Raw genomic sequence first — 144,179 nt, 5'->3', positions numbered from 1 at the left:
TTCAAAAGAGTGAAAAATAGTAACTAGTTGCTATTGGTGGTTTTTCCCAAATTGGGTTTTCACGTTAAATCTTGGTGTCATATGTGTTCGTGTTATTTGTTTTCTATTTTCAAAACTAAGTTAATTGTGGTTAATCACATTATACATCTAAAGAAGTAATCTTTAAGTACTTACCAAGTTATAATAATTCTTAGTGTTTGCTAAGTGATTCAATGCTAACCAAGTTAAAACAATATTTTTAGTTTCAACAAAGTTTGGTTTTGATTTGTATTGACATCTAAGGGATCTAGGATTTATTTTTGTGGTAACTGATTCACCCCTCCCCTCTCAATTACTCCTCTTATATTTCCAACAATTGGTATCAGAGCTTTTGGTGCTTGCAGAAAAGGTTTCAAGGACCTAAGTTATAGATCAAGATGTCTTATAGAAGGGAGATCCCTAAGTTGAACAAAGATAACTTCACAGATGGAAGGAACTCATGAGATTGCATTTGGAAACCATTGGAGACTCAGGCCTAAAGTACCTAGATGCTAAGTATGTGGCACTTTCTGGAACTATGACTATTGAATAAATTACAGAAAAGAAGAATCATAACATTATGATGATTGATATTGCTTCAACTCTTAGCTATGCTAAATTTGATGAAGTCAAAGATTGTGATACTGCTCATGAGATGTGGATCAAGTTGATAGCCATCTATGGAGGAGATGATAATGTGAGGAGAGCCAAGGAAAAAAGTCTTAGAGGTAAATTTGATCAAATGAGGATGAGAGAAGATGAGAACATTAAAAAATATAGTGAAAGAATAAAAGCCAATGTATGTGCAATCAAAGCTTTAGGAGGAAAGATTGAAGATGAGATAGTGGTAAGCAAGGTTCTCAGAGCACTTTTTCCTATATATGCAATTAGAGTGTCAGCAATTCAAGAGATGAGATGCAATCCCAAGATTGATATAACATTGGATGCAATAGTGGGAAGGTTGATAGCATTTGAGTTAGATAACTATGACAATTATGTTCCTAACACCAACAACCTTGAGTCTGCATTTGAAGCCAATCTATCACTTAAGAAGAAAGCTACAAAATCTAAAAGGCAATCTGATAGTGAGGATGAAGATGGTTCTGGTGAAGATCTTGAAGTCATTGAAGCATTACTTACAATAAGATTTCCAAGGGCAAAGGGAAGTACAAAGGTAAAATTCCTTTGTTCTGCTTTTCTTGTGAAGAAGTTGGTCACATTACTACAAGGTGTCCAAACAAAGAAGGGAAAGAAGAAAAAAAGAATGAAAAGTACAATGGAAAGAAGGAATTCAAAAGCTACAAGGACTACAAAGGCAAAGGTAAGAAATCTTGTTGCATTGCTAAAGATTTTAAAAGTAGTGAGGAAGAAGATGAAATGGTCTACATTACTATTAAGGATGAATCAGATGATGCAAATGATAAAATGGTACTTATCTCACATATTATTAAGAATGACACATGGATTATTGATAGTGGTTGTTCTTACCAAATGACCGGTGGAAAATCTAAATTTGAGAACTTAGTATACCATGATGGTGGAAGTGTTAGATTTGGCAATGATGAACCATGTTATGTGAAAGGTAAAGGTTGTATTGCACTAACTAATGATCTCAAATGTGATAGTTCTTATTGGGTTGAAGGAATGAAGCATAATCTACTTAGTGTGGCTTAATTGAATAACATTGGATTCAAGGTAGAATTCATGAATGGAAAGGCCAATCTATTGGATGGAAAAGGAAATTTGGTAGGGACTGGCAAGAAAGAAAAAGGTAATATATTCTACCTAGATCTTAATGGAAGTTCATGTTTCATTGCTCAAGTAGAAGAAAGTTGGTTATGAAATAAGAGGTTATGTCATGTTAATTTTGATAACCTGATAAACATAAGAAAGAAAAAAAGTGTCAAATGCATTCCAAGCCTGAAGAAACCTGACATAGGCATGTGCAAGAATTATCAAAATGGTAAGATGGGTAGGACAAGTTTTAAAAGCAAAAACTATCATTTTGAAGAAGTGTTGGAGTTGGTCCATACAAACCTTTGTGGACCTATTGGCACATAAATCTACATAGGAGATAAGTACTTTATTTTATTTGTTGATGATTATTCTAGAATGATGACTGTTATGTATTTGAAGGATAAATCATAAGCTTTTCAAAACTTCAAATGGTATTTGGCTAGAGTGGAGAAAGAAACAGGAAAGAAATTGAAATGTTTGAGATCAGATAGAGGAGGAGAATTCATTTCTAATGAATTCAATGAATTCTACAATGAGGGAGGAATCAAAAGATAAGTGTTTGCACCTGACACACCTTAGCAAAATGGCATTGCTGAAAGAAGAAAAATATCAATCATGGATTGTGCAAGGATCCTTATGATCGAAAAGAATGTCGCTATCAAATATTGGAAGGAAGCAATAAACACTATAGTTATTGGATACAATTGTTAATTTTGTATTTTCTTTGATGTTACACAAATGTCATATCAGTCATTAGATAGAGTCTACTAAGCTCAGATGATCTGCAAAGCAATTTATAGTGTCTACCGAACATTCTTGAACATAACAAAGAAAAGCTAATGTTTACCGAGCTCACTCGATTATCAAAGGAAAAGTGGCAGAGAGTTAGCTTCTACCGAGCTCCCAAGGTTAACAAAGAAAAGCTAATGTTTACTGAGCTCACTCGGTTATCAAAGAAAAAGTGGCAGAGAGTTAGCTTCTACCGAGCTCCCAAGGTTAACAAAGAAAAGCTAATGTTTACCGAGCTCACTCGGTTATCAAAGGAAAAGTGGCAGAGAGTTAGCTTCTACGAAGCTCCCAAGGTTAACAAAGAAAAGCTAATGTTTGCCGAGCTCACTTGGTTATCAAAGGAAAAGTGGTAGAGAGTTAGCTTCTACCGAGCTCCCAAGGTTAACAAAGAAAAGCTAATGTTTACCGAGCTCACTCGGTTATCAAAGGAAAAGTGGCAGAGAGTTAACTTTTACCGGGCTCCAAAGGTCAGCAAAGGAAGATCATTGCTAACTGAGTTCACTCGATCTCTAGAGGAATTTTGTAGGGTTTGCAATGTTTACCAAGCTTCACTTGGTTAACACTAGAAAATCATGCTGGAGCAGTGGTTACTGAGCTGGGTCGGCCAGCGAAGGATTTTATTGTTTTAATATTTAGTTCAATTTTTCCATGCAGCTAAATGATGTAATGATTCTTTTAGTTGTTGTAACTTATATTTGAGCCAACTTGATAATCTAAAAGGTATATATTTAGATGTTCAAGTCGTGAATTAAAGTGTGAATATGAATGAATGGATAAGGATGGAATAAGAAAATTGAGCGAATTTTGATGAAGGATTAGATATCCTGGAGGAGATGCAAAGTTGTATTCGATCAGCTAAGATCTAGTAAAAGTAGAGCAGAGATCTGTAATCAGCAAAAGATAAGTTGCATATCATTCAGGTCATCTCATTGTTACTTTCTAATCATAGTAACAGTGAATCTAGAATCTCTTAACATAGTTGGTTTAACAACCATTTTGTAAATCCTCTAACAAGGTGGCAGTTCGGTTGAATTATTCTCAAGACCTCTAACCAGGCCACTCCTAACAGGGTGATTAAATCTTCTAACAAGGTCACACCTAATAGTGTGTTTTGTAACCTTTAATAGGGTTGGCTCCTAACAGGGCTCACTTCAGAAGAGTGAAAATTGGTGACTAGTTACCTGGTGGTTTTTTCCATATTGGGTTTCCACGTTAAATCTGGTGTCTCTTGTGTTCATTTATTTTAATCTTTGCAAGCATATTAATGACTATGAATGGTAGATAATCAGTAATTAATTAATCTACTGAGTTACAGTATTCCTGCATTGTTTACTCAGTATCAACAATATGTAAAGACATCTAAGGGATTTATTTTGGAATTGATTTTTGTGGTAACTGATTCACCCCTCCCCTCTCAGTTACTTCATCTATATTTTCAACAATTGGTATTAGAGCTTTTGGTGCTTGCAGGACAAGATTTCAAGGATCTAAGCCAAAGATTAGGATCTCTTATAAGAGGGAAATTCCAAGACTTAACAGGGACAACTTCTCAGCATGGCAAGGGTTGATGAGACTTCATCTAGCTTCTATTGGAGATACATGACTAAAATACCTTGATGAAAAATATGCAGAACCATCTGGTGCATTATCTATCAATGATATTGCTGAAAAGAAGACCCACAACATTATGATGATAGATATAGCATCTGCTCTGAGTTATGAAGAATTTGATGACATTAAGGGCTGCAAATCTGCCTTTGAAATGTGGGAAAAGATAAAAGAAATCTATGGAGGAGATGATAATGTAAGAAGAGCCAAAGCAGAAAGTTTGAGAGGACAATTTGATCAGATGAGGATGAGAGAGGATGAAAACATTGCAAAATATGTTGAAAGTGTCAAAGCATGTGTCAGTGCGATCAAAGCATTTGGAGGAGATATCAAGGAAGAGATAGTTATAAGTAAAGTTCTTAGAACTCTACTTCCCATCTATGCAATCAATTTTTTTGCAATTCAAGAAAGAAGATGTGAAGCAAATCATAAGATAAATCTAGAGGCCATAGTTGGAAGACTAACTGCATTTGAACTAGACAACTTTGACAACTATGTTCCAGCTTCCAAAAACATTGAGTCAACATTTGAAGCCAAGATTTCACTCAAGAAGAAAAGTAAAAAGAAAAAGGAATCTCAGTCAAGAAGTGAAGATGAATCAGACCAAAGTTCAGATAGTGATCTTGAAGTGATTGAAGCTCTACTAGCAAGGAAATATTCTAGAGGTAGAGGTAAATTTAAAGGTAAAGTTCCTCTAATATGCTTTTCATGTGAAGAAATTGGTCATATTGCTGCTAGGTGCCCAAACAAGCAGAACAAAGATGACAAGAAAAGTTACAAGTACAATGGCAAGATAGACTTCAAATCATTCAAAGATAAGAGTAAGACAACATGTTTTATAGCTAAAGATTCTAATGATTCTAATGATGAAGAAGAAGATGAAATTGTCTACATTGCTATGAAAGATGAATTTGATAATGATGAGGAAATGGCACTCATTTCTCATATGAGCAAAAATGATACATGGATCATAGATAGTGGTTGTTCTCATCACATGACTGGTGATAAAACTAAGTTTGAATACTTTGAAAACTATGATGGTTGCAGTGTAAGATTTGGTAACAATGAACCTTGTTGTATAAAAGGAAGAGGAAGAATCTCTCTAACCAAAGAACTTATACGTGATAATGCCTATTGGGTAGAAGGACTAAAGCATAATTTGTTGAGTGTGGCACAGCTACTCAATAATGGATTAAAAGTAGAATTCATGCATGGAAAAGCAAGACTGCTGGATGGCAAAAGAAAATTGATTGGATCAGGCACTCAAACAAAAGGTAACTTATTTTATCTTGAACTTGGTGAATGTTCATGTTTTATTGCTCAATTTGAAGAAAGTTGGTTATGGCATAAAAGGTTGTGTCATGTCAATTTTGATAACTTGGTAAAGATAAGCAAATTCAAGAAAGTAAGAGGCATTCCTAACATAAAGAAACCTGAGGTCGGTCAATGCAAGAATTGTCAGATTGGTAAAATGGGAAGGACTAGTTTCAAAAGTAAAAACTATCAGTCTAAAGATATATTAGAAATTGTGCATATTTATTTATGTGGACCCATTAGAATTGAAAGCTATACTGGAGAAAAGTTCTTCATTCTTTTTGTTGATGATTACTCAAGAATGATGATTGTCATGTATCTAAGGAACAAATCAAAAGCATTTGAGAAATTCAAATGGTATTTGGCCAGAGTGGAAAAGGAAATAGGAAAAAGATTGAACTGCTTGAGGTCAGACAGAGGAGGAGAATTCATTTCACATGAGTTCAATAAATTTTGCATTGAAAGAGGAATCAAAAGACAGGTATTAGCCCCTGGAACTCCTGAACAAAATAGAATAGTTGAAAGGAGGAACAGATCTATCATGGATTGTGCAAGAACCCTAATGATTGAAAAGAACATTGCTATCAAATACTGGAAGGAAGCTATTAGCACTACAGTTCATACCTTGAATCGGGTACAGCTTAAAAAGGACTCATTCAAAACTCCCTATGAGCTATGGTATGGCTAGAAACCTAATATAAGTTATCTAAAAGTACTTGGAAGTAAATGTTACATTTTGAAAGAATCTAGAAAAGGCAAATTTGATGTAAAAGGTGATGAAGGAATATTTTTGGGATACTCTTGCAAAAGTAAAGCATATAGATGTTTGAACCTATCTACTTACAAAGTCATAGAAAGTGCACATGTGAAAGTTGATGAGTTTGTAGAAAGGACTGAAGAAGAAAGCAAAAGGGAACTAGAAGATTATAGAAGGTTTGTTTTCACCGAACTTGATATAGTACCAGTCAATCATGAATCTTCTACTCTCGAGTCATTAGTAACTGAGTTACAGGAAGTTCAAACTGAGCTACAGCAACCCGAGTTACATTTAGATGCTATCGAGCAAGTATCTACCAAGTCTGAAGGACCCAAGCCAATATCTACCGAGCTAGAATAGCTAGAACCTGAAGTTGAAATGCAAGAAGATAACAATGAAATTCTTTCAAAAGGCAAGGAACCTATATTAGCAAAATATGTCAGGAGACATCATTCAACAGATCAGATCATTGGAGACAAATCTGAAGGAACCATGACAAGAAGTAAGTTGAAAGGTACTTATTTACTTGCTGATTTTGAACCTATAAATATCAATGATGCATTGGAAAATGATAGCTGGATTGAGGCTATGAATGAAGAAATAGAACAGATAGAGAAAAACAAGACATGGACTCTTGTACCTAGGCCTAAAGATAAAAATGTGATTGGAACCAAGTGGGTATTCAGAAACAAGTTGGATGAAGATGGTAAGGTATCAAGAAACAAAGCTAGACTAGTATGCAAAGGATATGCTCAAGAAGAAGGAATAGAATATGGAGAAACTTTTGCTCCTATTGCAAGATTGGAAGGAGTTAGAACCTTACTTGCATATGCTGCTCACAAAGGATTCAAAGTTTATCAAATGGATGTCAAGTCAGCATTCCTCAATAGCATACTAGATGAAGAGGTCTACATTGAACAACCTGAAAGTTTTGTTGATCCAGATAAAAGGAACATGGTTTGCAAATTACACAAGGCATTTTATGGTCTGAAAAAAGCCCCTAGAGCATGGTATGAAAGATTGCATAACTATTTTATTTAGATTGGTTTTCAAAGAACTAATGATAATAATAGTTTGTATATAAAGGAAAGACCAGATAATAAGATTGTTTTGGTAGAAATATTTGTAGATGATACTATTTTCACAGGGAATGATGATCTTTGCAAAGAATTTTTAGAGCAAATGAACAAGGAATTTGAAATGTCTATGTTTGGTGAAATCAAATTCTTTGTTGGTCTTCAAATTTAGCAGAATAAAAATGGTATCGACATCACTCAATCAAAATACATCAAGGAGATATTGAAAAAGTTTGGTATGGAAGATTGTAAACCAGTTGGGACTCCTATGTGTACTAGATTAAAACTTACCAAGGAAGATGAATCAAAAAAAGTAGATCAAACACTGTATAGATCTATGATTGGAAAGTTGTAGTATGTAGTTCATACTAGGCCAGATATTGCCCTTGCAGTTGGTATTGTAGCAAGATTTTCAGCAAAATTAAGAGAAAATCACATAATGGAAATCAAAAGAATAATGAGATACTTGAAAGGAACTGAAGATTATGGTTTATGGTACAAATTTGGAGGTAATCTGGATTTGAAAGTGTTTACTAATGCTGATTGGGTAGGAAACCTAGATGATAGAAAAAGTACAAGTGGAGGAGCATTCTTTCTTGAAAAAAGGTTGGTTTCTTGGAAAAGCAAAAAGTAGAATTGCACATCCCAATCTACAACAGAGGCAGAGTATGTTGCTGCTGTAGTAAACTATTCTAATATTGTTTGGTTTAAATAGTTGTTGGAAGGCATGAAGGTGGAAATCAAAGAACCATTTGTTATGTTCTATGATAATACAAGTGCAATAAACATATCTAAGAATCCAATGATGCATTCCAAAACCAAGCACATTGCAATAAAATATCATTTTGTCAGAGAATTGGTGCAAGATAAGGAGATCAGATTGGAATATGTCGATACAAAGGAACAAAATGCTGATATATTCACAAAGCCATATTCTAAAGATGCATTCTTGTATCTAAGAGGGAAGTTAGGGGTCACTCCCCTAATTGAAGTTCACTAAAATTAAGTTTTAGTGATGCATCAACGCATATCAAGTTGAAGATCTATCAGTTGATGCAACATAATTAGGTAATATTGCATATGAATCGGTACTAAAGGTACATTCAAATCCATTTGAGTTGTGTTGTCTTTGGCATGTGTTGTCAAAGAGGGAGAGTTTTACTGTCATATCTTTCTGAAATTTGTTTGAAAGGAAGAAGTTTTCTTTGAGAAGAATATGTTTTTCCTCACAAAAGAAGATTACTGAAAGATGGAGAGTTTTCTATCTAATAAAGAAAGTTGTTCTAACAGAAAAAGGCTTGTTAGACTTGTTTTCAATTTCATTCTGCTATGACATGTTGTGTTGCCATCAATGCCAAAGAGGGAGATTGTTGGATACAATTGTTAATTGTGTATTGTCTTTGATGTTACACAAATGTCATATTAGTCATTAGACAAAGTCTACCGAGCTCAGATGATCTACAAAGCAATTTACAGTGTCTATCAAATGTTCCTGAACATAACAAAGAAAAGCTAATGTTTACTAAGCTCACTCGGTTATCAAAGGAAAAGTGGCAGAGAGTTAGCTTCTACTGAGCTCCCAAGGTTAACAAAGAAAAGCTAATGTTTACCCAGCTCACTCAGTTATCAAAAGAAAAGTGGCAGAGAGTTAGCTTCTACCGAGCTCCCAAGGTTAACAAAGAAAAGCTAATGTTTACCGATCTCACTTGGTTATCAAAGGAAAAGTGGCAGAGAGTTAGCTTCTACTGAGCTCCCAAGGTTAACAAAGAAAAGCTAATTTTTACCGAGCTCACTCGATTATCAAAGGAAAAGTGGCAGAGAGTTAGCTTCTACCGAGCTCCCAAGGTTAACAAACAAAAGCTAATGTTTATCGAGCTCACTTGGTTATCAAAGGAAAAGTGGCAGAGAGTTAGCTTTTACCGGGCTCCAAAGGTCAGCAAAGGAAGATTAGTGCTAACTGAGTTCACTCGGTCTCCAGAGGATTTTTGCAGGGTTCGCAGTGTTTATCGAGCTTCACTTGGTTATGTTAGGAATAAGGTGTCTCAACCTTGTATAATTCCTATTCTTATGATTTATTTTGTAAAATGTATTTCTTGCAAATAATGTTGATGTGTCAACATCTTGAATGGTGTGTAAGGAGATCATGACTAAAATGGTTATGACGGATTCCTATGACACGTAAGAGCTATGTTAGGAAGATTCAATGACAGGTGAAGACATGTGGCAACTAAGATATTTGAGTACTGTACACTCTACCTTAATACGGTTTACCTTTTGGGAGTAGTCCTAAAGTGAAGCACATGTTATAAGCATTTTTAGGGTTGCGAAGAGATGGAAAAAAAAGGTGTATTGTTGGTACTGTGAGTAGCTACTGGAGTCTTCTGTTGTTGATGTTGAACTTGCATTGCAAGTGTATTGTAACCTCGTGTTGAAGATTATACATTGTGCAGGTTCTGAAGGGGTGGGGTTGTTTTACCGAAAGGTTTTTCCTCACCGACAAATCCTTGTGTTATGTGTTCCTTTCTTTGTCTATTTTTTGTATGCATGTTTGGCTGCAATATTGTTGTTTACATGATATTGAATCTGTAAGTGTAGAAGATTTTAATAGGATTTGCATCATACTTTCCTTATGAGATTAGTGTAGGAAGCTGTTTCCACACTTGAGTTTCCTTACAAGTGGTATCAGAGCTTGATCAACTTTTAATCCTAGTTGTTAGGTAGGGTTTTTTGAGCTAATCTCAAGTTGAGTGGGAGTCTTGTGCAGAGCATCTTGAATCTTATTTGCAGATTGAGATGGCGAGTTCATCATATGGAAGAATGGAGGTGGAGAAATTTAATGGCACTAATTTCGAGTTGTGGAAACTCAAGATGGAAGACATGTTGGAAGATTGTGACCTATGGGAAGTGACTACAAGCGCTACAAGACCAGCAACTATAGCTCAAGCAGATTGGGATATCAAAAACTGTAAAGCTAAGGGTCTCATAAGACTCTGTTTAACCGATGCAGTCCTTCTGAATGTTCTAGATGAGAAAACCGCATATAGTTTGTGGGAGAGACTTGGGGTCGTGTATCAGGCCAAATCTTTGGTGAACAAGTTGTTCCTAAGGAAGAAGTTGTATTCTCTGCGAATGGAGGAAGGTGGATCCTTAACGGATCATTTAAATGCATTTAATTTGCTGGTTGCACAGTTGACATCAGCTGGTGTCAAGTTAGAGGAGGAGGATCGTTGCTACACATTTTTGTGTTCTTTACCGGATTCATGGGACCATCTTGTGATGGCTCTCGGAAGCACATTAATCACCTTCAAAATGGATGATGTGGTGTCTTCACTGCTATCAGAGGAGATGTGAAGAAAGGCTTCCGTTTCGGAAAAAGAAGCCCTTGCTGTTCGTGGGAGATCCACAGAAAGAGGAAAGAAAAATGACAATAAGTCTGACAATAAGGGTAGATCAAAATCCCATGGGAAGTCAAAGACTTCCAATAAGTCCAAGGAAAAATGTTGGAACTGTGATAAGACTGGGCACTTTCGTAAAGATTGTAAAGAGCCTAAGAAGAAGAAGAAAGCCTTAGATTCTGGTTCTGAAAAATCTCAAGAAGATGGCGATGCATTCATCGTAGCTTTGGAAGCCCATGCATCTGATGATGTGTGGTTGGTTGACTTGGGTGCATCTTTTCACATGACCTCTCATCAAAATTGGTTCTCAAGATATGAAGAGTTCGATGGTGGAAAGGTGTACTTGGGTGATGATTCTCACCTAAAGATAGTTGGACGCGGAAGGGTCACTATCAAATTTCCTGATGGACGAGTAAAGGGAATCAATGGAGTTATGCACATTCTAGGTTTGGCATGAAACCTATTATCTGTAAGTATGCTGAATGATGTAGGTGTGCAAGTTGTTTTTTCTAAAGATGGATGTAAGATGATGAGAGGAGCTATGGTGCTTGCTAAGGGTACTAGGAGAGGTACTTTGTTTCAGCTTGATGCGCACATTTCTCAGTGTAATAGTTCTTCTGTTTCAAAGAAGAGAGTAGCTATCACTTCATTCCCACCATCTGAACGAGTAGTAAAGAAGATTATGGTTAGTGGTTCTAATGGTAGTGCAACAAGTGTACCTAAGGGTGCAAACACTTTGGAAGGAAAGCTTCCTGCAGAAAAGACAATGTTGTGGCATTTGAGATTTGGTCACATTGGTGAGAAGGGACTCAGAACCCTGAAAAATAAAAATCTTGTTGAGGGGTTAAATGATTGCAATCTCAATTTTGACTTCTATGAACACTATGTATATGGTAAACAAAATTGTGTTCAGTTTTACTCTAGTTCTCACAAATCTTCTGATGTTTTGGATCTTATTCATTCTAATGTATTTGGTCCTGTAAAAGTTCCTTCAATCTCCAAGTCTGTATTTTTTGTATCTTTCATAGATGATTACAGTAGAAGGACATGGATTTATTTCCTTAAAAGTAAGACACAAGTCTTTAGTCAATTCAAGGAATTTAAAGCCCTTGTTGAGAATCAAACTAGTAAGAAGATTAAGTGTGTGAGAACTGACAATGGTGGTGAGTTTTGCTCAGTAGAGTTTGAACAGTCCTATAAAGAACAAGGTATCAAGAGGCATAAGACAACTCCGTATACCCCACAAAAAAATGGAGTTGCAGAGAGAATAAACAAGACACTGATGGAGAAGGCTAGGAGTATGCTTAGTGGAGTTGGTTTAGAACAAAGGTTTTGGGTCGAAGCTGTGGCCACTACTTGCTATTTGGTTAACAGATCTCCTACATCAGCCCTTGTTGGTAAGACACCCATGGAGGTGTGGTCTGGTAAGAAGCCTTCAATTAGACATCTTCATGTTTTTGGTTGTGAAGCTTATGCACATGTTCCAATGGAGAAAAGATCTAAGTTGGAAAACAAAGCTGTTAAATGTATTTTCATCGGGTACAATGCTGGTGTGAAAGGATACAAGCTTTGGGATCCTGTGACTAGTAAGGTGTTGTATAGTAGAAATGTTATTTTTAGAGAGCTAACATCTTCTCCTATTGTGCTACAACCAGATGAAAAAGAAAAGGAAAAAGATGTTGTTCAGTTGCCTCCTACCCCTGAGAAGACTGAACAGAGAGACCATGTTGGGTCTAATGATGAGGAGAGCTCTTGCAGCTCTGATAGTTCAGAAGAAGAGGAAGAAGAACCTCAACCTTAGCCCTTGAGGAGATCCATGAGAGAAAGAAAGCAACCAAAAAGGTTTGGTTATTCTATGTTAGATTCCAGTTGTGCTTTTTCTTTGATTACTAACACTAATGAGCCTAGATCTATGAAAGAGGCTTTGGGCATGGAAGATGCAGGTTCCTGGATTGAGGCTATGGATGATGAGATGGCTTCATTAGAGAAAAAAAAAACATGGGACCTTGTACCTTTGCCCAAAGGGAGAAAATCTGTTGGCTGTAAATGGGTGTTCAAGAAGAAATTCTGTGCAGATGGCAGTGTTGAAAGGTACAAAGCTAGATTGGTTGCAAAGGGGTATTCATAGGTAGAGGGAATAGATTATGGTGAAATATTCTCTCCTGTTGCAAAGTTGACATCCATTAGATTTCTGTTATCTCTTGCTACATCATATGATTTAGAGATAGAATAGATGGATGTGAAGACAACTTTCCTTCATGGTGATTTGGAGGAAGAGATTTATATGTCATAGCCTGAGCACTACATTGTTAAAGGTAAAGAATCCTTAGTTTGCAGATTAAAGAAATCTCTATATGGTTTGAAGCAATCTCCTAGGATGTGGTACCTTAAGTTTGATGCCTTTGTGTTGTCAATTGGATTTGTAAGATCGAAATCAGATCATTGTGTTTATTTCAAAATTGAAAATGATCGCCTTCTTATTGTTGCATTATATGTTGATGATATGTTGCTATTTGGGAAGGGTAAGGGTATGATTTCTGATTTTAAATCTCAGTCGTCAGCACAATTTGAGATGAAAGATCTTGGGGCAGCTAGGTACATCTTGGGAATGGAAATTAGTAGAGACAGGTCTAACAAAAAACTTTGGTTGAGTCAGAGTAAGTATGTGAAGTCTATGTTGGACAGGTTTAGCATGGCAGATTGTAGACAACTATGTGTTCCTATTCCTGTGGGAACAAAGTTATTTGTAGATGATTGTCCAAAATATCATAGTGAGGTGGAGGACATGAGTAGAGTACCTTATACTAGTGTAGTTGGCAGTCTTATGTATGCTATGGTCTGTACTAGACCAGACATTGCCCAAGCAGTGGGAGTCCTGAGTCGATTTATGGCTAATCCTGGACAGATACATTGGGATGCAGTTAAGCGAGTATTCAAATATTTGAGGGGTACATCAGATTACTCCATATGTTATCATGGTAACTCTTCTGGATCTCCACATTCATTTTGTATTCATGGGTTTGTGGATTCAGATTGGGCAGGTGATATTGACCGCAGGAGATCCACCAGTGCTTGTGTTCACTATGTTTGGTGGTGCCATCAGTTGGATGAGCAAGCGACAACCTGTGTTTGCTTTGTCCACTATAGAAGCTGAGTACATGGCTGCTACTCATGCTTGTAAGGAAGCCATTTGGCTTAAGAGATTGTGTTCTAATGTTGGTGTTGATGCGGAATAGATTACTATTTGGTGTGATAGTCAGAGTGCTATTTTCCTTGCAAAGAATCCAACTTTCCATGCTAGAATGAAGCACATTGATGTGCAGTATCACTTTTTGAGAGATATGGTGGAAGATGGAAAGGTAAATTTGGAAAAGGTAGATACTGTGAAGAATGTTGCAGATGCATTAACAAAACTAGTGAGCATTGAGAAGTTCAGATGGTGTTCGGAGTCTATGGGCCTTTCGGCCGATAGCGGTTAGTTCTTGTTATGTTCCTGTTGCTCTTACAAGGTGTTCAACAAGTGGGAGAATGCTAGGAATAATGTGTCTCAACCTTGTATAATTCCTATTCTTATTATTTGTTTTGTAAAATGTATTTCTTGCAAATAATGTTGATGTGTCGACATCTTGAATGGTGTGTAAGGAGATCATGACTAAAACAATTGTGATGGATTCCTATGACACGTAAGAGCTATGTTAGGAAGATTCAATGACTGGTGAAGACATGTGGCAACTAAGATATTTGAGTACTATACACTCTACCCTAATACGGTTTACCTTTTGGGAGTAGCCCTAAAGTGAAGCGCATGTTATAAGCATTTTTAGGGTTGCAAAGAGATGGAAAAAAAGGTGTATTGTTGGTACTGCGAGTAGCTACTAGAGTCTTCTGTTGTTGATGTTGAACTTGCATTGCAAGTGTATTGTAACCTCATGTTGAAGATAATACATTGTGCAGGTTCTGAAGGGGTGGGGTTGTTTTACCGAAAGGTTTTTCCCCACCGAAAAATCCTTGTATTATGTGTTCCTTTCTCTGTCTATTTTCTGTATGCATGTTTGGCTACAATATTGTTGTTTACATGATATTGAATCTGTAAGTGTAGAAGATTTTAATAGGATTTTCATCATACTTTCCTTATGAGATTAGTGTAGGAAGCTATTTCCGCACCTGAGTTTCCTTACAGGTTAACACTAAAAAACCATGCTGGAGCAGTGGTTACCGAGCTGGGTCGGCCAGTGAAGGATTTTATTATTTTAATATTAAGTTCAATTGTTCCATGCAGTCGACTGATGTAATGATTCTTTTAGTTGTTGTAACTTATATTTGAGCCGACTTAATAATCTGAAAGGTATATATTTAGATGTTCAAGTCGTGAATTAAAGTGTAAATATGAATGAATGGATAAGGATGGAATAAGCGAATTGAGTGAATTCTGATGAAGGATTAGATATCCTGGAGGAGATACAAAGTTGTATTCAATCATCTAGGATCTAGTAAAAGCAGAACAAAGATCTGTAATTAGCAAAAGATAAGTTGCATATCATTCAGGTCATCTCATTGTTGCTTTCTAATCATAGTAATAGTGAATCTAGAATCTCTTAATAGAGTTGGTTTAATAGCCATTTTGTAAATCCTCTAACAAGGTGGTAGTTTAGTTGAATTGTTCTCAAGACCTCTAACTAGGCCACTCCTAATAGGGTGATTAAATTCTCTAACAAGGTCACACCTAACAGTGTGTTTTGTAACCTTTAACAGGGTTGGCTCCTAACAGGGCTCACTTCAGAAGAGTGAAAATTGGTGACTAGTTACTTGGTGGTTTTTCTCATATTGGGTTTCCACGTTAAATCTGGTGTCTCTTGTGTTCATTTATTTTAATCTTTGCAAGCATATTAATGACTATGAATGCTAGATAATCAGTAATTAATTAATCTACCAAGTTACAGTATTCCTGCACTGTTTACTGAGTATCAATAGTATGCAAAGACATCTAAGGGATTTATTTTGGAATTGATTTTTGTGGTAACTGATTCACCCCTCCCCTCTCAGTTACTTCATCCATATTTCCAACAATAGTTCATACCTTGAACTAGGTACAATTGATGAAGGATTCAAATCAAACACCTTTTGAGTTATGGTATTGCTATAAACCTAATGTGTGTTACTTTAAAATATTTGGTAGTAAATGTTATATTCTAAAGGAACCTAGAAAAGGAAAATTTGATGTCAAAAGTGATGAAGGTATATTTCTAGGATATTCCAATGAGAGCAAAGCATATAAATGTTTGAATCTATCTACTCATAAAGTTATAGAAAGTGCACATGTGAAGATTGATGAGTTTGCATAAAAGAGAGAAGAACAAAGCAATACAAAACTTGAAGACTACAAAAAAATTGTTTACTATGAGCTTGATACTATTCCTAATATTCAAGCAAGTGGAAATCAACAACTTTCACCACCTGAGTTCCCAAAATCCCTAGTTCAACCTGAGTTGCAACAAGTGCAACCCGAGTCATCGGAAGGACCTGAGTTTCAATAAGAGGAAATTGAGTAACAGTCTGATGGACCTAAGCCATAGACAATAGGACATAGGTATGAAACAAAAGATCATGGTGAACCTAGTGGTTTTAGAAAGGAGTCCATACTTGCTGGATATGTCAGAAGGCATCATGCACTCGAGAAAATCATTAGAGATCAGATAGTTGGTACAATGACAAGGAACAAACTGAAAGCTACATGTTTTCTTACTGAATTTGAACCTAGATCTATAGAAGATGCATTAGAGAATGAAAGTTGGATTGAAGCTACGAATGAAGAAATATATCAAATTGAAAGGAATAAGACTTGGACTCTTGTTCGTAGAACTAAGGATAAGAATGTAATTGGCACAAAATGGGTATTCAGAAATAAATTGAATGAGAATGGAGAAGTTTTAAGAAATAAGGCAAGGATAGTTTTCAAGGGTTATGTTCGAGAGGAACATATTGACTATGGAGAAACTTTTTCTCCTGATGCTAGACTTGAAGGTGTTAGAACACTCCTTGCATATGCAATCGACAAAGGATTAAAAGTGTATCAGATGGATGTGAAATCAATATTCCTAAATGTAATCTTAGAAGAGGAAGTCTACATTGAGAAACCTAAAGGTTTTGTTTATCCTAGAAAAATGGATGTGATTTGTAGACTACACAAAGCTTTGTATGGTCTCAAACAAGCCCCTAGAGCATGGTATGAGAGGTTGCATAAGTATCTCATAAAGATTGGTTTTCAAAGAATTAATGATAAAAATAGCCTATACATCAAAGAAGGACGAGATAAGAAGATTGTGTTGGCATAAATCTTTGTGGATGATGCATTGTTTACTAGAAATGATGATTTGTGTAAATCTTTTTTTGTGGAAATGAGTAAGGAATTTGAGATGTCAATGTTTGGAGAAATAAAATTCTCTGTTGGCTTGTAGATTCAATATAAGAAGGATGGTATCTATATTACTAAATCAAAATACATCAAGGAGATATTGAAGAAGTTTGGAATGGAGGATTCTAGTCTAGTTGGAACACCTCTATCTACTCGATATAAGCTTTCCAAAGATGATGATTCAAAAGAAGTAGATTAGACTACATACAAATCAATAATTGGAAAACTTTAGTATGTTGTGCATACAAGACCCGATATAGCATTAGTAGTTGGAATGGTGACAAGATTCTCTGCTAATTCAAAAGAAAATCATATGATGGCAATCAAAAGAATCATGAGGTATCTAAAGGGTACTGAAGATATTGTTTGTGGTATAAGAAAGGAGACAACTTTGAATTGAAAGCATTCACTGATGCTGATTGGGTAGGAAGCATTGATGATAGGAAGAGCACTAGTGGTGGAGTATTCTTTCTTGGAAACAAGCTAGTATCTTGGACAAGAAAGAAGCAAAACTATATCTCTCAGTCAACAATAGAAGTAGAATATGTTGCTACAATAGTCAATTGTTCAAATATTGTTTGGTTCAAACAACTATTGGCAGGTGTGAAGGAAGAGATCAAGAATCTAGTTGTTTTTTATGTGATAACACTAGTGTAATTAACATTTCCAAGAATCCTATGATGCATACCAAAACCAAGCACATTGCAATTAAGAATCATTTCTTGAGAGAATTGGTGCAAGATTAGAATATGTGAATACAAAAGAACATATTACAAACATATTCACCAAGCCATTACCTAAGGATGCATTTTTGTATCTAAGAGGTAAGCTAGGGGTCATTCCCCTATCTAAAGCTCACTAATCAAATTTTAGTGTTGTATCAACCAAGCATGTTGAGGATTAGTCAAGTTGATACAGTATTGTAAAGGGTACATTGCATATGAATCAGTACATTAGGTACATGGAAGTTCACTGAATGCTATCATTAGCATTAGATATCAAAGAGGGAGAATTTTGTCGTACATTAGAGAAATTTTATGTCTGATAGAGAGAGTTTTCTGTCATATATCAGAGATATTATTTTATATATAAGAGATGTCAAAGAGGGTGAATGAACTTGAAATGATATCAAAGAGGGAGAGTTTGATATTGCAGTCATAAAAATTAGCGATTGATGTCAGAGGGAGTTCACATTGATAGAGGGATTTCTCATGGATGAGAATCAGAATGAAACTAAGGATATTATCCTTTTATTTTTCTCTAAAATTTCATTATATTATGACATGTTGTGTTGCCATCAATGCCAAAGAGGAGATTTTTGAAAAAAATTGTTCAATTGTATATTGTCTTTGATGTTACAAAAAATGTCAAGTCTTTACTAGTTAGTATTTGGCGAGCTCACTTGGGCACCAAAGAAAGTTTGTAGGAAGATAATGTCTACTAAGTTCATTCGGGAACCAAAGAGAAGTTGGCAACCAATGTTAACTAAGATTATTCAGTTACCAAAGGAATTCAGTTTAGGATGCAATGTTGATCGAGTTCACACAGTTAACAAAGGAAGTCTGAAGAAAGTCTTTTCTAAGTTAGTGTTGACTGAGCTGGGTCGACTAACGAAGGATTTTCTTGAATCCGCATGTTTAGTTTGATGAATTTATTTGTTAAGTCTAGCTGACTTAAGGGATGATTATTGAATATTTGTAAGTGTATTCAAGCTGACTTGATGAGGCAAAATATATAAGCATAAGGTCAAGTTGTGGGATTTAAAATGAGAAGCATGGGATTGAAAATATAAACCAAGGAAGTGAATTAGAAGGATAGAAGAGTATCCTGAGTTGATCGAGCTGCAAAGTTTTATTTGATCAAGGAGGATCAAGTATTCAAGCTAGAACATAGATCTAAAATCGGCAATATAGTTGCATTAGAAATTAGGTCATATCATTGTTACTCTCTAATAATTGTAGCAGTGTATCAAATCTCTTAATAGAGTTATCTTAACAACTATTTGCCAAATCCTCTAACAAGGTGGTATTTCTAGATTGAAGTGTCTAAAGACCTCTAAAAAGGCCACTACTAATAGGGTGATTAAATCTTTTAACAGGGTCACACCTAATAGTGTGTTTTTTAACCTTTAACAAGGTTGGATACTAATAGAGCTCACATTAGAAGAGTGAAAAATAGTAACTAGTTGCAATGGTGGTTTTTCCCAAATTGGGTTTCTATGTTAAATCCTAGTGTCATATGTGTTCATGTTATTTGCTTTCTATTTCCACAACTAAGTTAATTGTGGTAATCACATTAAACATCTAAAGAATTAATCTTTCAGTGCTTACTGAGTTACAATAATTCTTAGTGTTTGCCGAGTGATTTAGTGCTAATCAAGTTACAATAGTTTTTTCAGTTTCATCAAAGTTTGGTTTTGATTTGTATTGACATCTAAAGGATTTGAGATTTATTTTTGTGGTAATTAATTCACCCCTCTCATCTCAGTTACTCCTCTTATATTTCCAACAAGTCTAACATCTTATTCCGAGCTATTAAAATTGATGATTCAAAATTATTAAGGTTATCTATTTAATAATTCACAAAGGTTTCCACTATCTCATTTGAATTTTCAGTAACCCTTCCTAAATTATCCTTGATTTTTATTATTCTATTAATATTTCTCCTATTAATAACACTATTATGAAAAAAATTGTATTTCTATCACCTTCTAACAACCATGTTTCTCTTGCTTTTTATTTCTATAATATATCTTCTTTTGCTAGTATATTTTATTGTTTAGCAACAAGTTCTTTTTCTTAGGTATATTTTTCATTACCCATTCCTACCCTAATGATTTCTCATTTAAGTTTTAAAATTCTTCTTCATTCTATATTTTTTCACTAAATATGTTATTAAAATAATATTTATTCCATTTATTTATTATTTATTTTTAATTATTTCAATTTGGCTATCAAACAAAACATCCTCGATCCTTAAATTTTTTCTTCATGTCACCATTGATATATTTTATTAAGAAATTATTTATCTAAAAACTACATTTCTTGATGTAGTGCAAGACATGAGAATCCCTAAGGGAGATGTTCGAGCCCCCAAAAAAGAACCACATAGTAGAATATAAACCATAACATAGAGATTTAGATCCAAAACAACACCAATTCTTATAATATAATCTTAAGATTTACATTCAACATGCCCAACTGTAAGGTCTTCTAGGTTAGGCCATATACAAAAGCAATTGCAATAGAAATTTTTTCAAGACCTTGCAAGATCCAATCACTAGCTATCCTAGACCCACAATCTCATAGAAAACCCCAAGAAGAATCTGAACTAATGCTTGCAAGCCACCAAGCAACCTTCTTATTTTCCAAGCCCATACTTAGCTACTAACTTGGCTACTTCACTATTCTTAGCTAATCCATGTTGAGCTCGTGATCCACTGATGTCTCAAGACAAGATAAGACCCCCTTACTTATACTAAAAAAAGCCACAAGTTGACCTAGAAACCCTTACATTAAATAAACATTCACATTAAATACACTCTCAAGCCACAAGTTGGCTTGGAAACACACATTAAATACATGAAATAACTAAATACTTATGATAAGCCCTAAGTTTTTACAAAGCATAACTAACTCAAATGACCACATAAGGGTACATACACTTGGATGTAGGTTTATGTGCTATCCAATGATCCAAGTCCAAGATTGCACACGCCAACTCTCTCGGATTGAAGCTTGCAATACATTCTCCAAAGTTTGCCAGTAAATAAGGAAAACACTACCAACAACCACCAAAATGAATCTAACTCCAAGATGATAAATCTAAACATCACGCTCACTTAGGACAAGGTTCCCTAACATGCCTCAAACACATTCCCAGTCGTGCAAACCATAGGTCCACAAAATTTGAGCTTGATGCTCCTACATCATTTTTTCACACTTAAATGGATTTCTTGATGGTTTTTGTGATTCACCTATTTCTAGTCTTACTCGATAGTGATAAGATCCTCCATTAGGTAGAATGATTGTATTGAAAGGATGATTAAAATATATTAAATTTCCTTTAAAAATAAATTTGTCTAATCTTTTTTTCTATATTAGAAAAACCATCTCATTTATTATTTCATGTGAAGACCTTGTTAGATGTTGGAATATCAAAAAGGTTATATGTTATGAACCATGTTTTGAAATATAACATAACCTGGTTAATGGTCATGGGTCCACCTACTTTTTCTCCTGAATCTAGAATTACATTAAAATATCCTCGAATGAAAATAATTTCTTTTGGATTTAACTCTAAATAATTGCTAATCTCATTCCAAATTTATTTCTTATTCATTGTTGGTGTTGGCCCGTACAAATTAATAAGTAGGAATTGAATTTTGTTTCTAAACTTTTTTACTCTCCCCCCAATCCAATTGTTATTGGATATAAGTTGACTGAAATCTTCCCTCCTTGGGTCCCATATAATACCAATCCGACCTGAGGCCCCTACTGAATCAACTAGTTCCATTTTCCAAGAACCCAATTTTCTTCTAGATTTTTCTCCTTCTTCTTTGTTAAGTTTCAATTCTTGTATTAGTACTATATCTGATTCAAATAATGTTAAATTGCACTTGAGTAAGAGCTTTTTGTTAGGAGCATTTAGGCCTCTATTATTCGATGTTATTATCTTCATGGCTCTATGAGAAGGAACTTCCCCTTCCCTACCTTCATAAGAACATTAATCTTTGTCTGGTTGCTAGCCAATCCTGTAGCTAATCTAAGTTCACCTAAAGATTTCCTCTCTCTTTTTCTACTTTATTTTCCACATATTAGATGTTCTACACCTTGTAATTTTTCCAAGTAACTAAGATTATCTAGATTCTTACTAGTGTTCTACACACTTGCAACAATAGATTCCTCTTTTGTTTTATTAGAATGTTCTTTTTCTACTTCTTTTATAATTTTGTTACTAAATCCTTTATCATCATCGTTGATTTATGTGCCTATTGTTTTCTTAATTTGGTGATTTTCTCCATTACTTTTATCTATATCTTGCTAAAAATTCTTCTAATTCCTGGATCTCGAACTCCTCCCAATTTTGGATTTTTCCTACTTTGTTGCTATCTAGATTATCCAAGCCCCATTTATCTAGCACATCTTCTTGATTTATCAATTCACATTCCCTTAAAAATGTTTTCACCTCAAGAGGAATATATCTACAATCACCTTCACTTTTCTCTACTTCTTCTTGGGAGAGTGAATTAGATTTCATTTCCTTTTTGTTTTACAATATTATATTTTTTATTGCTATTACATGGAATTGATTATCTTCCCCTAATCCTATTGAAGTGCCTAAGACAATATTTTTTCTTGATATTGATTCACTATTTCCCTTGGTATCTATTAAATTATGTTTTTCTATATTATCCTCTAAATCCTCTTCTTCTAATTCTTCCTTATTCATTTCCATGATTTGTTCGATTAACCATCTTTTTGCCTTCATCATTTCTTCACTTTCTTCATCTACTTCTTCATCGTTGAGATCCTCAGTGAAGTCTTCTTCATCTAAGTCAACTACGTCCAAAGGAATGGGAGATTCAAGTTGATCCTCTATATTTACTTTGCTCAATGCTGTTTCCTCAATTTCTATTAATTGATTCTAAAAATCTTTTGTTCTAATTTCACTCTTTTCAAGATTAGAAGTGAAATTTTCCTTCTTTTTCTTTTCTTTTCTATATTGGTTACCAATCATATTTTCTTTTTCAAGGAAATCTCTTCCTGCTATTGGGCTCTTCCAAAACTTATATAAATTTCTAGATTAGTAGCCTCATTATCTTGTTGTCTTTCTATTTCCTGAATGTCCTTTCTTGCATTCTCTACTTCTAGATTTTTTAATAATGGATTGATATATTCTATATTGATCTCCTATTCTAACACCCTAGGCTATTTTCTCTTATTTGGCCTTTTGTGTATTATTCTTCTCCTCTTACCTGTTGGTCTCATAATGGTTTTGACAATTGAGTGTTAGTACACTTAACCAGTTCTCAAGATGATGCAGAGTATAATACATATGCTGAGCTATAGTATGTGCCAAGCAAGAGATTCAATAGGTGCCGAGTGAACTTCAGGTGCTGAGCAAGTATCAAGTGCTGAGTGATAGTGATGTTGAGTCACTGTAGGTGCCCAACAAAGTATAGATGCCGAGCTAAATATAATTACTATAGGAGCCAAGTGAGACATAATTCCTATATGTGTCGAGCATCAATAATTAGTAAGTGTCAAGTAATATAGAATCAACATATGAGTTTGTGCCTTCACAAACTTAGATGTAAACCATTTTTGAGTTGACTCAAGATGAATCTAGAAGGATCTTGAAGATAAGATCAAATATTTTGCATTCCCTATGTAATCAACATGAAACCAATAAGAAAAATGGAGAAAGCATGCAACCAATAGGAAAAGTGAAAGAATTGAGTGGGAAAGAAGAATGAATACTGATCGTAGATTCACACCTTACCCTAAGTCTTTGAAACCTTTAAAAGGAGGATAAAACCCCATTATTCATGTATGAATGTGAGAGTTTATTAGAGAATGTAAGCAAAGTGTAGAGGGGTGTAAAGACTTAGAAAAGGAAGAACAACATTGCAGAATTTTGTTGATTAGAATAGAGTATCAGAACTTTGAGGAGAGACATATCAAATCAAGGAAGGATCGAGACAGGCATAACAGAACAAGGCTATGGAATCACCAATTGAAGATTGCAAGTCAGCAGGTCAAGACTTTCTAATACTCTCTAGCCATTGTATTCAGAATGAAAATCCTATGATGATAGGTTGGTTTAATAGCCATGATGTAAGCCTTTTAGCAAGGTGCTAAATCCTTTAATAGGGTAACATTCCAAGTGAGTATTTGTAAATCCTCTAACCAGGTCACTTTTAACAGAGTGTAAAGTCTTTAATAGGACAGGCCTTTACAGGGCAGACCATTGGAAGTGGTCAAACTTTGTACCTTAAATAGTTACATATTGCTATAGTGATACTTTGTGGATGTCATCCCCACCCTAGTTTTACCTTCTCATTTTGGAAGGTTTCTGGGTTACCAAAACCTTGTGTTATCTATTTTCATGTATGTCTCTATTTTTCATGTTAAGTAGATATGTTAGATACATGTGAATGATCTCAACTAAAACTTTTAAAAATGTTAAAGTTAGTTACTACTGATTCACCCCCCCCTCAGAAGTAAACCTTCCCAATTGTAAATTCCAACAATTGGTATCAAATCCAAGTTCTCACAAGGAGGAGCCTTAAGTCTTGGAGAAAAGATCTAAAAATGGAAGTCTAAAAACTTGGGAATATCATAGAGAATCAGGTGATTGATGTACAACTTTCTCTACACACTTTGGAAGAAGCCAGAGAAGAACTGAGAAAATCTTTAAAGAGAAGAAGAGAGATTGCAATAGCTAAGAATGATACATAATACAAGGAGATTGACACCTCAAAATTGTTTGCAAATGGAGATTCCAAAGATTTTGATGCAACAATAGCAGACCTAATGGAGAAAAATAGGGCTCAAGCAGAAGAGATCAAAACTCTCAAGCTTGAACAAGAATCACAAGCCATGATGCTTTGTGAAGTGGCTGAACAAAAGAAAAGAGAAATTGAAGATAAGGTTATGATAGAAGAAGACAAGAGAAATCTTGCTAATAGACATGAAAAAAAGTGAATTGAGCTTACAAGAATTTCAAACATGCAACTAGACACCCTAAGTTAGATGATGAATGCACATCATGAACTAAATGTCAAAGATATTGAGATCTCTACACTGAAGATGCAAAATGAAAAACTAAAAAATGACTTGAAAAGAGAGAAGGAGATTGCAGAGAGCTTCAACAAGGCCATCAAGTACTTTGAATAGCTTCTGAAATCACCAAGAGCCAACAATGATACTTCATGACTAGGATACACTGGCACTGAACAAGGAGAGTCATCCAAGACTACATAAGAAAGAAGTAACAAAGGTAAGAACACTAAACCTACTTGTCATTTGTGTGGTAAAAAAGGACATACCTCTAATGTGTGTAGGAGCAAGAACACCCATCAGCATGAAAAATCTAAGAATATGGGTCACTGTCATAAGTGCAACAAGTAAGGACATCAAGCACATGACTGCAGGACTAGGACTATCAGAACACCAAGATTTGAAGGTCACTGCTACAACTTCAAGAAGTATGGACATAGAGCTTTTGAGTGCAGATCAAAGCCTATGTGGACACCTAATCAACCAGCAAAGGGAAACAATCATGGACATCACTACAATTGGGACTACAACACTAGATATAGCTATCATTACTATCAGGAATATGGACACATCCTTAAAAATTGAATAAGAACACATTTTAGTGGAAACTATAGTAGATGGCTTAGCCAAACTAAATGCTTCAGTGGTTTAAAGACTAGTCACATCAACAAGAATTGTCCAACAAAGTTAAAGGCACCCAACTTAGAGATCAAAAAAGGAAAAGAGAAGGTGGATGTTGAATACATCAGAGGAGAAATGAATAAGACATGGAAGAAGAAAGATGGGAGCAACATATCAAATGAAGGGATCACTTGACCTAAAAGGTGAAGTGGTCACATGTCATCCAACTAAGCAAAAAAAGACATGTGGAACTGATATACAAAGCTTTATCATACATCAGTTCCAAAACAAGCAAGTACTAAAAAGGAAAGGTTAGCATGAATGGAGATACAAAGCTAAAACTTCAAAATTTCACTAGTGTTGTTGAGTTAGAAAAATTTTCCCTCAGATGCCGAGTAAAATTCCAGTACAAGCCAAGTTGATTGCCAAAATTAGTAGAAGTTGAATGATTAGTTGTAGCCAAGTTGATAGTGGAAGTTGAGTGAAAGGAAATTTTAGTTGAAGCTAAGTGAAGGCTATTTTAGTGGATGCTAAGTGGTGGAAAGACAATGGAAAATGAGTAATGCAGAAATGCTTAAGAAGCTAAGTGGATAGCTGTAAACACACTAAGCATTGAATGCTATTAAAATAGAGTATATTATCACATTTTGAATCCTTTTTCTTCATCACGAATGAAGAGCAAAGATTAAGAAGAGTGTCAAATGACTTCAAAGAAGAGAATCTAACATTTGAGCCGATTTCAATAGTGATTTAGCACAATTTCATCAATTCAAGGTATTTACACTAGTGTCGAGCTACGTAGTTTCACATTTTCTTCGTGCTTAAACCTTAGATCACACAAATGGCCTCAAATTCTAGGAAACCATGGGAGAAAGAGCTGTTTGAGGTCCAACTAATGTCAAATGAAGTTAAAAAACTAGATTTTTGGCCAATCCATGAAGTGGCATACAAAAATGACCCAGTTGGAGCCCTATCTGTTATACCTCCTAAAATAGTTATGGTCAAAGATATTAGGAGATGTTAAAACTACAAAATTAGAGCCATAGGAGATATGGAGATGAGGGAAGCCTATGAAAAGTTGTTTGAGAATGGAGTTTTGAAAGAAGAGTACCAAATTGTTGAGAAGAAGGGTTTGACTCATGCCCTAGAATTCCCCATTGTTTTCAAAATAGAATGGATTAAAATTGTACTTAGAAAAATTCATGATGGAAGTTTGTGGTTGGAAAATAGTCTAGTAAAAATAACAAAAAAGATTGTACACAGAGTAATAGGGTATCCAACCCTAGATCGGCCAAAGACCCTTAGAAGTGACTCAAAGGAAGCAATTGAGAAGAACACAGGTGCCAAATTAAACAATAGAGGAATGACAGTAGACACTATCCAAGACCCTCTTGTTGAATTTTTTGTTAGATTCATTTCACATAAGTTTTATCAATCTAGTAGTCTTAACACGGTACCTTGCATTGCAATGGATGTTGGTTACAAACTAGTGAAAAAGGACCATACTTATGATCTTGCAGAATTGCAATTGCAACAAATCAATGAAAACCTAGGAGCAATAAGGAGAACCAAGGGAGACCAATGCAAATTTGGAGCAATTTTGATTTGCATATTTTTCTATGTATAGGATGAATTTCCATCTTTTGCAAAAGTTGTCTACAAAGAAAATAGGTCTATAGAAGTTCAAGTAAATGAATATATAGAACAAATGGGAGCTAATTTTGAAACTTTTATGACAAGTTATTTTGAAGATTTTAAGAAGTCCATGAAGCAGAGGCTAAGGATACCAGTTTCATTAGTAGAAAAATATGTAAGTGATGTATGCTTTCTTGTAGATATTGATAATACTTAAATACAAGCAACTACACCAAGAGTTAGATGGCTAAGACCTCTTGGCTATGAGATAAATATAGATGAGGCATCTGCAACTATAAGTGCACTATTAGCAAAGGAAGTGGACAAGAGTGCACCACACTTTGGGACATTTGATGTGGTAAGATCAAAGGTGGACATGGAGTTGAAAACTGCCTCCATAGTAAAGAAAGAGGACAAACTTGTAAAGAAGCTAAAGGATAAATTTGGTGAGGGGATTGTTGAAGAAGAAGAAGGTGAAGAAGCAGAAGATGATGAAGATGAACAAGGACAAGGGCCACCTAAATTAACCCAAGGTATGGGTTAGGATGCAGAATAAGAGGAAGGTGCTGAGTAGGAAGCACCAAAGCTAGAACCTAAGAAGAGAAAGGCATAGAAACAACTTATTGCACATCCTAAAGGGAAGAAGAAATCAGCTAAGCCGAGCCCAACCAAGCCTACCACAAGGGCAGACACAAGGGCTACAAATAAGGTGGCAAAGGAATAGGAAAAGTAGAAAGCCACAAAGCAAGGAGGGCTATAAGAAAAGAAAAGAAGAAAGTATGTTGCACCCCTAGAGTCAGATGAAGAAATGACAAAATCTAACAATGAGCAATTCATAGTGGTAAGTCACACTACCAAATCTGATCTTGAAAATGTTTGTGACAACATTAGGGACAATGCAGATTTGATTGGACTAAAAGGCATTGATTTTAATAAGCTAAGTAGAGAAGAGAAAAACATAGTGGAAGAATCCATCTATAGTATGATGGCCAAGTTCAAGACTACTCCACTTGAACTGGATAATTCTATACCTAAGGAGCTAACCTGAGTAGTTGAAAATAAATGGCATTATTGCCTAAAAATGGAGAAGGAAATAAGGGAGTCAACATTGGCTCATGTAATTCTAGACCTTATAAAAGGTCAAATAAGCAAGGCTAACAAGAAAAATGGGGACAAATTTACACCCAAATATAGAGCCTTCAACATTCTACAAAATCAGATTGAGGATGTTGTGAAGAAATCCACTCTTATGTGGAAAGTTATATATGGATTCCAAATAGTCAAAGAAGGACAAGAAGATCCCTTTGAGGGAAGAAATGATGAAGAAGAAGAGGAGAAAAGGATGAAGAAGGAGAGAAAGAGTAGGAAGAGGTAACTATGGAGGAGAAGACACATAAAGGTGATGAGGCAATAGCTAAGGAGTAGCAGCAAGAATAGAGTGTCCAAGACACCCAATTGCCACCACCTAGTCCTCCACATGCACCACCTACATCTGTAGAAACTATAACTATAAAGGATGTTCTTGACACCTCAGGTTAGAACACCAATCCATTAACTATAGAGGATCTCAAAAAGATCCTTGACCAAAAAATATTGCAATCACAATTGTGCACAAATCCTGTTTTGGTGAGTGTAGAGGAATTGCAAAAAGTTGTAGCTGAAATTACAAAGGAGAAGGTGAACACAAAAGAACCACCTTCAAAAACTCCTAAAGCTATAGATGATCAACCAAAATAGAAAGCAACACAAGACACAACTACTAAGGTTTATGCCATAGTGATAGTAACAACAATTACCGATGAGTCAACAAAGGAGCAGACAGGACAAAAGGTTCCTACAACACAAAGCCAAGGTGCACCTCCTCAAATCATTGTAATTAATCAAGGTAGAAGAGAAGAAGATAAGGAAGAGGAGAAAACCCCCAAAGAAAGAGAGCAAGAGGTAATACAAACTCTAGTAAATTTTCCTACCTCAGGGACTCCTGCTAAGCAGCCAAGCACTGATGCAATACCACTGCAAATTTCAGCACCAGGCTCAAGCTCCACCAAGGTAGCAAGGGTAATTTATTATGGAGACCCTACACTTGATGAAGAAATAGTCATACCAAGTTATGACTATAAGACAATGAACCTAGCATAGACAAATGAAGTGCAAGAGGCACTGGAGAGAAAGAAGAAGCAGGAGATACTCATAAATGAGTATAGACAAAAGCAAGAATTACTATGAAACAGAGCCCAGCATAGAGCAATTGTCCAACATAGTGGACTAGGTACAAAACGAAGACCTTGATACTAATGTTAAATTATTAGAATGGTCTAAAAAGAAATTTCAAATGAAGGTTAATGAGAAGATATCTAGTGAGATAGCACTATTACAGGTGGAACTGGCTAAGAAGATAGGAAAAAGTTAAGACAATACTTAAGAATATATTCTCATTGTACTCCAAACTATGCGACTCTTCATATTTCACACAAGAGACTAGCTAGAGAAAACTGAGCTTGGAGAGGAACCTTAAGATATCTAGCACACAACTACCTAAGGATCTAGCTCATAGTGAGAAGCATTTTACCACAATGCTTTACACTCAAAAGGAGTTAGCTATATTAATAGTAGAAGAGGCTAATGTCAAGGCCAAACTAATACAAATTTAGTCTACTATCACCCCACATCTAGAAGTACTACATAAAGAAGTGGGCTATGCAGAAAATGTTTTGAAGAAAGATCCAAATCTTTCTACATTAGAAGGCCTTGTACAGCTTGTAGCAGAGACAACCATCCAACTCAAAGCACTAGAAATTGCCTTAGATAATTGGGATGCTTCTCTAAATTTGATAATGGAGGTAAATAAAGTTGATATTATAGGTGGAACTGGATAAGAAGATAGAAAAAGTTAAGACAATACTTGAGAATATATTCTCATTGTACTCCAAACTATGTGACTCTTCATATTTCACACAAGAGACTAGCTAGAGAATACTGAGCTTGGAGAGGAACCTTAAGATATCTAGCACACAACTACCTAAGGATCTAGCTCACAATGAGAAGCATTTTTCCACAATGCTTCACACTCAAAAGGAGTTAGTTGTATTAATAGTAGAAGAGGCTAATGTCAAGGCCAAACTAATACAAATTTAGTCTACTATCACCCCACATCTAGAAGTACTACATAAAGAAGTGGGCTATGTAGAAAATGTTTTGAAGAAAGATCCAAATCTTTCTACATTAGAAGGCCTTGTACATCTTGTAGCAGAGACAACCATCCAACTCAAAGCACTAGAAATTGCCTTAGATAATTGGGATGCTTCTCTAAAGTTGATAATGGAGGTAAATAAAACATTTTTGGCTATATATTCTGTTCATTCTTAGGACCCTTTGACATAAGGGTCAAAAAGGGGGAGATATAATAAAGAAGGAAATAATAAGAATGGGGGAGATATACCCAAAGGGGGAGATAATAAAATTTTGAGTTTTGAGGAGAGATAAGGAGATACAACCAAATGGATAAGAAAAACTACAAGGAGATGTGTAAAAGGGGGAGCTAAAACAAAGGGGGAGTACAAACAGAGCAGATATAGACTAGACACATAGAAAACAAGGCAAAGAGTATCAAACATATCAGCATGAGACAAATTTAGCTTAAGGGAATTTTAGTTACAGAAATGGGACATTAGCTCAAGGGGAGTTACAAGTTTTTGAGGTATATAATCATCTACAAAATTTTGAACAAGTTTTTTGAAATTTTTGTACATATACCAAACATGATACATCTCATACTCATAGAGACCAGATTCATAATGCTTAGTTAAGTGTTTTTGCCACTCATGTCAAAGGGGGAGATTGTAGGTCTCGGAAAGGTTTTGACAATTGAGTGTTAGCACACTTAACCAATTCTCAAGATGATGCTGAGTATAATATAGATGCCAAGCTATAGCATGTGTCGAGCTAGAGATTCAATAGGTACCGAGTGAACTTCAGGTGCCAAACAAGTATCAAGTGTCGAGTGATAAGTGATGGCAAGTCACTATAGGTGTTGAGAAAAGTATAGATGCCAAGCTAAACACAATTACTATAGGAGCCAAGTGAGACAAAATTCTTATATATTCCAAGCATCATAAATTATTAAGTGTCAAAGAACACAGAATCAACACATGAGTTTGTGCCTTCACAAACTTAGATGTAAGCCATTTTTGAGCCCACTCAGGATGAATCTCGAAGGATCTTGAAGATAAGATCAAATCTTTTGAATTCCCTATGTAATCAACATGCAACCAATAAGAAAAATGGAGAAAGCATGCAACCAATAGGAAAAGTGAAAGAATTGAGTGGGAAAAGAAGAATGAATACTGATCATAGATTCATACCTTACCCTAAGTCTTTGAAACCTTTAAAAGGAGGATGAAACCCCATTATTCATGTATGCATGTGAGAGTTTATTGGAGAGTGCTAGCAAAGTGCAGAGGGGTGTAAAGACTTAGAAAATGAAGAACAACACTGCAAAATTCTGTTGATCAGAATAGAGTATCAGAACTTTGAGGAGAGACATATCAGATCAAGGAAGGATCAGAATAGGCAGAGCAGAACAAGGAATTGGAATCAACAATTGAAGATTGCAAGTCATCAAGTCAAGACTTTCTAATACTATCTAGCCACTGTATTAGGAATGAAAATCCTATGATGATAGGTTGGTTTAATAGCCATGTTGGAAGCCTTTTAGCAAGGTGCTAAATCCTTTAATAAGGTAATGTTCCAAGTGAGTGTTTGTAAATCCTCTAAATAGATCGCTTTTAACAAAGTTTAAAGTCTTTAATAGGATAGGCCTTTCACAGGGTAGACCATTGGAAGTGGTCAAACTTTGTAACCTTAAATAGTTACATATTGCTATAGTGATACTTTGTGGATGTCATCCCCACCCCAGTTTTACCTTCTTATTTTGGAGGGTTTCTGGGTTACCAAAACCTTGTGTTATCTATTTTCATGCATGTATTTATTTTTCATGTAAGTAGATATGTTAGATGCATGTGAATGATCTTAGCTAAAAGTTTTAAAAATGCTAAAGTTAGTTACTTCTGGTTCACCCCCCTCTCAGAAGTAAACCTTCCCAATTGTAAATTTCAACACTTACCATCTCTATTTTGATGAGTTTTTGATTTTATCCCCATTTAAATAATTTTATTTTGTGCCATCTTGGGCTACTAGATGCTTGGTTTTTTTGATATCTTTATTACCACCTTCCTCTTATACTGGTGAATTTAAAGGAAGATCCTTGTCCAGTCTTGGCTCAAAATTAGTTTCAACATTGTTATACAATGTTTGTTTTAGAGGCTCTATTAGACTCTAATTATACATCTGGTTGTTAGAAAGTAGAAATTGATTATGTTTCCTTGCTATTAGATTTATATCTAATTGATCATCAGCTATTTTTTGACTTTCACATATTGTAACCCCCAATGGTGATGCTTATAGATTTAACCTCATATCATTTTCCAAAAGTTGATCCTTTAAGTTTATGTGGAGGTTATTTGCATTTTCCCATAGAATAAGTTGATCACAAATGTCATTATGTGTCAACATTATCTCCTTCTTCAACTTGTTATGTAATATGATGTTTTCTCTTATTTCTTCAATAAATAGATTTTTTTTAATACATATTTCACATTATTCCAGCATCGTAATCTTATTGACTATGGTTGATTTATTTGGGTAACATCTTTCATTCTCCATTGTATCCTTCCCCTTCTCTATTAAGCCATATATTTTATTATCTTGATAGTTTCCTTTTCCTCTTCTCTCTTGTGAGTAATCCTTTTCTTGTTTGCTTGTGCCTAAATAATATTGATCTAGATTAATTTTAGGGCTTAGGGTTGCATCTTCCTCCACTATCTCTCCTTCTTTAATATTTGGTTATGGAGATCAGTGTTGGAAACTTACAATTGGAACAATTATTGTTTTGTCATTGATGTCAAATCTATTGATGAGACATATTGCTACCTAATCTAAATGTCATATCTATTTGGTTGATGAAGAGGATTTGATTCTTATAACAATAGTACCTAGAGAAAAGGTTGAGTTATGAAAAGAAAGCTACAATAGACATTTGATTAGATAGACTTTTATAAAGCAAAGTGATTGTTTATGTCAAGAAAGTTAACTCAAGCCGAGAAACAGAGTAAAAGGAAAAGGAACGCCGAGTGATGCTAGTGTCAACCGAGCCATAGTTAGTGCCAAGAAAATCTAGTGTTGACCAAGCACCAGTATCAACTGAGTAAGTTAGTCAATGCCGAGCCAAGAAGTTTTATAGTGCCTGAGTATTAAGTGATGACCAAGTGTTAGAACTTAGTGATTGTTGAGTAATACTATTGAAGATGAATTCAAGGAAATTTTGATTTCCAATCGACTCAATTGATTTCTTGGGAGATGTAAATTGTGTTGCAGATAAGATTGATGAGTTGGATCATTAAATTCAAGGCAAGGATTAGGTAAAGACCTAACAGATGGATTCTAGAGAAGTTTCTAGAAGAAAATCAAGAAGATGGATAGATACAGTAAATTGTATTGGATCTAATTGTAAAACCTAGGATATATGGTGATTGTAGAAAATAGTAAAGCAAGAATTGCCTATTTAAAGAGGTAAATAGCTAAAAAAATAATCAAGGAGTGCAAGTATATGTGAGAGGCACATACAGATAGATGCAAACTAGAAATGCACAAGTGTGAGAGTGAATGCAAAGATAAAGGAGAAATATTTTAGAGATGTTGTTGATAGTGATAAGCAAAATCAGAGCAAGAAGGCTTATGTGTTTTTGAAGGGGGAAGATTGATTTCTTGAAGGGTTGTTGAGCAAATCAAGAATAGAGAGATAGTGGAGAGCTTATCAGTGAATCAACACTTGAACCAAGCAAAGATTCGAACTTGCAAAGTGATTTGTAATCACATAGATCAAAACCCTACTATTTTCTTTCTAATTATTATAAACAATTTGTATTGAAATCCTTTTAACAGAGGTTGACCTAACAGTCATTTTAAGACTTAACAATCTCTGTAAATCCTTTCACAAGGTGACATTCTAAATATAATCATCAAAGTCCTCTGACAAGGCCACTCCTAACATGGTGATTACATCCTCTAATTAGGTCACATTTAACAGTGTGTATTGTAACCTTTAGCAGGGTTGGTTCCTAGCAGAGCTCACTTCAAAAGAGTGAAAATTGGTGACATGTTGCTAGTGGTTTTTCCCAAATTGGGTTTCCATGTAAAAATCCTAGTGTCAAAACTATGTTGAATGATTTTTATGTTTTATATTTTATATTTGGAAAGGCATGTTATATTTGGAATAGTAAATTTTTTTTTATAGTAGAGACTGAGCAACATCAGGATAAGAAGAACAATAAGAGTTTTATTGTTTAATTGTTCAAATGGTACTTAAAGACCTTGAGTAACCAATTTACCTCTCTCTTTGTTATTCTAAACATTTCTAATAGATTGAATCATGCTTTCTAGGTGTTTACCTATTCTATCTAGATCTCCTAGAATTTGATATCCATCTTCCCTTGAATTTTTACAAATAACCCCTAGTTCTTTTTGCTTTCTATCATTAAGACATTGTTTCCTTAATTTTGATGTTGGTTGCACAATTGAGTAAAAATTGTAATCATCATATCTAGATTCTAGATCAAACAACATTATTTCTTGATTTTTTTTGTTGATCTCTTTAGTTTTGTTGTCTATTAGTGTCAAACACTTAGTCATTTAGAAGGTAGAGTTGGCTGGTCATCACTGTGACTGAGTCACTCTGTATAGGTTGAGTTATGTATTTGTTAGACTTGTACATAATCATCTATATGTTAAGATCTATGGGAGCCGAGAAAGTCTATGGTTGTTGAGTATCCCTATGCAAGTTGAGTTATCCAGTGTACTATGAATGTTGAATAAAGAAAAGTTAGTATGTTTTGAGTCATAGAGAATAATTCAAGCTAGTAGAGGTTGAGCAGTACTAGGCAAAATAGTTATGAGTAAGCATCAAGAACCATATGTGTCCAGTAACATTGTTTGAACAAAGAATATTTGGAATGGGAAAAAATATGAGGTAAACTATTTTAGCTCAAATGAAGATGACATTTAATGATCGTAGAATTTTTTTACAGAGGTGATTACACATTTTGGCATGGATCACTAATCCCTATGAGGGAAAATTAGCCAATTAGATTAAGAGGCAAAAAGAGAAGCATCTAGATCATTGATTATGTTCTAAAAACTCTACAAATAGCTGTTTAAGGGAAGATCCAAACCTTATTTCATGTGATGCGATGTACTGTCAAAGTGTATGTGAAGGGATTGTGTTTTGGATGCTGCAAGCAAAGTTTTGAACAAACATAGTGTAGTGACTAACAGGAGCAATGAAGAGTAGATAAGAGATATATTAGATAGGAGATCAAATCAAATTTTAGAAAGATAAGATACGTAATCAACATTGTAAGAGAAAACCAAAGGATCATGTACTAATACATTCTAGCAAGTGTATCAGGGCAAATCTCATAACAAAATGGTCCTAACAAGCCTAGGTAAATCTCCTACCAAAGTGCTTACATCGTTGTAAGTTATAAATAATTTAATCAAAGTAGAACTAATAGTCTTGTAAGCTCCTAATAGAGTAGACCCCTCACAAGGTAGATCATCATAAGTGATCAAAATTGTTGCCCTAACAAGAAAACTTTGTTAATATAGCTATGAAGATTTGTGGGTGTCATCCCCACCCCAATTTTACCTTCACCTTGGAGGGTTTCTGGGTAACCCAATCTTTTGTGTTATGTGTTTACACTTATGCTTATGAATGTGATGCATAGTTAGATCTATTTCAATATTTCAAGTTTAAGGTTATATTATTCATGATCTAGATATGAGATGGATTAGTGGTGAATGTAGTTAATTTGTTATTTTCTTTAAAGGATAAAAGTTTTAGTGATCTTGATTCACCCACCCCACCCCCCTCCCTCCCTTAGTATCTCACTTTCCCAATAAACTTCCAAAATTTGGTATTAGAGATTTGTTCTCTTAGAAGAAGTCTAGTAGCTTGAGAGTTAAGATCTTGGTGATGGAGGCTTACAAATTGGGGAAGATCATTGAATATTAGATGCTTGACATCCAAATCATACTACAACAACTTGAAGCAACAAGAGAGGAGTTGAAGAAATACTTAAATAAAATGAAAGAGATGGCTATTCAGAAAAATGATACACTCTATCAATAAGTGGACACTAAAGGATTGTTTGAAAATGACAACACCAATGAAAGTGATGTAGCTATAGAAGACCTATTAGAGAACAACAACATTATGAATGAAGAAGTTAGAGGATTGAAGAGAAAACATGAAATCCAATCAGTAAGGCTATGTGAAGTGACTAAATAGAAAAAGAAAGATGAATAAGAAAAATTCATGATAGAAGAATATAGGAGAAAAATGGCTACTAGACTTGATGAAAAAATACTTGATATGTAGAAGCTTACAAACAATCAGCTGGACATCATGAATCAATTGCAAATTACAAATCAAGAACCGAACATGAAGGACATAAAGATTAAAAATTTGAGGTCACAAAATGATCAAATGAGAAATGAGAAGGAAATAATGGAGAGGATGAAAAAGCCTAGTGAGTCTATAAGGTACTTTAAAGAATTGATTAGATCACCAAGGTCATCTAGTGACACCTTTGAATTATGACATATCAAACACTCTTCATCCACTGAAGAAGGAGAATCATCCAAGAGTGGAGAGAAAAGAAATGCAAAGCCAAGGAACCAACCTACATGCTATCATTGTGGAAAACCTGGACACGCAAAAAACATCTACATGAGAAATATTTATAAGCAAAATTCTAAACCAAAATTCAATGGACATTGTTTTAATTGCAAGAAAAAAGGTCATCAAACACATGAGTGTAGATCAAAGGCTAGTATTACACCAATTACACCTAGACTTGAAGGATATTGCTACAATTGTTAGAAGTATGGACATAGAGAACAAGAATTTAGATCAAAGGAAAAATCTAACTAGACACCCAAAAGGAAAGAAAATGCACCAAAGAAAGGTAACTTTTACAATTGCGATTACAACACATGGTATAGTTATCATTGTTGATCTCAGATTAGTTTTGACAAATGAGTGTGTGCACACATAAGTCATTTACTTAGTTCATGTTGAACAAGTAGTACATAGCAGCAATTTCTGGAAGAGATTGTGTTAGAGTTTTTGTGTGAACATTTTGAATCACACTCTGTTATCCATCATTAGGAAAAAAGAGAGTTGAAGGATGAGTAGGAATAGATTGTAGACCATGGTGGGGGTAATGGGGGTTAAAAAGAAGGGAAGGACCAAGGGCTCAAGGATCAAGGTCAAGGAGGGAGGAGAGGTCAAAAAGGATAAAGAAAAAGAACTAAAGGACAACTCAAAATTAATAACTACAGAGCTAATTAAATAAAAGAGGAGGAACACCAATATATATATATATAACAAGAAGAAGAAATAAAGTTAAGAAATAGGTAAGAGAAAAAAATAAAAAAATACCACACGTCAAACAACTACCAAAGCTCTAAAAATATAGAAACACCCACCTAAATAAAAAAGAAATAAAAGGAGAACAATTACTGAAATTAGATCAAAAGTCCTTTCAGATAATAGTAATAATATGCTATATGTATATAACCATAACCCTAATATATAACCGCATAAATTATCAACCAATGAAATATCTATTTACTTATATATATTTATATATTAGTGCATCTATATGTATATATATGCCTATAGATACAAACACACAATTGAGTAAATATAAACTTGCCTAAATATATGTGTATATATATATATAAATAAATAAATATAATCATAAAGTAAGGTCAGTGAAGTATATAATAGAGCATGCCGAGTCCATAGTGAGTGTCGTGCCACTCATGTGCTGAGTCACTCAAGTGCTGAGAAGACAATGTATGTCGAGTGACATAGGAGCCGAGTAAGCAGTGCATGTTGAATAATACAAATTTTGAGACACAACATAGAAGTCAGTATATGCCGAGCATCGGAGACTTCAGATGCTGAGTAAGACAGTTTTGTCATAGTTGTTTGTAATGACATAAACAACAATGTAAACCATTTTTGAGTCGACTTGAAGATTGAATTATGATATTTTGGAGATAAAGAAAAATCTTTAGTTGGATTCTCAATGCATTACATGCAACCAACTAGAAAAAGGGAAGGATTAAGCGCAAAATGGATGAATCAAAACCGTTGATTCATACCTAACCCTAAGCCACCCATGTCTTCTTAAGGAGGACAAACCCTAAACTATCTAAGGAATATGGAAGGAGTGAAGAGAGAAGTTTTCATGCACAAACAAAGCATTCATGGTGGCTAAGGAGTTATGATCTAAGATTGCATTGTAGAATCAGTTAGAGTAGAATAGAGGAAAGAAGATAGCATACAAAAAAGAGACATATGATCAAGAAGGATCGAGAATACATCAGTTTAGAGGTGATCTATCATCAAGCAACCAAGTGCTAACCATAGGATCATTGCTGAGTCATTCTAGCAGGTGAATGAGTTAAATCTCTTAACAGAGTAGTCCTAAAAGGTTGTATTGAAATCCTCTAACAAGGTGCTTACTTAAATGTGAGTTGAAGTCCTTTAACAAGGACACTTTGAAAAGGGTGTTGAAATCCTTTAACAGGGTGAGACCTAATAGTCTTTGTAAGCCTTTAAAATGATAGACCTTTCATAAGGTAGATCACGTCTCATGATAAAAACATTGTAATTAGGGTATACTTTAAGAAACCCTTCCTTTAGAAAAGGTGTAAAAACTTGGCGAAAGGTTTAAAACACCTCACAAAAAAAATTATTTTTTGTGGTGAAAAAAATAGTTTACAAAGAAAAAATAATAATCTCCATTGGTGAATCATTCATAGTCTCTCAAACAATGTGTAAAATTTGGGCGAATTATGTTATTTTAAAACCACAAAGAATTTATACATTGGAAAACAAAAAAAAAAAATTAGTAAAATTTTAATTTTTTGGGAAAATCATTTCATTCTATTCAAGGTTAAAAAAAACATATGCGAAGTCGATGACATCGAAGGTTCGTAAAGGGTTTCATTAGCTTGAAGTTGGCAGTTGCAAAACGACAAGAAAGGATATAACGGGTCTATCACAATATCATTGTCTAAGTGAAAGTTAATAGTTTGTCTATTGCGAAACCACAAGGAGGGAAGAGATTGCATCATCATCGGTTGAAAAGATAAATGAGGAGTTAACTTTGTGACTTTGCAAAAAGGAGATTTTGCAACATTGGCAGTAGTAGTTAAATGATGGTGATTTGGTGAACTTTTATGTTACGAAGTCATGAAAAGGGAGATCACATCATCAGAGGTTTTATCCAGGTAGTTAGTTAGTTTGTTGCGAGACCCCAAAATGTTAATTCAAGCGATTTTTGCATGTTCATAGCGGTTAAAGGGAAAAGACTTCTGGCAGTCATGAAAAGGGAGATTGCATCATCAGAGGTTTTATCCAGGTAGTTAGTCTGTTGGTTGTGAGACCATGAAATGTTAAGTTAGGTGGTTTTCACATGTCTGTAGTGGTTTAAGGGAAAAGACTTCTAGCAGTCATGAAAAGGGAGATCACATCATCAAATTTTTTTTCCTAGTAGTTAGTCTGTTGGTTGCGAGACCGCAATATGTTAAGTTAGGAAATTTTCACATGTTCACAGTGGTTAAAGGGAAAAGACTTTCGACAGCCGCAAGACCATGATGGTAGGGATTTTCATGTTCTGAGGTTTCAATAGAAAGATATGTCATCTTGCAAAGCCATGAAAAGTTAAGATGAAGCCATCTTTGCCACTTTCCACTGGTTAGAAGGAAATGGGTTTTGACAACTACGAGACCACGATGTAGAAAGTTTAAGTTTTGAAGCTACGACAGAAGGGGAATCTCATTGGAAGAGGATATAAGGCTTATCACAGGGTTGTAAGGGTAAATTGAATATTTGATTTAATAGTTGCAATAGCCTAAGAAAAGAAAAAGAAGGGTTTCACAGTTTCATGAAAAGATTTCAAGGTTAATTTAAATTGATTGCGACAGAGCATAGAAAGAAGGGTTTTGCAAATTATGAGTCATAAGATTGTACAATGCATTTTTAAAGCTTGAAAATTTGAAAGTATAAAAGAACACGTTTTCAAATATATTATCTGATTCCCAACAGTTGATGAGTTGACATTTTAAGGCAAATGAAATAAAGGTAGTATTTACTACTAGTAGTGGTCAATAATAGATATCCATGCACATGCAAACTTTTAAAGCCATTAAAATTTAACAATTCTGAGATATCTAGAGCTAACAGAGCAAAAAGAATTTGTAGTAAGATCAGAATGGCAGAAGCTGAATCATTAGTAAAGAAGGGCATTAGAGAGGGCAGCAAGGTTTCATTATTTGCCAAATTTGCAGAAGAATGGTTGAAGATTCTCCAATGCTCAAAGTGCTAATGTCCACATGTTTAGAGATGCTTACAATGTCTGTAGAGATGCTCAATTACTAGACACCAATGGAACTAAATTGTTCTGGTACTTTTACAAGAATAGGGTAGAGAAGGTTCCCATGTCAAATTCATGGACAAAGAACTTGGGGAAGTTGATAATGTTAGAGGTATACATGGATGTTGACCTTATCAAGGCACTAGTAAATGCATATAATCCAACCGCTCGATCCTTTCATAGAAAGGATATGAGCATTCTCTGTACGTTAAGTAAGGATGCTTTTGCTGAAGCATTTGATTTGTAGGGTCCCAGGTCAGTTCCTATTAACCTGGAAAAATTGGAAGAAACATTTCAGAAAAAGAGAGGTTTCTATACAAAACATGCAATGTTATGACATATCTTGAGGGAAAACAAGATGAAAGGAGAATTCTCAAAAAAGGTTACTAATTTTATACCCTTATCATATTTCTGTGCATACTTTTAGAAAATAGTTTTCAGATCGAACAAACTATTGGGAGTAGATGGATCCATGGATGCCTCCCTAGCATTGTATGTGATAGCTCTAGACATTTAGGACCCACATACTAATGTGGGGTATGATTTTGGAACATTCATTGCTGATAGTATTCATTAGCAGATGGAGATATCTCAGCAAGGTGATCTTGGCAATTTCAAATTTCTACATTACTCATTGTTTATGCATCTCATCCTCTTCTACAATGTGGGCCATGTGGATTCTAGTTTCATTGAAGCTTTGGACCATTTCAGAGAGGCATTGCTTGTTCAAAGATGGACAAGATTATGGTAGAGGCTATACTCTTTTTCTAATTTTGTTGCTACTATTCATAGGATGTTAGGTTCAAAATTGGAAAGATTACCTAGGTTAATCAGGAATATTGTTAGACCAACTATGTGTTTTGATGATGAGGGACGAATTGATCATGATTGAGGTAGTTCCTTTTTGTTAGCAAACTGTATAGTGATTAGAATTTTTGGTTGTTCCCAACCCCCTCATTTCTTGCCAAGATAAGTACTGGAGAGGGTGGGTCTAGTGGAAATTTTCTGGCAGTTGTTATCCATGAATAGAGAATATCTAGGGCCAACCATCAAAAAGGGATCTTTTCTGTGTAGAAATTTCAAAGTAGGGGATTTTGAAATTGGTAAAGATGCCATTGAGGAAGTTGATGCCTTCCTAAGAGAGTTAAATTTCCCCACTACCCCCACTAGGGTTTATGACCCATATAACATTGTTAGAAGTGCTCTTAACCAAATGAGGGGTTATAATGTCATCATTGGAAGGAAAATTTGGGAAGAGGATGTCATTAGGGATCAATTGGATGAAGCTGTCTGTGTTGATAGGATGTAGAAGTGGAGAGAAATCCTCTTAGTAGAGGAAGAAATGAAGAAAGTAGATCCTAATTTCCAGGGCTTCTATTCTAATTTACCCCATTTTAAACAAATTGATAAGTGTATTGAGGAGTTTGATAACATTATGGCTCAAGTTCCTCAAAATGCTAGAGATAGGGTAAACCCTTCTTCTCCAGAGGTAGATGTTGTATTGGAAATCAGTGACGAAGAAGATCAGCCTGGCCCTTCAGACTAGGATAAAAGGGGCAAGAAGAAACAAAAATTGATTGAGGTTCTAGAAAAGGCTAGAGAGAAAGCCTTACAAGTGCTTCCAAAATAAATTGGGTATTTTGATGATGCTAGACAAAAGTTCTTAATTGATCAAGCTACTCAAGAGGATAGGAAACCCAATAGTTTAGAATTGCAGTCCATGATGCTGGATGACGAAATTATACAAGCTCAAGAATTCATGAAGGATGATGATTTTATCAAGAGTGAAGAATTCAAAAGTTTTCTGTATAAACTCAAATAGAATGAACTTTCTATGCATGTAAAACTTGGAGACACAAATGAAAAAGTGACTTAAATGGTGTAGAAGCTCCAAGCCTATGATCCTAACAGTGAAGGCCTCACTGTAGAGAAGGCTAGGGAATTGGTACAAAGGAGTGGTATGATAGTTTTCCCAGGATGGGATATTAGTTCATCATTCTTGCTTGATCAAATGAGGAGACAAGAAAAATCAATCTCTTATGAGGAGATTAATCCATTTGGTGAGTTGCAGGGGGCAAGATTTAATATAGATAGTAAGACAATGGCTATTTGGACTATAGCTCCCGAATCAGAGAAGCCTACCCTGATGAAAATTAAAGAGACACTGGTAGGTAATGTAATTTTCTGGAATGCACATTCAACTTCTTCAGATCAAATTTACAACCTCTAAAACACTGCTTCTATGCTAGGCAAGAACAAGATTGATATTCTTCAAGAACAACTAGTGCAAACATATGAAAAGTACCTTGATGCTAGGAAGAAGTATGAAGAGGAAATGAGAAGAACATATGTTCTACATCACACTTTGGAGGAATCAAAAAAGGAGAATGAAGATTTGAAAAGAGAAGAAAGGTCACTAAGAGTAAGGGAGGTACAAGACTAGATTATTCAATCTGACCAGATAGTAGAAGAACCACATCCAGTAACACATATGAATGTGGATGAGTTTGAGATTAGCAAGGATGCAGAGATCAGGACAATGAAACAGTTTTTGATTCATAGAATCATTGCTTTAAAGAGAGCCTCTGTAAATGTACATAGTATGTACAATACTCTGCAGAGTAATGAATACCAATGCTCTGAGGCTTTATCACTATTATCTCCATTGTTTGCCTAGTGGGGGCCATACATTCAATTCTTTGATAGGTTAGTTCCTTTACTCACACAAAAAAAGTAACTACCTAAGGAGATAATTTTTCCTATAAGGAAAATGATATATCAAGTTAAAGAATTGAATTCATTCTTCAATGGTAAGATTAAAGCAGTAAGGGGAAAATTGAAAAGCATAGCATCGGGTACCCCAGATTTCATTCCAACAATTTTGAACAATGAAGGGTATGTCAAATCTTCGCAAGAGTGGTCTTAATGTTTTGGTCTAATATTAGACCATCGAAGATTTATAGCATTTTCAAGAGGTGAATCAAGTGCTCAAGTTCTATATGATATGATTGATATGACATACAAAATTGAAGCATAGATGAACAAAATTACTGGAGAGGGTAAAGCCATCACAGATGCAAAATGGACTAAAAACATCAGTGAATTAGAGGTAGTTAGAAATACAGCGTGGCCCATTGTGGATACAGATATTGCCATCTAGGAGGTTATAGCAGATATCAAAGCAATCCCTTTAGTAGAAGATGATTAGCAGAAAAGATGGTGGCCTCGAGGAATCAATTGGAGGACAAGTGTTGCAGAAGAATATCAAAGAGAAGTTGTTCATCATAACAAATTACCTTACCTTTGTGGTACATTTGCTATGGGTAATGCTGCAGTTAGAACTGGAAGATAGGCTTAATGATCACTTGCCACTTGTCACATTTTTTAATTGTTTCCTCTTTTTCTATTAAAAGATGTTACAAAAGGTTTCAAAAAATTATAATGATTATCTCAATTGTTGTTATAACTTATCTTTTTTCTTTTTTAATGAATCATGATGTAACCTTTCTAAGCCTAAAGCTTGTTGCAACTTAAGTGATATAAATATGAGTTCCCAAGGCTTAGAAATGGTCCAATCTATTGTTATTTTTCAGATTAAGTATAATTTTCATTAAGAGTAGATATTGTTTCAAATTTGTGTATTTCCATTATGTTTTGTAGTTAGTAGTTCTCTATGATGTTAATGTTAATGAAAAGTGTCATATTATGTGCTGATATTATAGCCTTTGCACATGTCTCTATTATCATTTTTTTTATTATCAAACAACTAAATCAAGAGAAAGATACAAAAATAACATTGTGTCAACAATATGAATAGAGTAACAACTAACAAAAACCTTGTACTCAAATCAAGAGAAAGGTACAAAAATAACATTATGTCAACAATAGAGTAACAAAAATCTTGAACTCAATTTTGCTAAATTGTAATTGCAATATGACTAAATATGGAAGAACTAAAGTAGAGTATACCTATAAATTCCTTAGAACTGAATGCTACATTGCTAAATCACAATTCACTTCATTGACTTAGTATCAAATGTGATGCTTCTATATCCCATATGGAATCCAGATCCTGAAACTAACTAGTACTAATAAGTTCCTCTTCATTCTGGTATTCAAAATCTGTAAAATCTTCATCTTTATTCTGACTTTGAGACCTAAATTCATCATTTATGTTGGAGTCAGTAGTAGAAGTAGAACCACCATCTTTTAAAGTGTTGCAAAGGCCTCCTCTTTCACGTGTGGAATTCTAAATGGCTGATGACCTATCATAAGAAAAATATCTAACATTGTATTGAGTTACAAACAACCTCAAACAAGTTTCCAAATTTTTGTCTAGTTTGTTTCTGACATTTGATTTCAAAAACCCCAATGTACTGAAAACTCTCTCATCTTCCACCAACCCTAATATCATTGTTTGACATAAATTAGCAAGTTTGAAATATTTTGATATTGAAGTACATAATACTTCACTCTGACTTATCCTTTTCCAAAGCCTTGTTATTGCACCAGGATCGAATGGATTCTCAAAGTTTTCCATCTACTATTTCACAATGCAAAAAGTTTACATTGTTTTTTAAGATTATTTTAATCTAAGATTCCTTGTACTAGTTGTCCATTGCAATCTATATACTTTGAAAATTGTGTTATCAATTCGTCAAGTTTATTATGAAACAACTTTGCATCAGTTGGATTATGTCTAAAGTGTTTCCAAAATTGAGGAAATACACAACTCATGGCTTCAAGAATTTATTCTTGAGGGAATCTTTCATGAATCTCACTTGAAAGTTGGTAGGAAATAGACTTCACATTTTCACTAACAGATTTAACAATCTTGTCAAAATCATCCTTTCTAACTGGTAGTACTCTACCTCTCTTGGTTGTTTTAGATTGGTGCATTGGTATTTCAAATCCTTTCACAAACACACAACTCATTTTTCCCATTGAATCGCAAAAAATTCTCAGCATGATTCAAATTTGTAATTATCTCCCACCTTGAAAAAATTAGGCTATGTCCTGAGAGATCTGAATACAAAGAATCAAGAGCCATGCATGTCATTTTACATAAATTAGAATACTCATGAATATACATAGTTCTGTCTTGGGCTTTCTTAACAAATTTGTTCATTAAATCTAGCATGGGGAGAAGACTAGCTAAAGTTAATATGTTTTTTTTATATCACTTAACTTACTTAACAAATCAAGAGCTCTGTCCACTATAAGGCATTGCTCATATAGAACTCCAATCAAGGATTGATATTTTGCTAGAACTCATTCTGCTAGTCCATGCAAAGATATCCATCTAGTCTCAACATCCTTCAGAATCTTATTTCCTACTATTACTACCTTAGAAAAAATCTTAAATTCTACAAATTGTTTAGGACTTCTGCAAAAGTATGAGTGGAGCTCATAGATTAGATCTTCAACTTTTGACACTGTAGGAAAAGTACTTACAATCTTATATGCTAAATTCATTCGATGGGCCATGTAGTGTATTCCAAGCATGTAAGATGAAATACTAGTTTGTAATCTTGCACAAAGACCAGTCCTTTGCCCTTGCATTACTGCAGCTCCATTAGCTCCGACACACACTAACTTCTTTGCAATTGTCAAGTCATCCATACCAGCAATTTCATTCAAATCTTTCTTAACTTCTAAATATAATTTTTTTGCAGTTGAATTGGCCCTCATTTTATGAACACAAAGTAGATTAGCTTGAGGGACATGATCTTTTATAGTATATACATGCATATAGACCGAAGTAGTGTTATCTACTGCAATGACTTCATCTAAGGATAATGAAATGAACTTGGATTCTTTTACTCTCTCCTATACATTTTTCTTTTCCACCTTAGCAAGATAACTTTCCATTTCCCATCTAGCGTATATTGACCAATGTGACATAGGATACTGAGGAACTCTCAAAAAAGATAATAAATTACTATATTCTGAAAAGTCTCTCATAGGATGCCCTCTAGATAGAATATGAAAAATAACACTCATTTGAATGGTCTTTGCCAAGTTTGCATCATTAGCTACATGTTGAAGCCCATCCTTGATTGGATTTCCACTACTGCCGCTACTAATTATTGCTATTTTCTTGAAATGCTCTTCATATTCTATGGAATACTTAACATGAAGGCATTCTTCCTTTGATTTCCATCTCACTTCCGCTACTTCCTTTCCATCTATGATTTTTTTTTCTTCATAAACCTTACCAATATGTTTTTCTATAGTGTCGAGCTTTAGCTACAACTTTTTCTCTCTTTTAGTTTTCTAGGTACAAATCATACACTTGCATTCTGTTGGTGGTTCATCATTGTTTGTGACTGGTTCAATAAACCAGTACTTTGCTACCCAATCAACCTGGAAAGTCCTTTTCATTTCCCACTCCTGCCCCATTTTTACATTCCTTTTTCTTTTCTTCCTACCAACATCAATATTATCTTCTATTACAACATCTTTTGTTGTTCGAACATTGTTATAGTTGTTTGATGCATTTTGATTTAATTGAATAACAACCTGGTCTTCTAGTGGTGGTGAGGTATTGTGATTTCCTTCTGCACTTGTACTTGCACAAGTTGGTGGACCAAAAACATTGTCAATTCCAAAGAAATCCATTATGGTAGTATCTCTAAGTTTTCAGCATTTTGATGTAAGATTAATCCCTTTACTACCCTTGGGGGTCTTACCCTTGTCACTTCCCTAAGACTGAGCAATATTAGTTACAAACTCACCCTCCCCTGACATCTCAATCCACTGACAATCCTTTTACTTCCCTAAGAATAAGCAATATTACTTTTAGACTAGGAATTGAAACTTAAAGAAAAAAAGTTAAATTTCAAATCTGGTTTTTGACAGTTGGTGAATTGACATTCTACGGAAAAGGAAATAAAGGTGGCCAATATCCATGCATGCAAGCTTTAAAAACCATTAATGTCACCAACAACTTTTAGCATTGCGTCCACTTTTTGAAAAAATTCTAATGAAAATGAGATAACAAAGGCAATTGTAGATAAGCTTCTGATTAAATTAAACTAGATAAGCTCAAGGAGAGTATTTTACAGCACAACTGCACATACCAGTGTATCACCACTTGTGATAGCTATCTCTAGAGTCTGAGTCATGCCCACGATGTGTCCTGCACTAACAAAAATTTGATGGAGTGCCAATGGTATTTAGTGAATGTCTCATTGCTTAGGCAAATTTAGATTTATACATATTACAAATTAATACAATTACCAATTTACCATGCCAAACGAGCCAATTCCTCCATGGCAAAATCAAAGTGTGTTGACAAAATGAACTGACTCCTCCACTTCCCATAATGTGAAACAAGCCAACTCATCCATAGTAAAATGAAACTGGGATGGTGAATTCTCCCATACTACATGAAATAGAAACTTGAAACCCAACGAACATTCCACGATAAGTGTTACCTGGTTGGTTGTGTGAAAGGCGAATACCACTAGGAAAAAACTCAAACATAACATTTTCCTTGGCGATTACAATGCTAGGCAACCAGGTAAACCCAACAAAGCTTGGCAACCAAGAAACCATGGAAGGGCTCACAAATCACAAAAAATAACACTAGCAAAATGTCAAATTTGCCAAAATATGAAAATTTGCCACTATATTATATCCTAATTGTAACCTTCATTGGATTCAAACCCGCCTATGCGAATGAGGATTCAAACCGTGTTTGTATCTTGGTTGGTCCCCAATCCCCTTGGTACCATGAGATTCACGCTTACCTTAACGATGGTATCATATCCCCTCACCTCACACGTACCCAACGCCAAAACCTCATTCGAAAATCATCCCGCTATGTTATCATAGCCAATACCCTATATCGTCGGGGTTATCATGATACTCTCTCTCGATGTTTAGACCAAAATGAGGCCGCGATGGTGTTAAAGGAAGTACACTCTGGACTTTGCGGTGCCCACACGAGTGGTATTTTCCTAGCGCGACAAATCCTTAGAGCAGGCTACTATTGGCCTACCATTGAAGAAGACTCCTGTGACTTTGTCAGAAAGTGTCTCCCATGTCAGCAGCATGCAAATCTTGTGCATGCTCTGGCACAGGATCTACAGCCTATTGCACCACCTTGGCCTTTCGCTTGTTGGGGCCTTGATCTAGTTGGAACTATCACACCCCTCTCATCTGATGGACATAAATGGATAATAACGGCTACAGACTATTTCACTAAATGGGTGGAAGCAGTCCCCCTAGTCTTAGCTACAGGAGTTCAGGTCTCCAAGTTCATCTTGTACCACATTGTTTGCCGCTTCGACATCCCATCCACCATCTTCACCGACCACAGAGGTAACTTTGAAAATCTCAACATGGAAGAATTATGCACTTCCCTCCACATCCATCACTGCTTTTCTAGCCCATATTTCCCACAAGGTAACAGCCAGGCAGAGGCAACTAACAAAACCCTCCTCAAAATTCTAAAGAAAGTTGTCAATGATTCTGGCCGTGATTGGAACCTACAAATAAATCCAGCCCTATGGGCCTATCGAACTTCCTTCCGTACATCCTCAGGCACAACTCCATACTCCCTAGTCTATGGTGCCAAAGCGGTACTACCTATAGAGGTTGAACTTCCCTCCTTGCGCATATCTTTGCAAGGGCAAATATCAGATGAAGAATATAGAGTAGCTCGACTCACCCAGCTAGATCTCTTAGACGAGAAGCGGCAAAAAGCCTATGATCATCTCACAGTCTATCAAACTTGTCTCAAAAGAAATTTCAACAAAAAGGTGCTTCCATGACACTTTCAGCCAGGTGACATGGTCCTCAAAGAAAACATGAAAGTCCAAGTAGATCGAGAAAAGAAAGGCAAGTTTGAACCTACATGGCTTGGTCCTTATGTTGTCACTGCTTCCTTTGGCTCTGGAGCTTATCAGCTATCTACACCAGAAGGAGAACTCTTGAATGATCCTACCAACATCATTCATCTCAAGAAGTTCTATGCTTGAAGATCCTTGGTATACCAAGCTTTTGAAAAATACAAAAGAAAAAAATAGTAAAGAGAAATAAGCGTCCAATGGTGAAAACTTAGCAATTCAAGCACCTTGGATAGGTACCTTGGTGAAAACCTGGTAATTCAGGCGCCTGGTGTACTAAAGACTAATCCATTATCTATCACTATCCTATCCCTCATCCATTTACCCACCATCCCATAAGACACACTTGCTTGTTCCCTTGGTGTTCCAACCAAATATCCAAAATCTGATGAAGCTTGTAAATACCTCCTGTACAGCTTGTAAATCTTGTACCAAAGCTTGTATTATACCTTGTAAATCTTGTACCATACCTTGTCTATCCGAATCTTGTCCAAGGTTTGTACCATATTCCAGCCTATAAATAATATTGTATCCTAGCTTGTATACTATCACGTGCACACACAAAACCCCATTTTCACTTAATCTTTTCGCAAACCATCTACCTATCCACCTATCGCCTATTATAGACATCCCATCCTTCACAAACATTTCCATCTCACAAAAACCAAAACATGAAAAAACTTGTACATTTGTAACATATCTTGGTCCATCAGCTTGTACATCCTCTTTAGCTTAGTACCATTGTATCTATCCAGCGTTCGTGTTAGTTCATCCTTGGTCAACATCTTGCACACATCGCACACTTTGGTTAGATATTCCAATGCATCCTTTAGCTAGATTCCCTATCACCAAACTGTTATCTTTCTTAGTTCAGCTTGCCAGATGCATCACTCATCCAAATCCACCAGCTTAGGTGCTCTCCAATAGGTCCTTGCAGGATATAGCTTTCATCATGTCTGATCTTGGTTCGTTAGTACCTCATCCTACCCATCTCGTTGGCAAACGGTTCTCTTTTGGATTTTCATTTTCTTTTGATTTGGGATCTTCCCTTTTGGGTCTTGAAGTATCTTTTCCAAGCAATCTCCTTGTTCCCTCCTCAAGGTTGCCACGATCTTCCATATCATGGTATGCTGTGAATGGGGCAATTAGAGCGTAAGGTCTTGATCAGGTCTTTCATTTGTTTTTCTTTTCTGCTTGTGGGTTCTCCAATGTCGTTTCCACGCTGCTTCCTCTAGGATTCATGTGTGATGTTGGGGCAATCCTTGCATGTTTGTTTTGAGTTAGTTTGTCAATCCTTTGGATAGTTGGTGAAAAGGCCTTGATGTTCTTGGTAACCTTGGAAATTAACCAACAGTCCTATAGAAAATCTAGTGCTCAACTACATGGTGGTACTTCTCTTTGAAGTATCCCCCCGTTCAAAAAGCTTCAATGGTTTTTCTTCATCTCCATTATCCCCCATCCATATCCAGCATCCGTCTCTCCTACCCCAGCTTATGCATCAGTATCTCTTTGAATCACTCATCACTCTTAGCTTTAGGGATCCACAATCCTAGTCTTAGGGATCCACCAATCCAAATCAATCCACCAAGCCTCATCTTTCGAGATCCACAATCCTAGTCCTAGGGATCTCCGAAACCCATCTTCCACCAATCTGACTCTTTGAAATCCTGTTGCATCAGCTTTATAATCCCCTCATCCATCTCCCTATCCTGGATTCTTTTTTATAGCGCTCTGCTCCTTCATCCTCCACCTTCCCTAAAGTCTTAAGCTTGCTTCCTCTTGTACATCTGATTCTCCTTTATCATTCTCCTATAGTGAGAGTTTGAGCTAATTTAGCCCCTTCTCTTTGCCAATCTGAGTTTCCTTGCTTATTCGAGATTCTTGTACATTTCAAGAAGCCATCGAGCCTCACTTTCTCTCCCCGCTGCCTTCTTGAGGGGGCATCTCACAGTCCATTCTCTCCTCTTCTGCTCTAGCCTTGGGTATCTTATTTTCTTATCTTTGATGCCATGCCACTTGCGACATCACATCAAAGAGGGGCAAAATGTAGACACCTAAAAACCTTTAGAAAATAAAGTATTTTTATTTTCTGGAAAAGTCCTGATGACATCATCATTTATTAATTAATTAATTTTTATGCCATTAAATCCCTTTATCTTAATTAAAAATATTTAATTAAGGAATCCCTCCCAAAAATGTTTAAATCTTATTTAAACATTATTTTCTTATTTATTAATTATTTAATTAATAAATTGACCAAAAAACCCAAAATAAATAAAAAATTTATTTTTTGTCCAAAACTTGGCCAATTTCCTTATGACCAATAACCTCTTCCAAAATCTTCTAATCCTTCTTTAATTTCAATTAAAGGCTAATCTCATCATTTCCTACCCCTAACCCCAACTCAAAATATTTAATTAAAATTAAATATTAATCCTCATGTTTATTAAAAAAGTTTTAATAAATATCTCCTCAACCCAAACCCTTGAAATAAATAAAACTTTATTTATTTCCTAAAAATCTAATTTATCCTCACCCTAAGAAGTTCTAGACTCTTCTAGAAAGTCTTCATCCTCATCCTAGGAAATTCTAGACTATTCTAGAAAGTCTTTATCCTCATCCAAAATCTAGACTCTTCTAGAAGATGTCTTTAAACCTAATCCTAATCCCCTCCTAACCTTGTCACATTCCCTAAACATGGGTTAAAACTTACTAACCCAAGCCAAAGTTAACAAATATCTCTTCCTTCACCCACCCTCATTAAATGCCATCCACTTGCCTATCCTTAAGCTAATCCTAAACCATCCTAATCCATCCTCTAATCATTTGCACAAGCCTAAGCAAGCTTATAACCTTTCTAATCAAGCCCAAGTCAAAATTTCTCTCATCACCCTCAAAATATCTCAACCATAAAACTTTATGAAGTCCACTAGGTCATAAATGACTCTTACAAGCCCTTTTATTGCTCTTACAAGTCATTATGAGGGTCTTTATGAAGATTTTATCCTTTGAGCCTCCTTTGTTGACTCATCCTTCCCCTTTCCTCCATCCTCTCACCATGTGACATGTGTCACTCCTTGATTGGCTATAAGGAAGCACAATCCATGTGCTCTCCTCTCATGCAATCTGAGCCCTCCATAAGCTTTTTCCCATCCTTGCATCTTAGCCCTCAAACCCTCAAGCCTCTTGCCTATAAATTGGATCCTTCCCCTTTGCAAAATAACACAATCCATGAAGTAAAGTTATAATGCTATTTTGAGAGCCAAATCCATTCTAAAGCCATCTATCCACACCAAAAATCCACAATCATCCATTGAAGCCTTTGGAAGCATATTGAGCATACATCCTATCCATTTAGATAAAGCTACTCAACAAGAGAGCTTCTTATTGAGAGAGTCCATTAATGGCTCATATTCTCAATTGAGAGCTCATCTTAGTCTATCTTGAAGTTTATGAATTTTGTTTAGTTTGTAGAAGCTTTATTTAAATTTGGTTTCTATTAGCATACTAACATTGCTCATATACATTTTGGCACGCCCGGTGGGACCCCGCATGGGTCATCTTCATTAGCTTTTTTAGTCAAGTTTTGTATGTTATTTGCTGATTTTGGCTAATTTTTCTTGTTTTTGTGATTGGTAGGATTGTATAAATTGGTTTTGTAGGTCCACATGAGCATGAAGAAGACAAAGGAACTCATAATCTATCTCATAGTGTTTGCAGATTTTTCAAGCTTATAGGTGGACAAAGAACTTGAAATTCTTCTTCCTCTTCTTGTCTATATTCTTCTTATTCCATCTACTTCTTCTTCTTCTTCTTGTGGGAGATCTTGGCCATTTTTTTTTAAGGAAGCAAAATCATACACACTTCTTTTTAGTGCTTAAAATGAACCCCCAAATCATACTTAAATCCATTGAAAAATTTAAAATTTGCAAGAAAGAAAAAATCTTTTAACAAGTGAAACTAAACCAATCTAATCATTTGCATCCTTGCAACATCAAGGTTTTAGATGCATTCATGCAAAATTAGGAACACTTCATTTTTGGGAATTTAAAAAGAACTTCAAGTTTCTATTTCGAAAGGTTCAAAATCAACACTAAGTGCACACTAAAGTTCTTTTAAAAAATCTCATGAAAACTAAGAGTCCTAAATGGTTGCCAAAAAATTGTCCTAAAAGCTTTGTTATTTGTTCCAAACAAATGTCTTATTGCAAAATCTTGAATGTTTCTTAGGATTTTCATGCATCAAAACAATCTAGGAATATCATTTTTGGGCTTAAAATATGAAAATTAGAACACAAAATCTTGAATGAAAACCAAAGTCCAAAGAGTCATTTTCACTTTTGAGTCCAAAACAATCTTGAATGATCTAAGGTTAAAACAAAGCACTTCAAAGTTCTTAAAACAACACACAAAATCTCAATCTTGAATGCTCAAAAGAAAACACTTGAATGTTTAACCACTTTTCTTTGAATGCATGTTGCTAAAATCACTCTTGAATGCCATGGATTACAATCAAATTTTCCTTGAATGCATGATTAAAACAACAAATCCAATCTTGAATTCTAAGGATCAATTAACCATTGCAATATCAAACACTTCATTTGGAGCTTCTAAAAATTGAACAAAACAAATCTCTTTTCCACATGCAATCTAGGTAAAGTTTGATTTTTGGACATTTAAGAAACCTTGTTAAGTTAAAATACAAATTTGCAAAAATCAATTTGAGTGGTTCCTTGGACTCACCTCTTTTCTAATCACCCATCAAATATTAACCATTGGTTGCAATCTCAGCGTCATTTATGGGGATGGGTCTACTTGAAAAAGGTGTTAAATGTTCCACAATCTAACTCACTCACTTGGTCTTTGAATGTTTGCTTTAACTTTATCAAAATTCTTAAATGATCAAAAATCTAGATTAAATTGATCACACTTCAAGTTTGGGCACTAAAATTGAACAACAACTGACGTGGAGAGCCTCCGGGTGCGTGCTTGAAATCGAATCTCACACACTTTTGTTTTGGGCTTAAAACAAACTCACACTCAATCTTGAATGCCTTAAAGAAAATTAATCGATACTTGACGTGGAGGGCCTCTGGGCGCGCGAGTTTTCTTTTGTTGACCCTAACTCTTCTTATTGTTTGCATTCTTCGATCGATTTACTTTTGTTGGCGCTTCAAGTTGGAATTGAACATTGTCTCTTAAACATGAGTGCTTGCAAAGTCTAGATTAGCACACATAAGAGTCAGTTGGTAAAAGAACAAGCGTGTTTTTTAGCCCAAGGTCATCCAAGTCTTCTCTCCCCTTGTCGTCTTTCGAGGCCATCTTGGGTGTATAAGATTAGGATCCAAAACCTTGTTTCTTTTTAGGAGGCCTGCTTGGGGATTTCATCACCCCTTGGACGACCTCAACTCCAGCGTTCTGGCGGAGTATAAGAATTGGGAGGTGAATCGAAAGACACCTCTCTTGGGATCAAGATTTTGTCACTCGAGCTAAGCCTCAAGGAACTTTATACCCTTGAGAAGTGAAAGAGGAGAAGTGGGTTACCGCTCCTCTCGGCTGTTTGACATCTTTTTGGTCTCATCTACGGATTTGGGCCTCATGTACCTTGGGTATATCGAGGACTCCTTAGCTAAACCAACTGTCAACCTTGTAGACAACCATCTAGGATGTTAATGTGTTTGAGGTGACTGATCGAAACATTTGTAGAACATACACACTCCTTGGCGCAAGTATCACTTTCTGAGAATCAAAAACTTCTATCTGGTTGTTTCTATCTATTGCTTGATCTTTTATTTGTTGAATGAATGTTTGCCAAACTTGGTCAATCCTAGCTTAGGGCATACTTAGCGTAGTCACTGCCTATTCCAAAAGTTGAATGAGTTGAAGCAAAACAAACAAGATCTCTCAAAGCCAAGCAGATTTAGAAATTGATGTCAGAGCAACCCAAACCCAAACAGAAGTTCCACAAAGTTAAACTCAAACCATCTCTAGCATACCAAAAACTTTCAGCCAAGAGAAAAGAAATAACACCAAGCCCACGAATTGCCAAACTCCACAAAGCAGAGGACAAAGCTATCGACGAAGCACTTCAAGAGGCCTGGTTAGAGCGCACCATCAAATTTAGCCAACATCCAGGAGTTAATCCTGCTTATGCCTTACCAACTAGGCATGATTTCTATGATTAGACACCCTTGTTTCTCCCCATCTTCTTGGATTAGCTTCACTTTAGAGTCATCTTTGTAGAAAAGCCAGCCATCTTAGGTTATCCCCTTAAGCATTATTAGCTCATCCATCTCATTTAGAATCAAACCATCTAGCCAGCAATCAACACCTCACATCCAAGCCTTCAAAATTGTTGTCACTTTTGCCAAAAGTTTGCCACTCCTAAAATCTTCCAAATCCATCAATCTCACCAAGGTTATCCCTTTGATAGAGCTTTGTCTAAGGTAATCCAGCTTTGTCACTTGTTATCCCTCATCACCTTGAGCTAAAGGTTAGGATCCACAAGTGGTCAATCTCGTGTTCTTCCTAAAGGATCATCAGTCTATCTTTAAGTTGACACAATCACCACCAAGCTTGCACATAGGAAAGTAGACCTTTTGTGCTTTGGCAACATATCTTTGAAGTTAGAATCTCCAACCCAATCCTCCTTAGATTTTGTCATATAGCTTTGCCTTAACCTAGGAAATCATTTGCATAGAGAAGCCTTCCCCCTTTTGCATCCATCAGCATTATTGCATCTCATCCCTAGGAGCATTTTTCATGCCACCCGTCACTCGCTTAGCCAAGAAGAAAGAAACAATGGAGCCCTATCATTTGGATCGAACAACCTCACCCCCCTTGAGCACTCAGCCATCCTTCAGCCCAAAGAAAGCTATGCCATCATGTACTGACATTGAAGCTTTCATGAACCAACCAGGAAATGCAGTATTGGTAAATGCCATTATAGACAAGAACAAAGAGACAATCATGGCTAATTTTCGAAGGGAAAATGCAGGAGCCTTTGACTTTGGAAGACCCCCTCCATTATCAGATCCATCTCACCCATTGTTTGGGTAGCTACCACCACCCATAGGCTCTTATGATCCAAATTATCCTCAATATATGCCAAAAGAAGAGCCTCCAGCCAATCCATATGATCCAACAGACCCAAACATACCATCATCCACCCAAGTTGAAATCTCCATGCCGCAAGCCAACCCATCCACCACCACTCCATCCTTGGTTCATACCTCTCCGCTCCAAACCCCCTTTACCCAAAACAGCTCACCGTTCACCCCCTTCACTATTGCTGCTGTTGCTCCCCAACCCAACCTTCCAAATCCACCCATCTCCCAAATCAGTGCTAGCATCTTTGGCCAACCTCAGCAATATACAATAAGGATGCCACCCATGGAGCCAAGTAATCAACCTTTCATCACCCCCAACTTGCTCACTGCAGCCCAAAGCACAATCCCATCATTTCCATTAGGTCTTGGGAGCTCAATACCATTAGCCACAAATCTACAAGCTACTACCCTCACTCCACAAAGCTATCAAATCCCACAAGCTACTACCAATTTTCTACCAAACTCCCAAGTGACCCCAGCCCCTGCCACCACTCTACCAAGCTTCCAAATCCAACCACAAAGCTATCAAACCCCATCAGTTCCATTCCCAAGCTTTCAATTCCCACCACCTCCACCACCAACTAATCCATTACCTCCAATTACCAACTACTTTTCAATGCCACTTCTAGGAGGTAATCCACCACCCCAGCCAACCACCAATTATTTGCAGATACCATCCCAAATGGGGGCACAACCCACATATATTGGTCAAACCCCACAAGCCCCCCGATCCTTTCCCCAAGCCTCTCAACCATCTTATACCTTACCTCCACAAAGAAATCCATTTATCCCACAGCTAGCTTATGTTCCTCAATCCCAACCTCAAATCCCATATCAATAGCAAGCCTCGCAACACATGCAACAATATGCGCCACCTCCCCCTCAGCAACCTGTCATCCACCATGCAGCTGCCCAAACAATGTACAATCCCTATCAGCAAATCCCTCATAGCCATCCATATTCAATGGCCCCATCCAGCACATACCTACCTCAAGGCACTCCTACATTGGGGGCACCCCAGCCATCACCTATCAATTCAGAATGGGAGCAAATGAAGATAGCTCTGAAAGCCATCCAAGAAGGGAATGATCCGAAGACATTCAAGTTTGAGAATGTGTGTCCTTACCCATTTGACAGAGCCATTACCATGACACCATTTCCCAAACACTTTGAGGTACCCAAATTTGACAAATTCAGAGGAAAAGGAGACCCTGTCACACATATCAAAGAATTTTACATGCATTGCCAGGACGTAGCATACAATGATGTCTTCCTCTTGCGCCTTTTTCCCAAAGCTTAGCTAGACCAGCTCTTGAATGGTTTTATAGAATCCCCTATGGCACAATTAAAAAATTTGCTGAATTATCTGAGGCATTTGTAGCCCAATATGCCCATCTTGTTGAAACAGAGCTATCAATAGTTGATCTTGTCCACACCAAGCAAAAAGGTGGAGAAAGCCTTGTCGAATACCTGCAAAGATGGCAAACCCTTACCACCCGCATATCCTGCACCTTGCCAGAATGCCATGTTGTGAAAATGTTTATTGATAATGCCCATCCTAGCTTGGCTCACCACATGACCATGAACTATTTGCAAACCTACAAAGATATCAAAGAGAAAGGAATGATCCTTGAGCAAGGACTCATTAAAGATGGTGTGGTCAAGCTTTACAAGGAAGCCAACCAAAATCAATCACATTCCAATGACAAGTCTAGGTATTGGAACAAAAACAAGCACGTTGCAACAGATGGCGTCACTGACACCAGACATGTGAATATTGTTGGTCCTTCTCACAACCAGTCCAACCCACCATATCAACCAAAAAATCAACAAGCTATCAACTACCAACAACAGAATAACCAAAGCTATCAAAACCACAATCCAAGACCCAACTTCCAAGGGTCTAGCAATCAAGCTAATGCCATCAATGTAGCTGCAGGACAAAAGCCTAGATTCCAACCTACACCTAGAAAATATACACCCCTTGGTGAGCCATTGGATGTCATTTTTGAGAAATTAGTCAAAGAAAACCTCATCAAATTTTCTCCTACCCAGCAAATTGACCCAAGCCAATCCAAAGTTGCATGGTACAAAGATAATGAGTACTGCAAATTTCATAGGGTAAAAGGTCACACTACCCTCAGATGCATGAAACTGAAAGACTATGTGCAGGACCTCATTGATCGGAAGGAAATCACTGTTGGTGCCCAAACCTCTCCCAATGCAGGCTTACAGATCTATCAAAATGCTTTTCCTCCACACCACAACCAAAATCCTGGAAAAGCACCTATCCAAACCAACAACAACAACACCAACAACCGTCAGCCAAACCAACAGCATGGGAAGAACAATGACCACACTTCATCCTATATAGACTATGGTAGCCTTATAGGTTGTATATCCGAGAAAGAGCCTTCCGTCAATGTTATCAATATCCAAGGACCAAACAATGAGTGTGCAGTCACCACTCGAAGAGCGCAATTTAACATCGCAGGCCCACCTGTTACACCAACACCATCAACTCCATCAAAAAGCCAGTACAATATCTTGGAACACCTTGGGAACATGCCAGCCCAAATCTCCATTTTAGACCTTCTTCACACTAGTCCTGTGTACAAGAACATCCTTGAAAGTGCTCTCATAGAATCTCGTGTCCCTTTTGATATCAATGCTACTGATTTTCGTAATCTTGTTGGACACCTCTCATCCTCATGTGCCCTATCGTTCAAACCCACCGACATACCCGTGGTCGAGCCAGATCACACCCTTCCGCTTCGCATAGCCATCATGGTATCCAACTTTGCTGTAAAAAGAGTAATGATAGATAATGGATCAGCCTTGAATATTTGCACCCTAAAATTCATAAAACAAGCTGGGTATACTGAGGCAGATATCATCAGTGAGGTTATCACCATCAAAGCTTATGACAACTTGGAAAGAACCACAGAAGGAACTATCTTGCTGCCAATCAAGGTTGGGCCAGTCATCCAAGAGACACTCTACCATGTTATTGATCTAAACCTACCATTTAACATCCTCCTCGGTCGTCCATGGATTCATGCCATGAAAGCCGTTCCATCCACTTACCATCAGTGCATCAAATTTTCGCATCAAGGCACTGAGGTAACCATCCATGCCGATCCAGAACCCTTTGCTTACTGCAATGCAGTTGAAGCTTCATATACAAACCATTGCCCTGGAATTGATATCGGCACATCCATTGCCAACTCATCCCACACTTATAATGACCCAGAAACCATCCTCGCCTCTACCCTGTCTACTGTGAAGATCAATAACAAAGGTTGTGGAGAGTATAGTCTGTCAGATGCATTTGCTGTCGGGGCACTCCCACTTGATCCACATGCCCATGGACGACCGACATATCACAAAGCTAAGGAGGTTCCACCTCCTTGATAAAAACAGTTTGGCCCAACAACCTTTGTATCCTCAAAAATCCCTCTTCATGAGGAGCTCACTCCAGATATCAACAAATGGTTACATAAGGATGCACCTCAAAGAAATCAAGCATGCCTTGATCACTTCAGCCAAAAGTATCCCCAAGAACATAAGCTCATCACTGACAAATGGAACTATCAAGGTGGTGGTCTAGAACCAGAAGAAAGAGGCATGCAGTGCCCCATCGACACACACAAGTGGGAATCAAAGTCAGGTCTTGGCTTTGGCATACCCACAATTGGGGGCACCAATGAGAATGGTCACGCCTTTTCAAACATTCACCGCAACCTTGTCGAAATCGAAGACATTCCTGAGGAAGTTGAAAAGAGAGCCTACAACGATATCCTAGACCAAATCTCCCTCAGAGACTCTGTTCTCCAAGAACTATCCATCCACCTCATTGACCTACCACTCACCCATCCACAACTCATAGATTGGGACCAACCAAGTGTCATACACATCGATGAGTTCACATCAGAGGAGGCACTTCTAAGATTCATGGGAGCTGAAACTCCTCACAAGAAAACAAAGCCAGATTCTACCTATATCTACAAGCTAGATCCCAAGGGGTATTTTGGAGAAAATCCCCAACCTAGTTCCGATACACCCAAAATTGGAACTAAGGTGAATCTAAGACTAGCTAAGGCAATGAAGAGAACCCCTCAGCAAGAAAATCCAGAAGAACATGAGGATTTAGCATTGCCTCCTCAAGATAATCGACCAGAGGTGTCTTCTATTCTAATTGAGGATACTCGAGAAGTCAACATTGGTTCATCAGAGATCCCCAGACTTGTTCACATTGCTGCATCCCTATCACAAGACCAAGCTGACCTCCTCTTTGAGGTCTTAAGAGAGAACATTGGCCAATTTGCATGGTCATATCAGGACATGCCAGGACTTGATCCAAAGCTTGTAGTTCATCATCTTGCAGTTGATCCAAAGATCAAGCCCGTCAGACAAAAGCTTAGAAAAATGCACCCCAAGGTGGCATTATTGGTCAAAGTTGAATTAGAAAGAATGTTAGCTGCTAAGGTTATCCGACCTATCGACTACTCAGAGTGGATCTCCAACATGGTCCCTGTCACTAAACCTTCCGGTGACATCAGAATCTGCACTGATTTTAGAGATCTTAACAAAGCTTGTCCAAAAGATGATTTTCCCTTGCCCAACATAGATATGATTGTAGATCTTACAGCTGGACATGAAATTTTGTCCCTCATGGATGGATTTTCTGGGTATAATCAAATCAAGATTGCAGAAGAGGATCAGCATAAGACAGCATTCACTACCCCTTGGGGAACCTTTTGCTACAACATGATGCCTTTTGGCCTAAAGAATGCTGGGGCTACCTATCAAAGAGCTATGACAGCCATTTTTCATGATCTCATCCATAGCATTTTGGAGGATTATGTGGATGATATCTTGGTCAAGTCTCATACCTTCATGGATCATCTTGCTGACCTGGAGAAAGTCTTTGATAGGTTAGCCAAATATCATCTCATGCTGAATCCCAAGAAATGTGTCTTTGGGGTCAGATCTGGCAAGCTTCTAGGTTTCATAGTTTCTAAACGAGGTATAGAGATTGACCCCAAGAAGGTCAAGGCTATTTTAGACATGCCTCCTCCCCAGACACTGCGACAGCTTCGCTCTCTTCAAGGAAAGCTCCAATCAGTTTGGTGCTTCATCTCCCAGCTTGCAGATAAGTGTACACCATTTTCGCATTTACTGAAGAAGGATGAGAACTTCAAGTGGGATCCTTTATGTCAGCGCAGCTTCGACCATCTCAAGTAGTATCTCATCAATCCCCCTATCTTGGTTCCACCAGTTCCTGGTCATCCCCTGATTTTGTACATATCAGCAACACCTACTGCTCTAGGGGCACTTCTAGCACAGCTTGATGACTACAACAGAGAAAGAGCCATCTACTACATCAGTAGAACCCTAGTTGGTTATGAACTCAATTACAATCCTATGGAAAAAGCTTGTTTGGCAGTTGTTTTCTCAACTCAAAAGCTTCGCCATTACATGCTAAGTCATACCATCCAACTAGTCTCCAAGATTGACCCTCTTAAGTATATGCTCTCTAGAACAGCACTTACAGGCCGTTTGGCCAAATGGGTTATGCTCCTTAGTGAATTTGACATCCAGTATGTGGATAGAAAGGCAATCAAAGGGCAAGCTATAGCAGATCACCTAGCTGATGCACCTCTAATAGATGCTTATCCATTGATCACAGAATTTCCAGATGAGCATATCTGTCTAATTGAAGAACAACCCCCATGGAAACTTTATTTTGATGGCTCATACACATCTCATGGATCAGGGGCAGGAATATTGTTGGTCACACCTCAAGGAGATTACATTCCAAAAGCCTTCAAGCTACAATTCCCTAGCACCAACAATATAGCTGAATATGAGGCCCTCATAGCAGGATTAAAGATAGCTATAGAATGGAACATTGTTGAGCTACAAATCTTTGGCGATTCTCAGCTCATCATCAAGCAAGCCCTAAATGAATATCAAACCAAAGATGAAAAGCTATTACCCTACAAAGAGCTAGTTGATCAACTAACCCAACATTTTACAAAGCTTCAGTTTACACAAGTGCCTCGAATACAGAACAAAGCAGCAGATGCTATGGCTACTATAGGCTCGCTCTTGGAAATTCCCCAAGAAGCTACACAGTATGAGTTTTTAGTGGAACAACTCCTCACACCCACCTATGCGAATGAGGATTCAAACCGTGTTTGTATCTTGGTTGGTCCCCAATCCCCTTGGTACCATGAGATTCACGCTTACCTTAACGATGGTATCATATCCCCTCACCTCACACGTACCCAACGCCAGAACCTCATTCGAAAATCATCCCGCTATGTTATCATAGCCAATACCCTATATCGTCGGGGTTATCACGATACTCTCTCTCGATGTTTAGACCAAAATGAGGCCGCAATGGTGTTAAAGGAAGTACACTCTGGACTTTGCGGTGCCCACACGAGTGGTATTTTCCTAGCGCGACAAATCCTTAGAGCAGGCTACTATTGGCCTACCATTGAAGAAGACTCCTGTGACTTTGTCAGAAAGTGTCTCCCATGTGAGCAGCATGCAAATCTTGTGCATGCTCCGGCACAGGATCTACAGCCTATTGCACCACCTTGGCCTTTCACTTGTTGGGGCCTTGATCTAGTTGGAACTATCACACCCCTCTCATCTGATGGACATAAATGGATAATAACGGCTACAGACTATTTCACTAAATGGGTGGAAGCAGTCCCCCTAGTTTTAGCTACAAGAGTTCAGGTCTCCAAGTTCATCTTGTACCACATTGTTTGCCGCTTCGGCATCCCATCCACCATCTTCACCGACCACGGAGGTAACTTTGAAAATCTCAACATGGAAGAATTATGCACTTCCTTCCACATCCATCACCGCTTTTCTAGCCCATATTTCCCACAAGGTAACGGCCAGGCAGAGGCAACTAACAAAACCCTCCTCAAAATTCTAAAGAAAGTTGTCAATGATTCTGGCCGTGATTGGAACCTACAAATAAATCCAGCCCTATGGGCCTATCGAACTTCCTTCCGTACATCCTTAGGCACAACTCCATACTCCCTAGTCTATGGTGCCGAAGTGGTACTACCTATAGAGGTTGAACTTCCCTCCTTGCGCATATCTTTGCAAGGGCAAATATCAGATGAAGAATATAGAGTAGCTCGACTCACCCAGCTAGATCTCTTAGACGAGAAGCGGCAAAAAGCCTATGATCATCTCACAGTCTATCAAACTCGTCTCAAAAGAAATTTTAACAAAAAGGTGCTTCCATGAAACTTTCAGCCAGGTGACATGGTCCTCAAAGAAAACATGAAAGTCCAAGTAGATCGAGAAAAGAAAGGCAAGTTTGAACCTACATGGCTTGGTCCTTATGTTGTCACTGCTTCCTTTGGCTCTGGAGCTTATCAGCTATCTACACCAGAAGGAGAACTCTTGAATGATCCTACCAACATCATTCATCTCAAGAAGTTCTATGCTTGAAGATCCTTGGTATACCAAGCTTTTGAAAAATACAAAAGAAAAAAATAGTAAAGAGAAATAAGCGTCCAAAGGTGAAAACTTGGCAATTCAAGCACCTTGGATAGGTACCTTGGTGAAAACCTGGTAATTCAGGCGCTTGGTGTACTAAAGACTAATCCATTATCTATCACTATCCTATCCCTCATCCATTTACCCACCATCCCATAAGACACACTTGCTTGTTCCCTTGGTGTTCCAACCAAATATCCAAAATCTGATGAAGCTTGTAAATACCTCCTGTACAGCTTGTAAATCTTGTACCAAAGCTTGTATTATACCTTGTAAATCTTGTACCATACCTTGTCTATCCGAATCTTGTCCAAGGTTTGTACCATATTCCAACCTATAAATAATATTGTATCCTAGCTTGTATACTATCACGTGCACACACAAAACCCCATTTTCACTTAATCTTTTCGCAAACCATCTACCTATCCACCTATCACCTATTATAGACATCCCATCCTTCACAAACATTTCCATCTCACAAAAACCAAAACATGAAAAAACTTGTACATTTGTAACATATCTTGGTCCATCAGCTTGTACATCCTCTTTATCTTAGTACCATTGTATCTATCCAGCGTTCGTGTCAGTTCATCCTTGGTCAACATCTTGCACACATCACACACTTTGGTTAGATATTCCAATGCATCCTTTAGCTAGATTTCCTATCACCAAACTGTTATCTTTCTTAGTTCAGCTTTCCAGATGCATCACTCATCCAAATCCACCAGCTTAGGTGCTCTCCGATAGGTCCTTGTAGGATATAGCTTTCATCATGTCTGATCTTGGTTCGTTAGTACCTCGTCCTACCCATCTCGTTGGCAAACAGTTCTCTTTTGGATTTTCATTTTCTTTTGATTTGGGATCTTCCCTTTTGGGTCTTGAAGTATCTTTTCCAAGCAATCTCCTTGTTCCCTCCTCAAGGTTGCCACGATCTTCCATATCATGGTATGCTGCGAATGGGGCAATTAGAGCGTAAGGTCTTGATCAGGTCTTTCATTTGTTTTTCTTTTCTGCTTGTGGGTTCTCCAATGTCATTTCCACGCTGCTTCCTCTAGGATTCATGTGTGATGTTGGGGCAATCCTTGCATGTTTGTTTTGAGTTAGTTTGTCAATCCTTTGGACAGTTGGTGAAAAGGCCTTGATGTTCTTGGTAACCTTGGCAATTAACCAACAGTCCTATAGAAAATCTAGTGCTCAACTACATGGTGGTACTTCTCTTTGAAGTATCCCCCCACTCAAAAAGCTTCAATGGTTTTTCTTCATCTCCATTATCCCCCATCCATATCCAGCATCCGTCTCTCCTACCCCAACTTATGCATCAGTATCTCTTTGAATCACTCATCACTCTTAGCTTTAGGGATCCACAATCCTAGTCTTAGGGATCCACCAATCCAAATCAATCCACCAAGCCTCATCTTTCGAGATCCACAATCCTAGTCCTAGGGATCTCCGAAACCCATCTTCCACCAATCTGACTCTTTGAAATCTTGTTGCATCAGCTTTATAATCCCCTCATCCATCTCCCTATCCTGGATTCTTTTTTATAGCGCTCTGCTCCTTCATCCTCCACCTTCCCTAAAGTCTTAAGCTTGCTTCCTCTTGTACATCTGATTCTCCTTTATCATTCTCCCATAGTGAGAGTTTGAGCTAATTTAGCTCCTTCTCTTTTCCAATCTGAGTTTCCTTGCTTATCCGAGATTCTTGTACATTTCAAGAAGCCATCGAGCCTCACTTTCTCTCCCCGCTGCCTTCTTGAGGGGGCATCTCACAGTCCATTCTCTCCTCTTCTGCTCTAGCCTTGGGCATCTTATTTTCTTATCTTTGATGCCATGCCACTTGCGGCATCACATCAAAGAGGGGCAAAATGTAGACACCTAAAAACCTTTAGAAAATAAAGTATTTTTATTTTCTGAAAAAGTCCTGATGACATCATCATTAATTAATTAATTAATTAATTTTTATGCCATTAAATCCCTTTATCTTAATTAAAAATATTTAATTAAGGAATCCCTCCCAAAAATGTTTAAATCTTATTTAAACATTATTTTCTTATTTATTAATTATTTAATTAATAAATTGACCAAAAAACCCAAAATAAATAAAAAATTTATTTTTTGCCCAAAACTTGGCCAATTTCCTTATGACCAATAACCTCTTCCAAAATCTTCTAATCCTTCTTTAATTTCGATTAAAGGCTAATCTCATCATTTCCTACCCCTAACCCCAACTCAAAATATTTAATTAAAATTAAATATTAATCCTCATGTTTATTAAAAAAGTTTTAATAAATATCTCCTCAACCCAAACCCTTGAAATAAATAAAACTTTATTTATTTCCTAAAAATCTAATTTATCCTCACCCTAAGAAGTTCTAGACTCTTCTAGAAAGTCTTCATCCTCATCCTAGGAAATTCTAGACTATTCTAGAAAGTCTTTATCCTCATCCAAAATCTAGACTCTTTTAGAAGATGTCTTTAAACCTAATCCTAATCCCCTCCTAACCTTGTCACATTCCCTAAACATGGGTTAAAACTTACTAACCCAAGCCAAAGTTAACAAATATCTCTTCCTTCACCCACCCTCATTAAATGCCATCCACTTGCCTATCCTTAAGCTAATCCTAAACCATCCTAATCCATCCTCTAATCATTTTCACAAGCCTAAGAAAGCTTATAACCTTCCTAATCAAGCCCAAGTCGAAATTTCTCTCATCACCCTCAAAATATCTCAACCATAAAACTTTATGAAGTCCACTAGGTCATAAATGACTCTTACAAGCCCTTTTATTGCTCTTACAAGTCATTATGAGGGTCTTTATGAAGATTTTATCCCTTGAGCCTCCTTTGTTGACTCATCCTTCCCCTTTCCTCCATCCTCTCACCATGTGACATGTGTCACTCCTTGATTGGCTATAAGGAAGCACAATCCATGTGCTCTCCTCTCATGCAATCTGAGCCCTCCATAAGCTTTTTCCCATCCTTGCATCTTAGCCCTCAAACCCTCAAGCCTCTTGCCTATAAATTGGATCCTTCCCCTTTGCAAAATAACACAATCCATGAAGTAAAGTTATAATGCTATTTTGAGAGCCAAATCCATTCTAAAGCCATCTATCCACACCAAAAATCCACAATCATCCATTGAAGCCTTTGGAAGCATATTGAGCATACATCCTATCCATTTAGATAAAGCTACTCAACAAGAGAGCTTCTTATTGAGAGAGTCCATTAATGGCTCATATTCTCAATTGAGAGCTCATCTTAGTCTATCTTGAAGTTTATGAATTTTGTTTAGTTTGTAGAAGCTTTATTTAAATTTGGTTTCTATTAGCATACTAACATTGCTCATATACAAAAGGCACCAAGTTATGAGTTTGATAAAGGCAAAGGCAAGACAAATGTTGAAAATTTTAGAAATGAAATGAACAAGACATGGAAGAAAAAAGATGATTGCAACACATCAAATGGAGAAGGGATCACTTCACCCAATGGGTCATGTGATCACACCTCATCAAACTAAGAAACCAAGAGGTATGTGGGACTGATATTCAAAAGTTATATCACACATTAGTTCCAAAGGATTTAGTACTAAAAGGATTACATAAGCATGAACAAAGATGCAAGATGTTATTATAAATTCAAGAATCTTTAAGTTTTTCATGTTACTACCAAGCATGAAATATTTCCTATGTGTGCCAAGTGAAATGCAAGATGATGCTGAGCTAATAGACTGGCTAGTTGATGCTGAGCTCATAATGGATGTTGAGTGAGTGGAATGTTAGTGGATGTTGAGTGAGCTAGAAAATTGGTTGATGCCAAGATTATAGCCGTGTAAGCACTCAACATTAATTGCAATGTTTCAAAGGGTACTTGATAGATTTCAACTCATTTTACATCATTTTGAAATCAAGAAAGAGCAAGGAGAGAAAGAGGCAATCATAAAACTCATCCAAAGCAATAGCAAAAGATTTGAGTAATGATTCAACACCATTTTGTCAAATCTTGCAAGGTATTTATCAAGTGCTAAGTTACATTGTTTATATTTTTGTAAACCCTAGTTTCACACAATGGCATCTAGTTCAAAGAATGTAGAGGGTAAGGAGGTTTTGAATGTTCAACTAGTTAGTAATGAGGTTAAACAACCATATTGAAAGCATTCCTGATATTGCATACAAACAAGACCCCTCTGATACATTATCCATGATACCACCAAATGTTTTAATGGTTCAAGATGTTAGGAAATGTTATAACTATAAAATTAGAAGTATTGGTGATATGGAGATTAGGAAAGCATATGAAATTTTTTGTGAGAATGGTGTGTTGAGGGAAGAATTTAAAATTGCAGAATGGAAAGGGTTAACATGAACCCTAGATTTCCTGAATGTGTTCAAAACAGAATGGATTAGGATAGTATTGAGCAGGATACATGATAGTTCACTATGGCTAGATAATGGACCTATCAAGATAACCAAAAGGATAATCCATAGGGTTACAGGGTATCCAACCCTAGATCAAACTAAGACCCTAAGAAGTGATTCAAAAGAGGTCATTGAAAAGAATATAGGAGCTATGTGGAACAAGAGAGGGATGACAATTGATACCATCATAGATACGTTGATAGACTTTGCAGTAATGGTTATTTCACATAAGTTTATCAATCTAGAAGATTGAATAGTGTGCCCTATATAGCAGTGGATGTGGGTTATAAAATTGTTAAGAAAGATCACACATATGATCTTGCAGAACTATAATTACAACAATTGATTGAGAACCTAGGAGCAATAAGGAAGACAGAGAGTGCACAATGTAAATTTGGTTCTATTCTAGTATGCATATTCTTTTATGTTCAAAACACTTTTCCTACATTTGGCACAGTTGCATAAAAAACAAATAGGTCAGTGGCAGTATAGACTGGTGAATTCATTGAACAATTGGGTGAGAACTTTGAGTCAGTTATGACTAGCTATTTTGAGGACTTTAAGCAGTCAATGAAGAAGAGATTGAGAATACCAGTATCTATAGTGGAAAAGTATTATGATGATGTTTATTTTCTAGTGGATTTTGATTATACTTTTTTTCGAGCAGCAACACCAAGGGTGAGATGGATAAGACCCTTAGGATAAGAAATAAATGTAGATGAGGCCTTTGCTACTATAACTAATTTACTTGTAGAAGACATTGATAAAGATGCATAGGTATTTGGAAACTATGAGATGGAAATGTCCAAAATTACCATGGAATTAAAGATTGCCTTTGTTATAAAAAAGAAGGATAAATTGGTGAAGAAGTTGAAAGCCAAATTTGGTGAAGGTGCCAAGTAGGAAGAAGATGAAGAGGAAGAGGATGAAGAGGAAGAAGACACCTAGATCCAAGCACCACTTGCACTAACTCAAGGACAAGGTGAAGACCAGCTAGAGGAGGAAACAAAAATTGCTGAAGGTGCTAAGGGAGAAGAAGTTGAGGAAGCACCTACCTCCATAGATCAAAAGAAGAGGAAAGCTAAAGCACAATAAGTGACAAAGGCTAAGAAAATTGTAAAACAAAGCTAGCCCAAATCAATTGCACCTACTACAAGGGCTAGTGCACGTGTCACTGCACTAAAGGAAAAAGAAAAGACAAAACCTACAAAGTAGGGAGGTGAAGTGTAGAGAAGACCAAGGAGGAAATACATTGCACAAGCTGAATCTAATGAGGATAAAATAGAATCAGATGACAATAGCCAATTCAAAGTGGTGAGTGACAATCCTCTATCAAACTTACAAAATCTATGTGGAAATGTCAAGCATAGTGCAGATTTGATAAGATTTACTCATGTTGATTTTGATAACCTTGGTAAAGTAGGAAAGAATCAAGTGGAGGAGGACATATATGCCATGATGGAAAATTTTAAGAAAACCCCACTAGAAATTGCCAACTCAATACCTAAAAGCTTATATGAGAGAGTTGAGCAGAAATGACACTATTTCTTGAACTTGGAAAGACAAATAAGGGAGACTTTACTTGCACAAGTTATGCTTGAACTTAGTAAGGCACAAATTGCTAAGGCTATGAAGAAATATGTGGTTATGTTTGTACCTAAATATAGAGCCTTAATCATACTGCAAAACAATATTGAAGATGTTGTGAAGAAGTCCACAAAGATGTGGAAGATCACTTATGGGCTTGCTACAGTGAAAGAAGGTGAACAAGAGCCTATAGATGTGAAGGATGATGAAGAAGATGACAATGAAGACATAGTTGAGGGAGGAAAAAAAATGAACATAAATGACAAGGAAACAACTGAGGTAGAGCAACAAGAAGAATAGAGTGTACAAGATACACAATTGCCTAATGTCAAACCTCAACATGTAACAAGTGTAAATAATGAAACAATACCCGTTAAGGATGTTTCTAATGTCATAGCTTAGAACATCAATACCCTTATAGAGGAAGATCTAAAGAGGATACTTGATCAATCTACACTGTAGGAAAAATTATGTGATAATCTTGTATAGGTGAGTGTAGATGAGATCCATAAAATAGTGACTGATACAACAAGGAAAGAGGAAAATACAAAAGAACCACCTACAATGACCCCTCGAATCACTAATATAAAACCTTTGGACAAAGTACTAGAAACTACATTGGAAAATTTTGATGCAGTTGGAAAGGATACAGTGGAAACTCAAACCACTACTGAAGAATAGAGTCAAATAGGTCAGATAATCTTATCTACACCTACAACACAAGTGCAAGGTGCATCACAAGTCATTGTGGAAGTTAAGGACATGCTTGAAGAGACTAAGTTGACACCACAACTAAAGGAGCAAACAATAATTCAAGCCATGATAACTTTACTAGAATTTGGCACTCCTTCCAGTCACACTCTTCAGAAGCCAAGCAAAGATGTAACACTATTGCAAATCTCAGTGCAGAGTCAAAGTTCATCAAAGGCAAAAGAAGTAATACAATATGGAGATGTAAGCCTTGATGAAGAAATTATTTTTCCAAAGTATGATTATGCTATGATGACAATAGAGCATATGAGCATACTCTAGGATGCCCTAGCAAGAAAGGAGCATCAAGAACTGCTCAAAAGGGAGCATAGGCAAAAGTAGGCATTACAGGATATTAAAGACATCATTTTAGATGCATTTAACTTGTCTACTCTAGATGAAACTAAGCCACTCATTGAACAACTGACACATATAGTGGAAAAGGTTATTGATGCAGACCTTGATACAAATGCTAAATTGTTAGAATGGTCTGAAAAGAAATTCCAAAGCAAAGTAAATGAGAAAATATCAGGTGACATAGCACTCACATGTCATGTCCAAAATACGGGGCAAAAACACACGTAATTTTTTTTTTAAACAATAATAATTAAATCCACTAAGTTTGATAAGTTTAATTCATAAGTTAAAGCATAGGTACATTGTAAGGCTTAACAGGTTCTCCTATCAATAACTTGACATCAAAAAAAAATGTTATAATTAATGTGTAGGAATAAGTCGTTAAATTAAAATTTCATTATTAAATCGATATCAACACTTGTTTCGTTATTACTTTAATTTTAAAATTATATATATATATTCATTTACTTTTCAATATTCCATGCATAAAGTCGACAAAACATTAAAATCTCATAACACTACTAGTACTAAAAGACTAATTAAAAATACTAACATTAAAACATTCTAATTTAATCCAATTATTTACTTAATATTTAAAGTCTAAATTAAATACTTAAGGAAAGGTATGCTAGGTTTTGAAGGAAAAGGGAAAACAAACATTAAACACCAACCTGCACTTTTCAAATCTGCCCCCCCATATTTCATTTGCTAGTTAAAAATTATGTCAACTTCACATAGGGGCACATGCAAGCATTGACTCCAACCCACAAAGGCCTTGGGAATTTTCCTAGGATGGAGGTAAAAGTTAATTCTTTTAAAGTTTTCTAGGTGGGTGAGGATAGCACACGAAGTTATGTTGTAAAGTTAAATAGATAGGATCTATAGGATATTTAGGATATTTAAATATATTTTCTTGCTTTAATTTTTTTTTTTTTGATTTTAAATTTAAAAAGGGGATCAATAGAGAATATTCTCTATTATCTCAAGGGGAATATTTATTTTTCCCCATACAAACTCTAGAGAGCATTTTTGCTCTAGGGAGGTCTTTTTTTTGTCCAAGTCCTTTTTTGTTTAAGTATGGATTTTGAAAGAAAATTATTTTTATAACAAGGAGGTATATATTTTTCTTTTCTAATTGAATTTACCAAATACTTATTTAAACAAAGGGATTGTATTTTTTTAAAAGAGTGATAATAAGATTAAATGTAATACATAAGTATTTGAATTGAATTACTTAACCTCCTCATACTCACGTATAATTTACGAAATTTAAGTACCAATCAAATGCAAATTTTCTCAACATATTTTAAACTTAGAATTTCATAACTTAATGTATATCACCATGTTTTCTAATTTATCTCAATTAAATGAATATGATTATCAAGCATAAAAATGTTGCAGTAAGGTAAACATCATCACATCTGATTTTTAAGTAACATATGCAAAAACTGAAAAACTAGAAGACTCAAATGAAATAATGATACTCAATCTTTTATTTATTGAACCACCTGATTCAAAGGCTCCACCAGGAAAGAACCAGGAAGAAAACTCGACATCGTAGCCATTTCCACAATAAGTTAAAAATAACATTTTTGCACAGGACTTCTATCCCGAGGAGAAATCTCCCAACATATTTGGAGTTCAATAACAATTTTGAATTTCCCTCTTGGATCCACAATAGGGAAACCGTTACGAAGTTTGCAACACATCACGGTGATCATGGAGAGAACAAAACTGACTGGGAGACAATTAATCATAACATGAAGACAAAATCAAACATTCACTCCCATCCTGATTCACACAATAGGTTCATCATTGAACCAGACTAGGGAGAAGGTAGATTTTTCTGATAGGAGACGTCGGCCACAACACCATAACAGGTGCCCTTTTGGGGCTATAATTAAAAGAACTTTTGTTCTTCCATTTCATAATTTCCAAAACTCAAAACATGGTTTGTGCTGATGAGTAGGGGCCCATAACACCCTACTCTCTCTCTCCCTCTCCTTGTCCTAAGAAGAGACTTTGCACTATCAGAGTCCAACTAAAGACCTTCTCCCGTACATGGCCACTTCTGCCCTATCCGAGGGTGAGTAATGCCAATAAAACCCATATAATCCCTTTTAAATTCAAAACAAAATAAAAAGGAAAAGAATTTAAGAAAACCTATTTCAATCCCTCCCAAACATATTCAACAAACATTCGAACATACATATGCAAACAAAATGACTTAAGCATGAAACATAGCATGAACCCAAAAGAGCTTGAATGGTTTCTACCTTCACAATAAGGTTATGGCAATTGAAAAATTTGAGATGAGCTTCCCTTCCTTCTCCTTCTCCTTCAATCCTAAAGTGCTCTCTAAAACTAGAGGTTGGGTGAACACTCAAACCCTCTCAAATTTGCCTCTAAATAAGACACTAACTCAACCACCTTCCAAAAAGTAATAACTCCCCCGCTTTCCTAAAGTTCTAGATACTTCTAACTCAACTTGTCATAAGGCTAACATCAAGGTGGAGTTAAAGTTATCCAACTCATGATGAAAACATTCAATTTTCGCAATAAAACAAAAATGGGGTTTTTGGGTGACCATAAAAGTCAACAAAAGGGGCTAGGGGGGGTGGAAAATACCCCCAACCCATACCCATACCCCTTAGGGACTTAGATTTCATGATTTTTAGCTTCTAGGACTGTTAAGGGACCTAACAAAAGCTTGGAAATTTTTGGACTTTCTAACAACTTTCAAAAATGCAGATTACTCACTAATCTTGATTAGGGTAATTAATCTTGATTACTAACTGATTAGTAAAAAAATACTAACCTAGTCCAACTTAGATCTTTAGGTTACTCGGTTAATTCTAACTATCATGTTGAAATGCATATACAACTCATGAGTGCCAAGTGACACTGATAAATCTCTGTTACAAAACATTAACACTAATGATTACAAAATGATACATTCATTCAATCCATGATACAAATAAAATATGAACAACGGGGTTTGTGTCTTTTGTTAGACTCAACCCTGGTTTCCACAAATGGTACAAGGGGGTTAGTTTCATTTCTCTATTAGATTTTCTAGCTAAAATATCTTGCACACTCATTGCACACATCAGTAGCTCAAGAAAATCACATGCATATATATATATATATATATATATAAAACTTATCAGGAAAATCACATAACTCAGAACATAATCTTTCAAATAACTAGTTGTTTATGTAATTTCTACTCATATTCTTAACCATTAAAATGCATAGTCAAAGTGTTAATTCCACATTCACTTTCTACACTACTTCATCAATATACATGTTCATAAACATTAAATAACATATTTAAACATCAGAAAGTAAAACATCACACAACATAGAATAACATAATAATGTTCAATGTATCCGATAGTGTCTCAACATATCAAGTCATGATTATCAAAATAATAATGTATAAACTATGCTACGATGGGTCGGGGCGAGGCCTCACATCACACAAGTTGCATCGACAACAAAGGTAGAAAGTGTGAAGAAGGTACTTGAGAACATTTTCTCACTGTACACTAGATTATGCAATCCAACACTCTTCACACAAGAGACTAGAAGTCACATTTTGAGTTTGGAAAGTTAGATTAATGCATCAGGTGCAAAATTCCCTATGAGACTTGTTTAGAGTGAAAATCACTTCAGAACTTTGTTACAAACCCAAAGTTAGCTGCATTGTCAACATATGAAGCCAATATAAGGGAAAAACTGATTAGTATACAAACAACATTGACCCCACATATAGAGATTTTGTACAAGGAATTAGGTTATGCTAAAACCCTTATGAAGAAAGGCCTAAATCTTTCAACATTAGATGACCTAGTCCACCTTGTTGCTAACTTGGCCATCCAAATCAAATCTTTGGATGTAGCATGTGAAAATTGGGATGCAACTCTCAAAATTATCCTAGATGTCCATAAATATTTCTTGGAAAAACACACAATTAGTGTATAGCCCATTGACATAAGTGTCAAAAAGGGGTAGAAAAAAAGATAAGAGAAAAAAGGGGAGATATAGATTTTGGGAGAATAATAGAGAGAAGATAGAGAAGAATGGGGAGAGTAAGAAAAGGGACAGAGAAAAGATAGAATAAGCTAAGGGAGAGCAAGAAGAAACATCATGAAGTCAAAAGAATATCAGTTGAGCCATATTTACTCAGTAGAAGTACAAAATTTTGAATACAGACCAGACATATCAACTCAGGGGGAGTTATTAGATTTTGAGGTTTAAGTTGTTACAAAATTTTGAAGTTTGTACATAAGCTGAATAAGAGATATGTTATGCTTGTAAGATTAAGGATATTAATGCATACTCAAGTATTTTGACACTCATGTCAAAGGGGGAGCTTGTTGATCTTAGATTGGTTTTGACAAATGGGTGTCCACACACTTAAGTCATTTACTTAGTTCATACCGGACAAGTAGTACATGCCAAGCACAACATGTATATAATAGAGCATGATGAGTCCATAGTGAGTGTCATGCCACTCATGTGCTGAGTCACTCAAGTGTCAAGTAGATAGTGTATGTCGAGTGACATAGGAGCTGAGTAAGAAATGCATGCCGAGTAATATAGATGTCCTGTCATAGCATAGAATTCAGTATATGCCAAGCATCAGAGACTTCAAATGCCGAGTAAGACAGTTTTTCCATAGTTGTTTGTAATGGCACAAACAATTATGTAAACCATTTTTGAGTTGACCTGAAGATTAAATTATGATATTTTGGAGAAAAGGACAAATCTTAAGTTAGATTCCCAATGCATTACATGCAGCCAATCAAAAAAGGGAAGGATTAAGCAGCAAATGGATGAATCACAAATGTTGATTCATACCTAACCCTAAGTCACCTATGTCTTCTTAAGGAGGAAAAACCCTAAACTATCTAAGGAATGTGGAAGGAGTGAAGAGAGAAGTTTGGATGCACAAGTAGAGCATTCATGGTGGCTAAGGAGTTATGATCTGAGATTGCATTGCAGATCTAGTTAGAGTAAAATAGAGGACAAAAGATACCATACAACAAAGAGACATCTGATCAAGAAGGATCGAGAATACATCAGTTTAGAGGTGATATTTCATCAAGAAACCAAGTGCCAACCAAAGGATCATTGCTGAGTCATTCTAGCAAGTGAATACTTAAATATCTTAATAGATTAGTTCGAATAGGCTATATTGAAATCCTCTAACAAGGTGCTTACTTAATTGTGGTTGAAGTCCTTTAACAAGGAACACTTCGAAGAGGGTTTTGAAATCCTTTAATAGGGTGAGACCTAATAGTATTTGTAAGCCTTTAACAAGGTAGACCTTTCACAAGGTAGATCATGTCTCATGATCAAAACATTGTAACCTTTATTGGATAAACTTTATTACTACAGTAGTGAAGATTTGTGGGTGTCATCCCCACCCTAGTTTTACCTTCTCATTGGAGGGTTGATGTGTAATCATATCTGGTGTCATATGTGTGTGAATGCTTATATGTTTACATGATTTAGATGTACATGCTTTACATGGTATTTCAATTTACTTAGTGAATGTATGAGATGGATGTGTGGTGAATGTTTTTATGGGTCAAAGTTTAAACTATTGATTCACACCCCCCCCACCCACACACACACACACACACACACTCATAAGTTTACCTTTCCTATTGTAATCCCAACAATCATTATTGTGAATAATTTCGTCACATTGTAGACAATTGCATTAGGACACATTTCAAAGGTAATTATAAGAAATGGTTGAATGGAAGTTTAGTTTGTTTTAGTTGTCACAATATTGGACATGTGAGTGAGAATTGCAAGATTCAAGCACTAGCACTAAGCAATGAACACATCAAAGGAAAAGGAAAAGTTGATGAGATGAATCAAACATGGAAGATGAAGGTAGAAGCTGGAAATAGTGGAACAAGTGAAGTCAAGATCACCCAATCCAATGGAGAAGGTGATCACACTACTTCAAACTAATCAAGAAAGGTATATAAGGAGTTGTATATTTGAATGCTATATCATACATCAATTCCTAACATAAAATGTGCCAAAGTTCATATTTGCATAAGATAGATGTATTATGACATATTTGTGGAAATAATCAAGCAAATAATTAAATACACTATTGGTTTCAAATATCAATAATAATATTTGGATTGACTAAGCATTACAATATAAACTTAGTGCTCACATAGATCAAGTTGATGTGTTGCCCAAGTTAAAGGAAGATAGTATTGACCAATTTGTGTGGTGGAGACTAAGTTAACAAAGGGTGAAGTAATGACCAAGTTGATGAGACAATTGGATTCCACCTAATAGAGTACACAATATTTATGAGTGCCCTAATTCTAATTAATGAAGGTATATAGTGGAGATTTGAATACATTTTGTACAACTTGCATTCATATTTTGCAATCTTAAGTGATTTGAGAGAGTTTTGAAGTGATTCCAAAGGTTATTTCAAGCAAGTTTATTGGTGAAGTATGATCGAGTGTTGATTGGAAGACGTGTTGAGTTACTTAGATAATAAATTTCAACCCTAAACATAGAAATAACATCTAGATCAACATTTGCAGTGAAGAATCAAGGCGAAGAGGTTAGTAATGTTCAATTGGTAAAGAGTGACATTTGTCCTCCACCTAAATACTAAGTTGTTCTAGATATTGCTATGAAAGGTTATTCTATGGGTGCATCATCATTGATACCACCTAGGGTTATAATGATACATGATGTATGAAGTTTTTATATGTGCAAAACTAGTGAAGTTGGAGATTATGAGACTCGTATGGCATATGAGAAATTGTGTGATGAAGGAGTTCTAAAGGATGAATACAATATTGTAGAGAAGAAAGGGTTAAAATCCACCCTAGAATTCCTAATAAATTTTGAAGTGGAATGGATAAAAGCCATTTTGAACTGAATTCATGATATATAGTTATGGTTGGAGAATGTACTAATGAAAATTACAAAAAAATCATAGATGCAAGCATAGAGTATTCAACATTTGAGAAGTAGAAGACCATGTGATGCCAAATAAAAGATAATATTGAGGCAAATACTAAGGTTGAGTAAAATGGTTGCAGTATGTCAATATTAAACATCACAAACCAATTGATAGATTTTGTAGTACATGTGACAACACACAAGTTTTACTAGTCGATTTGACTAAATGATGTGTCATGTATGGTCGTAGACCAAGCTTGGAAGATTTTAAAGAAGATCATGAGTATGATCTTGTTGAGCTCCAATGGTTACAATTGGTAGAAAATATTTTATCAATCAGGAGAGTAAAGAATTCTATGTGTAAGTTCAGATCATTGACAATGAGTATTTTCTTTTATGTTCAAAATTCCTTTCCTACTATTGGTAATGTTGTTTGGGAGAAAGGGAAACCTATTACCAGACAAATAGGTGAATATATTAAGAATTTGGGAGATAATTTTGAGAGTATTTTGGATGGATATTTTGATGAGTTCAAGCAAAAGATGAGGAAAATTACAAGGATTCCTAAATCTTTGGTAGATAAGTATTACAATGATGTGTGTTTTCTAGTGGATACTGATAACACATATCTTCAAGTAGTTAAGCCAAAGGTGGCTTGGCTTAAATCATTTTCTTATGAAATTGAGATTGATGAGGTGAGTGTAGCAATCACTACATTTCTTGCTGAGGAAATTGATAAAAAGGTCTAACCTTTTGGAAAATATGAGGTAGCAAAGGCTAGAATAACAATTGACGTGAAGATTTCCTCATTTGATAGAAAGAGGAAGAAGATGATAAAAGACCTAGAAGATAAACTAGACACACAAGCTAAAGGTGAAGGGCCCTTGATGATAACACAAGGTCTTGGTCAGGATAAAGAGAGTGATGATGACGATGCAAGGGAAGAGGAAGAGAGTGTAAAGAAGAAGGGTAAAGACCTACCACTTGATTCACTACAGGCTAAGAAGGCCAATAAAGTTACAATTGTTGAGCCCTAGGTGAAGGAATCTTTAAAAAAGGTTATATCCAAACCCATCTCTCCTCTTGCACCAATTAGAACAAGGACTAGAGCCACTATAGCAGCAAGTGTCAAGCCACCTTTGAGAAAAGGAGTTGTAAAGAAGGTTCAAGTGGAACAATTGGTGCAAAGAGGAAATTGTCAACAACTAAGGGCCAACCTCAACAAAAGAGGAGGAAATTCATTGCACAAAAGGATGATGATGAGGAAGATGTAGAAAAGATAGAATCAAATGAACCAAGTCACTAGCGAGTAGTAGTACATAAAAAGCCCAAATTAGTTGATGAGGTATGTGACAATAGTAGAAATTTTGCAGGCTTATCTAGATTGAAGTTTATAAAGTTTGGAACATTAAGTGCAATAGATAAGACCACGGTAGAGGAAGCCATGCTAGATATAATGGATAAGTTTAAAAATACATGTATAGAGATAGGTAATACCATTCCTAATGAGTTCTATAATAGGATTGATTCCAAATGACAACATCTAATAAAGATTGGAAGGTAGATTATGGAAGGTACACTTGTAAAACTCTTGATTGAGTTAACCAATAAGAAGATTGCATTTTTTTTGGAGAAATATAGGAATAGATTTGTTCCAAAGTATAGAGAATTTTTGGTTTTGCAAAATAATATTGAGGATGTTGTAAAATAAAGTGGATTAATATGGAAGAGTATTTTTGGATTGATCACTAAAAAAGAAACAAACAAGGATGAAAAAGGAAAAGTCACTGTGATAATAGAATATGTTCGTACTAATGAAGAAGACATAGGTGTGCCAATCTCTCAAGAGTATGGTAATGTATCCCTTTTCCATTTAACCACACCTAATGCTCTAGTCTTACAACAAATAAAGGACTATCCTATGATAGGCAAGAAACTAGTTCATGTTGTTGATGTTACTGCACAGATCCCTCAATTTGAACAATAACTCCAACAATCATCTCATACCAAAACATTGCTAATAGATGCTGAGGAGCCATAGAAAGGAAAATAGTTCACTGAGGTAGAAGAGGAAGACAAGAAACATAAAGAACAAGACAAGGAAACTAAGGTAGATCAGTCTACCATAGGTCAAGAAGGACCACAAGTCTCAAGACCTCTATCAAAGGGAAATAAGGAGATTGAGCCTAAAGAGAAGGAGAAGGAAGAGAATGAAGTTGATACATCACAGGCAGTGTCAAGTGTGGGAGCTCACACCCAACCCCAAGAAACTACATATTCTACATGTGCACAATAGGTGCAAGTTCCTCAACCACAAATCTTTCCAAATACTATTTTTGTTGTCTTTGGTACTGATGCACAAGATAGAACAAGTGGTGAAATCTCTTCACACACTCAAGCCTTAGCTGAGTCAAGCAGGAGCACACCTAAGAAGGGTAAATGGAAGAAGAAAAAGGTGAGTTCTCTAGGTAAATCTATTACCTTGGAAGAAGTAATTGAACTGCCTGATTAGGATTTGAAGATTCTTTCATTTGAACAAACTATTATTTTACAAGATATTTTGGCAAGAAGGAAAAAGAAAGAAGAACCAAGGAGAGAGCAACAACAAAAACAAGTGTTGCATGACATCAAGGATATTTTTGTTGATGTAGCTAACATTCATCATATTGATGAACAAGCCCCTGTAATTTCTCAGATAGTAAAAATAGTTGTGATGCAGGAGCATCCTGGGTGTAAGGGCAATCTTGCATCACCCAAAAATATTTTCTTTTTAGTCTTTTCTATTTAATAAGGACTTGTAGATAGGGTGGTTACTATTTTTGGGAGCTTTCTATTTTTTAGTAAGTTTTTCATATGAGTTTGGAATGTTCTCATTTTCTATAAGAAGTTTCATTTTAGAGTTGTAAGCCTACGATAAAAATCTCATTGCTCAAGCATAAGTATTGGAGAAGTTATTGCAGATTTTTGGTGGACAAATTTGTAGAAAAATCTTCAGGCTCACCGTTGGAGGCCTTAGAGTGCCCGGATGAGGTCAAAAAACTCAACAAAAGGTCACTAGCACAATTTTGACCCTATAGATCAAAAGCTAGCATTTCTGAAAAGTGGTTATAATAGCCAATCAGAGCAATGGTTCGTGAGTTATGGCCTTTCGAAGTTGGGCAACCCAAAATTTCTAAATAATTGTCAAAGATGTATTTGGATGACTCTATATGTTTTGTTAGGGTCTGTCAGCCTTAGGTATTAAGTTTCATTATCTAGAACTTTCCCAGGGGGCATAAAATTGCCTATTTAAGAATGGTCTGAATATCTAGAACAACTCTAGAGAATAGTTCACAGCTTGTCTTGCAAATTATTGTAATGAAGGTGCCTATGTGGGTTAGCATATTGTACTTATAAATTCTATAATTCCACATTTGTGGTACAAATAAGAAGTCCATATTTTGTTCTTGCATTTGCTATTGTTTCCTTGTGTGTGCTAGAAAATGTGACCTGTTAAGAGCTTGGGTTAACAAACAAACATTAGCTAAAAACCTTGAAAGTGCATCAAAGATTCATCAACATGAAAAGAACAAACATTAACTAATGCTTTCTTGGGTTTTGCAACCCTAAACAACTAACAAATCCAATCTTCCAGCTACCTCTACAACTCAACAAAGGCACCCATAAGAGGCCTTGTTGGTGTGTTAAGATAGGAGTATGTTTGGTGTGCTCTCCCAAACACAATAATAAATGAATCTCTTGAGTGTGTGAGTGAAAGTGTGAATGCAAATGCACTAAGATCCTAAGCTATGTGGAATGGAGAACACTTCAAGAAATGGCTATGGAGAAAGCCATTTTTGAAAGCATTCAAGAATGAAAATGATATGCAATAAAGAAAACTAAGAATGTGAACTATGGAATGGAAATGCAAATGAATGAAGAAAACTAAATGAAAAATGTAAGATGAAAACTAAATCAGCTACCAAATGATTAGCATGAACCTACAAAATCACTATGAGAACTCTACTAATGCAAGCTCAAACTACCATGAAAGCTCAAACTATGAATGCAAACTCAAATCTCAAACCAACATGATAATAATGCAATAAAAATGAGATATGCAAATGCTTGAGACAAGCCCTCTATTTATAGGCTTGAGGGAGGGATTAGTGAGGTGGGATCCATGTAGATGCCACATAAGGTGACATGCAAGCCATGCAAATGGTCAAGAATTCAAAGTTTTCTCACACATGTGTGAGCAAACTTGAGAAGAAGAGTGGGAAACAAGAGTGTGTAAGCATGCCATCTCACACATGTGTGAGCACACTCTTAGGCTAATGAGGGGGATTAGAGAGAATATTAGAAATTATTAAGTGGGATTAGAGAAGAAGTAGGCTTAAGAGGATGAAAATGATGGTTATAGGCTAGGCTCTAGGTTAGGCTTAAGATTAAATTAAATGAAATTTAATTTAATCATGGGTGGATGAAGAATTAATAGGATGTGAGGATTAAATAAATAAAATTTATTTAAAAATGGAGAAACATGGAGGATCATGTGTTAAATTAATTTAACACATTAAGGCTAGAAGTATTTAAATTAGATTTAAATACTTAAGAGAATGAACTCATTTAATTAATTAATTAAATTAAATAAGTAGAAGAATGTGAGCAATATAATTCATTAATTAATAATTAATTACAATGTCACGAGAAATATTAAAATTAATTAATATAGTCTTGAGGGACAATTTTAAGCATCTACATTTTGCCCCTCTTTGATGTGATGTCAGGACGACATCATATCAAAGAAAAGAAAATATAGGTTGCCCTAGAGAAGTATAGGAGTCCTAGGAGTTGTGCTGAAGTGACGATAGGGGAGGAGGGTGCCCCCTCGAGGAAATGGGGTGAAAAAGGAATATATTTTGCTCCATTTTCTTGAAAATAGACACGGGAAGGAAAAGGGAAAGAGAAAAGGCTTAAAAGATGACCTTGCATGACTTGTTGGTAAGCTTGACATGAAGTTGGGTGAAGTGGATAATGATTAATCTAAATGCAACTTAACTACATGAATGCATGAGATTTAGTTGTGTTCATATGGGAGAGCACACCTTATTTTGATATTGCAAGAGAGTTATGCATCAAATGCTATAGTAGCATAGATGACAATATTCCTTTGCGTAGACTAGACTCTCAACACAATAGATGAAGGTTTCAAAGTCATGATGGAACAAATGACATATACTCACTAGAGAGGTCTGGGCACACCCAAAATCTTGTTAGGGATCTTGGTAGAAAGTGTGCTAACCCATTGCCCCTAGTGAGAAATGCATAATCATAACTCAAAAATTGATAGAGATGTGCTAAAGAATCATGAAAATAGATCGTATTGCAAAATGATACATGTAATCAGGTTAAGCCATTCAAATGATACCAAGATATTGAAGATCGAGGCACACATGGAGAGGCTATTGCTGATACACAAAGATAAAATCAACAAAAAGACTTTATGACCAAGTAGTCATTCAATTCCCAGTTCTTTCCATGAACTTGATTCTGATAGTGAGATTTGTTAAGCCTATGTAGGAAGGATTCATCCTGTAAGGCAAAAATTTGATTGTTTGATTGAATTGTATTGAAATGTTTGTGATTGTTCGTTGGCAATAGTGTGGAAGGAACAATGTTCTTAAATCATTTAGTCTAAGTGTAAATTTGTGTAAGTTTGTTTGCAATCACTATTTGATAAGCTCAATTTGATGGGTTGAAGCTCAGTGTCATGAGAGAAATAGAAGAATTTGGATAAGATATGATAAGATAAGTGATGAATTGAATTGGAATGGAAGGGGAATGCGAGAGAGCAAGTGATAAATGTTCGATAGAGGAAAGTGTGTTGAATGGAAGACTAGAAATTTGATCAAGGTAGATGCAAATAGATGGAAAAATGAAGGAATTGATTATGGAAATGATTTGAATGAAATGATTAGATTAGAGGAAAAATGATTAGATTAGAGGAAAAATGAATTGATTGAATGGATTGGAAGAAGTAAAAATTGATGGAAGGTGGAATGGATTAGAACCAATGATAAGGGATAACCAAGGGATGGCAAATGGAGGAAAAGAAATGTGAGTTGGTGGATGAAACGAATGGTGAAAGGATATGAGGGAAAATGCAGAGCCAAGGACCATGTTTTAAAGGAGCTCCAATGCCCCATACCAAGGATAGGAAAATGGAAGACAATATGGTGGGAAAGGATGCATGAAAAGGGAAAGATGGTATGGAGGCTAGTGTGTGGAGGATGGGAAGGCATGTCTTCTTCCAAAGCATGTATGAACATTTTGGTATTATGCCTCTAGTATTGATCATGAATATGGGAATGAAAATGGAATGAATAAGGGATATGGGAGGGAGGGTATTGAAAAGGGGTAATGATATGAAGGGTATGGATGAAGTGTGCAATATGAAGGGGATGGGATGGAAGGGATGACCAAGATCAAGGACATATGAAAAAAGGATGGAAGCATGCATGAGTATGGATGGAAAATGGATGAAATGAACATGACAAGGACTATGGAATGCAAGAGATGGATAGTATGTCAAGATCAAAGATATGAAGGGATTATAGAAGTATGTAGGAAAATGGATGGACAATGTGCAAGGGATATGGATGGATGAAATGAACGTGAAAGTCAAGATCAAAGATGGAAGCAGATGATGAATGATGGATGGAAGTAGGGAAGGTATGTATGGAAGAGTAGTATAGATGGAGCTTGCCCCCAGTGTAGAGTGCAAGTGGAAGAGGAAAATTGAATGGATAGATAAGTGGAAGAGGAAGGCATTGAATGCATGATAGGAAAATGAAGGGAGGACTCAAGCATCTATTTATATGGATGGTATCCCTTGATATATTTTTTTTCCTTTCTTTTTTATGTTCAAGGAATTTTTACTATTTTCTCATAGATGTTGGTAGGACAGTGAAAAGAAGGATGAAGCAGATTGAGGAATGGAGGAAAATGACTTATGAAAAAGTTTGGATTAACTAGGTGGAGGGGGTGGGAGAAAGGCATGGTTGATGGATGCTAGGTTGGAAGACATGTGAATGAGTGGATGAAGGAAGTGGAAAGATCATCATCGGCACACACCTTGAAGGGTGATGGAAAGGAGGAAATTGTGGAGGATAGGTAGGAGAAAGTTTGGATTTTGGGATATAGGCACCCAAAATGGATGAAGGAGGTGATGGATTTAGGATGGTGGATTTTGGGGCATAAGGACCCAAAATGGATTTAGAAAATGGAAGTTGGGATGATTTATGAATGAGGGAAGCCTTTGGATTAGAAGGATTGGATGCCATTTGGAATCTTTCTTTGAGATTCATTGCTACATTAAGTAGCTTTGGTATCCACAAAAATTTTGCATTTTTGATTTTATTTTGGATCAGATTTTTCTTTTCTTGAACATGTCGTTTAGAGGGGACATATTGATCCTTGGGCTTTTGTGGATTTTTAGCTTTATTCTCTTTTTCTTTGGTATCCAATATGCTTCCATTGGCTATGGTATGGGTGTATGAAGGTAAATGGGGTGGAGAGCGTATGGATGGTGAACATTGGAAGGAATTCAAGGATGTGTGCCTTTGTTGATCTTGATTAGGAGCATGAGGGGATAATGTGGATGGATGTACATAAGGACCCAAAATGGAAGGAAGGGATGAAGGATTTGGAGGTGGAATATAAGGACCTAAGATGGATGGAAGTGAGGAAGGGTTGGGAATATGGATATAAGGTCCTAAAATGGATTTGGAAGATGAATGATGGGAAACTTTAAGCTTGGAAGGAGTAGCTTTAGATTTGGAAGAAGTGGAAGGTGTACCAACATCTTGAGATATTATTTCTTCAATGGGTAACTTATCATTTTCAACACAAGATGCGAGTCCATGTATATGGGGTTCATGAATGGATTGGATAGGTGTGATAGGATCATGTGGAGAATTAGGATTGCGAGGGGGTATGAAGGATAATAGGATCATGAGATGGAGTGGGATCATGAAATGTAAATGGAGGGGTGCTTTGATCTTAACTTAAAAGAGGATCGTGTAGTGGAATGAGTGGATCATGAGATGGAGTGATTTGATCTTGACATGGAGGAGTATTAATGGATGAAATGGAAGGAAGTTTGGCATGAAGTTGAGGAGCTATGGATGCTAACTTGTGAGATGGAGTGGAATTGGTAAGGTGTGCAGTACATGGAATGTCTTGATCTTGATTAGGAAGGGAATCATGAGATGGAGTAAGAGGGATAAATGGATCTTGAGGGATAGGGGAAGGATGGGATGGAGAAATTCTTGGATCTAGAGGAGAAGAGGAATCTATAGTGACATGCTTTGGAGGAAGAACTTTGGGTGATTGGCTCTCTTCATTTTGTATTGTACATTTAGCCAAGAATTTACGTGAGAAAAACCCATTATGAGGTGGGGATGATGTAGATTTTGGAGGATTAGGATTATGTGAAGGTTGAACTATGGGTAGGGGATTGCATGGAGGGTTGGGGTTGGATGGGACATGAGGAATAGGATCTTCAAAACATGGGGGAAGAGGACACATGGCATGGAAGGCGGCCTCTTTTTGTTGACTTGCTAAGAGATAATTCTTTAGTTGCTCCATATTCATGGCAAGGGTATTGCTATTTGAGGCATTGTGTGGACTATGAATGGAATCGTATGGGGGTGAAGGATAATGAGGTGGGTTTCCCTTGTCAAAGGTAGAAGAATAATGAACATGAGATGGATTAGAGTTGGATATGAAGTGTTGAGGATGGATCTGATATGCAGGTTGAATAGGAGGTAGAACTCCATATTTTCTTTGAAGATTTTCAACCATTTGATTAAGAAAATTCAGATCCATAGATGTTAGATGAAGAGATGAAAGATTTGAGGATAGATGGAATATGAACTTGGGACTAGGAGCAATTTTGGACTTTGTGTTAATTTGATTTGAATTGGATTGGATTTGATATGGATTTGATTGAACTTGATTTGATTTGATGTTGATATTAATGTTGATTGGATGAGGGTTTGATTTGATTTGATAAAAACCCTATGAGATTGCAAATGAGTGAATGTGAATTTTGAATGAAAGTCCAAGGGTGATGACAATGCTCCTATGTCCAAAGTAGAATATTTGATGAAAAGTTGAATTGGAAGAAGACTTGAATGGATGAAATTAGAAAGATTGATTATGGAGGAAGATGTAAATGGATTGAATTAAGAATTGATTAGAAAAGAATGAAATTGACAAGGAATTGGATTAAGAATCATGAGGATGAATCATTGAATGAAGGAATTAGATCTTGATGTGGATTATGAACCATGATTAGGATCAAGATTATGAATGAGATTAAATGATTAAGAAAATGACGAAATGATTTGGATGAATAGAGATGATTAAGGTTTTGAGGAAAGATTTGAATGATTAAGAATGTGATTAAGACAAGAGATGCATAATGATGATGAAATGGATGGATAGAAGAAGTGATGGAGAAAACATGAGCTTCTTTTTGTTGTTTTTGAAATGTTTTAATTTTTTTTTTTGAATTTTTACGATTTTTTTAGATTTTTATGTTTTACAATGTTTTTGGATTTTTCAAATTTGGAATGCAAAATCAAACAAAGAAATATATACAAGACAATTTTAGATGGTGTTTGTCCCCTTCAAATGGGGAGGTTTTTGAACATTCAAGCACGTAGAACACAACAACAAACCTATAAGGTTGCAACTAGGATGTACAAGGATCAAGTAAAGGGTGTCCTCGATATACACAAGGTATGTGAGGCCCAAATCTATAGATGAAAAAAAATATTGCCATACAACCGAGGGGAGACGGTAACCCAAATCTCCTCCTTCACTTGCCAAAGGTATAAAGTTCTTTGGGGCTTAGCCAAGAGTGACAATATTTTACTTCCAAGAGAGGTGTCTTTCAATTCACCTCCCGATATTTATACTCTGTCAGAATACTAGAGTTGAGGTCATCCCAAAGGGTGATGAAATCTCCAAGCAGACCTCTTAAAAAAGAAAAACAAGACCACTTATTTCTTGTGCACCCAAGATCACTCGAAGGCGCAAGGGGAGAGAATACGTAAGTGGCATTGGGGTTTAAAAAGACACGCGTTCGTTCCCAATGAAACTTAGGTTATGTAATCTACTTGAAGACACATGTGTTTAAAGCATACAATGTTCATTTCAACTTGAAATCGTCATCAACATAAATGAAAAGTGTGGATTCGTCAACAAGAAAGTAAATCAAGCGTATGCATAAGCAAGATTGCTAAAAATGAAATCAATTTTCTTAAAGGCATTCAAGATTGTGTGAGTTCATTTTAAGCACCAATTCCAAATATTTTCTAGCCTAGGCATACATGTCAATTGTCCTTAAGACATTCAAGATAGTGTGAGTTTATTTTATGCACCGAATCTAAATGTTTGCTACCCTAAACATGCATTCCAACAAAGGTGTGATCATTCACAAAATTTTTCCTTTAGGAATTCAAGAGTGTGTTTAGGGTTTACTTATTAACTTGCACCATACATTCAAATGAAAGTGATTAAACATACAAGTTCATTAACCCCTAAGTTTAAAGTGATAAGAATCACTACAAACTGCCTTAGTGATGAAAATCACTATTGTTTGTTTTAAGTCTTTCAAGGTTAACTCATAAGAGTAATGAACATTAAGAAAAACTTGCAAGAAAATATGGTTAAGTGTTTAAAATGCTCCCATCTACAATGCTACAATAAACAAGTTAATTAGCTTCAACAAAATCTCAAAAATGAAGGCTAACTATGAGAAAATTTTATTTTAACTTTTTTTGTTATTTTTTCTATACATGAATATGCTTAAAATGACTAATTCCTATGAAACCACCAAAAGTCAAAATTTGATTTATACTTATAAAAAAAAAATAAAATAAAAAAATTACAAACGATAAAATGCAGGCACAAACGACAAAATGCACAGACGACAAACCACGCAGATGACATAATAATGTAGATGACAGAATAGATGGTCGTCCAAAAATTGCAGACGACAGAATAGGTCACCAAAAAATTGCAGATGACAAAGTAGTGTAGATGACAAAATAGGAGGTTGTTGAAAAAGTGCAGACGACAATCTTATAGGCGGAGATGATAGTTTAGTGCGCCCACAACACAAATGACAATCTACGAAGCGGAGATGACAAAATAAAATTTGTAGACGATAGAATAGAAATTTTTGTAAAAAATTAGAAAAAATGCGGAGATGCCAATCTGCGCAGACGCTAATCTACATGGACGACAGAACGCAGACGACACTGCGTTCAGCGTAGACGACAAAGCGAAGTTTTCAATGAGAGATTATGGATTTTTTGATAGATTTTTGGATGAAAATCAGGGACGTGGGTCCCACCGAGCGTGCCAAAATGTGTGTTAGAAAATGTGACTTGTTAAGAGCATGGGTTAACAAACATTAGCTAAAAACCTTGAAAGTGCATCAAAGATTCATCAACATAAAAAGAACAAACATTAACTAATGCTTGCTTGGGTTTTGCAACCCTAAGAAGCTAACAAATCCAATCTTTCAACCACCTCTACAACTCAACAAAGGCACCCATAAGAGGCATTGTTGGTGTGTTAAGATGGGGGTATATTTGGTGTGCTCTCTCAAATACAACAATAAATGAATCTCTTGAGTGTGTGAGTGCAAGTGCGAATGCAAATGTGAATGAAAATGCACTAAGATCCTAAGCTATGTGGAATGGAGAACATTTCAAGAAATGACTATGGAGAAAGACATTCTTGAAAGCATTCAAGAATGAAGATGATATGCAATAAAAAAAATTAACTAAGAATGTAAGCTATGGAATGGAAATGCAAATGCATGAAGAAAACTAAATGAACAATGTAAGATGCAAACTAAATCAGCTACCAAATGATTAGCATAAATCTACAAAATCACTATGAGAACTCTACTAATGCAAGCTCAAACTACCATGAAAGCTCAAAATGTAAATGCAAACTCAAATTTCAAACCAACATGATAACAATGCAATAAAAATGAGATATGCAAATGCTTAAGACAAACTCTCTATTTATAAGCTTGAGGGAGGGCTTGGTGAGGTGGCATCCATGTAGATGCCACATAAGGTGACATGCAAGCCATGCAAATGGTCAAGAATTCAAACTTGAGAAGAAGAGTGGGAGACAAGAGTGTGTAGGCATGCCATCTCACACATGTGTGAGCACACTCTTAGGCTAATGAGGGGGATTAGGGAGAATATTAAAAATTATTAAGTGGGATTAGAGAAGAAGTAGGCTTAAGAGGATGAAAATGATGGTTATAGGTTAGGCTCTGGGTTAGGCTTAAGATTAAATAAAATTAAATAAAATTTAATCATGGTGGATGAAGAATTAATAGGATGTGAGGATTAAATAAATAAAATTTATTTAAAAATGGAGAAACATGGAGGATCATGTGTTAAACTAATTTAACACATTAAAGTTAGAAGTATTTAAATTAGATTTAAATACTTAAGAGAATGAACTCATTTAATTAATTAATTAAATTAAATAAGTAGAAGAATGTGAGCAATATAATTCATTAATTAATAATTAATTACAATGTCACGAGCAATATTAAAATTAATTAATATAGTCTTTAGGGACAATTTTAAGTGTCTACACCTTGTTTTCTGTTATGAGCTTATGGTTTTAAGGGGAACACCCTTCATCAAGGTTACAAGGTAAATACAGAGGATATAGAGACCAATTAAAAGCTAATGTCTTAGTTAGAAAAGAAATTTGAAAAGGAGGTACTTGAGAATGTCTCTATTAAAATTGCATTGAGGAAGATTGAACTCTTGACACTTGTAAAAAACCTAGAAGAACTTGTGAATAAAATCCAAGATCGGTATAATACTCTTTTTCATGTTCCTAGATTCAAAAATGAATTCCAAGCTAATATTTAGAAGATTGAGGGAGACTTACAATCTTCAGGTAATATTATTTTTCAATCTGCTGGATCCAGTTCAATCCATTACAACAAGTTATTGTTTGCACAAGGGAGGTTAGCTGAGCTATAAACAACAAATAATTGAATGAGGGCTAAACTTGTCTCTATACAATCAATGTTGATACCTCATTTGGAGGAAATATAGCATTATTGAACTTTAGCAAAGGATTTGGTATAAAAAGATCATAATCTTTCTATTGGTGATAGCCTCATTGACTTAGTTGCCAAGATAGAGATCAAGATTCAAGTTTTGGAATTAGTTAAAACTACATAGGATCATGCCTTAGCCATGACCATCCAAATTTATGAACCATTTCTTGAAAAATATAGTTTGATTCCATCCTTCTAGCCCCAACAACATACACGAATGTCAAAACCGAGGGGGAAGAAGATGTTTTGGAAAAATGATGTAAAAGGAGGTAATTTAGAGAACAAATGAGCATTAGAGGACATATCAAAGGTATGACAAAGTTACATCAAACAATTTTAGTCATGTAATATATGTAATGTATAAATGAGTATATTGTAAAAGATTTGTAGTTCTATATGGATTGAGTCATAGACATAGGGGGAGTACTATCATTTTTGTATTGCATTGTAAAGATGTAATCATGAAAAGTGTTTTTTCCACTAATGTCAAATGAGGAGATTGTTGATCTCATTATTTTGGTTGTCTATTAGTGCCAAATACTTAGTTATTTAGAAGGTAGAGTTGGTTGGTCATCACTATGACCAAGTCTCTCTGTATAGGCCAAGTTATGTATTTGTTAGACTTGTACATAATCATGTATATGCCAAGCTTTATAGGGGCAGAGCAAGTCTATGGTCACCAAATATCCCTATGGAAGCCAAGTTATCTAGTGCATAGTGAATGATGAATAAAAATAGCTCGTTAGTATGTGCCAAGTCATAAAAAAGAAACTAAGCTAGTAGAGGTCGAGCATCAATAAGAAGAACAGTTATGACTGAGCATCGGGAACCATATGTGCCAAGTAACATTGTTTGAACAAAGAATGATTGGAATGGCACATAATATGTGATAAACCATTTTTTCCAACATGAAGATGATATTTAATGATTGTAGAGTTTGTTACAGAGGTGATTGCACATTTTGGCATGGATCATTGATCTCTATGAAGGAAAGTTAGCCAATCATATTAAGAGACAAAAAGAGAAGCATCCATATCATTGATTATGCTCTAAAAAACTCTACAGATAGCTATTTAAAGGAAGATTCAAATCTTATTCTATGTAATGCAATGTAATGTGAAAGTGTATGCAAAGGGATTATGTTTTGGATGCTATAAGAAATTTTTGAAGAAACAAAGTGTAGCGATTGAGAGGAGTAGTGAAGAGAAGAGAAGAGATATATTAGATAGGAGATTGGAAAAAGAAGATCCATAATCAACATTGTAAGTGAAAATTGAAGGATCAGTTACTGATACATTCTAGCAAGTGGATTAGGGTAAATCTCTTAACAAAGTGGTCCTAACAAGTCTAGGTAAATCTTATAATAGAGTTCTTACTTCATTGTAAGTTGTAAATCCTTTAATCAAGGTAGACCTAATAGTATTGTAAGATCCTAATAGAGTAGACCCCTCATAAGGTAGATCATCAGAAGTGATCAAAATTTTAGCCCTAACAGGCAAACTTTGTTATTGCAGTAGTGAGAATTTGTGGGTGTCATCCCCACTCTAGTTTTACCTTCACATTAGAGGGTTTCTGGGTAACCAAATGTTTTGTGTTATGTGTTTACACTTATGCTAATGGATGTCATGTATAGTTAGATCTATTCCAACATTTCAAGTTTAAGGTTATATTGTTCATGATCTAGATATGAGATGGATTTGTTGGTCCTTAGATAGTTTTGAAATTTGAGTATCAACACACTTAACCACTTCCTACATTGAAGTTGAGTACACTATGTATGCCAAGCCATAGTGTGTGTTGAGCTAGTATTTCAACAGGTGCTGAGTGACTTTAGGTGCTGAGCAGAATATAAGTGCTGAGTGACATATAGGTGCCAAGTCATAGTTGATGCTGAGCAAGTCAGAATGCTTCATATGCTGAGTGAGCCAGAATCATATATGTGCTGAGTGAGACAGAGTATAATAGGTGCCAAGAAATCTAGGATAGCATATGTGCTGAGCAATAGTCCAATATGTGTCGAGTAACATAGAATCAACATATGAGTTTGTACTCTCAAAAGCTCAGATGTAAACCATTTTTTTGGAGTCAACATAGAAGGATTTCGAAGGAGAAAAAGGATAAGGATGAATCTTTTACATTCTCTATACGATCAATATGTAGCCAATTAGAAAAATGGAGAAGGCATGTAACCAATGAGAAAAATGCAAGGTATGAGCAAAATTTTTAGATTCAATATGGATTGTAGATCCATACCTAACCCTCACAATCTTTAAAAGGAGGTCAAAAACTCCATTGCATGTGTGATAGAGAGTAGTGTATGGGGAGATTATAGTGAAATTTAGTGTGAGGAGAGTAAGATTTAGAGGAATAGAGCATCAATTATACATCTAATTGATTAGAATACTACAAGGGTCAAGAGACACGATAAGATATCAGATCTCAGAGGATCAAGATCAAAGAGAGTAGATCAAGTGCCTAAATCCAATAATTAGAGATTGCATACTGTCAAGTCTATTGCTCTAATACTTTCTTGTCATTATATTAGAAGATGGAAATCCTATATTGATAGGTTAGCTTAACAGCTAGGTAGGAAAACCTTTGGAGAAGGTGATTGAAAATCCTATTGTATTAGCTGGGTTTTAACAACCTTTTGTTAATCCTTTAATAGGGTGACACTTCATGTAAAGTGTTTGTAAATCCTCTAATTAGGTCACTATTGATACAGTGTAAAGCCTTTAACAGGGTAGGCCTTTCACAGGGCAGACCATCAGAAGTGGTCAAATAATTATTGCTGCAGTGATTTTTGTGGGTATCATCTCCATCCCAATTTTACCTTCTTATTCTTAGAGGGTTTCTGGGTTACCAATTCTGGTGTTGTGTGTTATTGCATGTGTTTACTTTATGTTCATTTATATGTTTACATGCATGTAGTTTATTTTTTAGTTATGTGATTTAAAGGATTGAAAAAGGTTTTAAGTGTGTTACTTATGATTCACCTCCCCCTGAGAAGTACTCTTCTCATTTTGAACATTCCAACAATTGGTATTAGAGCATAGGTTCTCACAAGGAGAAGCCTAATAGCTTAGAGAAAAAGTTTGAAGATGGAAGTCTTCAAACTTGGGAAGATCATAGACAATCAAGTGATTGATGTGCACTTAGCTCTACACAAAGTGGAAGAAGCTAGAGAAGAATTGAGAAAGTCCTTAAAAAGAAGGAAGGAGATAGCCATAGCTGAAAATGACATACACTACAAGGAGATTGATACCACACAAGTATTTTCCAATGGAGATTCTAAGGAATTTTATGCAGCAATAGCAAAACTAATGGAGAAAAATAGAGCACAAGCTGAAGAAATCAGATTGCTCAAGCTTGAACAAGAATCACAAGCCATAATGCTTTGTGAAGTGACTGAACAAAAGAAGAGAGCCATTGAAGACAAGGCCATGATAGAAGATGACAAGAGAAATCTTACCAATAGACTGGAAGAGAAGAAAATTGAGTTTGAAAAGATTTCAAACATGCAACTAGACACCTTAAGTCAGATGATGAATGCTCATCATGAGCTAAACATGAAGGACATTGAGATTTCCACTCTGAAGATGCAAAATGATCAATTGTAGAATGAATTGAAGAGAGAAAAGGAGACAGTAGAAAGCTACAAAAAACCCAATGAAGCTATCAATTACTTTAAACAATTGTTGAAATCACTAAGGGCTAGTAATGATACTTCAGGACTTGGTTACACCAGCACTAAACAAGGAGAATCATCCAAGACTATAGAAGAAAGGAGTAACAAAGGTAAGAACACTAAACCCACTTGTCATTTCTATAGTAAAAAGGGACATACCTCTAATGTGTGCATGAGTAAAAATAGTCATCAACATGACAAGCCTACCAATGCAAGCTTTTGTCACAAGTGCAAAAAGAAAGGACATCAAGCACATGAATGTAGAACCAAGACTATGAGAACACCAAGATTTGAAGGAAACTGCTACAACTTCAAAAACTATGGACATAGAGCATTTGAATGCATATCAAAGCCTATGTGGACACCCAATCAACCTACAAGAGGAAACAACCATGATTATCACTACAACTGGAATTACAATACCAGGTATAGCTGTCACTATTGTCAGGAGTATGGAAACATTCTTAAAAATTGCATAAGGACACATTTTAGAGGAAGTTACAATAGATGGTTGAGCTAAACTACATGTTTTAGTTGCTTGAAGACTAGTCATATCAGTAGGAACCACTCTACAAAGTAAAAAACACCCAAGAAAAGAGGGAAAATGAACAAGACTTGGAAGAAAAAAAGTGAATGCAAGACATCTAATGGAGGGATCACTTCACCCAAAAGGTCAAGTGATCACACTTCATCCAACTAAGAAAAATAGATGTATGAGACTGATATGCAAAGTTATACCATACATCAATTCCAAGAACAAAAGAGTACTATAGAGAAGAAATTAGCATGAGAAAAGATGCCAAGCAAAATTTTGAAGAAGCTACCAAGTTATTCTTAGATGCTGAGTAAAGCTCCAATGGATGCCAAGTTTCTAATAGCTGCCAAGCTGATAGTTGAAGCCAAGTGAAGTAATAGTCTAGTGGAGGCTGAGTAAATGAAATACAATGGGAGCTGAGTCATACTGAATCCTTCAAGTGTCGAGTTTGCAACTGTATGCACAAAGCATTTAATGCTAGGTCTTTGACAAGTATAAGGTTGATTATTGTTCATTTTCATGCCATTCAAACATAGAGAAAAGATGAGAAGAGTGAAGAGGCAATCAAGCAACAACCTAGTAGTCATTTGCATTGATTCCAATAGCAATTAAGAACAAGTTCATCGATTCAAAGGTATTTATCAAGTGCCGAGCCACGTAGAGTTATAGTTTTTAATACATTTAAAACCCTAGTTCAATAAAATGGCCTCTAGTTCAAGAAATCCCAAGGGAAAGGAAGATCATGAGATCCAACTAGTTAGCAATGAAGTAAAACAACCCAAATTTAGACCAATTCCCAAAGTTGCTTATGGAAATGACCCAACTGGTGTATTATCTGTCATTCCACCCAAAGTTGTCATGGTTCAAGACATAAGAAAGTGCTACAACTGCAAAATTGGTGCCATAGGTGATCTAGAAATCTTCCGTGCCTATGATAAGTTGTGTGACAATGAGATATTAAAGGAAAAGTTCCAAATTGTTGAGAAGGGTCTAACCAAAACCCTAGTTTTCCCCACAGTGTTTAAGACATAATAGATTTGCATTGTCTTGAGTCAAGTTTATGATGGATTTTTATGGCTGGAGACAGGACCTATCAAGATTACAGAGAGGATAGTTCATAGGGTTACTGGTCTCCCAACCCTAGATCAGCCAAAGACCTTGAGAAGTGATAGAAAGGAGGTTATTGAAAATAATACTGGAGCAAAATGGAACAATAGGGGAATGACTATTAACATTGTTACTAAACCCTTACTTGACTTTGCTATGAGGATAATTTCACATAAATTTTACCAATCCAACAGATTGAACAACATACCCTGCATAGCTATTGATGTGGCTTATAAGTTGGTGAAGAAAGATCATACCTATGATCTAGCAAAACTCATGTTGCAGTAAATTAATGAGAACCTAGGAGCTATAAGAAGATCAAAAGGTGCTCAATGCAAATTTGGCTTAGTTCTTATGTGTATATTCTTTTATGTGATGGAAGAATTCCCTTCAATTGGGAAGGTAAACTAGAATTCCAACAAGTCAACAATCACATAGATCAATGAGTTCATTGATCAAATGGGAGATAATTTTGAGGCATAGATGACTAGCTATTTTGAAGACTTTAAGAAGTCTATGAACCAAAGAATGAGAATACTAGTTTCACTAGTTGAGAAACATGTCAATGACATATGTTTCTTGGTTGACATTGATTTCACCTACATTCAAGCAGCAATACCAAGAGTAAGATGGCTAAGGCCATTGGGATATGAACTTGATGTAGATGAAACCTTTGCAGCAATCACACCATTGGTAGCAGAAGAAATAGATAAGGCAACTCCTCACTTTGGGACATATGATGTTGTCAATTCCAAAGTTGAGACTGAATTGAAAATAGCTTCTGTCATCAAGAAGAAAGATAAAATGGTGAAGAAAATAAAGAATACATTTGGAGGAAGTATTGAGGGAGAAGTAGGCGAAGAAGAAGAAGAAGAGAAAGCAAAAGGAGATAGTGAGGAAGAAGGTGAGAAAGGGCAAGGCCCATTTGAACTGACACAAGCCCAAGGGGAAGACAAGGAAGAAGGTGCCAAGGGAGAAGAAGCCAAGGAAGCACCAACACCTACCAAGCAAAAGAAAAGAAAGGCAAAATCATAGCTTAAAACTCATCCCGAGCCTAAAAAGCTCACAAAATCAGCTTCAACAAAACTAGCTCCACCTAAGCTAGCAGTAACAAGGGCCACTACAAGGGAAACCACTCAAAAGGACAAAGAGTCATTAAAGGAAAAGAAGAAAGCTACTACATAGCTAGCTAAAGAGCCCGAGCAAAGAAGAAGGTATGTGGCTCGGCCAGATACAGATGATGAAGAGAGGATAGAGTCAGAGGACATTAGCCAGTTTAAAGTGGTAAGTCATCCTCCAAAATTTGCAATTGATAAGCTTTGTAATAAGATTAAAAATTAAGATTTAAATGATTTAAAATCTCTTAATTTCAATAAGCTTAGTAGGGAAGAGTAGAATAAAGTAGAGGAATTTTTGTATGCCATGATGACAGAATTTAAAAACACACCTCTAGAGCTTGATAATACTATGCCAAAGGAACTATATGAGATAGTTGAGAATAAGTGGAATTATTGTCTAAGGATGGAAAGGGATATTAGAGAATCTACCCTGGCACAAGTGAAGCCTAACATGATAAAGGCTCAAATAAAAAAGGCAAACAAGAAACATAGTGGGAAATTTGCATCCAAGTACATAGGCTTTTTCATCCTTCAAAACAAGATTGAGGATGTTGTAAATAAATCCACACAATTGTGGAAAAAAAAATATAAAATTATTGATGATAAAGTAGAGGAAACCAATAAGGTAGAAACTAGTGCCAAAGAGAAGGAAGAGGAAAAGAAAGCAGGAGAATAGAAAGGAGAGGAGGAAGCACAGGAAATAGAGAAGAAGGAAGAAGAAAACAAAGAGGAGGAAAAGAAAGATGAGGAAGAAAGAGGAGAGGAAGAGAATAAAGAGAAAGAAGAAGATGAACTAGCTAAGGGAGAAGAAACTACGGCAATAGCTAACCAGTAGCAAGAAGAAGAATAGAGTGTGTAGGACACACAATTGCCACCTCCTAGTCCACCTCATAAAACCATCACACGTGCAGAAATAGTAATCATAAAGGATGTTACTGACAAGTTAGTGCAAAACATCAATCCACTTATTGCAGAGGATCTTTCCAAGATCCTTCACCAATCTACTCTATAGGCACAATTGTGTACACACCTTGTATTGGTGAGTGTTGATGAGTTACAAAAAGTAGTAGCTGCACCACGAAAGGAAAAGGTGAAACCGAAGGATCCACCTTTCACATACATAGCTATTAGGACTAAAGTTCTGATGCTTCCACCACCACCTCCACCAAGTGCAACAAGTGACATTGATCAAGTGGCGATTGCAAAAGAGAGGAAATCAGATGAGAAAGAGGACACAACAAAAGAAAAGGAGCAAGCCACAATTCATAGATTGGTAGAACTACCAAAGACTGGTACTCCTATAAGGACCATTCAGAAGCTGAGCATTGAAGCTTCCCCCTTGCAATTTTCAACACTAGGCTTGAGTTCAACTAGAGTGGCTATGGTACTTCACTATGGAGACCTTGAATTAGATGAAGACATTGTGATTCCTTCCTATGATTCCAAGACTATAACAATGGAACAAATGATTGAAATGCAAAATGCATTAGATAGAAGGATGAGGCAGGAAATATTGAGAAAAGAATTCAAACACAAGCAAGCACTTCATGACATCAAGGACATCTTTATGGATGCCTTCAGCTTGTAGTCGCCAGATGAAGGAAAGCCAATAATTGAGCAACTATTAGACATAGTTGACCAAGTGACAAATGAGGACCGGGACACCAATGTTAAACTCATGGAATGGTAAGAGAGAAAGTTTCAAGGAAAAGTGAATGAGAATATATCAAGTGGCATTGCACTTGAATAGGTTGAGTTGGCCAAGAAAATTGATAAGGTCAAAATTATTCTTGAAAACATAGTTTTCATTGTATAGGAAGTTGTGTGATTTTTCCAACTTCACACAAGAAAATAATCAAAGAATAATGAGCTTGTAAAGACATTTAAAATCTCTAGTATGAAATTACCTAGAGATCCAGCTCAGAGTGAGAAGCATTTTGCACAATCACTTCACACACAAAGGGAGTTAGTTGTACTTATAGTAGAGGAAGCAAATATTAAGGCTAAATTGATGTAGATCTAGTCCTGCATAATCCCTCATTTAGAAGTCCTCCACAAGGAACAAGGTTATGCTAAAATAATTTTAAAGAAAGATCCAAATATTTCTACACTTGATGGACTTGTCCACCTTACTATAGAGACTTCCATCCAAAACAAGTCACTTGACATAGCTCTAGAGAACTAGGATGTAGCTCTGAAAACAATAATGGAGGTAAATAGTAATTTTTTTGCTAAGCATGGCATTAATCCTTAGAACCCTTTCACAGTAGTGCCAAAAAGGGGGAGATATATGTTTTAAGGAAGATATAATAAAGGGGGAGAATGCTATACATTTTTTTTTTACAATCCTTCATTCATTCTGATATAGTCAAGAGGGGAGATACAAAATTTTGGCAATCATATGGAAAGTTTCTTTGATACAAAATGTAGATGTTCCATAATCTTTGATAGATTAGATACAGAGAAACAAGTATAGAATACAGGTACAGGGTAGAAGGTGTTGGCTCCTAATTTAACAAAATTTGAACAACCAAGTATGCAAGGCAAGAATGCATCTATGGGAAGATATCTCCAATAATGGACACAATTCACCAAGAACCTAGGCCAACTATAAGGCTACACTACTTCTACACTTCAGGCTCTGCAAAACCTAGGTGGGTGAAACTTTTAGGATCCAATTATGTGATCAGTGCAATGAGCATAATCAAAATCTAGAAAAGCAGATGAAAACCCCTAAATCTTCTATACTTAATCAGTACTTCATAAGCATGAAATAGCTAATGACTTGACTCATGAAACTGGTAAGCTAAGTGAGGGTTAAGCTTTGAATAACTTTCAACATGAAAAGGGAAACATTTGATTAATGATGTTGATTCAACACAACCTCAAATATGTAGTAGTATAACAAGTGATCCTATAACTGATCAATGCTTAATCCATTGGGGAATTCCATGAATTCAAAACATACATCTGTGACATTAGGACATATTTCATATACCCAGACATCAGATCTATCTAATCACCTTGTGATTCAAACATCAGTGTTCATTCAGATCTCATTCTCACAAAAGTAACCTTGTTAAACATATCAGGCATTTACTTGGCCCTTTGGTCCAACATCAAAATACATCAAACATACAACTTGAAGGGGATGCAAATGGATCTTAGATCTTTGTTCCAAGACCACATAAGACTTACAGATTGTTGAGATAGGAGAGAAGAACCAAAATGAAACTAGTGAAATTATTGCTCATTTGTATTGATTTCCTTGAAAACTATACATTCAGATGCACACAATTAAAACATGAAATCACCTAACATATCAGAACTTGCTGTATTATCTACACTACTACTGTTCATACCAAAGAATTATACTGAAGAATATGTGGTATCATAGTATGGGAATAAATCAAAATTGGATCCAAAACATGGTATCATAGTAGTGAGTGGTTTTTTCTCCAAAAACTGGAACTTGTAAAATGAGAAAGAAAGGGAAAGATATGGAGGAAAGAATTTCGAGATTGAATCTACAACTGATAGGTGTCCATTCAAAAATCCTTCCCAAGAAGATGAAAAACCTCTTGCTACCCTCTCTCCTTAATTGCTAGAATCAAATCTCCATCATTTGATTTCCAAAAGCCAGAAATATCTCAATGAAAGACAAAGATTTGATAATTGAACCCGGATATGTGCCAAATTATCAATTTGGAGCCAAACACAACAAAGCCTTAAAATAATAAGATAGAAGGACCACTGAATATGTTTTAAGGTATTTCTTTACTGAATTCTTTGATTGGCAACTCAAAACACCTGATGAAACACACAAATCAATCAGAGAGACAAAACCTCCTGTAGTGTGTACCGGTGGCATTCTATGCAAAAATGAACTTCATATTCAGATATTTCATCTCTTCTCAGTTTCGATGATATATTGGAGTCTATGTTTTGAGTACCAGAAACCCCTAGAATCACAGTTTGAAAATGTTCCCCTAGTATGGCACTCTGGCTTGCAATTTTGAATTTCAAAATTTTTAAAATATCTAAAGCTTACACTTTAGAAAGCAACCATTTTGCATTTAAAATATGCACGTACCCTTTCTTTTGAAAAATAATTTTAAAAATGATATTTTAAAATTATTTACTTTTGCCCTCACCTTTCAATTTTGGGGTCAACCAGCTTTGACCATCTTTTGCCACGTGGCATCATCTCATTAGCCCTCTGTTTTTTCTCGTCAACATGCCACCTCATCACTTAGTTAGTATCTCCATGTCACCACCAGTTGGGTCCGTGCCACATGTCATCACCACCTCTACCCTCGCTATGTCACCATGTTATCGCGTGAGCAACTTCTCCTTAGCGACATAGCGAGGACTGCTGGATGTGCCATGTGGAAACATCTCCTTCAATCTCTATTTTATGTGCCATGTCATCATTCCTATGTCCTGCTAGCTACCACTTGGCACTACCTGATTCACTGCTCTGTACTGGAAGCGGGACCCATGTTGCTATCTACCTTGGCCAGATTTTCAAAATTTTTTCGACAACTCACTATGTCGCTAGCCAAAAATCCTTGGATTTTTCGGCTAGCGAGATGGCGACCGCTAGATTCTGGACTTTCTTGGTGATCTGCAATAGTGATGATGTCATTATTTATCCTTTACTGGAGTGGTTGGTCAAAATTTATTCTCCAGTTACCTCCAATTGGCTGGCCAAGTGGGCCCCTCCATTACTTGGATGCCTTTTAAAAGGCGCTGTCTTCTTAGACAATATGCTTTTGTTTGGAAAGATACTTAAAAACTAAAAGGTTTTGTTTCCCAACCAATGTGGGATATTGGCTTCTAACTGTGTGATGTATCTTCATTGTATGGTGCCCCTACTCTCCATCGCATGTTCTTCTTGCTTTCAACATAGAGCTCCCCTTGTTTCCAGCTTGCATGGGCTGCCCTTTATAATGGAACCTCTCTTGAATGGTTGGTTCTTTGATTGCACTGACTAGTCTTTTTATGGCATGGCTTCATTCATTTAAAACAATAGATTTTTACTTTATTTTTTTATATTACCTTTAACATGGCCTGCTATAGCATAGGCATGAGTGCATCTTCTTTATGGCAATCAGCTACTCCTGTTCATATAGCGGGAACCTCCTTTGGATCTGTGCCTTCATTCTAATGTTGTGAGCATTGCCTTGACTTGCCCTCTTTTAATGTGTGATCTCTATTTAAAGGGGCATGGGTATTTTTCTTTTACACACAAGCTTCCAAATTATTGACTGGGGCTTTCTTTTATGTAGGATAGGGCTTTCTTTCCATTGCATGGTCTACTTTGTATGCGTGCTTTCCAACAACTTGTAGGCATCTTTCTTTGATCCGCATTTTTTATGATTGGCGTGCTCCATGCTTGGATGTCCTTCATTCTAGATACGTGAGGTGCTTCAACTTGTTTAGCTGTTCCCTTGCACTCCTCCATAGTAGCACTCTCTATTTTTCTGGCTTTCTTTCAATGAATTCCTAACTCCCCTATTTTACATGAGTTGCCCATCCTTATTTTGGCATCTCCCCACTTTTAATCTGCATTTTTTTTACCTCACATGGGCAATTTTCTCTTCACACTGCATGCAGATGGGACATGCTCCTCTCAAGCGCTGGTTTTCTCTTGCTACTATAGCGTGGGAGTTGACTATTTTTTACAAGCAGCTTCAACTTATTTACATGGCACTGGCTCTAGTGTTTGACTGCATTTTTGTTTACTAAGCATGGTCTTCCTTTGATTTGGTGTGGAGAAGTTTTGAACTGGTTTAATCCTCAACACAAGGTTATGTCTTGCTTTGGATGTGGTCTTTATTTACTATAGCTCCTGTATTTTTTTTTTATGATGGTGCATGCTTTGAGAAAGGCCTCTTTGCCTTTGGCCTGTGGCTTGATACTGGCACCAACAAGGAAATCCACAATCTGACCACTCTTTAAGTCATCTCCTCTAATAAGACTATTCTTCTCAATCGTCATTTCTATCAGACCTGGAATGAAGGTGTTCTTCTTGATTTATTTTAATAATATTACAATATAATTTATTGTTGGAAACAATGCATATCACTCAAGGAAAGAGAGGGTTATTAGCATGGGAAGTTGGTTGAGAAGCTCCCATTGAACTTATGCATAGAGCTTCAAGTAAGAGTCCATGATAATATACTTGACATTGTGATACAGTTGAGAAGCTTCTTTTTTATCAGCCCCTATCTCAAAATTAGTTGTTCAAACTTCATAGAATATCTTATAGGCATGTGGAATTATAGTCCGTATTTCAAGAGGTTTACCTTCCATAGTCTTCAGCCAATCATCTCCTAATATTTGAGTTTTCTCCAAAGGATGACCTATAATATTTTCCATTATTCCTACAACCTGCCCTTGTGATAGAATATTTGCAGGTGGTCTAATATGGACTCTTTGGTTCTCAGTTTGAGGGTCAGCTATTGCTCTGATTGTATAGGTCGTAATGTCATCCTCATCCACCCATATTACTTTTGTTTTGAGAGCTTTTTTGTATGCTTCCAATACTTTAAACTTTGGATAGACGTGATCTCCTTCTTGGTAATAGTCCTTTGGTCAAAATGCCCTACATTTATGACTTTATCTGCCATGGACTTCCTTTCAAAAGGTGGTTCCATTTACATAGAAAACAATAAATCATTCTCGACTTTAAAACATATTGTCCTCACATTTTATTTTATCAGTCTGGTGTAATTAGTCGAGCCCCAAAGTGGGTCTGGCTAAATTTTTTTTTGTTTTCAAACGACTGAAGTGCCAAACTGATCCATAAAACATCTGACACTGATTTGACAAAGAATCAATCAATTTGCATCACTTTTTAACATTTTAAAACTTACTTCCACCTCTTTCTGTAACTTGTCAGTTTTGCGCCAGGAGGTCCGTTGACTGGCCTTAAAAATTGATCCAAACACCTAATCGAGCTCTGAAATCTAGCACACTGAATCTTTGTTCCACATACTTTCACCTTGTTAGATATTGTCTTATGATGAATTCCCAGTCAAAAGATATTTTCTGTCAAATTTTCCTTCTTAGAATTACCTGCAAATAAACAAGTTAGAAAACAACAAACTAGGTTCAGATTTGGCTTTGAAAACTAGGCAAATGAGCACATGGGGAAATAAAAATTGGGGCATTGGTTCTTTGTAATGAGGATATTATGGATCTATGATTTGGGCTCATGACGAATAACAGGACGCAAATGGCGATCAGTCAAAGTGGGCTACTTAGATTTTACAAACTGGAAACAGTGACAAAAAAGTGAATTTTGTGAATGGAATTTACCTGAAAAAGTGTGCAAATGGATTCATCAAGACTTGAAAATTGACACACTTGGAGTATTTTTAATGGAAAACATGATGGTAAAATCTATTTGATCTCACCTATCATATATTTTGAGATATAATGTCATAAACAAGGGTACTGATCAATTTGCAAATAATGACACCAGTAAAAAGATAGAAATTCCATTTAGAATTGTGTTCAAAAACTGATCAAACGGATTCATCATAAGTTGAAACTTGAAACATAATAAGTCTCTGATGCCTACAATGCAACACAATAGGAATTTCAACATTTGGGTCAATTGGGTCAAAGTTATAGCATGTCAAATAGGGCTTCCCAGAATTTTGAACATTTCATATCAGCACAACATTGATAACTGACCATCTTTGAGGGATTCAAAACCTAGTCAAATGGACTCAAAATGACTCAAAATCTAAAACATAGGCTTTTAGGTATGGAAACTAGACACTGCCAAAGTGGTGAGTCATGAAACACTTCTTGGTATGAGATATTCAGATGCAAACATGGCTTCCTGTCGCTGTTTGACACAAGGTGATGCAGATTTGACACTTGCTCAAAACAAGACTTCACGAAATGGCTCGAAATGACAATTTAACTTCATGGAATAGGTAGATGCACTAAATGGAAGGTGTTAAAAGCATTGAACACCTCATTGGGCTCAATAGTACAATTAGGTACAATCTCATCAAGAAGCATTTATAGGGCTTGTTTTCTCAATGGTACTCAAAATTCGGGAAGGTAATTTTGAGTCCCAACAGAAGGCAATAGAATATTAGGCACATTCAGCACAAAATTTTGGTTGCAAGAATCTCAAGGCACAATAAGCTCAGGGGGTACTCATAAGGACATAATAGTAATGTCAAGTGTTTTTGACACTCATGTCAAAGGGGGAGATTGTTGGTCTTTAGATAGTTTTGACATTTGAGTGTCAACATACTTAACCACTTTCTAAATTGAAGCCGAGTACACTATGTATGTCGAGCCACAATGTGTGTCGAGCTAGTTTTTCAACAGGTGCCAAGGGACTTTAGGTACTGAGCAACATATAAGTGCCGAGTGACATATAGGTGCCGAGTCACAGTTGATTCCAAACAAGTCAAAGTGCTTCATATGCCAAGTGAGTTAGAATCATATATGTGCCGAGCAAGACATAGTGTAATAGGTGTCAAGCAATCTAGGATAGTATATGTGTCAAGCACCAGTAGTCCAGTATGTGCCAAGTAACACAGAATCATCATATGAGTTTTTGTCCTCACAAACTCAGACGTAAACCATTTTTTTGGAACTAGCATAAAAGGATTTCAAATGAGAAAAAGGATAAGGACGAATCTTTTACATTCCCTATGTGATCAACATGTAGCTAATCTAGAAAAATGGAGAAGGCATGCAACCAATGAGAAAAATGCAAGGTATGTGCAAAAATTTGAGATTCAATATGGATCCTAGATCCATACCTAACCCTAAGTCCTCACAATCTCTAAAAAGAGGTCAAAAACTCCATCGCATTTGTGATAGAGAGTAGTGTATGGGGAGATTATAACAAAATTCAGTGTGAGGATAGTAAGACTTAGAGGAACAAAGTAGCAATTATATATCCAGTTGATCAAAATAGTACAAGGGTCAAGAGACACAATAAGATATCAGATCTCAGAGGATCAAGATCAGAGAGAGTAGATCAAGTGCTTGAATCTAGCAATTAGAGATTGCATACTGTCAGGTCTATTTCTCTAATACTTTCTTATCATTGTATTAGAAGATGGAAATCCTATATTGATAGGTTAGCTTAATAGCTAGGTAGGAGAACCTTTGGAGAAGGTGATTGAAAATCCTATTATATTAGGTGGGTTTAAAAACCTATTATAAATCCTTTAACATGATGACACTTCATGTAAAGTGTTTGTAAATCCTCTAATCAGGTCACTATTGATATAGTGTAAAGCCTTTAATAGGACAGACCTTTCATAGGGAAGACCATCAAAAGTTGTCAAATAATTATTGCTGTAGTGATTTTTGTGTGTATCATCCCCACCCCAGTTTTACCTTCTTATTCCTTGAGGGTTTCTGGGTTACCAATTCTGGTGTTGTGTGTTATTGCATGTGTTTACTTTATGTTCATTTATATGTTTACATGCATGCAATTTATTTTTTAGTTATGTGATTTAAAGGATTGAAAAAGGTTTAAAATGTGGTACTTCTAATTCACCCCCCACCCCCACCCCCCCGTTAGAAGTACTCTTCACATTTTGAACATTCCAAAAAGATTAGTGGTGAATGCAATTAATTTGTTATTTTCTTTAAAGGATAAAAGTTTTAGTGATCCTGATTCACCCCCCCTCTTAGTATCTCACTTTCCCAGTAAAATTCCAACAATTTTTGGTATAAAATAAGTTGTAGTTTTTAAATAGATCTATTGGTGATGATTTTAATTGGGTTTAAATCTTGAATTTCAGTTCTCATACTAACTAGGATTGTGATATCACTGTATTTTGTATAGCTAGATTCCAATCCTTGAAATGCACCTATATAATTACCAATTCTTTTAAGTATCTAGATATGATTAAGTTCCACTAGAATTTTTTTTTATTATAATCAAAGTTGGTTTTTTCATTTTACTTATGTGAGTTTCATTGAAATTGGGATACTAATTATATAATTTTACATTATATCCTTTAAGAAAATGTTGAGAATCTAGTAGTACATCTTTTATTTGTTTATTATTACAATGTAAGTATGTTAAATAATTAAAGAGAGATAGAATACTTACCTAACCCTCACAACCTACTTTCAATCATTCTATTAGAGTGTATTTTGTCATATTTGGATTATTTCAAACTGCAGAAATCCCTATGGATTTACATTCAAACCATTAGTTTTTTGAGAAATAATCATCTTTTTTTTTCTTATTGCATTGATTACTATTGAGTCGTAGAGATCTCCAATTTTGAATGATTTTCCAACCTTGATCCACTCCTTTGTTGCCATTGAATCTTGTTTCTTTGCCTATTTTTCTTTCACCTCTAGTCTATATCTTATTTTTTGTGGCATATGTTGCCATTGTGGTGCAGATGTAAGCTTGCTATGATGAAATATGGATCTCTCTTTTATAAGGTAGGATGCATTTATCTTTCTAATCACCATTCATTTCAACAAGTGTTGATTTTTGTGGTGAAACCTCGGCTAGGGCTTGCAAAGCATTTTTTTAGGGTAAATTACTATTTTTTTGTTTGCCAAATTATAAATATCTTGTCAACATATTTTCTTCACAAAGTGAAAAACATGTTTTGCATATTTGAGGGTGTAAGAGTTAACACCAAAGCCATTCACTAACTTTGCTAAGTGATTCATACTAATTTGAGTAGATGATTCTTCTAATTCTGCATAGATGGGTGTTGTTGTTGTTGTCAAAGTATGGTTATCATATCTCTATCTCTTTCATAAGTTGGGGTTTTCATTTGACTAGCTTTGAATCACATATGAACTAGTGTCTCCATTAAAAATTGGAACCATCACCAGTATATCCTCTGTAGGCTAATTGATAGAGGAGAAGAAGTGGGTATCATTATTGTTATTTTTTATATTAAGAATGAACTTCTCTTGATTCAACCCTAGATATGATCCATTTCCTTGGATCACCATGTTGCAATGGTCTCCTCTCAGTAGACAAATTCACTTCAAACTCAAATTAGCGAGAAGACATTCTTAAAGAGTAAAACCCTCAACTTTGATTTTTTTTACTTTTGGATGACTCATCAAAAATATTTGTATTCAACCAAGAAAGATTTTATAGGAAACATATAATGAGACCTACATAATAAAATAATCCATGGGGAAGCAAAGGAAAAATGGGGACCGTAGGAGAAAATTGGAAACAACAAGCAAATGTTTGCAAGCTGTTAATCTTGGAAGTCAACCAATCTAGAAGTTAGACCAATTTGCTTCTTGTAAGGCTATCGATCATGAAAGTTAGGAAAAGTCTCTTCTTTGGACTCAAATTCATGAGCCCTCTTTTTCTGATGATTATTACAATTTGTCAATGACTTATAAATCTTGACTTATTTTTTACCTTTCTTATCCTCTGCTATGCACTGAGAGAATTGCCTCTACCTCTGTGATATTTATCACTCTATGTCCTTTCATATTCCATTTTTTTTTATATGGATCACTATAATAGTAGGGATTCACAATGGATAAAATAGCAACATAAGAATATCCTCGACTGATCTTCAATTTACAATTGTTCAATATTTTCACAATTGCAATCTGATTTCCTATTTTCAGTTCATCAACTGATGAGAGACCAGTGCAACTTTGTGAAAAATGTACTCACTATTGATCTTAGATTGGTTTTGACAATTGAGTGTCAACTCACTTAAGACATTTACTTAGTTCATGCTAAACTAGTAATGCATGCTGAGTATAATATGTAAATACAAGAACATGTTGAGTTGAAATGAGTGTCAAGCCACTCATCTGCTGAGTCACTCAAGAGCTGAGTAGCTAGACCATGTCGAGTGATTCAAGTGTTGAGTAAATAGTAGATGCCAAGTAGTTCAAGTAATGAGTCAAAAACATAATTACAGTATGTGCCAAGCATCAATAACTTCAAGTGTCGAGTAACACAAATTTGACACACTTGTTTGTAATTGCACAAACAACTATGTAAATTATTTCCTAGCTGACTTAAGGATAGATTTAAAATATTTAGAGATAAGGAAAAATATATTTGTAGAATCCCTATGTATTTGCATGTAGCCGATCAAAAAATAGGAAGGATTAAGTGGAAAAAAGGATGAATCTACCGTAGATTCATACCTAACCCTAAGCCACCAAAGTCTTTATATGGAAGATGAAGCCCTAAGTTTTAAAAGAGAGAGAGAGAGCACAGTGAAGGGGTCAATAATCTAATTGAAGAAGTGAACAAGAGAGTTTGTAGAGAAATCAAGGTGACTTAGCAGTGAGAGTGAATTGCACAATCGATTAGAGGAGAATAAAGAACATAAAGATACAACAATTGTTATATCAGATCAAAGAGGATCAAGAAGGACACTATATGGATTTGATCTTTAATCAGGAAACTAGATCCAATCACAAGATCTATGCTAAAACATCCTAACAGGTGATTTTAGTTAAATCTCCTAAGCGGCGTAGTCCTAACAAGCTGTACTAAATCCTTTAATACAGTGACATTCCAAGTGAGTGATCAGAAGTCCTTTAACCAGGCACACTTCTAATAGGGTGTTGAAATCCTCTAACAAGGTGGGACTTATAGTCTTTTTAAGCCTTTAACGGGGTAGATCATGATTCATATTCAAATCATTGTAACCTTAATTGCCTACACTTTATTGCTGTAGTAGTGAAGATTTGTGGGTGTTATCCCCACCCCAGTTTTACCTCCTCATTTGGAGGGTTTCAAGGTAATCATATCTAGTGTCAAAGTGTGTGTGTTTAATTTATTACATGTTTTACATGCATTTACTTTACATGTTATTTCAGTTTATTGTAACCTTAATTGGCTAGACTTTATTGCTATAGTAATGAAGATTTGTGGGTGTCATCCCCACCCCAATTTTACTTTCTCATTTGGAGGGTTTTTGGGTAATCATATCTAGTGTCAAAGTGTGTGTGTTTAATTTCTTTCATGTTTTAGATGCATTTACTTTACATGTTATTTCAATTTATCTATTGAATACATAAAATGGATATGAGGTGAAAAGTTTTATGGATCCTAGCTCAAACTCTTGATTCACCCCCCCCACCCCCCCGCTCTTAGAAGTTTACTTCTTTCCCACTTGTAAGTCCAACAATTGGTATCAAAGCTAAGTTCTCAAAAGGAGAAGCTTTGCAACTTAGAGGAAAGATCTTGAAATGGAAGTCTACAAACTAGGAAAGACTATTGAGAACTAGGAGATTTAAATACATCTCATACTACATGAGTTGAATGAAGCTAGAGATGCCTTGAAGAGTTCAGTTAAAAGAAGGAAAGAAATTGCCATAGTAGAAAATGAGACACAATACAAAGAGATTGACACCACAAAGCTATTTGTAGATGGTAACTCCAATGAATTTGATCCAACAATTGTAGATCTAATGGAGAAGAATAGAGCATAAGCTGAAGAAATAAAAAATCTCAAGTTGGAGAAAGAATCAAAAGCTATACTGCTATGTGAGGTGACTAAGGAAAAGAAGAAATCCATTTAAGACAAGACCATGATTGAAGAAGACAAAAGAATCTTAAACATCAAATTGGAGGAGAAGTCAATAGAGCTATCTAAGATCTCAAAGATACAATTGGATACCTTGAGCCAAATGATGAATGCTCATCATGAGTTGAATGTCAAGGACATTGAAATAACCACATTGAAGTTGTAGAATGAACAACTATAGAATGACTTGAAAAGAGAAAAGGAATTTGCTAAAATTTTTAACAAGCCAAATGAAGCCATCAAGTGCTTTGAGCAATTATTGAAATCCCCTCGATCTAACAAAGATACATTAGGATTGGGCTACACAAGCACTAAAGAAGGAGAATCATCCAAAGCTTCTGAGGAAAGGAACAACAAAGGTAAGAACTCCAAACGCACTTGTCACAATTGTGGAAAGAAAGGACATACTTCTAATGTGTGCATGAGAAAGAATACAAATCAAAATGCTAAGCCTAAGAACATGGTCCACTATCATAAGTGCTACAAATAAGGTAATCAAGGACATGAATGCAGATCTAGAACCATGTATGCACCAAAATTTGAAGGATATTGCTACAACTATTAGAAGTATGGACATAGAGCTTTTGAATGCAGATTCAAGTCCACATGGTCATCAAACAAGCCAAAAAAAGGTAAGAAGCTATGGAAACTCTTATAATTGTGATTACAATACAAGACATAGCTGTCACTATTATCAAGAATATGGACATGTACCTAAAAATTGCTTTAGGACTCACTTCAATGGTAACTACAAAAGGTGGTTGAGTCAAATCACATGCTTTAACTATTTGAAAATTGGTCATATTAGCAAACATTGTCCAACTAGGTCAAAGGCACCAAGTTGTGAATTTGATAAAGGTAAAGGCAAGGTAGATGTTGAACACATAAAAAATGAGATGAATAAGACATGGAAGAAGAAAGATGATTGCAGTACATCAAATGGAGAAGGGATCATTCACCAAATGGGTCAAGTGGTCACACCTCATCAAACTAAGCAAACAAGAGATATGTGGGACTGATATTCAAAGTATTACATCATACATCAATTCTAGAAGAAAATAGTACTGAAAAGATTACATTAGCATGAATAAAGATGCAAGATGTTGTGAAAATTTCAAGGTTAAATCTTCAAGTTTTCATGTTATGGCCAAGCATGAAATTTTTTTTCAATAGATTCCAAGTAAAGTGCTAGTTAGTGCCGAGTTGCCAGGCTAAATCAGTTATTGCCAAGTTCATAGTAACTGCTGAGTAAGGGTAATATTAGTAGCTACCAAGTGGAATAGAAATCATGTTGATGCCGAGTTTACAGCTATACAAGCATTAAGCATTAAATGCAAGGTTTTGAAGGGTATATAGTCAATTTCCACTCATAATTTGTCATTTTGAATTCAAAGTGAGAGCAAGTAGAGCGAAAAGGGGATTCAAAAGTTTGTTTGAAGTGATTGCATAGATCTTAGTAATGATCTCACTACAATTCTTCAAATTTCCAAGGTATTCTTCATAAGCTGAGCTATGCAGTTTGAAATTTGTAAAAACCCTAGATTGTCAAATGGTATCTAGTTCAAATAATGTACAAGAGAAAGAGGTTTTAGATGTTCAATTAGTAAGTAATGAGGTAAAGCAATCAATTTTCAAAGCAATTCTAGACATTGCTTATAATTAAGACCTGTCAGGCAATCTTTCCATGATTCCCCTAAAATTTTTAATGATCCAAGATGTTAGAAAATGCTATAACTGCAAGATAGGTGAATTGGTGATATAGAGATAAGGGAAGCATATGATAAATTGTGTAAAAATGGCATTCTAAAATAAGAATTTAAGATTGTTGAAAGGAAGGGTTTGACCCATGCCCTAGATTTTCCCACAGTGTTCAAAACATAATGGATCAAGATAGTGTCGAGCATAATACATGATTGATGTTTATGGTTGGAAGATGGTCCTATCAAAATTTCAAAGAGAATAGTTCATAGGGTAACTAGATACCCAAACCTAGATCGGCCAAAGACTCTATAAAGTGACTCAAAGGAGGTTATAGAGAGAAACATAGGAGCCAAATAGAACAAACGTGGAATGACAATTGATAACATTACAGACCCTCTACTGGACTTTTCCATAGGGGTAATTTCTCATCAATTTTATCAATCCAGGAGGCTAAACAATGTACCCTACATTGCAGTTGATGTGGGTTATAAAATTGTAAAGAAGGATCATACCTATGATCTTGCCAAGCTTCAATTACAATAGTTGATGGAAAATCTTGGAGCAATCAGAAAAACCAAGAGTGCATAGTGTAAGTTTGGATCAATACTTGTTTGCATATTTTTCTATGTTCAGAATACATTTCCATCCTTTGGTAAAGTTAGTTAGAAGACAAACAAATTAGTTGTAGTTCAAGTCAATAAGTATATTGAGCAAATGGGAGATAACTTTGAAATTGTCATGAGAAACTATTTTGAAGACTTCAAGAAGTCTATGAAACAAAGGATGAGAATACCAATTTCATTGGTTGAACAATACTCCAATGATATATGCTTTCTTGTAGATATTGATTACACTTATATACAGGCTACTACACCAAGGGTAAGATGGTTAAGACCCTTAGGGTATGAGATCAATGTTGATGAAGCCTCAGCTTCCATCACATTACTTTTAGTAGAAGAAGTTGATAAAACAACCAAAACATTTGGAAATTATGATGTTATGAAGTCCAAAGTTGAGATGGAATTAAAAATTGCCTCCACATTAAAGAAGATAGACAAACTAATAAAGAAGCTTAAGGCCAAATTTGGTGAAGGTATAGGTGAAGAAGAATAGATGATGAAGAGGAAGAATAGGAACAAGCCCAAGAACCTCTTGCAATAACTCAAGGATTGGGAGAAGATAACGATGAAGAAGAGGTAGAAGGTGCTGAGGAAGAAGAAACCAAGGAAGCACTAGTACATGCAAAACCAAAGAAGAGAAAGACCAAGGCACATCCTATGGCAATAAAAAAGGAAAAGAAGATTGCTAAGCCAACAACACCAAAAACCAAGACAAGCACATGAGCCACCACTCAAAAGGACAAGGAGAAAGCCAAAGAGAAGACAAAGGCTATAGAACAAAAAGGGCCAGTGAAGAAGAAACAAAGAAGGAAATACATTGCACAACCAAAAATTGATGATGAGAGAATAGAACTAGAGGATACAAGAAAATTTAGAGTGGTAATTCATCCACCAAAATCTGATCTTGAAAATATTAGTGAAAATATTAGAAATAATGTAGATTTGACTGGTTTGAAAAGTATCATTTTTGAAAAACTTGGTAGAGAAGAGTAGAATTTGATTGAAGAATAAATATATGAAATGATTTCAAAATTCAAGAACACCCCATTTGAATTAGATAACACTATGCCAAAGGAATTATATACTATTGTTGAAAATAAATGGCATTATTATTTAATCTTGGAGAAGCAAATTAGAGAATCCACATTAGCACAAGTTATGCTAGAATTGACAAAATGGCAGATTATCAAGGCCAACAAGAAATATGGTGGAAGGTTTTCACCAAAATACATGGCATTCAACATTCTTTAGAAAAAGCATTGCAGATGTTGTGAAGAAATCCACCCAAATGTGGAAATTGATTTATGGATTGACAACTGTCAAACAAGGAGAGTAAAATCCCTTTGAGGGAAGGAATAATGATAAGGAGGATGAAAAGGAAAAATAAACTAATGTTGAAGAGGAAGAACAAAAGAAAGATGAAGACATGGCAACAGCTGAACAACATCAAGAAGAACAAAATGTGCAAGACACAAAAATGCTAAGTGTCAGCCCTCCACATAACAGTAGTATACCTACAAAAATTGTAACTATTAAGGATGTCCCTAATGTCTCTACTTAGAACATCAATCCTTTAACTGAAGAAGATCTGAAAAAGATATCAGACCAATCTCCACTTCAGGCAAGATTATGTGAAAATCCAATATTGGTTAGTGTAGATGAGCTTCAAAAGGTAGTAGCTGAAATCTCAAGGGATAAGGTGAATATACAAGAACCACCTTCTACCATCCCTTCAACTATTAGTGCTCAAAATTTAATTTAAACATCAATAGACACATATACTAAGGTTGACACAAATGTTACAATTGATTCAGTTGAACAAAGACAAGCAAAAGAAAATGAGACAATAGAAGAGCATATAGGACAAATAGATGCATCTATACCTGAAAAAAAAACACAAGAACATGGAGCAACTAAAATCATATTGATTGACCAAAGTAGATATGAAGAAAGTAAGGATGTACCAAAGGAAAAAGAGCAAGAAGCCATACAAGCATTGGTAACCTTACCAAAATCTAACACTCCTACAAAAATCCTTCATAAGCTGAGCACAAAAGCTATATCCCTACAAATTTCAGCACCAATCTCAAGCTCTACAAAAGTTGACAAGGTAATTCACTATGGAGATGTAACTTTAGATGAAGAAATAGTGATACCTAAGTTTGATTACACCACTATGACTATAGAAGAAATAGGAATATTACAATAAGATTTGGAAAGGAAGAAGCACCACGAAGTGCTTAGAAAGGAATTTAGGAAAAAGAAAGCATTACAAGAAATTAAAGAGATCTTTATAGATGCATTCAACTTGCCTACTCTAGAATAAACCAAGCCACTATTAGAATAGTTGTCAAATGTTGTGGATAAGGTTAATAATGAAGACCTAGATACACATGCCAAACTTTTGGAATGGTCTGAAAGAAAGTTTCAAGGAAAAGTGAATGAAAAGATATCTAGTGATATAGCACTGTCACAAGTTGCTTTGACAAATAAGGTTGAGGATGTAAAGAAGGTACTTGAGAATATTTTCTCATTGTACACCAAACTATGTGACCCAACACTCTTCACTCAAGACACTAGACATATAATACTTAGCTTGGATAGGAACTTAAGTATATCAGGTATGCAATTACCTAAGAACCCAGCTTAGAGTGAGAAGCATTTAATGCATTGCTTCAATCACAGAGTCAATTAGCTATGTTAACAATAGAAGAGGCTAATATAAGAGCCAAATTGACACAAATTCAGGCTTCTCTCACCCCACACATGGAAATACTCCACAAAGAATTAGGCTATGTAGAAACTTTGTTGAAGAAAGATCCCAACCTTTCTACATCAAATGGACTAGTTCACCTAGTAGCCGAGCTTGCCATCCAAGTGAATTCATCAGATATAGCATGTGACAATTGGGATGCAGATTTGAAAATAATCATGGAAGTCCATAAGTCCTTTTTGGACAAATACACTATACGTGTACAGACCCTTTGTTATAAGTGTAAAAAAGGGGCAGATTAACAAAGAAGGGGAGATAAAAACAACACTAAAGGGGGAGAGTAAGATAACAAGAAAGGAGGAGATACTAAAAGGAGCTAAGAAAGCAAGGAGAGAACAATGAAAGGGGGAGAAAATAGAATAAACAAAGGAGGAGAAAGCTGAGAACAAAGCATATCAGATGAAAGAGTATATGCACATTGAAGTCAAAGAGTATCAGGAGAGACAAATCTACTTAGAATGGAGAACATATTTTGGATACAAAATAGACACATTAACTTATGGGGTGTTATAAATTTTGAGGTATATAGGTTATTGAATTTTTTTGAAATTTTGGAGTTTTGTATATAAGCTGAGTCATGGTTATGTTATACTCGAGAAGATTAGATTGTTTATATATAGTTAAGTGTTTTTGACACTCATGTCAAAGGGGGAGATTGTTGATCTTAGATTGGTTTTGACAATTGAGTGTCAACACACTTAAGACATTTACTTAGTTCATGCCAAACTAGTAATGCATGTTGAGTATAATATGTAAATACAATACCATGCCTGAGTTGAAATGAGTGATGAGCCACTCATGTGCTGAGTCACTCAAGAGCTAAGTAGCTAGACCATGCCGAGTGATTCAAGTGCCGAGTAAATAGTAGATGCTAAGCAATTTAGGTGCCAAGTCAGAAACAAAATTATAGTATGTGCCGAGCATCATTAACTTCAAGTGCCGAGTAACATAGATTTGACATACTTGTTTGTAATTGCACAAACAACTATGTAAACCATTTCCTAGTTGACTTAAGGATAAATTTTGATTCATTAGAGATAAGGATGAATCTATTTGCAGAATCCATATGTATTTGCATGTAGCCAATCAGAAAATAGGAAGGATTAAGCAAAAAAAAGGATGAATCTCAATCATAGATTCATACCTAACCCTAAGCCACCAAAGTCTTTATATGGAAGATGAAGCCCTAAGTTTTGAGAGAGAGAGAGCATAGTGAAGGGGTGAATAATCTAATTGAAGAATCGAACAAGAGAGTTTGCAGGGAAATCAAGGTGACTTAGTAGTGAGAGTGAATTGAATAATTGATTGGAGGAGAACAAAGAATATAAGGATACAACAATTTTTATATCAGATCAAAGAGGATCAAGAAGGACACTATATGGATTTGATCTTTAATTAGGCAACCAGATCTAATCACAAGATCTATGCTAAAACATCCTAACAGGTGATTTTAGTTAAATCTCTTAGGAAGCATAGTCCTAATAGGTTGTACTAAATCCTTTAATACGGTTACATTCCAAGTGAGTGATCAGAAGTCCTTTAACTAGACACACTTCTAACAATGTGTTGAAATCCTCTAACAAGGTGGGACTTAACAATATTTGTAAGCCTTTAATAGGGAAGATCATGATTCATGGTTAAACCATTGTAACCTTAACTGGCTACATTTTATTGCTGTAGTAGTGAAGATTTGTGGGTGTCATCTCCACCCCAGTTTTACCTTTTCATTTGGAGGGTTTTTGAGTAATCATATTTGGTGTCAAAGTGTGTGTGTGTTTAAATTCTTACATGTTTTAGATGCATTTATTTTACATGTTATTTTAGTTTATCTATTGAATACATAAAATGGATATGAGGTGAAAAGTTTTATGGATTCAAGCTCAAAATCTTGATTCACCCCCCCCTCTCAGAAGTTTACTTCTTTCCCACTTGTAATTCCAACACTCACATTCCACATGCAGGGAGGTTAGAAGTTCGATTCTTGTGAATCCACTCTCTTGCTTTGCTTTCACACTAAATTTGTTTCAATTATATTTTTCAACGGAGGATAAATTTTTATGATACATTCAAAACATTCCAAATTCTTATTAAAAAGGAAAAAATTATATTTATAGGATTTTCAAATTACCTTCAATATTCACAATTTAAAAATATGAATAATTAAAATAGATCATTAAATAAAATGTGAATTTAAACTAGTATTATAAAAATCAAAATCCATTTTAAATTTATTTCTCATTGCAAGAAAACAAGAGAATAGTAGCATATTTTATTTTTTAAAGAATATTGCTTTAAAATGGAACAAAATTAACAACGTAACATTAGAATCCCACAAATTAGAATATAAATAGGAGATTAAGTATAACATATAGATTTTTTTTAAAAAAAGTTAAAATTATAAATTGAAAATAAATGCTTAAATTTTTATACTAATTAATATCATATTCAATTTCTATAATTAATTAATTTTTAAACTAAAATGCAAGTAATATCACTAGTGTTTCTTGGTTTGTATTGAAATAATGAAAAATTATACAAATAGAGTATAAAAAAGGAGTGTAGAAAGACAATAGAGTAACTCACAAAATTGAAAATTGTAAAACTTTACATGCCTAAACAAAAAATTAAAAATTAAAATTTTTTATATGTCAAACCAATTACAACTTAACCAAACTTGAACATGAATTAGCTTCTCCATCAAAACTATCCAATCAGTTCCAAGTTGTAATTGGCTATTCATGTAAAAAGGCACATTCTTGAATGTGAGTTGTACATGATTCAATCAATGTTGAGAAAAAGATCTTGGACCATGTGTCATGACCACCTTTCTTTTGTTGAGGAGAAAGTGAAGTTCGAGTCCTAGGGGTAACTTTAAGATCCCCCACCCCCCACCCCCCATGAAAAAGGTGTAAAATCCTTGAGAATCCTACATTATTTTGGGGATAAAATATTAATATTGTTGGTGAAATTGTTTTCTATTGATTATAACTTAGGAAAATGTATTGTTTATGGGAAGGAGGAAATAATGCACCAACCTAAAGAATAGTTAAAAAGCCAAAGGATATATGTTTCTCATCTAACCACCTCAATTAGTCGACTAGGAGTACTAGGAGATCATACCCAAATTAGAGGATAGTTATTTGATTTGATGGGTAATGTTTTTGGAAGTGTAGTCAAGAGGTTGTGATTCTAATAAATATCAAAATTGTAAGAGCTGATTGTCTGGCCAATATAATACCTTTTTAGCTAGAGGATTAGACATCCTTCACTACCAAAGTACTATGCTGATCTCCATTAAATGTCAATATAGGAGTGTGAACTTGAGATGATGTCTAAAAAATATATGCTCTAATTTCCACTAAAAGCCACTACTACTTTGAATGCAAATGCTACCGAGGAAATCTATTTTACCAATAGAAAAGATAATTACCAAATGCTTAGAAAGAGATCCTAACTGTATCACCTAGTTTAGTAGTGCAAATTGAAAACTAACTATTAAATGAAAGCTTTAACACAACTAAATTAGTTAACACTTAAGATAGGACCAAAGAAAGAAATATGTAGGAAATTAGACCAAGAATGGTAAACTCCTCAAGTGCTTCTCATGATGACGAAGCTATGTCCCTGATGGGAGGGGATGTATCCTCACGTTGCGCTCAAGCTTCCAATGGATGGGGTTTTTTACCAAAAGTGTATATGGATGAGGGTTTTAACAATGGAGTCATGAAGGTATTTCAGAAATATAATAGTATTTTGGTAGTTTATGAGCTCTGAAAATAGCATTATAACTTTTCATGGAAGGTGGATGATTTTAGTGAAGGGAGAGGGTTCAATTTATAGGCCAAGGGTTGGAGAAATGGAGGGCCAAGATGTCAAGATGATGAGATGGGGAGGGAGGGTCAAGATGCACCCAAAAGGGAGCACAAGGATTGTGCTTGTTTAGCACCAATGGGGAGGTGACACTTGTCACAAGGAGGATGAGTGTGAGAGGATAGGATAAGGGTTGGTCAAAGGCTTGATGAGGGTAGTTGAGTATGTAAGAGGGATGTAAGAGTCATGAGTGAGGATGGGAGAGGTGTAAGAGTCATAAATGTTGGAGTGTGAGGGGAGAAGATATTTGTTGACTTTGGCTTGGGTTAGCAAGTCTTAACCCATGTTTATGATTATGCACATGATTAGAATAGGATTTAGGATTAGCTTAGAAGGGGGGTTAAGGGTGAGTGACTTAGCTTTGATGGGATGGGTTAGTTAGGTGACTAAGTGAGGTTAGTATGGGTGAATGGGTTGGATTAGGGGTTAGGATAGAGTTTTAGGATTTTAAATATTTTATAAAATGACTAATTCAATAAAATGGGAGTATGGAATTAAATTGAATAGATTTGATGATTTATCCAATTTAATAGAGGAATAGAAATTTAATTGATAAATTGATTTTGGGTTATCATTTGATTTTATCAATTGGACTATAGTTAATTAAATAAATAAATAAACTAGGGGATGATGATTAATTAATTAAATAGTAAATTTCAATCAATAATGTCTTAGGAGATGACAAAATATGATAACTTATTGATGTAATCAGATTTAGGTGTCTACATTTTGTGCCTCTTTGACATAGTGTTGAAACAACATTATTTCAAAAAAGTTCAAATATAAACGATGAGAAGAAGACTTTTTGAAGCAATATGGTTGCCCCAATCTTGAGTAGAAAGAGAGAATAGACTATATGATGCCCCCTCAAGAAGGCAGCGGGGAAAGAAAAAGTGACACGATGATGTCTTGACAAAAAAGTAGGAAGCTGGCAAGGGCCCAGAAGGCTCGAAAGAGGGAAAAAAAGATAAAAGAAGAAAAAAAAATGAGAAAAAGCTAGGGGGCGAGGAAAAAATGGATTGCTATATGACCTAGAGGGGTAGCTAGGGCACCTGGGGGGTATAAGTGGCTAAGAGGGGGCTAGAAGGGGTTATTTTCATTTAGATTGAAGAGGAGATAGTGCTAGTTAGGAGTTCTACACTGGAGATTATGATGGTGGGTATTGGGTGACCAGATCACTGAGCGAACATAGTGCGATGAGTACGAGTATGAGGGATGCATGATCGATTGGTAGGGTCTAAAACCTCCTTGTGATTTTTTGTATGTATTTGTTAGGGCATTCCGTGAATGGGAAAATGTGATCCCGCAGTCACAGGTTCGATGGAAATGTGATCAGGATTAGTAGGATCGTGATCTCGCAAAAGTAGCGTTGGCCATTAGAGTGATGGAGGTTCAAACAATTTTTTGTAGGAGAGCAATCTCGGGGTGGGAGTTTATGCAGGAATGGGGTCAAATCGACAGGATCACATCCCCACCAAAGGGAACCCGAGTAAGGTCAAAGGAACACGTGCTCGCGGTTGAAGGGTTGTTAAAGTGGGATAGTGAGAATGGGGGCAAAGAGTGAAAACATGATCCTGCAAGATCAATGATTAGCGAGATCGCCAGGTGTAGCTAGCACGAGAATGCAGTAGTGGGATCAAACGGTTAAGTGGTGGGCCAAAGTCAACATCGCGATCTCACTGGGGGATATATCCATGGGGATGTGGATCTTAATGCGGTAGGAATGCTAGCCATGGAATTGATAGTGAGTGGTTGAATAGGCTAAGGTCCAAGTAGCAATCCCACCAGAATAGATTTATGTGAGAACGCGATTTTGTATGCTTCGTGGGAACACATTTTTGCAAGATCGGGGATTGGCTAAAAAAAGGCAGGAAAAGTTGGGGTTGGGGAAAGGGATGATGGGAGGATAAAAAATTGAGATAAAACTAATGTTTGGATGTGTTTTGGTGGTGTACAGTGGTCCTTGGATGCGCTAGTGTCATAGGAGCGATGAGCAGTAGTGTTGCGTGTCAGAGAGGCATTAACACCTACCAACTAGGCATGGATCAAGGTGATCAAATTGGGCTACTTGGCGAGGTTGCCCCATACCCAAACTTACATAGCGATGGTCACAATGTTGTGCAAGAGATGGCACAGTGAGACAACGACTTTCCACTTACTGATTGGAGAGATGACTGTGATGTTAGAGGATGTGTATTGCATATTCAAACTGCTAGTACAAGGGACACCAGTTATGGCAACTAGAGAGATGATAGCAGAGATGGCCATACAAAGACTGGTGGGGCCTGGAGTCGAGTACAGGATCTGGTAGGGATAGTTTGCGGTAGACGAGCATCTGGATAGCGTGGCGGCAAAGAGGTAGATTTATTTCTATGTGCTAGGGCTAGTTTTAGGGTACATTTCCCTAGATATAGGTGGTATGGAGGTTACATTGGAATTGATTCCAGTGGTGATGTGGATAGTGGAGGTGGGATGCCCAGTGGCATGGGGTTCTCTGATGTTGGCCGAGCTGTACCAAGACCTATATTAGATAGTGTACCAGGGTGGTGACCGACAGGGGAGGAGTATTGGGTTTCCTACACTGTTATAGGTATGGGCATGGGAGCATGTTGTAGTGCTAAGGCCATTGGGGTGCAGATATAGGCAGGAAGAGGAGCTAGTGGCATACAGCTGGGCCAAGCCATTGACATACCACCACATGAATTCAATGGACTACTGGAGAGTGTGCATTGATGATATAGTGATAGTGGTGTGGAGGCCATACATGGGCCTGGGACTGTGGGTAGAGGAGGGAGAGTAGCTCACATACACTATTTCCCCATGTTTTGTGTTCAGGAGGTGGGAGTATGTGGCAGAGTAGTTCAGGCCAGATAGGGTACTACAATAGTTTGGATGGTAGCAAGTGGCATTAGGAGATCCACACTAGTATCAATGGGTCACACGCGAGCTAGTGTTGATGTACATGCCAACCCTACATTGAGACAAATTGCCGAGGGCATGGCTAGAGCTGGAGCCATAACAGTGGGATTGGTTTAGGGGGCTGGTAGATGCAGGCTCCACTAGGGAGTATCGTGCCATGTGGGTGTGACTGAGGTCGATGAGGAGAGCATAGGGTATAAGGTTGGTAGTGGTGGTAGGCAAGATAGCCTGAGCAACCCAATAGGGGCTGTATGTGGCTAGAGGGTTGTGGCAGTGGGCAACAACTATTGCATAGGAGGAGGAGCCCGCTTGACAAAGGAGGAGGGTTGGGGGGAGGAGAGGAGAGCTCGGCTAGAGAGGAGAGCAGAGGAGAGGGGAGCCCAGCCAGAGAGAGGAGAAGAGGAGGGGGTAGAGGAGAGGAGATGAGAGGAGGCACAGGGGTGATAGAGGGCAACAAGGGGAGATGCAGTGGGATTTTTTGCCGGGGGAGGAGATGACAGATTAGCAGCCTGATATGCCTCACTAGAGAAGGCACATGTAGTGATGAGCCAACTGCTCCATGATACATAGCAGGAGAGAGATCATCTTTGTATAGAGTAGGACCAGTTCAGAAAGGAGTGGGATATAGCCCATGGGTAGGTAGACAAGGCAAGTTTGGAGGTGGGCTAGGTGGAGGGGAGGTTGGATTCCATGACTTTGGAGTGACAAGCAGTGCAGGTGAGACTAGACGCCCTCCAGTAGGAGTGAGATAGGCTAGTGGTGGAGGTGGCAACCTACAGGCACAGGTGGAAGTGGAAGGGGGTTTGGATGAGTTGCGAAGACTTGGGGCAGAGATGAAGGATTTGAGGGAGAGGGCTAGATTCTACTGAGGGAGGTACCATGTTGTAGTTTGAGCATCATAGATTGAGCACTACAAGCGATCGAGTTGATCAAGGACAATAGGTACATACACAAGGATGCAAGGAGCAGGGGATAGTGTATGGAGCATTAGGGGGGAGAGTACAGGTGGGTCCCAATGCATAGGGCACAGTTAGAGGGTAGGTTCGAGCAAGTTGTAGGGGAGGAGGGAGGAGGCAGAGAGCTATGGGATAGGGGGAGGACTAATGAAGCCACCACCTTCACCACTAGTAGCACCAGGGGCTGGGAGAGGGGCGGAGGAGGAGATTGATGATGTAGACATGAGGGATTGACCATCAATGAGCAGGTCACTTTATGGATACTGAGTATTTTGTACATATAGGCTTTTTGAGATACATGGAGATTTTGTGCAGGCTCAGACCCATTTGTATGATATGGACATTGTACACTGATGGACTGTTATTCTTTCATTCTTTAATTAATATATAAATCTGATGATTCTGGTGAGATATGTGTTATGGACTATTGATGTTATGTATAGTGTTTGATATGCGTTGGATAGGTAGTGATGTTTTGATGATGTTGCTGATGATTGGTGATGTAGGATGGATTATGTGTTGAGATTTTATGATTGTGTTGACAGTTTGTGATGCATGATGTCATATGTGCTATGATTTTATGATTTTGTTGACAGTTTTTGATGCAAGATGTGATATGTGCTACGATTTTATGATTGTGCTAACAGTTTTTGATGCAAGATGTGATATGTGCTATGATTTGGATATATGATGCGAGATATTTTTGATGTAAGTTTGTTATGATGATGAGGATATGATGCGATTGATTCTAGCGATGAGTTGGCAGATGTGATGTGCTATATGTTGATAGGATTTGCTTTATGATTGTTTAGATGCGATGCGAGACATTTTATGATGTGATCTCGAATGATGTGATTCATTTTATGATAGATATGATGTGAGATGCGGTGATGTTTATCCTTAATGATATGATTTCTTCTTATGATATTTTAGATGTGATGTGAGAAGTTTATGATGTGATCCCTAGTGATAGGATGTACTTTGTGATATATGTTTGATGTGATTTCTGTTGATGTGTTTTACTTTATGATATATGATGTGATGTGTTGTTTTATGATGATAAAAAAAAACTAAACAAGAAAAGATAAAGGACTTACCAATAAATGATTGAAACAAAAAGATTTATGATATTTGAAAATGAACAATGAACCTAAAATGTTAAGGTGAAGCTTTTAATGAAATGATGAACGAACATGCTAATTAATGAAAATCTTAATGGTACACTATAATGTATAAAATGAATCCTATTTAAAATGATGAATGTCAAATGTAATGAAAGGGTGAGCTTAGGATGAAGTCCAATTTTAAATGTTGAACATGAAATGCTAATAAAAGGATGCCCTGATAATGAAATTTATTTTAACTAGTGAATGCAAAATGCTAATGACAGGGTGAACTAAGGATGAAATGACAATAATGATGAACCCTAATCTAATGATGAACTAATGATGGTTTTTTTTTATATAAAAAATTTAGACAAACAAAAGGAGAGGTTGGTAGATGTATGATATGTTAACAAAATATCCAAAAGCTAGAAAGACATATAGGCATCGTTATGATAAGCAAATGCTATGATACTGGATGAGGATAAAAATTAGGATAGTATAACATAGTGGAGCCTAGGAGATACAAGATAAATTATGATGGTGGTATTAGGATAGTGATCTATGATAGGAGATACTGACTCTAAGGAGAAAAGATGTTGGAGCATGAGTGACCAACAAACTTGCAGTCAGGAGGATAATGATGATTAGGGCTAGGATAATGATTTATGATAGGGATCACATCATGATGAGAATGAATAAGAATTGATGTTCAAGGTTTTGAATCAAATGATTCTGAGGGTGGAAAAAGCAAGAATTCAAGGGAAAGAGGTGATAAAAAGGAGAAGGATACCAGGGGTTATGAGAATAAATGTGAAGCGTAGGGGAAGCTTGAGCACGGGGTACTTCATGAGGAAGTACCACTATGTAGTGTGAGAACTTTATTTGCTATAAGATTGTTAGGGATCTGCCAAGGTTACTGAGAATGTCAAGGCCTTTTCCCCAAAATTCCATAGGACTTACTCACACAGGCACGCAAGGATTGCCCCAGCATCACACGAGTCTCAGAGAGATCAGTGTTGGAATGATGCTGGGTGATCAACAAGCAAACAATATTACCCAAGTGCACCATGTTTTATCAAAAGATGAAAACATGCTTGAAATATGCAAGGATAATATTAGAATGACTCTCAAGTAGCAAAATACTGTGATCGAAACCAACCTCCTAAGTTGCCCCAGTCAAAACACACAATGATATGAAATAATCATGGCGATCTTGAGGAGGAAACAATGAAAGATACGTGGAAATGATCAATCAAAATGTACAAAGACACCAAATATTTTGCAAAGTGAAAAAGTAACCTTTTGCTAAAGAGATCAACTGATGAGCTACTAACAAGTTGCAACAAGACCTAGATAGTATGTACAAGTACGACTATCCAAGGACATGGGAACTCGAGACTAGATAACAAAACATAGTAGTAGGTATATACATGATGAGGGAAAGCTCAGGATGAGGAGATAGCATTGCTATTATACACGAGTTTTTTAGGTGGGATTATGTAAAGTGCAATTTATGTACAAGGATCAAGATATTGTTGTATTTACATGGGTATGGTACATGAGAGACAAGGGTTAGTGTAAGGATGTGATACACAAAGTTCTATGGAGTGAATATGATACACATAGTAATATACAAGGATGAAAAGTATGTGATAGGATACGTGTGGTAGGATACAATAGAATACATCAAGTATGATACATGGGATGCTACTATATAGGAGTGAAGTGGGATGTTACAAAGTGAGAGGTGTTGGAGGAGGATGCTGCAAAGCATGGTGAGTAGTAAAACAATAAGAAACACCTTAGAAAAGTGGGGGGATGAGTGATGTAATATGGGGGGGTGACGTAGGGGTGCATTTCTGTGATAGATAATGGAAAAGCTGTAGTACACTTGGCCCCTATTTGCTAGGTTTTCACTAGGGACCTATCCAAGGTGCCTGAATTGCCAAGTTTTCACCATTGGACACTTTATTTTTCTTTGCCTATTTTTTGGATTTGCAACTTCTGCCCTAAGGCATAGAATTTCTTGAGGTGAATAATGTTGGTAGGATCATTTAGGACTTTACCTTCAAGGGTAGATAGCTGATAGGCTCCTAAGCCAAAAGATGCCGTGACCACATAAGGACCAAGCCATGTGGGCTCGAACTTGCCCTTCTTTTCTCTATCAGCTTGAACCTTCATATTCTCTTTAAGAACCATGTCACCTTCTTGAATACTGCACAGATGGACTTTCCTACTAATATTGCACTTGAATCAACTTTGATAGACCATGAGGTGGTCGTAAGCCTGTTGCCCTTTTTCATCAAATAGATCAAGTTGAGTAAGTCGAGCCACTCTATATTCTTCATTAGATATCTGTCCTTGTAGAGAAATGCAGAACGATGGGAGTTCAACCTCAATAGGTATGACTACTTCAACACCATAGACCAAGGAGTATGGAGTTGTGCCAGTGGCTGTACAAAATGAAGTGCAGTATGCCCATAGGGCAGGATTAATTTGCAAATGCCAATCATGGATGGAATCATTGATAACTTTCTTGAGGATTTTAAGTAGGGTTTTATTAGTTGCCTCTGCTTGACTGTTACCTTGTGGGAAATAAGGGCTAAAAAATTGGTGATGGATGTGAAGGGAAGCACACAATTCCTCCATATTTAGGTTTTCAAAATTGCCTCCGTGGTCTATAAAAATGGTAGCTAGGATGCCAAAGTGACATATGATATGATACAAGATAAACTTGGACACTTAAACTCCAATGGTAGTAACAAGGGGAACTACTTAGACCCACTTAGTGAAATAATCAGTGGCGGTGATTATCCACTTGTGCCCTTCTGAAGAAAGTGGAGCAATAAGACCAACAAGATCAAATCTCTAGCAAGAAAAAGGCCATGGTGGTGTAATGGGTTGCAAGTCCTATGCTAGAGCCTAGATTAAATTAGCATGCTGTTGACAAGGTAAACATCATTTCACAAATTCACATGCATCATGTTCTAGAGTAGGCCAATAGTATCTAGCCTGAAGGATCTACTTTGCTAGCACCATCCTACTCATGTGAGCACCACAAAGTCCAGCGTGTACCTCTTTAAGAGCCATCACAACCTCATTTTGATCTAAACGTCGAGAGAGAGTATCATGATAACCATGATGATATAGGGTTTGGGCGATGATAGTGTAATGGGAAGCTCTACAAATAAAGTTTTGGCATTGGGTTCGTGTGAGGTGAGGAGATATGATACCATTTAGTAGGTAAGCATGAATTTCATGGTACCATGGAGATTGGGCACCAACCAAGATATAGACCTCTGTTGATTCATCATTCTCATATGTAGGTTTGTGCAGCTTCTCAACCAAGAATTCATATTGCATAGCTTCACGTGGTATTTCCAAGAGAGAACCAATAGTAGCCATAGCATCAGCTACCTCATTCTAGAGTCTAGGTACCTATATGAACTGGATCTAAGTAAAATGATCCTTTAATTGATCAACTAGATCTTTGTAAGGTACTAGCTTGTCATCCCTTGTTTGATATTCATTCAATGCTTGTTTGATGATAAGCTGAGAATCACCATAGAACTGAAGCTCTCTGATATTCCATTCAATGGCGATTTTGAGTCCTACAACAAGGGCCTCATACTCTACAATGTTATTGGTACACCAAAATTGTAGCTTGAAAGATTTAGGAATATAATCACCTTGAGGTGTAACCAAGAGTATGCTCATGCTAGAGCCATGAGATGTATAGGAGCCATCAAAATATAGCTTCTAGAGTGATTTTTTTTCTATCAAATAGAGGTATTCATCTGGGAATTCCATGATGAGTGGGTGATCTGCAACTAAGGGTGCATCAGCCAAGTGATCTGCAATAGCCTAGCCTTTGATGGCCTTTCTGTCAACATATTGAATGTGAAACTCACTGAGAAGCATAACCCATTTTGCTAGGCATCTAGTGAGTATTGTGCGAGAGAGCATATATTTCAATGGATCAATCTTTGATATTAGTTGCATAGTATGACTCAACATGTAATGACATAGCTTCTAGGTGGAAAAAACCACTGCTAAGCATGCCTTCTCCATTGACATGTAGTTGAGCTCATAGCCCACTAATGTTTGACTGATGTAATAAATAGCTCGTTCCTTTCCTGCATCGTCAAGTTGTGCTAGAAGAGAACCTAGTGCTATGGGAGTAGTTGTGATGTACAATATGAGTGGGCACCCTGCAACTGGAGAAACCAAAATAGGCAGATTAGCTAAGTATTGCTTGATGAGCTCAAAATTGCGCTAGCAAGTTGATTCCCATTTGAAATTCCGATCTTTCTTAAGCAGGTGAGTGAAAGGTTGACACTTATTAGAAAGCTGAGAAATGAACCGCTAGACTGATTGGAGTTTTCCTTGCACAGAATGAAGGTGATTGAGTGTCTTAGGAGGAGCCATATCCATGATGGATTTTACCTTCTTAGGTTCAATCTCAATACCACGCTATGATACAATGAAGCCTAGGAGCTTTCCTGAAGTAACACCGAAGACACACTTCTTTGGATTCAGCATAAGACGATATTCTGCTAGTCGATTGAACACTTCCTTGAGGTGAGATAAGTGATCCAAAGCATTGAGATACTTGAATAGAATATCATCCACGTAATCATCAAGTATCTTATGGATTAGGTCATGGAAGATGACCATCATTGCATGCTGATAGGTTGCCCCAACGTTCTTTAACCTAAATGGTATCAAGGTGTAGCAGAATGTGCCCCAAGGTGTAGTGAATGCCATTTTATGCTAATCTTCTTCTGCAATATGAATCTGATTATACCCAGAGAAACCATCCATTAATGACAAGAGTTCATGACCTATAGTGAGATCCACAATCATGTCGATATTTGGTAATGGAAAGTCATCTTTTGGACAAGCTTTATTAAGATCCCTAAAATCGGTGCGTATCTTGATATCACCGGAGGGCTTGGTAACAGGTACCATGTTAGAAATCCATTCAAAATAATCTATTGGTCAAATGATTTTGGCCTCTAACAACTTTTCTAGCTCTGCTTTGACTAATAAAGCCACTTTGGGGTGCATTTTTTGAAGTTTTTGTTTGACGAGCTTGGCCCCTGGATCCACTACGAGATGGTGTACGACTAGTTTGGGGTCCAACCCCGGCATGTCCTAATATGACCATGCAAAGTGGTCCACATTTTTGTAGAGAACCTCAATAAGAAGATTTTCTTGTTCAGGTGGTAGAGAGGGTATGATGTATGTGATATGTGGTATCTCTATCAAGCTAATATTTACAGGCCAAGTTTCTTCTGTCAAAATTGAAGATACAGGAGGTCGATGCTCTTGTGGAGGGAGGATGAAATATCCATCTTCAGGTGCCTCTGAGAGGTTTTCATTGTTAGATACATCCTTTATTTTTGTTTCATTTTTTGAGTCACCCAATGGTGCTCCAGAGGAGTTTTCACCATGGGATGTTTTTCTTTTATCTTTTATCTTTTTTGTTTCTTTTGGAATTTCATTTTTGTGACTAGAGATTTCCTCCTCCCCGAAGTAACCTATAGGATCCAGCTTGTAGACATATGTTGATGGTGGTGGCAGCCATTTATGTGGTGTTTCTAACCCCATGAATTTAAGTAGAGAACTCATTGACATGAACGACACTTGGTTGGTCCCAATCTATAAGTATGGGGTGAGCGAGGGGGAGGTCTATGAGATTCAAGGATAATTGGTAGAGCATAGAGGCTCCGAGGATTATTTTTTCAAGGAAAATATCATCGTAAGCTTTATTTTCAACTTCCTTAGGGATGTCTTCAACCTCAATGAGAGTGTTTTGGATGTTCGTAAAGGTGTGGCCTTCCATTGTAGTGCCCCCAGTTATAGGGAGTCCATAGCCCAAGCCTTCAGTTTCCTACCCTTAGGGTGCTTCTATAGGCTACCTCATACCTAATTCCTGGTGGCCTAAACCACCTCCTTGATAATCCCATTTCTTTGTGGCCAAGCGATGTGACTAGGGAGATTTCTGTTTAAAGTGATCAAGAAGTGCTTCACTTTTAGGAGGTGGCTCTTTGCATAGCCATGTGTTAATATCTGGTGCATTTTCTGCTCCATCAAGGATATCTTTGGTGACAAATATGGTAGGGCCTAGCTAGTGGAGTCAAGAGGTGGTTTCCAGTATAGTCTCTTGATGTGTTGGGCATCCTTGAGTATGTGGATCAAGTGGTAGAGTGTCAGCAGCAAAAACATCTGTGAGACTATACTCATCACAACCCTAGTAGTTGATCTTAACTGTGGAAATAATGGAGGCTAAAATGGTGTCCAAATCGTGGCAAGTGCCAGAGGAACTAGTCACATTGCAATAAGCAAAGGGTTCAGGATCTAGATGGATGGTTATCTCAGTGCCATTATGCGAGAATTTGACACACTGATGATATGTGGATGGAATAGCCTTCATGGCATGAATCCATGGGCAACTGAGGAGGATGTTATATGGAAGGTTAAGATCAACTACATGACAGAGTGTTTCTTGAGTGGCTGGGCCGACTCTAATAGGGAGCAAGATGGTTCCTTTAGTAGTATGCTCCAAATTGTCATATGCCTTGATGGTGATCACCTCATTGATGATATCTACTTTAGTATATCTTTCCTGTTTGATGAACTTTAGAGTACATAGCTTTAGAGCTGATCCATTATCTATCATGACAAGTTTAATTGCAAAGTCAGAAACCATGATAGCTATGCAAAGTGGGAGGAATGATCAGGTTCAACTACTAGGATATCAGTGGTTTTGAAGGATAAGGCACTTGAGGCCAGAAGATGGCCAACCAAGTTTTGAAACTCAGTGGTGTTTATGTCAGAGGGGATACATGACTCACATAGAGTACTGTCAAGGATCTCTTAACAAAGTGGTCTTGTTCGTAAGAGATCCAAGATGGATATCTGGGTTGACATGTTTCCAAGGTGTTCCAAGATGTTATACTATGACCCTAGTGAAAGTGATTTTGATGGAGATGCTCGAGATGGAGGTGGTCATGCTGATGGTTGTTTGATTTGTGTAGATGCAGGTGGACCAGCTATATTGAGTCACATCTGACAGGTAGCAACTGCACACTGAGTGTCTGGGCCTTTGATATTTATGACATTGACGGATGGCTCAACTTGTGATATGCAACCAATTAAGCTACCATAGTCTAAGTATGCTGAGGTATAATTTTGAGACGTATCTCGGTTGTCACCTTGTTTACCCAGAGCATTGATAAGTTTGGTATTATTGAAAGTTCCTTTACTGGGTTCATGTTATGAGGAGGGAAAGCATTTTGATACATCATTAATCCTACATTAGGTGAGGGTTGTGCCCCCACCATGATCTCTTTTTGGTCAATGAGGTCCTACACATAATCTTTAAGTTGCATGCATTTAAGGGTAGTGTGCCCTTTAATATGATGGAATTTGCAATATTCATTATCTTTGTACCAAGATGCTCTAGACTGATTGGGTTCCAAGGGTTACGTTTGTGGATATCAAACAAGGTTATCTTTGGCCAATTTTTTGAAGATTGCATCAAGAGGTTCCCCCAATGGGGTGTATGTTCATGGTTGCCTTTGAACACGAGGTTTACTACCTGCCGACAATGTGATAGCATTAGTTTAATTACGATGAATAGGTATTTGCTGATGAGTTTGCATAGGTGGCTGGTGATACACAAGGGTTTGTTGTTGGAAAAATGTGGTTGGAACATTGGTAGCTACCCTAACAATATGGATCTGTCGAGTGTCAGTGGCACCATCTATCACTGTATTCTTGTTTTTGTTCCAATATCGAGTTTTGTCATTGCTCAGACCTTGCTCTTGGGTGTTTTCTTTGTAAAATCTGATGAAACCATCCTTCATAAGGCCTTGCTCAAGGCCCATCCCTTTTTCTTTGATTTCCTTGTACGTTTGCAAATAGTTCATAACCATATGATGAGCGAGGCTTGGGTGTGCATTGTTTATGAACATCTTGACAAGATGATGTTCAGGGATGGTACAAGAGATCCTTTTTGTGAGGATCTGCCAGCATTGCAAGTATTCTACGAGGCTTTCTCTGCCTTTTTGTTTAGTGTGGACTAGGTCTACTATAGACAGTTCAGTTTCAACGAGATGGGTATACTGAGCAACAAAGGCCTCAGAAAATTTTGCAAAAGTTTTAATAGTACCTTGAGGGATACGAAAAAACCATTCCAAGGCTGGTCCTACTAAGCTCTTGGGAAAGAGTCACATGAGGAACACATCATTATAAGCTACCTCCTGATAATGCATACAGAATTCCTTAACATGTGTGATTGGATCACTTTTCCCCCTAAATTTGTCAAAGATAGGGATTTCAAAATGTTTAGGAAATGGAGTTGTCGTGATAGTCCTATCAAAAGGGTATGGGAAATCATTCTCAAATTTGAATGTTTTGGTGTCTGTTCCATCCTTGAGGGCTTTGAGAGCATTTTTCATCTCTTCCCATTCAGAGTTTACAGGTGGGGGAGTGAGTTCCCCTGATCTAGGTGCCCCCAATGTAGGATATGTGCTAGAATCTGAATCTTGATATGGAGAACTCTGATGGCCATACAACATCTGTGGAAAAATAGTTTGCATTATTGGTGGAGTGGATGCTATGGTTTGCTGGAATGTGGGTTGTGCATACTATTGCATCTGCTGAGGTTGGTGTGGTAGATAACTATAAGGTTGTTGCCCTATGAGATAGTTCTGTGTGGGTGCTTGGGCATATTTTTGGTGTGAAGACTGTGGCTGAAATGGTGATAATGTGGATAATGCTTGTGCTATGCTCTGGGAATATATACCATGCCCAATATATGTGGGTTGTGCACCTACTTGAGAGTATGATTGATTTGGAACAGGTGCAAGGTAGTTAATTTGTGGCAAAGTGTTTACTGTAGGGAACTATAGTGAGGGTGGATTTTGGCTATTTCCTAAAGGTGGCATGGAGAAATAATTAGTGAGGGGTGGGAGTGAATAGTTATGTGAAGCAGTGGATGATAGTGTCAAAGGTGCGGATGTGACTGCAGTGCTAGGGGGAAGACTAGTGATAGGTGCATGTGTCGCAGTAGTATTCCAAGGTCCCAAAGGAAATACGGCTAAAGAGCTTTGGCTAGCTACAAAGGGGTTGATAGTGATGTTTCATGGGATGGAAGATGAGGTATTGGACCCTAATGGTAGTATTTGAGTAGCAAATGGACCAGACATGATATGGGGTGGAAGCAAAAAGGTAGTGCTGCTAGATGCAAATGGAGGATTTGGTGGAGCGAACAAATGAGTGGTGGAAATAGATGCAGATGGTATACTTGAGGTTGGTTGAGATGTAGTATGCACTAATGGTTGAGTGGGAGTGGGATGAGTGTTCTATGGAATGGGAACTGGCACCTGGGTCAAGGGTATATTTGGGTCTACTAGTTCTACCTAAGGTGGTTGCCATCCAAACAATGGGTGAGTAGGATCTGTTATGTCAATAAGTGGTGGATGTCCAAACTCAAAGACACCAACATTATCTCATAAGAAATTTTCCATGATGGTTTCCTTGTTGTGTCTATGATGGCATTTACGATGGTAGCGTGACTAGGTTGGTTCATGAAAGCCTCAATATCTATGAATGAACCTAGATCTTTGGGGGTTTACAGTGGTGGATCTGATGGTGTCATGGATACTACAGAGTATGGCTGAGCTTGAGATGTGTTACCACTATGACTAGGATCCATATCTTTTTTTTTCTTCATGTGTTCCTACCAAAACGTGTGGTGGGTGGCATGAAAGGATGCTTTTCCTAAATATGCAAATGCAACAAGGGATGATACTAAAGATGTATGATACTAAGGAAGTTTAAATGATATGGTGCTAAGTGCAAGAGACTTGTATTTTTCTAAAATATGAATGTAGAAATGTGATGGTGATGTGAAATGTGTGACCCTAACCTTTGGCTCAAGGTGGTGTGGGACACCAATAACAACCTATTTCTAGAAAAATTTTGTGTTTCAAGGATACTCAAGATGATGAGAGATGTGATGCAAAAAAATGTTTCTAAGTGAGTGAGGAAATAATGCAAAGATTTTAACAATGAATGTGGAGGATTCTTCTTCAACAACCTAAGATGAGAGGAGATGGTCTAACTTCAAATGCTTGAATGGGATAGTGCAATTCCTAGATGAGAGACTAAACCTATAAGTGTGTAAGTGTGTGTGGAAAAAGGAAGGACCTAATCAAAATGAGTAATAGTAGAGTTGTTGATAAGGCTCATATTAACACCATGTTGAAGGGTTAGGTTTTGGATTTTGTAGTCCCATTTAGTTTGCAATGCTACCTTAGCTCCGTCTTTCTCAATTTGATCCAATTTGGTAATCTTAGGGTTAGGGGTATGTTTCTTATGCTATGCTTCGATTTCTTGATAAGCTGGTATTTGAGGGAGCTTGGCCTTCTTAAACTTGGTGTGGGATGGCCTAACATGAGATATTTCCAAGGATTTTAAATCACAACTGTGGGGTTTTGGAGGTAGTGACTATGCTAAGTATACTTTCTAGACCTTGGGTTGGAACATAAATCAATTGAGAAATAGTAAGTTTTGGATTTTTTCAGGATTAATTTGGCTAACTATCTTCTAGGAAAGGAAAATGTGTTATTTTCAATCAAGTAGATTGGTAGCAAAAGGTATTTTGAAAAGAGCAGCTTTTGGATCTTTTTAGAGAAAAAGGGGTTTGTTGGTAACTAGAATTTTGTGGGGTATTTTCTAGGTAATAAGTGTAGACAAAAGGTAAACTTAGAAGCACAGTGTTGCGAGTGGGCTTGCTAACAACTATTTCTTACATATGAAGGTGAGGTCTCTCAAAGATAAAATTTGTGATATTTTCAGTCAAGTAGGGTAAATGGAAAAGTATTTTTGAAAAAGAGCAAGAATTTGGGCCAACAAAGGATTTATAATTTAGGTTTTGCTTAGTAATTTTTTAGGGAATAAGTAGATCTTTTTGAAACAAATGGACAAATTGGACCAACGAGACAAGCAGTTGTTGCAAATGGTCTTGCTAACAACCGTTGTTTTGAGATGACAAAGGTGAAACTTTCTTTCTTCTGATATGGGGATAAATGAGCAAACAATTTCTCAAAGGACAAATCAACTTTGAGAAATACAAACAATTGATCTCTTTAGCAAAAGGATTTTTTTGATAGTAACCATTGAATTGTGTATGTTCAACAAATTTTTTTCAAAGGTCTTGAGCACAATTTAAGATAGTTCAAACACACACTTTATCCCTATAGTTAGAATTTGATTGTCATATGCTATTCAACGGCCCATAGCTTGATGTCTCCTGGTTCTAGTGCAATATTTCCCTCTAATAAAAAAGGTGAGTCGATACAAGAGTTGATCGACAAAGGATACACATTAGAGAACCTTCAGGGCATGATAAATAGAAGTTCCTCTTCTGTGGGAACAACGACCCTTGGAGATGAAACCCAAGTGGCCTTATGCCTCTACTAGGGGAGCACAATGGTGAGTAATCTTGAGGGATGCTATTTCCTTTGCACCATGAATAGCATACCATGAAATAAAGTGAGATACTTTAGACTAAGAGGGTTGTAAATGGGTCTGTGGAGTCTTTGCAACGGTTGTTACTGGCTGTGATCCACTTAAGGGTCTATTCTGAACATGCTAAAATTGTGGGAAAGTTTTCCCACCTCAGACTACCCCCAAAAACATGCTGCTTGAACTGAAGAGATAGAGCAAGAAGGTTTACCCTTCCCCTCATTTATATATTGGCTAGACTATTTACTGGTTTGAGCTTCTCACCAAAGGGGAATCACTTTCTAGAGGTGGATGAACTTGCTAGAAGCACTCCTAGGTTGTTGCGGATGATCTTGCTAATAAATTTTGGTACATGCATCATGTACTTTAATTGTCTTACTTTGCATGAAAAGAGAGACATCTAAGATGCATGAAAATGCACAATCTCAAACACATACAAGACATGGCGTTCATTTTTGTAAGAATCTACCTTAGGGCAGAATTTACCCAAGACCAAGGAACTCAAAACACAAGCACAAATTAGATCAGAGTATGATCAGAATAATTGTATAGTATTCAAATCTATGTACAAGTACACTAGGAGTGCCTCAATATAAAGGCCTCTGAGATGCATCTAGAATACCTAGGAATTAGCATCGTGATAAGTCCAACAACTAGGAACATGTCCACCAGATATGGGTTATCCACCATTATGCACAAAAGTAAGTGCGATGATGAGAGGATAAGTCTACATAGGCGAAACATGCACATCAGTGTTATAGACAACATGTGCTAAATTAGGAGTGCGAAAAACTGTGTTGTCTACATGACAACTGTAGAAGATGCACAAACTCCTAAGTGTCTCATAAAGAGAAGTAATAAAATAATGCAAAATAATAAAATAATGAACTAACCTAAGTAAACCTAAGTAAAGTGTAAATAGTAAATATCTATTTACACCAACAATTGCTATTTGAACACTTTAATGCTCTATTTTATGACTTTTTGAAAACACATGTGTCTAGCATATAATATTTGTTCCAACTTCACAACATCGCTAACAAAAGTAAATCGAGTCAACAAAAGGGAAATTGCACGCCAAAGCTTCAAAGAGGAGGGAATAAGAGCATTTTAAATCTTTAAGGCATTCAAGATTTGATGAAGTTTATTTTTGAGCCCCAAATTTGAAGTGTTTTCACATAATATTCTTTAACGCCTTAAAATGAAGTTTTCATTGCAATGGTTAATTATAATCACTAATCATTCATTCCATGAAAAAAGCAAGATTTGTTCAATTTTATGTCATTCAATAGATGATTATGATGATAAAACCTACAAAAAACACGTCAACATGAAACCTGTAGTGAAAAACTATCAAAATTTTGAGCAAAATAAATCACAATGTGAACCTACAGGTTAAGGCAAGGTCTCGCAGGCACGGGAATGCAAAAACTATCAACGAGAATGCGAAAAAAAGATGAAAATAGTGAGTTTAACCCAAAAATATAGTGTGATCCCATGGGTTATTGCAGTGATCTCACAAGCGCGAGAACACAAAAATAGCTAGTGGGAACGCGAGACAAAAAATTGGTGAAGACAATGAAACTCTAAGCCGCGGGTAAAGACACAGTGAAATCTCACTGGGGAAGGCAGCAATCCCATAGATGCAGGAATGAGAAAAAGGTCAGCAGAAATGTAGGATAAAAACTAAAAATTTAACTTGCAGGTTGAAAAGTTACAAAGCAATCTCGCAAAATAGTGATCCTGTAGGTTCTTGGGAGAGCATTTCCTCAAACAGATGGGTCGGTGGGATTGAAGATGAAGGGATAAAATTGATTTTCTGGGCTAAGCAATTTTGGACCAACTTTCTCAAAGGTTCTCATAGCAATCCTATTTGTGAAAACTCACATTCCCACAGGAGGATCTGTCAGTAGGAATTCGAGGGTTATTTTTAATGACACCTGGTAATAATGGTTAGGAAAACAACAATCCTACCTTCATGAGTACACGTTCTTGCATGTTTATGATAGCGATCCCATGATTGCGGGTTCACTTTCTTAGGGTGGCGAGATCGCAAAAAAAGTGGTTTTAGATGTGTTTTAAAATGAAAATCAATTAGATGGCTGGGATTGTGATTCCCAACAAGAGACTTGTGTACTTGAAAGAATATTAGCAAACCAGCTACAAAAACCCACAAGCATAAAAGGTCATTTTGGTTAGTGTATCACAAAAAACCCAAAAACATGATTAGATTGACCCAAATGTGGGGTCCCATTGGGCGTACCAAAATGTATCACCTAGTTTAGTAGTGCAAATTGAAAACTAACTATTAAATGAAAGCTTTAACACAACCAAATTAGTTAACACTTAAGATAGGACCAAAGAAAGCAATATGGAGGAAAGTAGACCAAGAATGGTAAACTCCTCAAGTGCTTCTCATGATGATGAAGCTATGTCCCTGATGGGAGGGGATGTATGCTCACATTGTGCTCAAGCTTCCAATAGATGGGGGTTTTTACCAAAAGTGTATATGGATGAGGGTTTTTAACAATGGAGTCATGGAGGTATTTCAACATTATAATGTTATTTTGGTAGTTTATGAACTCTCAAAATAGCATTATAACTTTGCATGGAAGGTGGATGATTTTAGTGAAGGGAGAGGGTTCAATTTATAGACCAAGGGTTGGAGAAATGGAGGGCCAAGATGTCAAGATGATGAGATGGCGAGGGAGGGTCGGGATGCACTCAAAAGGGAGCACAAGGATTGTGCTTGTTTAACACCAATGGGGAAGTGACACTTGTCAAAAGGAGGATGAGTGTGAGAGGATAGGATAAGGGTTGTTTAAAGGTTTGATGAGGGTGGTTGAGTATGTAAGAGGGATGTAAGAGTCATGAGTGAGGATGGGAGAGGTGTAAGAGTCATAAATGTTGGAGGGTGAGGGGAGAAGATATTTGTTGACTGTGGCTTGGGTTAGCAAGTCTTAACCCATGTTTATGATTGTGCACATGATTAGAAAAGGATTTAGGATTAGCTTAGAAGGGGGGTTAAGGGTGAGTGACTTAGCTTTGATGGGATGGGTTAGTTAGGTGGATAAGTGAGGTTAGTATGGGTGAATGGGTTGGATTAGGGGTTAGGATAGGGTTTTAGGATTTTAGACATTTTATTAAATAATTTATTCAATAAAATGGGAGTATGGAATTAAATTGAATAGATTTTATGATTTATCCAATTTAATAGAGGAATAGAGATTTAATTGATAAATTGATTTTGGGTTATCATTTGATTTTATCAATTGGACTATAGTTAATTAAATAAATTAATTGATTAGGTGTTGACGATTAATTAATTAAATAGTAAATATTCAATCAATAATGTCTTAGGAGATGACTAAATACGATTACTTATTGATGTAATCAGATTTAGGTGTCTACACTAACTACTTAATCATTCATCTATGCACCTATTGCTGCAGGAATAGTAATTGGTTTTGTTTCTAGTGGCTGCAGGAACAACAGTTTTACACTTAACTTAGGAAGCTAAATAAATTTTGAAATTGAATAACTCCTAATGACTAAAATAAAATCCACCTTCCATGTGGGCCCCCATAGAATAATGAAGGAAAGATAAGCTCAGATAAAAGTGTAAGAACTCAGCAAAATCATATATTCATTCAAACATGCAGTGGTACACAGATTTGAAAAAAAACTAGATAACCAGCAATCTATCATTCTATTATTCTCCTATCTTCTCTCTTGACCTTTCGAATATAGACAGGGTCTTATTTAAAGAGAAGGAATAACAAACTCCTAAATTTAAGACTTCCTCATGAAGGATAGTTCGTTACAACATGCAAAAGCATTAACTATTCCCTTGAATTCTCATTAATATAGAGCACAGCAGATGCTAGATTTTCTCCTCTTTCTGACTTAAACCATCCTCCAGGAATCCAGGTATCCATAACAGCTCCATGCATGTTTAACTAACTGCTTCAATGCTTATTTTCTTGCTCATTTGCTTTATCAGGTCCCGCTTATCATCCATGAAAATAGGTCCCTTCTGGTTTTTGCCATCGAGTCTCATTAACACCAGTGCTTCCTCAACACAAGTCTTTTGTGGTCATTTGGTTGATTCTCGCTCAGCTTAGATTCATGCAGACATCAATGATACATACAAAACTTCTGACAACATCTATTCATATTTATTAATTTATAAGAAAAGCATCAATTATTCAACTAATGGTTCCACAATCTTTTTGGCTATAGGAAAACCTACCCATGTTAAGCATACATGAAGAAAGACTTAACAAAATGAACCCTTTTGAAACATAATATCAATTATCATTTTCATGCTGCAAGTTCACACTTTATACATTAAAAGGTTCAAAATACTAGGCTTAAAAGATGATAAGTTTCAACAAGATATAGACAAATGTTCATAAAAAGGGTCAAAAATCATCTATTGTTTTGTGCCATCACTGATGAAAGAATCAATTCCATGACTCACAAGAATCACTTGTATGCAACTTGTCATAGAAAGAGAGAAGCCAAAAAGCTAAGGAGGTCATAATTCCATGATCCTTGAAAAAGGAGACATTTTGATATGCAAAAGAAATAATGCAATAGAATTTATAAGTACAAGAGAGATCAAACCTAATATAGGTGATCAAAACCTAGGTTTCATAATAATAATTAATAAAATAATTAGTTATTATATCTATAAAGTTTAACTTAAGCAATACAAGAGATAATAAGTGACTTAATAATTAAATGAATATGATTTAATTAATATAGAAAATACCTCATTACTCTAACACCCCCCGGCTAAGATAAACTTAGGGAGCATCTATAAACCTAAAAATAACTATTGAAAGCAAATGGGTCCTAGCAACAAAGGCCTAATCAAGTACCCAATTAGTACAGAAGAGTCTATGTAAAGAAAAGCGAAAGAGAAAACCCCATGGGAAAAAAACTCCTCTATAAAGAGATGAAGACTAGTGAAGAACTAAAGAAGTCTCCAAACTAGAGAATGTCCCAAAAAATAGGAATAAAGGAATGATCATGAAGAACACCACTGAAGAATGAAGAAAATTCAAACACTGTCAAAGAGTAGTTGTTGATCTGAAGAACCTCCAATAAAATAAAACATGACTAGGTAGAGAAGATTATAGTTTTCATGAGTGCCTTCAAATGACACTACTCAAATTAGGAGAAAAACAAAGGCAGTCAATTTAACTTGAAGATACATATGGCATAAAATGTCAAAGCCTAAAAAGTAAATCAATTTAACCAAGGAAGTATTAGAACCAATAGGAGAAACCCCCTAGGAATGCAAATAAGGGAGAGGTGACACGTAAACTTAAAATAATGGTCAACAAGAACTGCATGTCAAAGAACTAAGCTTTGGTAATTAGACTAGGCTCATCAACATGATGTTGTCATTTATGGAAACATATAAGTCATGTGAAGTGAGTAGATCATAAGGATGAAGAATTGGGTTACATACTTAGAAAATTGTCTGTGTTACATAGTTTATCTAACACAATAGTTAGAGTTTTGATCAGCGTGGTTCACAAAAGTAACATTGACACATGTAGAGTTAGGTACAATTAGCAAAGACTATGAGGATGATGGGTGAATAAATGCAAGAAAATACTTTTAGTACATACATAGTTATAATGATTTTACCATTGCAATATTTTATAGACAAAACAAAGCTAGATAAGGAACTGATTATTTTGGGTTAAGGAATTTTTTTGTTCACCAAGATAATTACTTAACTAATTAGAGATGACATCCTAGATGTTAACCCTAAGCTAAAAAGAGTTGATTTTTTATTTTGGCAAACATGTAAAGTTATGAAGGTTGACATAGAAGATAATTATGAAATAACAAGGTATAAAGGAAAATTGTAAATACTATGATAAGTGTGCTTCTAATAAGGTGAGTGTGATATGTATGTGATGTGAATTTTGATGTATGATTAAAGCAATATAGATTGTGATAAATTTTTGTGAAAAGCAACAAAGGAAATATCAGATATCAACAATAGTGCAAAAGTTTTTGTATCTATCTTTTGTATTGAAGAAATTTATCATACATTGCATGTTTGGGCAGTGGGATCATCTTGCATATATTTGTAAATTGTATATAACAACTCCTAATAGGGTTGAGACTTCTAACAAGGCCTAAGTCCTCTAAAAAGGACCAAGATACTATACATATGTAAAAAACTTCTAACCTAGTCAATATCTACAACCATATACTTTTGATTAGTGGATCATTTTGTGGGTACCATCCCCACCAGGGTTTTCTATTGGCCAGGGTTTCCCTAGTTAAAAAAAATGGTACTTTTGAGTTATTTTATTTTATGGTTATGTTTATTGTTCAATATAGTTAGTTTACTTTTTTATGCAAGTTATAAAATTATTAAAGATATCTAGTTTTGGGAAAAAAGTTTGTGGAATATTGATTCACCCCCCTCTTAGTACTTTCTATTTTTAACAATTGGTATCAAAGAAAAATTACTCAGAGAAGGCTTAACATATTGAGTAAGATCCCTATTGATATAGAATAGTTATAGAAGAAGCTAGAAGAAGCTCTTGAGAAGATTGATACTCTTACTAAAGAAAGAGATACTCTGAAGGACATATATGAAGATGCTAAAGATTGCACTGGGAAGTTGAAAGATAAGATAGATCATCTTAAGTCCAAGAAAGAGTTTAAAGATCAAATCAAGGATAGTGATAAAGTTTCAAGATTGAAGAAATAAAATGAGATCCTGAAGCATGAATTGAAGATTACTAATTTTAAGTTGAGCTTGAAGGATGATGATAGTAAAGTTGAGTCAAATTTGAAAGTTGAAAATGTAGATTTGAGATCCAATCTTACCAAAGTAACATTTGAGATTGATTCTACAAATTTGGAGTATGCAAAACTTGAGAAATATAATACTATTGTGAAAGGAGAGTTAGCTCAGTCCAAGAAACATCTTGAGAAGTTGTACTTTAGTAGAGAAAAGCTTGATGAACATATCTTTATACATAGACCCTCTTATTTTAAAATAGGTCTTGGATACCTTGGAGAAAATTTAGGTAAGAAGTCTAAAGATAAAAAGGAAATAGATATTGTAATCCATCAGCCTACGGATAAGGAAGATAACCATAACAAGATTGAGTCAAGTTAGTATGAAGAAGTACCTGAGAAAGTTGAGCAAGTCAATCAACTTGAGCAAGTTGAATCACCTAAACAAGTGAGGAATGAATTCAAAGGTATA

This window comes from Cupressus sempervirens, chromosome 10 (genome assembly GCF_028749045.1).
Source record: "Cupressus sempervirens isolate cs-2001-9-10 chromosome 10, ASM2874904v1, whole genome shotgun sequence".
NCBI lineage: Eukaryota > Viridiplantae > Streptophyta > Pinopsida > Cupressales > Cupressaceae > Cupressus > Cupressus sempervirens.
Note: the sequence above shows the minus strand (reverse complement) of the source record.